The sequence below is a fragment of the Lissotriton helveticus genome, chromosome 1_1 (assembly GCF_964261635.1).
Source record: "Lissotriton helveticus chromosome 1_1, aLisHel1.1, whole genome shotgun sequence".
In the NCBI taxonomy this organism is placed as follows: Eukaryota; Metazoa; Chordata; class Amphibia; order Caudata; family Salamandridae; genus Lissotriton; species Lissotriton helveticus.
Window position 1 is genome coordinate 894,836,825 of NC_136057.1, and position 144,179 is coordinate 894,981,003.

Below are 144,179 nucleotides of genomic sequence, written 5' to 3' on the forward strand. Positions count from 1 at the left end.
TGCAGGGTGGGGGGGGTGGGGAGTGTTGTTGTGTGAGTACGATTTATTTTGTTCTGAGATCTCAGTTGCTGACACTGTAGCAAATTTTGTGCTGCATGGGTACGGAGTCACGTAGTGCTCAGGGGTCTGGGATGAAGGTTTTGAGTTGGAATGTTAATGGCCTGGGGGACAAGATCAAGAGGGGGATGGTGAGCCTGCTTGTTAAGCGGCATACACCGGATGTGGTGCTTCTACAGGAGACCGACTTGATTGGCAATAAATGTTTGGCACTCCACAAGGGGGGGTACAAGTTGGTGGCGCACGCAGGCTTCACTACTGGTTCCACGGGTGTTGGGATTTTAGTCAAAAACTCCTTTCCGTTGTCTGTTCAGAATACTTGGATTGCCCAGAGGGGTAGATATGTGAGGGTCTCTGGGCAGGTCGGGGGTCAGACTGTTATTCTATTGTCGGTATATGTACCACCGGACCTGCAGACTGAGACTTATCATGATTTGGGCAACGTTTTCCTCTCTCTACCTCTTGGTGACCTGGTAATCGGTGGCGATTTTAATTCAGTTCTGGATGGCGAAATGGATCGTAGTCCTCCCTGATCGTAGTCCTGCTCTGACAATCGCAGAAATGGTTGCCAGGCTTTCTGGCGGCGCTAGGTCTGATAGATGGTTGGCGTGCCCGTAACCCGGCGACCACACATTATTACTATGTCTTGGCGGCTCATGGTAGCCTGTCTAGGCTCGATTATGTGTTACTTCCGGCGGTGATCGCGCCTAAGATTCGAGAGGCGCGTTACCTCGGAAGAGGTATAATGGATCATTCCCCATTATGGGTGGTTATTAGCCTAGAATTGCCGGTGGTTGGCAGAGTTGCTCCCCATAGCGCGTGGCAGTTGAAGGACCCCGCCATTAAGAAGGATGTCCTTCGAATGTCAGATAGTTATTTTCAGGAGAATGCGGGATCGGTGGGCTCCGCTCAAACCCTGTGGGAAGCATATAAGACAGTGGCGAGGGGGGAAGTGTTGTCCCTGGTGGTTGGGAAGAAGAAGAGGGCACGAGCCGAAATGGTTCGGATGGAAGCGGAGATTGCACGCTTGGAAGGGAAGTTGGCAGCGACACGGGCGCCGGCGGACCTTCATCAGTTGCGCCTCCTTGAGGAGGAGTACAGAGTGCCTGTCAGAGATAGGGCAGTGGCGAGTCATGCAGCTGTTCAGAGTCGTATTTATGAACACGGGGATAAGGCTGGAAAGTTGATTGCTTGGCTTGAGCGCAGGGAACGGACCTCTGTGTTGGTGCCGGAGTTGGAGGGTACGGAGCCGCAGATGCTTACGGACCCGCAGGCAGTGGCAGATGAATTTGCTGATTATTATCAGAAGGTTTATACGGCGGGAGTGACTATACGGTGGCAGAAAATAGCGAGATGATCAGAGATATTGTTATTTTGTGGGTAACAAGGACCCCCTGATTTGGATCGTACTCCTGGGTCAGGGAAAACAGTTTTTTGTGCAAAGGTAACAACCCAGGCAGACAAAATAGGAACAAATACTGGCTATTGAAAGAAACACATATTTATGGACAACTCATTCAAAACGCAATGGACTGTAATGATATCAAAAGGGTTGATTTTTAATATAAAAAGATATGTGGATAAATCTGATTCAATAAAAAGATAATTACATGATATGAATAAACATGAATTATTTGAACAATATATGGTAAACAAACATATCAGTATACATAAAAAGTGAAATAGAAGATTTTTTCCTTTAAAAATAATTTCTCCAATACAGGAAGTTTCTAAGGCTGTAAGTCTACGCGTTTCGACAAAAACATTTGTCTTCCTCAGGACAGTTCGATATCAGCCATTATTTCTAAAAAAGATAAAACAAAATCACAAAAATATAACAGTACATTGCAGGTGCTACTATTTACATATATAAGAATGAGAAAGCTCATTTCTTTTTCTATTTTCTTTTTCTTTACAAAGCCAGAATTTATATCAGAAAACAACATAGATATAGGAGCAAAAAGATTGGGAAACATTAACATATTTGATAAATGTCATATTAACTAAAACACAAGGTGAACCACGAGGGAGGTCATATACTAGAATAGAAAGAGGCGCAACATTTTCGGTAGACCAATATTTCTGGGAGTTCCTATGGTTACAAGATTTTATACCTAATTAATTATCAAAAAGTTTTTTTCCTATTTACCATGACTGCATATATCACATCTATATGTAGTATTACATGGGAAAAGAAATTAGTTATACCTAGGCTGGAGTAGTAAATTGTAGTATCTACTCTAGAAACTACTATTTCAATTCTATTAGTAGCAATTCATAATGAGGTGAGGAAATTACAACCATTTATTAACATTCTGGGTTTGGTTGCTGAAAAACCTTACCTAAAATAGAGAAGTTATACAATGTTGGGTACGTGGTAGATGGGGCGGGTAAGGCACCTCTCCTTTTTATAGCTGGAGACGGTATGTGATGGCTATTCAAATAAAAGAAATATGTTCATTGGAATATGATAAAATAAAATATCACTCTAGTCTAATGCGTTAATTACAAAAGATGATATTTTTACCTGTTAAGACAGTAATCACTGCTGTCTTCCTACCACTGCCCACAAATACTCTTCACGCTTTGTTTTAAAAAAAGGTTAATTAAAAGACAGAATCCCTCGTTGTTTTCTTTCAAAGAATGATGTTGCAATTTGGGCTAGAGAGAAAAGGATATATATATATTCTATTATTTTACTGGGTACGCAAAGGATTGCGGACTTGATCTGACTACTAGATCTAAGTAAAGACTCCTAAATACTGTTAATTACCTTATGACCGGTGATCAGAAAGACGCTGGGAGTGAAGAAAAACAGTGATATGCGTTTCCTTTATAGTTCCCTCGAAAAAGCGGCTCTATCTCGTACATCAGCTACAAATTGTAAGATAGAATTAAGTGTTATACGTGGAAAATGTGTCTCGAATTGATTTTATAGTTCGTTAGTACCGCTTTCTAGTTGTCATTTACCTGTCGTGTGATACTTTTCGAGAGGTGAAAGATAACAGATGCCGGGCTTAAAAACGCCGTCTCCCTCCGTTCCGTTTGTTTTTTAAGAGATGGATGGGATTCAAACTGATCGCAGGTTCCTAGTAAATGCCTAATGAATGTTACAGACTCAAGTTTAGTTTTTGTCTTTACACCGCTTTTACAAATAACATAACATCAGTGGTTATGAAACTATCAGGCTTAATACTATCGATTTACCTGTCTCGCAATAATCCCTGGAACTTGAGCAAGGAGGAAGGCAAGGTGGTTCCCGGCTTCGCTCGCGTTCAAAGGGGCGGTTACAGCTCAGTGGAGAGACGCCTGTTCGGACAATATAAAACCCCAGTTACGAATTAGATTGAATTAGTTTAAACGGGCGGAAAGATTACAGAAGCGCTCAGTTTTCAAATAGCTTATAGCGAGTATGGCAAATGGGGACATGCCATCTATCAAACCACAGTGGTAGAGAGGGGCGAGGGGGCCTCTCACACAGATTATTCGGCGGAACCTTACCGATGTAAGCGACGCGGGATTCGAAGTAGCTCTGTCCTCCTCAGCGGTTCGTGCAGGAAACAACGATTTCCTGTAGTCCGTTTTCTACTATTATTTATACTCTGAAGGTGATCCACCTTCATGTAAGCTCCGCCTTTATTTAAAGTAACAACGTCTGTCTTTAAATTCTCTCTATTAGTTTAGGAAATATTACCGGGGACAAATGTGGGATCTATATTTTAAGAGGAGACAGTTACAAGTTTCATAGAGTAACCCAAAAAGGGACGCAGGCAAAATCGTTTGTATAGGAAGGGGAAGAGCAATTATTACCTGAATGGAAAAAGAACCCATTATCCTATTGCAGATATTCTTAGCCATTCTCCATAGCAATTATATGATGAAGAATAGACGCAATGTCATATGATTGCGTTTTCCCACGGCAGATCTTGATTTAATCCGTGGGCAAAAGTACCAAGGGTAAAGATCCAGTAAACTTCTCGTTTTCTGCGAATGGCGTCTCCTCCTTGGTTTTGTTGTACATGGATTTTTTCCAAGATGCGCCATTTCAACTCTTCTGGTTTATGGTTAAATTCTATGAAATGACTGACTAACGGAGCTGTGACCTTTTTTGTTTTAATTGCCGACCTATGTTCGGTTAGCCTGGTCTTAATCATGCGTGACGTCTCACCCACATATCCAAGATTGCAAGGACATGTGAGTAGATACACCACATTTTTTGTGTTGCAAGTCCAAAGTTCTCTAGCTTGGATCTTTATCTTGTTAAAATCTATAGTTTCGCCTGTTATGATGGTTTCACACGATTGGCAAGAACCACAACGTGGGGTACCCTTAATGGCATTTGCCCCATTGATGGATTTTTGAATAAAGGGAGTATTCATGGTGTTGCCCTTATGTCGTGAATGAACCACGTAATCTTTCAAGTTTTTATTTCGCTTGTGAGCAAACATTGGTTTTTGCAATTTATTCTGGTTATCTGTAATATTTAAAAGATGCCAGTTTGAATTTATGATCTGCCTAATCGTGGAATTCAAAGTTGAGTGTTTAGTAATGCATACTAATTTCGGATCTGTTTTCTGTTTCTGTGAGTTTAAAAGGGTATTGCGATCATAAAATCTTGCTCTCTTATAAGCAACTCTAACTAGGCGACGAGGGTAACCTCTTTCTATGAACCTTTGTTTCATGATCTCGGCTTGAGTGTCGTAGTCCCTAATATTAGTACAATTTCGCCTAACTCGCAAAAATTGCGAGAAGGGGATACTGTCCTTCTGGCAGCGTGGGTGATAGCTCGTGAAATGCAAAAGGGTGTTTCGAGCGGTAGGCTTCGTATATAAGTCTACTTCGAGGGCTCCCTCTTTATTTTTAATATTTATATCTAGGAACTCAACCTTACTTTCATTAATGTGTGCCGTGAAACGTAGATTTTCATCCACCAGGTTCAGCCACAAAAGGAATTCTTCCAGAGTCTGTTTCCCATCGGTCCAGACAAAAAAGATATCGTCAATGTAGCGGTACCAATGGGAAACAGACTCAAAGAAGGGGGCCACCTCATTAAAGATGAATTTATTCTCAAACAAGATCATATAGATGTTAGCTATTGATGGAGCTATTGAAGCCCCCATGCTTACTCCTTTGATTTGTAAAAACAGGTCATTCCCAAACTCAAAAAAGTTTTCCTTCAGAACTAAAGACAGACAGTCTCTAATAAAAGATTTAGAACAGGGAATTTTGTGTACATCAATGAACCACATTGTGGCCTCAATTGCTTCTGCCTGTGGTATATTACTGTATAATGACTCTACGTCGAGAGTCACAGAGATATTGTTATGCCTTGTTTGTCAAAGGAGGACAGGGGTTACCTTGATTCCCAGTTAACGGATGACGAGGTAGCCCAAGCGATTAGGCAGATTAAATCCGGTAAGGCGACAGGTCCAAATGGGATTCCCATTGAATTGGATAAGTTGAATGCCAATAAACTGGCTCCCTATGTGCGCGCCATGTTTTTAGAAAGGAGAGTGCGGTGAGCTCCCCTATGATCAGTGCATTGCCAACATAGTCGTTATCTATAAAGCGGGAAAACCCAAGACACGGTGCTCCTATTATAGGCCCATATCACTGCTAAATGCAGAGCCTAAGATATTGGCGAAGCTCCTGGCGACCAGATTGGTCAAGGTGATTATGACTTTAACTCATTCGGATCAGTCGGGTTTTATGCCATGTCGTAATACGGCGCTAAATCTGCGTCGGTTGCAGGGGGTCCTTGGAGGGGCCTCAAAAATACATGAACCGACGGTGTTGGTCTCCTTGGATGCTTCGATGGCCTTTGATCGGGTGGAGTGGAGATATCTATTTGCTGTGTTGGAAAAGTTAGGTTTTGGAAGTGACTTTGTTAGTTGGGTACGCTTGTTATACACTAGGCCCCTGGCTAGGGTTATTGTCAATAACTGCAAGCCCCGTGATTTTCAGTTGGGAAGGGTAACGAGGCAGGGATGCCCGCTGTCTCCGCTGCTCTTTGCGCTCGCAATGGAGCCGGTGGCCGCGTGGGTGCTCTGGGATAGATCGATCCGGGGTTTACGTTGGACTTCTGAATGGGAGGACAAGATTTTGCTGTATGCCAATGATGTGTTGCTTTACCTCACTAGGCCTAAGGAGTCCTTCGGGGTTTTCCTGGATGTGTTTGCTATCTTCAGTAGGTACTCCGGCTTGGTCATTAATTGGGACAAGTCTATGATCTTTGTGGTGGTTGGGGAACCTCCGATGGTCCCGCGGTCGTGTCCAGTACGAATTGAGACGACCGAGTTTCGGTATCTGGGTATCTATATTACGCTTGATCCGAGGCTGCGGTATGAACGTAACCTGGCTGCTCCATTGAGTAGGTGTAGAGCAGATGTGGAACGCTGGAGATCCCTTCCTCTCTCAATGCTTGGGAGAGCCGTTTTGTTTAAAATGATAGCGCTTCTTCGGTTTTTGTATGTGTTGCAGAATTCGATGGAACCTGTGCTGGTTGCTTATTTTAAGGAGATAGAGGCCCTCCAGAGGCAGCTCCTCTGGCGTGGTAGCGTTCGTATAGCCTTCCGTAAGTTGGCCCTCCCTTGGTACAATGGTGGGATCGGGCTTCCGGATATACGCAAATATTACTGGGCTTCCCAGTTGGCCGCAGTGAGACCCGGGCTACGCCATGGACCGGGGTCAGACCCTAGGAGGGATGCTTGATAGGGCTTTGTATTCTAGACCTGGTAGGTTCCCTCTGACTGGTCCAACTGCCCATGTGATACGGGTGTGGCACGCGGCTAATAAAAGTCTGGGGTGGGAAGGTAGACTCACGCTGGCTACCCCTCTGTTGAATTCTGAAAAGTTGGGTAGTATGTGGAAGACCAAGGGCTTTGATAGATAGGACCTCATTGGCATCAATAAGATTGGAGAAGTGTGGGGGAAAGGTGCAGTTCACACGTTTGAGTCCCTAGTGGATCAGTATAAATTACACCAAAATTAGTATTTCCGCTATTTACAGGTGAGGCATGCGTTGACTACTCATGTCCCTAGGGGTATGGATCTCCCGGAGGCGTCCCCTCTGATGGCCGGGTACTTGATGGACATATCCCGGAGAAAACGATATCGTTGATTTATCGTAAACTGGTGAATCACTCCGAGGACCCGCTGCTGAAGGTTAGGGCCCAGTGGAGTGCGGATGGGCTTGAGTTAGATGATGAGGACTGGACTGAAGCAGTGGCCTCTCCTAAGGTAGTTGCTATCCAGATGCGGCTCCGGTTGGTGCAGCTGAAGATCCTGCATAGGTCTTATATTACAGGGCCGCGCCTGGTACGAATGGGGCGAGCTGAGAGTGGTGCTTGTAGGCGGGAGTGTGGAGAAGAAGGTACCTTGATGCATACATTGTGGCATTGTGATATGATACAGACATACTGGGCCGAAATACATGCTGAGCGGGGGGAGGTGCTGGGCGTAGTGATGAGGCCGGAGGCTCGGAGATGTCTGTTGAATGTTTGGGAACCGTCCGATTTAAGTGTATTTCAGAAGCAGTGGCTGACATTGACATACATGGTGGAGAAGCGTAATATTGCCCAACTCTGGGGTGCTAGTCAGCCGCCCGGGTCACTAAGTGGGCGGAGGACCTTGATTGGTGTATGTTCAGGGAAAAGTCAGTTTATGTGCCCGCGAAAATGGGGGGAAATCTGGGGGGGGTGGAACAGTCACCGGGGTGAAATTTGTGATCCTCCCATGTCAGGCCTTGATGAGGTTTTGCCGGAATCCAATGGACCCTAATTATTCATTGTGGATCATTTCATTCTGTGGGGTGCTGTTATCTGTGCATTGGAATTGTAGTCGTTTACCTGAGATTTCTTTTATGTAAATGTGTTTGTTGTTTAAAAAAAAGATTTTCACCAAAAAAAAAGACAGAACATTGGCATATAAAGTTAGCAGTTGTTTGAAGTGGGCTAATGAACATGAGATAAGAGTGTACAGTACCTGGTAGTTCCATGGAAGCTTGCTGCGTCGACGGACCCGGTGACATCAATGACTGGCCAATGCTGCCTGCAGCTGGCTCTGGAGATGTACAAAATATAGTTGTTAAAAAGTTCGATGAAAAAATATAGAATGCAAAAATATTGACCCCCTATACTTAAACAGGTAAGTAAAAAAATATCGAAAAAAATATTGATGTAAAAAATATAGTTATACGAAATATCGATTTATATATATAATATTAAATATGTTAAATAATGAAATTAATATAAACAATTAAAGGAGATGTAAAATATATATATATATTTATGTATATGTATATATACAAATAGCATAATATCTAATTAAAAAAACATTTTATTATAAATTAAAACATTAAGGGCCAGATGTAGGAGCCCAAATACCGGTCGGTAAGGGCCGATTTCGGCCGTTACCGACCGGTATTCAGGAATTGGCATGTAGGGGCCAATTTTACCGATTCGGTAAATTTACCGAATCGGTAGAATACCGAATCGGTATTTTTTCCGATTCGATGACTTCTAGATGTAGGTGGGACTCTTCTAAGTCCCAAAGGCCTTCAGATTCGGTATTTTACCACCCAATCCAATTGGGTGGTAAAATACCGAATCCAGGTGTGCTTGCACATGTGTGCGTTCACACCTATGCCATGTGACAGACAGACATGCCCTTAAGGCATGTCTGTGTGCCACATGGCACACATGCCTGTATTTGGGGTGCTAGAGGGTGTCAAAGTGACACCCCCTGCACCCTTGCTCGAATCGGTATTTACCGAATCGGTAAATACCGATTCGGTATTGCCCATTGATTCCTATGGGCTTCAAGGCCCATAGGAATCAATGGGCAATACCGAATCGGTATTTACCGATTCGGTAAATACCGATTTTGACAGAATCGGTAATTCAATTACCGATTTTACCTAAATCTCCCTCCTTCATATTTACCGATTCATAAATACAGAATCGGTAAAATTCGGTATTTAATAATTGGTAAATACGAATTACCTACATCTGGCCCTAAACTATTTAGAAATATTTAAACTTAAATTTCCCACTGCAGTCAGTGCAACAGTGGGGAAAGTATTGGGTAACAAAGGGGTAAAGTTACTTTTCCCTCTCCAGTTAGTGCAACAGTAGGGAAAGTGTTGGATAGCGGAGGGGTAAAAATTACTATTCCCACTCCAGTGAGTGTAACAATAGGGAAAGTGTTGGAGAGCGTAGGGGCAACAATTACTATTTCCACTCCAGTGAGTGCAACAGTAGGGAAAGTATTGGATAACGGAGGGGTAAAAATTAACTTTCCCACTTCAGTCAGTGCAACAGCAGGGAAATTGTTGTATTGCAAATGGGTAAAAATTACTATTCCCGCTCCAATAATTGTAACAGTAACGAAAGTGTTGAATAGCGGAGGGGTAAAAGTTACTATTCCCACTCCAGTGAGTGTAACTGTAGGGAAATTATTGGATAGCGGAGGGGTAAAAATTAACTTTCCCACTTCAGTCAGTGCAACAGCAGGGAAATTGTTGTATTGCAAACGGGTAAAAATTACTATTCCCGCTCCAATAATTGTAACAGTAAGGAAAGTGTTGAATAGCGGAGGGGTAAAAGTTACTATTCCCACTCCAATTAGTGCAACAGTAGGGAAAGTGTTGGATTGCAAAATGGTAGAATTACTATTCCCACTCCAGTGAGTGCAACAGTAGGGAAAGTATTGGATAGTGGCGGGATACAATTTACTATTCCCACTCCAATGAGTGCAAGAGTAGGGAAAGTGTTGGATTGCTGAGGGGTAACAATTAATATTCTCACTACAGTCAGTTCAAAATTAAAAACAAACAAAATATTAACAACAAACATATTTAAAAAAACTAAATAAAAAAATATATAAATATGTTATAAATTAAAATACAAATATATTTAGTATTACAAAAAAATAAAAAAACATATTGTAATGTTAATCTCAATTAAATTTATATTGATAAATAAAAAATAATCATACATTTATTATAAATAAATTACTTTCCACCCTACTCCCCTATAAACTCACAACCCGCTGCAGAGCTGAAAAATGCAAGATGTAATTAAAATGAAATTGGTAACTACTAAAAATGTAACACATATATTAAAAAAATAAACAATACTTAAACAAAAAACATACATCACATACATTTAAATTATAAACTAACATACATAACACTAATTAAAAAATCGATATTTTATACAGCTAAACTTTTGCAAATGATATTAATGATATCTATGGGGTCCATTACGATGGGGGGTGGACTTCAGTCTGTCCATCAAACTAGCGGTGCTGGGACTGGCCGCCAGTGGTACAGCGGTTCTGCCATGGTAGTTAGGTTGCCACCGCCACGGTGGAGTTGGCATCCCGCATATATTACATTGTGGCGGGTGGTGTTGTAAGCAGCACCCACCACAATGCAATATATGCATGTTGTGCATTAGCATGCACAATGTGACAGGTACCGCGCGGTGCCTGCCACTTTTTGCATGCTGATGTTGGGGATACCATGGGTACCCTCCAAGTGCAGCCCCCCACCCCTATGGGGGCCCACAACAGGACCCAAAGAGAACTCAGCATGCCTTTCCATGGCGGAGTCTATGCCATGGAAAGGCATTGAAAATGCCACATACTAATATGGATGACAGTGCCTGTAAGAAAAAAACCACATTTGTGTCGCAATTTTATATACACATTCATAAAAAGTGGTTTTTTTTGTGGTGTTGGTTACATTGCATTCATAGTATAATATGCAAGCAATACATCTCCGTTTGGTCTCAGATTCAATCTGCTTTGTGGAAAACTAAGATTCACATCAATTGACGTTTTTGGATTTTTTGTCTAGGACCATTTTCTTATATATACTATTACCCAGGTCCTTTGACTTATTGGGTTTACCCCATTGTTTTCAATGACAGTGCCTGTAAGGCACCGCCACCATATTATGGGCCTTTAGGCAAACAGGACTATTGCCTAACAGTGGAAAAGTGGCAGGTGGAATTTCTGTCCGCCGCGATACCCCCGCCATGCTAATGTGGTAGGGGTTAACAGGCCGTCCGGCGGGGTGTTTTGGCGGGCAGATCACCATGCTAATGACCCCCTATATTTTTTTAACTATATTTCTAACCTTAAATTCAATATTCTTGTTGTAGATATTTTGGTGTCACGATATTTCCAACTCTATATTTGTGTAGGTTGACATTTCCAACTCTGTCTGCATACCTTGCCAGTTCATACAGCAGCTACAGAAATTAGTAATAAGAGACATCAGAATCATGGCAGTTTGACTGAGGATAGTTTTGCTAGATATGTAAACTTGTGTTGATGCAGATAAATGCAGGATATAGCATATTCCTTACACGTGCAAATTAATAATTCCCAAATATCTTTTTGAAATGACAACAGGGGTTAATGAAATGCTTAGGGGTGTACATTGTAGTTAATGGGTAAGAGCAACAGAATGACCTCATTAACGAACAACAGCAGGTGGATCTGCCTCCTAATATGGCCCAATGGGTGGGCTATAATGTGTAATAGGGGATTATTACTTCACTGCGGCTGTGAGGAGACAAACATGCAGCCGTTCAGATAGCAGTGCAAAATGTTTATTTGGAATTTATTTTCCAGCATACAGCTTGTGTGCTGGAAAGTTGCCGGAAAGTAAAGAAAAGTAGTGCTCTCTGCTGTTTAGCATCACTTTTCATCAAGGGGGTGTTCCAGCTGTGATATTCCTAAGTGACTGCCCTTGGTCTTTGATGCAAAGCCCTATCTACTAACAATAGTAAACAGGACTGTTCCCCAAAAAATAATGTCTCTTTGAAGCAGGCATTAACAAGGAGAAATGGTTATATTTCTCCAAACCTTTTCTGACTTTGCATGTGTACTGCACACATCCAAAGTGGCAAAGTTTTAAAGTTTTTCTAGACATCATGCATGCATCTTTGCCCTATGGTGCAAATGTGTGTGGGTTGTGCGAAGAGAGCAGAAGGAGTGCCGTATCTTAATGTGGTGCTTATCTCCTTACCCCGTCTCACGCAACTCAACTATGGGTGGCGCTACGTTGCATGATATATTAATAAAACTACTACAGAGTATTGAAATATCACAATGCTAACAATGTATCGATGTGGGAACTTGTCAGTGTTACACAGTCTTTGAAAATGCTTAGTCATGTTTTCTGTGACAGTTGCTGGGAAAAGAGAAAACATTTGATGCACATATTCATGTGACCTGAAACACTGGTAAGTATGGTGACAAAATACATATCTATGAATGCTTCAATATGGACATGAGTGTATTGCGTGGATGTGTAGTGTAGTTCCTATATTCCCAATAGGCTCTGCGCATCGGAATAACATATCCTATAGATTTGACGTAGGACTTATGTCTACTAGGTCTCTATCGAATATATTAGATTTAATTGTGAGTGCCAGCTAGCTCAGAGGTCACTCGAAACTTTCTCGAATAAACAAGAAGGGATAAGTTTCTGACAACCCCATAAACATGACAACTTTGTTTCCCCAGGAATAAATTGATCTTCAGAGTTGTGGTAACAATAGATAGATATTTCACCCCAGTCAATCGTGCATGCTTCGTTTCAACAGAGGTGCAGAGAAATAGAGAGACGGACGTTTTCAATAAAAGTATTTATTGAACAGTCTTCTTTCTCATGCAGAAGAAATGAACTGCTACAATCGTAATACTGGTTGCAAAGTATAATGCATACAGTAAGAAGAGTATTATAAAATAATACTGTAAAAGCATTGTATGGTTCCTAGACCATAGATAAATACATCCATAAATAACATAGGCTAAAAGTACTCAACTGGTACTTCTAAAATACACCTACCCCAATATACCTAACCTAAGTCTAGTATGAGGGAAGAAGTGAGGTGTAGCATAGGTTTCGTTTTTCTTTGCCAAGAATCTATCCAAGATTTCTCTTAGGGTCTAATCAGCTCCGTACCTTGGTTTTAGAATGAAGGAGGTCTGTTATCTGTATGTCTCCGGACTCGAGTTCCCAACACCCCGCAAGGGGAGCTTGGAAACACTGGAGTTGGATTCTCAGCGAGAGAAAGCAGCCTCTCTGTCAGTGCATCAGCTGGAGGGTCGGCTTACTTCAGCAATTGCTGTAGCGAGCTGCGTCGGGCAAGTAGATAGTCGAACTGCTCCAAACCACTGTGTGTTTGGAAGGGCAAGTGTAAGCATATTTATACCTTGAAGGTGCCTGGTTTGACGTAATGTCGGACATAATAACGTTACCAAAGAACCCCAAGGGAATGGTAGTTCTTCGAAAACGCCATGATTTCTAGGACAAATCAATATTCAAGAAAGAGGATGTCCCTGACTGCTGAAGCCAAGTTTTCCAAGAAATCGTTGTGGCTTTTTGGAACTAGTGGAAGTAGCCATGGCTGTATTTGGACTGGATGGGTTATATCTAAATATGGTTATGATTACTATGCCTATATAAGGGCATAGTACCCAAGGGCAAGCCGTACTGGACCATATCTCTGAGGTCGGGATCTCAAGTCCTTTCCCTCTCCCCTCCCTACCTTCCAACCTACCCTCATTAGTTCGACTTCCCGTCTGCCCTGACTCTTCTACCCCTAAAATAAGCGATACACCGATCATCTCTGCTTTCCTATTGAACACTCGGTCAGCAGTAAAACACCACCTTGATCTGTTTATCTTTCTGGACACTCAGAAACCTACTCTACTGTTCCTTACGGAAACCTGGTTCTGCCAGGACTCTCTGCCTAACCTGCTTGCGGCCTTACCTTCCTCTTACTATGCGCTCCGGGCTGATCGATCTCCCGGCAAAGAAGGTGGGGGAGTGGCCTTGATTATTCGCTCCAATTTACATTTCCAACTATTACCTCATTCGCCCATCCCAGCGGTTGACTATCTAGTCGCACGTTCTAATTCCTTTCAGACACCTATCACATGTGTGCGGTGTGTATCACTTACAACGCAACTTTTACGTCGTAATGCTGTTACAACGCAGCTATTACAACGCAGGATCCATTACATCGGATGCCATTACAACGCATGGCATTACATAGCAGATGGTATTACAACGCATACCATTACATCGTAAGTATTGGTAAGTATATAATTTTTATTTATTTTATTTAATATTATATAATTGATTTAATTATTATTAATTATAAATAAAAATAAATAAAAATATTTATTTATGTTTTTAAATATTATAAATTAAATTTATTAATTTAAGTAATTTTTTAAATAAGTATGATTATAGGAGTATATGTTTTGGGGTACTGAGGTATATGTTTTGGGGTGTTTGGGTATTTTTAGGTTTTAGGGCAGGGTTTGGGTTTTGGGGTACAGGGGTGTTTTTAGGTTTTAGGGTTTTGGGGTACAGGGGTGTTTTTAGGTTTCAGGGTAGGGTTTGGGTTTTGGGGTACAGGGGTGTTTTTAGGTTTCAGGGTAGGGTTTGGGTTTTGGGGTACAGGGGTGTTTTTAGGTTTCAGGGTAGGGTTTGGGTTTTGGGGTACAAGGGTGTTTTTAGGTTTCAGGGTAGGGTTTGGGTTTTGGGGTACAGGGGTGTTTTTAGGTGTCAGGGTAGGGTTTGGGTTTTGGGGTACAGGGGTGTTTTTAGGTTTCAGGGTAGGGTTTGGGTTTTGGGGTACAAGGGTGTTTTTAGGTTTCAGAGTAGGGTTTGGGTTTTGGGGTACAGGGGTGTTTTTAGGTTTCAGGGTAGGGTTTGGGTTTTGGGGTACAGGGGTGTTTTTAGGTTTCAGGGTAGGGTTTGGGTTTTGGGGTACAGGGGTGTTTTTAGGTTTCAGGGTAGGGTTTGGGTTTTGGGGTACAGGGATGTTTTTAGGTTAAATTAAATTAATTATATTATATTAATTACATTTCTTAATTAAAATAATTAAATTAAATACATTATTTTAAATAATTTAATTTAATTACAATCAAAAAAATATTTAAATTAAATTAATTTAATTATATTAATTAAATAAAATTAATTACAATTTTTATTAAAATTAATTTAAATAAATAGATTTAAATTTATTAAATAAAATTAATTATTATTTTAAAATGTATTTTAATTAAATTAATTAAATTAAATTAATAAAATTAATTTAATTACACTTTTTTTTTAAAAAGGTATACTTACCTATACTTACGATGTAATGCCATGCGTTGTAATAGCATCTGCTATGTAATGCCATGCGTTGTAATGGCATCCGATGTAATGGATCCTGCGTTGTAAAAATTCCGATGTAACGGAATGCGTTGTTATAAACCGCGTTGTAGTGACACCAATCCCATGTGTCCTGATGTATCGCCCTCCCAACAATATGCCACATTTCCTTTCAGCCTTCCAGGACCTGCTCGCCACATTAGTCGTGAACAACTCAGCGGTCCTGGTACTTGGAGACTTTAATTTTTGGCCTTCGGATCCAGCTGAGGATGCCCTCTCCCGTGACTTTACGGAATCACTTCTTAGCCTTAATTTTGTATCTCACATTCACACCCCAACCCACATTCAGGGTCATATTTTGGACCAAGTTTGGTCCCTTAACATCCCTATCCACGCACCTATTGTTACCCCTTGTTTGTGGTCCGACCACTATCTAATCTCCTTCTCATTGGATCTTAGTCTGACCACAAAACTTTCCCCGCCCAAGAACACCTGGGCCCGCAACTGGGGCAAAGCCGATATCCCGGCACTCTGCTCCTCCCTACTAGCATCTAGTCCTTCCTTGGAGGGACTTACTACATCACGTCAGGCCGAGACTCTGAATACTTGGCTGACTAACGCCTGTGACCAACTGGCCCCCTTAAAACGCATCAAGGTAAGACGTGCTCACGATCTCAACAAATGGTTCAGCCCAGAACTTAAGGAGAAAAAACTGGCTGTCCGTCGCGCCGAACGGGCATGGAGACGCACCTACTGCACTCCCTCCAACTTACTGTACTCCTCTGTTCAGGCAGAGTACAAAAAAGCCATCTTAGATGCCAAAACCTCCTATTTTTCGAATAAGATCCTCCGGGCCGAGAACCAACCCAGGGAAATTTTCGCAACAGTTTTCGAACTGGCCTCCTCGGACAGGACCACATCCAAGCCAGCACCTTCCCAGATCTTGTGCCACTCGCTGAACAATTTTTTCACCAATAAAATTTCAGACATCAAGGCCAACATTATCCCTCCTTCCCCAGCATTTCTAAACCCTGATCCCCCACCCAATACTTATCACCTAGACCATTTAGCTCCGTTGTCTAAAGAAACTTTCCTCACTCTGCTATCCAGCGTCAAGTCGGGATCCCCTTCTGATCCCTGCCCGGCCCATATTCTGCGAGACATCTTTCTAACTTGCCCTTCCCCTCCCCTCACTTTCCTTAATGAGATCCTCAAATCAGGTACCGTCCCCATCTGTCACAAAGCTGCCACCATTATCCCTATCTTAAAAAAAACAGGCGCTGATCCCACAGCGCTTGCAAATTTTCGGCCGATTTCTCTCCTCCCCTATCTAGCCAAAGTCTTAGAACGCCACGTCACTAAAGTCCTCAGCTCTTTCATCGAGGACAGCGGTTACCTTGCACCTTGCCAAGCTGGGTTCCGCCCTCTCCATTCCACTGAAAAAGTGGTTGTATCTGTCTTAGACACACTTAGGGAGGGGCAGGACACGAATCTCCCCCAGGCATTGGTTCTGCTCGATTTGTCGGCCGCCTTCGACACGGTGGACCATACCATCCTTCTCTCCCGTGTCGAGGCGGCAGGCATCGGAGGCTCTGCCTTGGCCTGGTTAAGATCATTTTTGAGCGAGCGCTCACAGGCAGTCAACCTGGCGAACTTCTCCTCCCAGGCTCGCAAGGTTCAATGTGGCGTCCCCCAGGGATCTTCTCTTTCCCCCCTTCTTTTTAATTTATATATCTTTCCCCTCATCTCTGCACTGCAGGGGATGGAGGTCACGGTGTTTAATTACGCCGATGACCTCCAGCTCATTTTTAATCTCTCTGATTCCCCTGACTCTATTCTTAATTTCCAATCAGTGATGGTCTTTGTCAGGGATTGGATGAGCTTTAACCATCTTAAGCTCAACCCTGACAAGACCGAGCTTCTTCTCACTGGTGGTAAACTCAACCCCTGGTCTCCTTCTTTCTGGCCCCCCTGTCTTGGTCCCTCCCCTTCCCCTTCTTCCTCTGTTAAGAACTTGGGGATCACTCTTAACCAACTCACTCTACACTCCCAGATCAGCACGGTGGTTTCTTCTTGTTTTTTTACCTTGCGTACTATCCGGAAGGTTTCACGTTTTTTTTCTCTCTCAGCCCTCAAACTGATCACGATGGCTATGGGCCTTTCTCGTTTAGATTACGGGAATGTCCTGTACAATGGCGCCCCTGCATACTCCATCCGACGGCTTCAATTGGTGCAGAACCAAGCCGCCCGCCTGGTACATAGCTTACCCAAATCACATCACACCACTCCCCTCTTAAGATCCCTTCATTGGCTCCCTATTAGAGAAAGGGCCCTTTTTTAAATGGGATGTATGACGTTCCAGGCCCTCGCGGGAACAGCGCCTTCTTTCATTAGGTCCAAAATCGTACCCTATATCCCTAGCAGGCAATTGCGTTCCTCTTCTTTGTCCTTTTTGGTGGTGCCCAGGTTCAAGAAGAGTAGAATGGGAGGCTCTAAGTTCTCCGCCCTGGCGCCGCAATTTTGGAACTCTCTTCCTCTCCTGATGAGATCTACATCATCTTATCTGGAGTTCCGCAGCACCCTAAAAACCCATTTGTTTTCACAGGCTTTTAAAATGTAACCCCTCCCTTCCGCCCAGGAACCATTCTCTTTCCTCAACAGTGCCATGAAACCGCCTGGTGTACGAGCGCTTAACAAATATTTTTAAATTCAAATTCAAATTCAAATTCAAGGGCAAGGTGATTTGTACCTATATAAGGGCATGAATCAGGAAAATTACACTAGGGTCCTAAAAAGCTATACAACACCCACTCCACTTTATTATGTTCGATATTACTAAATTCTAAGTATGGGTGAAATTTGCAAATTCGCGGTCCGCGAATTCGCGCGAAATCGAAGTCGCAATCCACGAATTTGCGGTTTTTTGCGTGTTTGTGGGTTTTTTTGCGTATTCGCGGGCCGCTTGCAGCGCACCGACTGTGAAGTTACCCATGCGGTCGTACATGGGCGCGGCCATCTTGTGCGCGTTGCGTATTTACGTTTCCGGGCGCTATTGGCAATCTCGCGTTGTGTGCGGCACACTATTACGAGTTCGCGTGTGTTTTTGCGTGCTCGCGGGGGAAATATTGCGCGAACTTACCCACGAGCTCCAGAATGTGCGTGGCCATCTTGTTTTTCATTCATTGGTATGGTTGTGGGCATGCTTTTCCTATCCTCCCCTAATCTCTCCAATCCTTTGTTTCTTTGAACTTTTTTTGATCTTGTTTACTCATTATCTATCCCTCTATTTTTCTACATCTATATTTTGTATTTTTTCAACTTTTCGTTACTGTTAAAGCTACTTTTTTAAACTCTTTTCTTTTCTTTACTTTTTCCCTATTCTTTTCTATTTTTTTTCTTCAGCTGTGCAGGACCATGCCAATGGGAGCCGGGAAGAGCAAGGGGAAGGGTCCCACACCCCGCACCCGGCTCCCATGCGGGTGATTGAGGGGGGAGCAAGTGGTGGCCAGGGAGATTTTCACCGCGGTGGAGGTGGCCGCCCCTATATTTTTTGTTCTGCGTCACCTCCCGTGGCAGCAGGGGGCAGGCCCAGTCAAGGGTATGGCCTCCGGGAGTGTCGCCAGCGGTGGGATAAGGTATGCCGGGCCATGCGGAGGGAGTCGGGGGTCCGGCGCACCTATGACCAGGCGACGCACCGGTGGGCCGAAGTCCTCGACCGGGAGCAGGACCTGCTCGACCTGCTAGGCGTGGAGATCCCTGGCCTTGGTGAGTAGCTATTTAATAACTACTTTGTATTCTTCTGCTCTGTGTTATATTGCTAATATATGTTTTTCCCGAAGAGCAAGAATGCTGCCTATTTGATAACATTGCAGGTAAAATAGTGTTTAAATAGCTTCTGTGATTGCAGGTGCTCGCCTCCTCAGTGGCGTTGCTACTATGCTTACTTGTTTGCAAGTTTGTGCTCTTTTGGCCTGAATATGTATGAGTGTAGTACTTTACAGAACTGCGTAATGCTAGAGAGACTAGAGACTCAAGTCTAGTCCTTCCTTTGTACTCCTGCTGCCACTAAGAAGAAGAGATAGTGACGGATTGATAGGTTGAGTATATTATGACTTGTTATTAGTAGTAGGACATTTTCTAGTGCTCTGCTCTGCAATCATGATGACGGACTGTGTCTGTCACGTCGCGCGCTGCTGAGTGCTAGCAGTCGTAGTAGAACCTTTTTGTTGTTGGTTCAGTTAGTGATTTACATAACTTTCCAAGTAGATGGTCTGTGAATCCAGCAATGCTGTACTAGTATCCTCCTAGTTGATCAGATCAGATAGGTCAATACATGTATTGCAATTGTTGCTAATTTGTTTCCCCGAGATAATTTTAGATTGTGGTCAAAGAAATCAAATATTTCAAAAAAACAATCATCCATATTGTGTTTCTTTATTTCATGATCATCAGCACCTCCCAGGGGCAAGGCAACTAGCACCATTGAGACTCCGGTGGAAGAAGGTGGACAGTCACAGGATCGGTCCCTTGCAGGCTCTTCTGCTGGCCCCAGTAAGCTGTTCTATTGTTATATTAATACTTATACTTCCCTAACTTTTACAGCACCTATTCATTACAAGCTGTTTCCTAATTCTATTTTTTACAAAATAGTCTTTGATCTTCTTCTAATCTAGACTACTTTCTACATTCTTATCCTGCCTCTACCATCACTCTCTGTGCTACTACTATTTACGATTATGAGTCGGTCTGTGTAGGTAGCTAAGCTTGCCCAGTCGGCAAACGGTGTTAAACAAACCTCTGATCCAGCAATAGCTCTAGGCACTGAGTGCAGGCATCTGGGTTGCCCTTGCTGTCTATTCCATTCTTCCTAATGTAAGTGCTTTGACAATTTCCAACAACAAAATGTCAATGTTTACACCAAGAAAAAGGTAGCAGTTGCCTTTTTGATTTGCTAGGAGCACATACCATACAGCTAGTGTTTCAGGGACTATTCTGCACATAAAGAAGTATGGACAAGAAAAATAGGTATTGATGATAGGTGCAGTTTGACTTTCCACATACCTCAGTCCGAACAGAAGTTGAACCCCCAATCCCCTGACCGACTATCTAGTGTGTCTGACCAATGATTTCACGACCCAGAAGAACAGAAGAAGACTACCGCCGAGTCCCGGCCTATCTGAGTCACTGAAACATGACTGCCAAGTGCAGTAGTTCAAACCCTTCCGCTCACTCACTCGTGAACAAAAACCCCACAGTGTTTGTTAGTTTTAAAGTTTTATTTTCAATTAAGAAATGAAAAAGTTATTCATTTATTTTTAATAGCGTAGTATTCGGAGCGAGTACTGCTGATAGATGACGTTAGTTTAAACAACATTCCCATGAATCAAATTACTTTAACGTAATATTTAACAGACACATGAAATTATTCGAATAACTGTGCGGGAGCCCCCACCTTCTTTAAAGTACTTAAAGTACTGCTGGTGATGACTTACTAGTAGTTGGTGAATCGTTCTGTTGGCAGAAGGCCAATGTAATCTTCTTTCTGTAATAAGAGAAATGGTGCACGTTAAGCAAGCATTCATCAGTTGTCCTAAGTAGTGTAGCATTTAATGGAATAAGCATACACAAAGTTAACACCCTCCCCAAAACCGTTACTTTTGTTCAATCCCAGTAATAAAAAATGTGTATGTAACATTTTCTTCCATTACGAGACGAAATAGGGGGTTGTGTATGGCATCTGAAAATATGACATGTTTTTTCTAGGCGTCACAACATCTGATGCGGCACAGATGACCACCAGTGCCGGGACCAGCAGTGCGGAGGGGTCCACTCTAGGGGCTGACGCGGCGGCGCCACCAGGAGGAGCTGGGGGGAAGGCTCAGCGGCGGCGGACGGTGGTAAGTTATTATACTCCTTACTTATTGACATTTTTGAGTAGGCTCGCAAAGGAGTGTATGATATACTGTACAGTACACAGTACACTAGTACAAGTACACTGTACTTTTAAGAACAGTTACTAATTTAGAACTACTTTTTTGGCTATCACGGAGAAGACAGTCAACCTTGACTTGTAATAGCATTAGCGGCGGTACTTCTCGGGTAAGCAATGGTCCCCTCTATTTGACTTCAACACAGCTGGCAAACTTTTATTGTGAAGCCAAGTCATATCAGATGTACTTTAGGGATGTGAAGAACGAAAAGTGAAAGAAGGGTGAAAGGAAGGACAAGCAAGTCTTAACATTTATGACTGTAAAGAATGGTGTTTTTGAATGCAAGTCAAGAGAAGAAGACAGTGGTTTTCAAAATATAATGAAAAAGGGTGTTAGTTGTTTGTTGAGAAAAATAAAACTTGGTACATTTGAGACATTAAGAAGAATTATAGACGTACTTTGGTAGCCTGGATGTTATCTTCTTTTTCCTCATCGATAGCAGAGGTGTATGATGTAGTAGAGCAGACGCTGAGTGGATGAAGATTGTTACTTTGAACAGCATGACCGTGCCAGAGTAGCAAAGCTGAGGAAATCCAAATACTAGAATTTGTGATTGTTCACAAATACTCCCTGCCTTGACTAACAGTACAGTACTTTACTTTGCAAGCACAGCATCTATTGTGTATGTATTGTATAGTTGATAACATTATATCAAGTCAAGTCCCTTCCTCCGCCAATTATGGGTACCACACTCACCCCCTATGTTAATAATTTTATTTCAGCTGTGTCATGGGTGGACTATCGCTGTAGTTCACTCAATCTATCAAAACAAAGCACCTAAAGTCATCCATCATATAACCAAAGATCATGTGATCGGCAGGATAATGATATATGATCAGAATTGAATAATCTTCATTCTTCTTTTGTAGTAGTCAAGGCCCGGGGGGGCAGTGCGAAAGATATCATTACATTGAGCAGTAGCCCTTGATGTAACCGAGTATGGCCAGTGGCAGTGCCACCCCTATAGAAAAGTAAGAGCTTCCTATCCCCACCTGCATGTACTGCTTAAAGTCTGCCTCATGATGGCTTGTGTCTGTTTTTCTTGGGTGCAAGCTGAGTGAGCTGCCATGCCGGCTACAACAAGTTGACGTACCACTAATTTCTTTTGCAAAACAAGAGAAAAAAACAGAAGACTTTTTTTAGTACTCTCTGACTAGGTATGTATTAATGAGTCCATCCATAGTCCTGCTAGTGGAATTCCTGAAACTCCCAGTAATGTCACAGGCCTACAAAGAAGGCAGAAAGATACATGGCAAAATGCTATACTGTGTTTGCTACTTGCTGGTGTTACTGAGAGTCAACTTTCCGTTGAATTATTTTGACTTTATGTTAAAGACTATTGGCTACAGTATTTTCTTTCTTTCTTCATATAGATGCTATTCTGAAAAAGCTCACCAGAAAGGAGATGGCTGTCCGGGCCAGGGCCCGTAAGCTGGAGTCTATTTGTGCTGAGTATCGACGGCTGTGGGCTCGGGAGCAGGAGGAGGAGACAGCAACCACTGCATCCTCCTCCAGTGCCCCCGGGTCCACCAGCCAGAAGCCTCCAGCCAAACGGAGCCATGGCCCGACAGCCTCCCACCGCCGCCGCACAGCAGCAACACAATCAGCTGCCCCCTCAGAGCCTGGATGGTACGTCAGCGCCACCTCCGTAAAAGAGTGGAGTACCTGGTGCGGTTGGCCGAAAAACATCAGCGCCAGCTCCTGGACCTCCGCAAAGAGCTGCAGGACGTGCAGCAACAGCTGTCCATACTACGCCACCGGAGGAAGTGACTGTCCCTTGCCCCTTTTTTAAAGACTGTTGGGGGGGTGGGAATTGGGTGTTTGGGAAAGGGGACTTTTGGACTTTTGGACATCGGTAGGGGCTAGGCAGGGGGGTGAGTTGGGTTAATTTATTTTATTTTATGACTACATCGATATATTTCTTAATAATTATTTTTCATACCAAAACATAGTATACGCGTTCATATTGTTTTGTGTGGGGGTGGGGCGGTGGTTACTGGATGTTTGGTTTCTTCCAACTTACCAGCTTGAACGAAACATCTAGTCCTGAAATGTACCAAAGTGCCAGTAACTGAGTTAGTGAATTCAGTAGCCCTACTAGTACTTTACTAGTAGGACTGGCAGTCTCTGCTCTCCTCCCAGTCCTAGCCCATTATTCTACCTCTCCAAAATGCTTATCTTACCTGTGATTCGTGTTTGAGAATAGGGGTAGCCACAGGGCAGCCTGCATGGCAAATGGTGATTGAAGTTGGTTGTTGATGAAATATCATTGTTGTGCTGGTAGTAGTAGTGGTACACACTGGCAGTAGCAGCATATGAAAAAAAAGGGAATGAAACATTGAGTGGCCTGAGCGTAGCATTAGAAACATTACAATAGATAGTACGCTACAGAACAGTGCCATAAATAGTAGCCTAAGCAGTGGTAAAGTATTCTAAATATAAGTACTAGTTTCGTGGGTACTATAAGAAATATTATGAAGGCAAAGGATACTTAAACATAAGAATTAACCATTTGATTCGTCATGTGTACGGGCATGATGTTAGATGCTCAATCCACGATGTCGCACATAAAATTCCATTTTCCAACATTTTTCTGTTGCTTAGACCTTATCCTCCCCTGCAAGTGTGTGGAATTTCTTGGTGTCATTTAGTCATACATCAATGAAAAACCACACAGTCCGGGGGAAGAGGGTTAGGGTTTTTGAAGATTGGATGGGAATGGGGTTTTTTGGGAAAAGTTTTGTGGAGAGAAGAAAAAAAAACACTGCATAGACAAACAACAAATGAAGAGAAACAAATGTTTGGATACAAAGATATCCATAAATCTTTTAAGGGACATAAAGGTAGTGCACTACTGCATGCATGAAGTTGTTTGCTAAACGGATGGTTAGGTTAGTGAAAAGTTGTACTTACTACATCTTATTAGTAAGTATGAGGAAACAATTTGATATTGACACTAGTACAGGGCTGCATTAATTACGCAATTTCACTTGCCTTTCTGCCCTCATAGAGAATAAACACTTATTATTAGTACATTAAGTTAGTTATAAAAATAGCAAAGAAACGTATGAAATAGCTGGAGAGATGACTTTGAAGCAGAGAACAAAGAAACGCACCTAGTCACATTCGTAGAAGTTCAAGTTTACAACAATAACATTTAAAAGATAAGGAGAAGTTAAGAGAGAATACTGTAACTTTATGCTGTAGTTGTCCTGTTGAATTGGTGAAGTTGCAAGCATCCAGCCATTCCTCTTATTCGTGATATACTCCTCCATTCCATCTTATGCTCCGTCGATCAATATTGGCGACCAGGCACACTGTCCACTGGCTGCCTGATGAGTAATTGCGGATTGCTAATGGAGGTCATCGTTTGTTCCATGGCACCTGGTAAAAGCCGTCCTGTAATTTTTGACGGAAAAAAACAGGAAGTAAACCAGTTAAAAAAATCTAAGATACGCTGTTTAGTGCAAAAATAACACTTTCAGTTTTCGGAGCTGACATTATTATTATATACAATCATTACTTCAAAAGTGCATAACCTGGTTTTCCTTTACAAGGCTAATAGTAACTATGGTTGAATTCTGCGGATCCACCATGGATTTTCTTAAAAGAAAATGGAAACAAAATTAGACAGTCCCAGGAGTGCTCCCAGACCCCTGAACCCAGTCGGCAAAATGTAGAACACCCCCAAGTGGCCCCTAAAAACATGCGATACTGCTACCAGGTTGAACCCTAACTTCAAATCGTGCCAAAAAGCACTCTGCAACTAGGCCCAAACCCCCCTTTTCCACTGTGGATTTTCTTCAAAACACTTGCATTCAATATTAGACATTCCCAGGAGTGCTCCCAGACCCGTGAACCCAGTTGCAAACATGTAGAACCCCCCCAATTAGCCCCCTAAAATCATGCGATAGTGCTACAGGCCTATGTTAAAAAAATACCAAAACGCACTCTGCAAGTAGGCCCAAACCCCCCTTTTCCACGGTGTATTTTCTTAAAAACACTTGCAATCAAAATTAGACATTCCCAGGAGTGCCCCTAGACCCCGTAACCCAGGTGCAAAACTGTAAAACCCCCCCAAGTAGCCCCACAAAAAAATGCCATACTGCGACCTAGTTGAAAATTAAGCATAAAGCGTACTTTGAAATTAGGCCCAAAAGACCCCTTTTCCACCATGGATTTTCTTCGAAACACTTGCAATGATTATTAGACATTCCCAGGAGTGCTCCCAGACCCCTAAACCCAGTCGCAAAAATCTAGAACTTTCCCAAGTAGCCCACCGCAGAAATGCAATTTTGGAAGAAAAAAAAAATTCACCTCGGATTTTCTTCAAGCCACTTGCAATCACAATTACACATTCCCAGGAGTGCTCCCAGACCACTGAACCTAGTCGCAAACATGTAGAACACCCCCAAGTAGCCCCCAGAAAAAATATTTCCGGCCTACCTCTTAAATCACTCCGAATGCGTTCTGCAGCTAGGCCCTAACTCCCCTTTCCCACCATGGATTTTCTTGAAAACACTTGCAATCAAAATTAGACTATCCCAGCAGCGCTCCCAGACCCCCAAACCCGCCCCCAAAAACCTGGAACCCCCCCAAACAGCCCCCCAAAAACACGCAAGTGAGCAAAAACGGAAAAACTTTTTCACCATGGATTTTCTCCAAACTACTTGCATCCGATATTAGACCTTCCCGGCATTGCCCCCAGACCCCTCAACCCACCCGCAAAAAAGTAGAACACCCCTTAACAGGCCAAAAGCAAAAATGGAAAATGTGACAATATTTCCGGCATACCTCTTAAATCACTCCGAATGCGCTCTGCAGCTAGGCCCTAACTCCCTTTTCCCACCATGGATTTTCTTGAAACCAATTGCAATCAAAATTAGACTATCCCAGCAGTGCTCCCAGACCACCAAACCCACCCCCAAAAACCTGGAACCCCCCAAACAGCCCCCCAAAAACAAGCAATACTGCTAGTCCTCTGTTTAAATTGTGCCAAAACGCTGTCTGCAACTAGGCCCAAACCCCCCTTTTCCACAATGGATTTCCTTGAAACCACTTGCAATCAAAATTGGACCTTCCCAGCAGTGCTCCAAGACCCCCCGACTCACCCCCACAAATCTAGAACACCCCAAAACAGCCCCCCAAAAACATGCAATACTGCTATATCCAAAACATGGCAAATTGCGCTGTTCACAAACAATTGCTGTTTTTAGCACTGCCACTACTACGATCCTCTTGAAACTTACCTGGACACTTGTTCCAGCGATTCCCAAGAATCTCAGCAAGGCAGAACAAAATCAAAGCACTACGCCCTTTAAAGAAGAAGAAGAAGATGGTCTACGACTAGTTTTCACTTTTCACCCAAACACACGCGCCCGCAAAACACCGAAAGAGGCCAAAATTCTGCCAATTGTGGACCAAAGAATGCCAAACCCCCCTAAAACCTTGCCAACATCTTTATGAATGAGCCTGCATCAGGCCCTGAGCCCTAGACTCAGCGGGAACCCTACCAACTTAAAACCCAAAAACCCTACCAAATAGCACTGAACCCTAAACCCTAGATATGCTTTGTCTGTCTGTGTCAAAGAGCCTAGGTATGCTACATCAGGATGCTTCACTCAGCGGTGCCTGCCTTCACCGTCTGCATGGCCCTGCCGCAAGTATAGGCCAAAAATCCGTTCAGCTCAAGAATTTGCAAATTTTCAGTAATTTGATTTCGCGAGATTCGCAAAAACAGCAAAATTCGCAAACATAACGGATGTTTGGCCCAAGCTTGAGGCAGGGCCATGCAGACGGTCAAGGCAGGCACCACTGAGGGAAGAAACATGATGTAGCATATCTAGGCTCTTTGTCAGACAGACAAAGCATATCTAATTGTATGCAGCAAGCCACATAGCCCCAATTTTAGTTTACATGAACTGCTGTCTGGAGTGGAGTGGACTCTGCCTGGCATAACAACAACAGTACACTGCCTCGCCCTCGACCACTACATACCACGAATAGACAGACATGTAGTTCTGCTGCAGTAGTTTTTGTAGACTGGTTTACCTGTTTGCCCCTCACGAATTGGCCATAGTTCTTCCGTAAACCGACGCTGATGATCCATCCATCCCAGTGAGTGACTGTAAGGAAAAAATATATATTATATAATCAATCATCATGGTGTATTGGCAAGTGACTTCATGACTCCAAGGACATTTTGCATATTGGAAAGCGCAACATAGTGGCCCCTGAAGTTGAAGTAGAATTTGAATTAAACAAGGTAACAAAAAACAGAGTAGTAGACATGAGTTACAATTACTGTGTAAAAGAATAAATAATAACTAAGGCAAGACATATGATTCATTTCATGCACAAAAAACAAACAGCAATTGGTTTCAACAGATACAGACAGCCATTGCTGTACACTGCATGCCATCTTCTCATTATTCATTACCTGTTCTACATTTTGTCCGCATCTTCTTCGGAAAGTGAGGGCCCACAGGGCAGCCTCTCTTGTCAATTTCAGAAGTAACTCTGTCAACAATCAGCAAGCATGTAGTCAGTCAATAATTTCAGTCCCACTTGAGGGGACTCGTCTACGAAGACAAAGTTTCTTTATTCTCCGTAATCCATCCATCTGCCTTGAGGGAAATGGATAGGGGGAGTCTGGAGGAGGAGGATAGAGGAGCATGATTGAGTTGTGAACTTGTGAACCTCAGGAAGGCAGACTGCGGAACCTTCAAATCAATAAGGAAAATAAGATGAAGACAGTGCTGCTGATGGACTTGTTGTGATTAGGTGATTAGAGTTTTGTTGTGGTAAAAGTTGCAAAACAAAGAAAGACACACAGGAATAAAAGTGAATAAGGACGAAAAAACAGGAAGTAATTTTCATGCCTCGGTTTCCTGGTCAAAGGGGAGTGTGATCCCTCCCTTTTGTTTGCCCGGTTGTAGATGCATTCAGAGGAGCGAGAGTGGTCCTGGCAGACAGTACTCCAACTACCAGCATGCACCGAGGCGGAACTATAGAGGCACAAGGCGGTACCCACAAAAGCACCTCCCTCCCAAGAGGAAGGTGCTTGTCAATCAATCCGGAGTGTTTGGGAATGGCGGATGGTGATCCCCGCCGGAATTCAGCTAGAAGAAAGAAGCACGTCTTGTTTGGAATCTGCTTTTGAACTTTCGTGTTCTGGATGTGCGGGCTCGCCTCCGTTGTGCAGAAAGTGTATCTTAATGAGCAGATAATTGAGAGAGAGATAGATACTGCGGTGTCAGCTTAAACGCACTTTGCCGTTTATTAGGCATACACAAGTAAAACGAAGGTATTTGCTAGAGATCGCCTCTGCAGTTAAGACGTGCTCTCTGACATTTCTTTCACAGCTAGCAAGAGTCGCTGGTGGTGAGATTCGTATCCTTTGATCTTCCTGGACTGGGTTGTAAACTAGGAGAGGACATTGACTTAAAGAAAAAAGGACTCATTGGTGACTCAAAAAGAGGAGTATCTGGATTGTCACCGCTACTAGCTTGTGTCCACAAACAACCTAGTCGCCTTCTAAGGACTTTATGCTCCATTGATTTTGTTTTCAGCGGCAGTTGAACTGTTGGGGCATAAGGGATTAAGACAGTAGTAATACCTCTCAAGAAGGAGTATTTTCGCAGCACTGGTCTTGTCTACAAAAAGTGCCTTAAGCTGCTATTTTCCCGGTCTGGGTGGTGTGAGACTTTGGTGAGTGACAAAAAGGGTTTTTTGGGCTTTACCATTGCTACTGCTCTAAAGACTGTTATAAACCTTCTTCTTGTCCTTCCGGGTACATAGGGTGGACGCTCCCTTTCTGAACATTTGAAGTCCGCTGACCAGAACATAGAGGGACCCCCTGAGAACAATCACCGCCTGTTTATTGTTTTATCCACTTCCCCTTTTCCCGCCTGGGCACGTATTCTTACAGAGAGTTTGTACTGTCGCTGTTGGAGTCGTGTTTAGGTGGGACTGGGGGGCTTATCACCAGTCGTCGTTTCTGCCGGTCATCAGAGCAAGGTTAGTGGCGTACTTTATACTTGCGCTGCGGCCAATCCCGACAGATTGACAAGCCCAAGTATACACGCCGGCCTAGACGATGAATATCGAGGTTGTGTTGGCCTCTGTGGTGGAAAGCCTGGCAGCTTTGCAGCAGGAGGTAAACACTTCTAGAAAAGAGAACCAGACACTATATAAGGAGGTAGGCACTTTGAGGAGAGAGGTAGCAGGTTTGTCACGTATGGGTACAGGTGGGAATCCCTATATTAAACCCGCTACATTGCCTCCTCCTGTTTCTACAACACACACACCTTCCGGGGGAGCAGAAGGGGGTGGGTTTTTTGTTCCTCCTCCCGTAGACCCCCCTTCTATGACACCCCAGATAAATCCCGTTCATACAGTTCATGTTGTGCAAAATGTGGGAGTTCCATTGGCCCCGCCTGAACGTTTTTACGGGGACCCCAGAAAGTTTGAGACTTTTTTGAACCAGTGTAGGTTACACTTCCTATGTAAACCTGGGGTATTCCAAGATGGTCCTGCTAAGACAGCTTTTATGATGTCCTATAAGGGTGGAAATGCCGCGAGCTGGACTATTCCTTTGTTGGAGAAAAACGACCCAGTGTTGCACAGCTTTCCTGCTTTTTGTCTTGAATTACGTAAGCTTTTTGACAGAAAGTCGCACATGATGACCCTGGATAGAGAATTACTAACCTTACGTCAAGGAACTCAAGACCTGTTATCCTATATTACGTCATTCAATAGACTAGTGGTTGAAACCGACTGGCCTCCTGCAAAAAGAATCACTCTGTTTTACCAAGGCTTAAGAGGGGAGCTCAAGGATGTCCTGGCACAAGTGGTGCAGTTACCAGACACCTGTGAAGAACTTATAGATTTAACGGTCCAGTTGGATCATAGACTCCTTGAGCGTAAAGGGGATAGAACCAAAGGAGACAATCGTTCTTTTTATCCACGTTTCAAAAGCCCAACAGAAGAACGTTCTAAAGCATCCGAAGGAATAGAACCCATGCAGATCGGCGGCATACGTGGCCCCCTCTCACAGGAGGAGAAAGAAAAAAGACGCAGATTGAAACAATGTCTCTATTGTGGCAAAGGAGGACATTTCATCAAGGAATGCAGAGCCAGGAATGCGTTACCAGGGAGACCTTATGTGCCTCGAGCTCAAGCGCAAGCTGTTGTACAGTCTGATCAACCGACGGAAAACTAGAAAACCCAAATCAGGAAGAGGTCTCTGCCTTGGGTTATCAGCCTCCAATGATCTCACCCTCACTAGCCAATACATTACATCCTGCGGTGGCACACATGAACCTTAAGGTGATGTTATGGGTCACTTCCCAAAACGCCTTGGACATTGATGCTTTGGTTGATTCAGGTGCCACTGGGAATTACATCGACCAAGAGTATGCCATGAAAATCGAAATCGCTTGTGAAAAGAAAGAAAAGCCTGAGCTGGTGAAGGCAGTTGACGGAACCATTCTGTCCTCCGGTCCTGTGGCTTACCACACCTGTTCTATGTTGATGCAGATCAACCAACATCATCAGGAGTATATTCAATTCGATCTTATTGACGCTCCTCAATTTCGTCTGATTCTGGGCATGCCATGGTTGACGCTTCATGATCCTAAGGTCAGTTGGGCAGCACGTACCATCACTCTGTCCTCTGAGTATTGTAAAGAGCATTGCATTCAGGATGTTCCTGTCACCAACACCTCTTCTATAACATCTTCATTGTGTTTGGCAACAGCATGTTCTCAGGAACGAAATTGTTCTGCTACAGCCCTTCCAGAAGAATACACTGAATACCTTCCTGTGTTCAATAAACAACAGGCTACCCGTTTACCACCACATCGGGTCAATGATTGCCGAATAGAACTGATGCCCGGAGCTGATATCCCGTGCAGTTGGGTCTATGCTATGACAGAGAAAGAAACACAATATTTGAAAACATATATTGAGGAGAATCTCGCATCTGGTTTTATTAGACACTCGACATCACCGCCTCCTCCCCTATGTTTTTCATTCCCAAAAAAGATTGCGATGAATTAAGACCTTGCATCGACTACAGAGCTATTAATCATGTGACCATCAAGAACCAATACCCTCTCCCCTTGATACCAGTACTCATGGACCAACTCAAAGGAGCCCGTTTCTTCACCAAACTCGATCTTCGTGGAGCATATCATCTGGTGCGGGTCCAAAAAGGGGATGAGTGGAAGACAGCGTTCCGAACACGATTTGGATTGTTCAAATATAGAGTAATGCCTTTTGGGCTGTGTAACGCCCCTGCCGCGTTTCAGTTCTTTATGGACGAGGTGTTACGAGGATGTCTGGAAACATATTGTGTCGTATATATAGACGACATTCTGGTGTATTCGTCGACCCTTGTGGAACATGTCTCCCATGTAAAATCCGTGCTTGACAGATTACATCAGTATTCACTTTATGCAAAACTCGAGAAGTGTCTGTTTCACGTTCAGGAAGTTTCTTTCCTGGGTTACGTGATTAATGCACAAGGTTCTCAAATGGACCTGAGTAAGGTTGAAGCAATCACGAATTGGAATACTCCTCGGAACGTTAAGGCAGTGCAGAGTTTTCTCGGCTTTGCGAATTATTATCGGAGGTTTATTAAGGATTTCTCCAAAATAATACACCCAATTTTCCAGCCTGTTGAGAAAGAATACCCCCTTTGGATGGAGTCCAGAGGCTGCATTGTCGTTCCAGTTCCTGAAAAAACAGTTCATCCATGCTCCCATCCTTCGCCATCCTGATCCGCAATTACCTTACATTCTTGAAACGGATGCATCTCAATATGCTGTGGGAGGTGTGCTCTCTCAACGTCATCCTGTGATGGGTCACATACATCCTGTTGCCTTTTTCTGAAAGAAACTTACGCCCTGTGAGATTAATGACACCATCTCAGACAAAGAGCTCCTAGCTATCAAAAGAGCATGTGAGGAATGGCGCCACTATCTCCTGGGCGCCTTGCATACAGTAACAATCTATACGGATCATAGGAACTTGCTGTTCCTAAAGACCGCCAAGGCACTCACCCCTAGGCAATTACGATGGAATTTGTTCTTCTCTGACTTTGATTTTATCATCAAGTACAAACCTGGCCCTCAAAACGGGAATGCGGATGCCCTTTCTCGTATAGGAGAAGAAGAAGAACTAGAAGGAATTGAAATGGTCGAACCTCCCTTGATTCTAACGGTAGTGGATGAACCTACTTCGCTGATCGCCTTACTGTCATCACAAGACTTTTTGGAGGAAGTAAAGATTGCCTTGGCGGATTGGAACCTGCCTGCATGGGTTCAGGAAGATCCTGAGCATCGTATAGAAAAAGACGACCTTGCTTATCATGGCAGTGCTCTATTCGTGCCAACAGAAGCATTGCAACAACAAGTGTTAGTCTGGACCCATGACTCCATGTTGGGAGGGCACAGTGGAATGTATAAAACCATTGTGAGTACGGAACGGTCCTTTTCATGGCCCAGATTACGAGACGATGTCCGAAAATATGTCAAGAACTGTGCAGTCTGTGCACAGGGGAAGGCCATTCATACTAGACCTGCAGGCCTCCTTAGACCTTTACCCATTCCTCCACACCCTTGGCATACGCTCTCAATGGACTTCATTGTCGAAATGCCACCCTGTGAGGGGAAGACGGTGATCCTAGTTGTCGTGGATCATCTAACTAAGATGGGTCATTTCGTGTCATTGGCAGGATTACCTACATCTGTGGAACTGGCAAGGGTGTTTCTCCAACACATTGTACGGGCTCATGGTATACCATGTGTGATAATAACTGCCTGAGGGACACAATTCACCTCTCTATTCTGGAAGGCTCTTTGCAAGACTTTGAACATTGATGCAAGACTCTCCACCAGTTACCATCCCCAGACGGATGGTAAGGCAGAACGTCTAAATCAGACGCTTGAACAGTATGTTCGACGTTTCACCTTGCAAAATCATGTGGACTGGCCTACTTTGTTATGGATGGCGGAATTTGCCTATAACAACGCTTTGCATGCTACTTTGGGTTGTTCTCCTTTTTTTTGTCTCCATGGGCATCACCCCAACATGCTCCCCTTTGACTGGCCTATTCATTCTCCTGTACCCAGCATTCATGAACATCATGCACATCTCAGAGCAGTGCTCATTGACGCCAAACATAGCCTGGCGAATTCTCAGACCGCGCAGAAGTTGGGTGCTGACAGACGGCGAACTGTAGAACCAGACTACAAGGTGGGGGATAAAGTTTGGCTTTCTACTAAACATCTCCACATAAAAGGGGTTTCTAGACTTAAACCGAAGTACGTGGGTCCATACGCCATTGTTGAGGTCATTAACCCTGTGGCGATGAAACTCTCTCTCCCTGATTCGTGGCGCCTCCACCCTGTGTTCCATGTTTCCCTCCTCCAACCCTGCCCTTCTAGTGTGAGATTACCGGAGAAGCCCCATCCTGTAGAGGTGGACGGTCAGGAGGAGTATGTAGTGCAGTCCATTCTTGACTCCAGGTTAGTCCGATGTAGGGTGCAGTGTCTGGTGGAATGGGAGGGTTATGGCCCTGAAGACAGGTCCTGGGAGCCTGTGGGAAATCTTCACTGTCCTGAGTTGGTGGAGCAGTTTCATGCCTTGTATCCGGGTAAACCGGGTCGACCGCCGGGTCGGCTGTCCTCGAGAGGGGGTTCTGTAGCGGTTTCCTGGTAAAAGGGGAGTGTGATCCCTCCCTTTTGTTTGCCCGGTTGTAGATGCATTCAGAGGAGCGAGAGTGGTCCTGGCAGACAGTACTCCAACTACCAGCATGCACCGGGGCGGAACTATAGAGGCACAAGGCGGTACCTACAAAAGCACCTCCCTCCCAAGAGGAAGGTGCTTGTCAATCAATCCGGAGTGTTTGGGAATGGCGGATGATGATCCCCGCCGGATTTCAGCTAGAAGAAAGAAGCACGTCTTGTTTGGAATCTGCTTTTGAACTTTCGTGTTCTGGATCCTGTGAAACGCGCATTCACGATAAGTACTTATTAGCCGGAGTGCGGGCTCGCCTCCGTTGTGCAGAAAGTGTATCTTGATGAGCAGATAATTGAGAGAGAGATAGATACCGCGGTGTCAGCTTAAACGCACTTTGCCGTTTATTTGGCATACACGAGTAAAACTAAGGTATTTGCTAGAGATCGCGTCTGCAGTTAAGACGTGCTCTCTGACATTTCTTTCACAGCTAGCAAGAGTCGCTGGTGGTGAGATTCGTATCCTTTGATCTTCCCGGACTGGGTTGTAAACTAGGAGAGGACATTGACTTAAAGAAAAAAGGACTCATTGGTGACTCAAAAAGAGGAGTATCTGGATTGTCACCGCTACTAGCTTGTGTCCACAAACAACCTAGTCGCCTTCTAAGGACTTTATGCTCCATTGATTTTGTTTTCAGCTGCAGTTGAACTGTTGGGACATAAGGGATTAAGACAGTAGTAATTCCTCTCAAGAAGGAGTATTTTCGCAGCACTGGTCTCGTCTACAAAAAGTGCCTTAAGCTGCTATTTTCCCGGTCTGGGTGGTGTGAGACTTTGGTGAGTGGCAAAAAGGGTTTTTTGGGCTTTACCATTGCTACTGCTCTAAAGACTGTTATAAACCTTCTTCTTGTCCTTCCTGTACATAGGGTGGACGCTCCCTTTCTGAACATTTGAAGTCCGCTGACCAGAACATAGAGGGACCCCCTGAGAACAATCACCGCCTGTTTATTGTTTTATCCACTTCCCCTTTTCCCGCCTGGGCACGTATTCTTACAGAGAGTTTGTACTGTCGCTTTTGGAGTCGTGTTTAGGTGGGACTGGGGGGCTTATCATCAGTCGTCGTTTCTGCCGGTCATCAGAGCAAGGTTAGTGGCGTACTTTATACTTGCGCTGCGGCCAATCCCGACACAGGGAAGTAGAGCTCGTCCTCAAAGTCTATGAATTGAGATGGGAGTAGGTCAGCTAACAGAGAAGAACTTCCGTCACCTAAGTCGGTGTCCTCTTCTTCCTGCGTGCATTCAAGTATTTTGTAATCAGGTGGTATGAAGTGCTGATTCATCTTGATTACTGTTAACCTCTCCACATTTTTGGGCGAGAGGCGGGTCCTTTCTGAAGTTACAATGGCACCAGCAGCACTAAAAACACGTTCAGAAGACACACTTGCGAGTGGGCAAAACAAATAATTTAGAGCCAGGTTGGTGATCAGTCGCCATAGAGGCCTTTACCTATACCAATACAGCAATGGGTTCTGATTAACATAGACCTCTGTTGGGTCATCCAGATAGGCCTGCACCATCGACTCAAGGTTCTCCAGGGTTGCTCCACTTTGCGTACCATCTGAGGCCTTTGCAGCACTGGATCGAGCAAACCCTTGATGAGTTAGCCAATCCGCTTCCGACAATATTATGGCTGGGCCTGGTGCAGGTGAGAATGATGATACGGTTGCTGGTGTCGTTAACAGCTGTGAGGGAAAGTGACTAGTCCCTTCGGCCACGGATTCAGAAGTGGAACTTGACGCCGGATGGCCTGCTGATTCAGTTGTGCTTGTGCTGCCTCCTTGAATTTTCTGCCGCTCTTTTTTTAACCGAGTGGCTGACACAGCTAGCCAATGTTTGTACTTTGAAACATCTGCTTCATCAAAAGGAATGAATGCTTTGCTGGCCACTGCATTTTTGTACCGTGGATCCAGAATAGTGGCAAAAATGTAATGTTGTTCTGTATGTATGTTTTTAAGCCTTTCATTGTGAACTAGGCGGCTTAATAACCTCTCTGCCAAATCATATGCGTCTTGCTTTTCAGCATCATCTCTGAACGTTGAAGACACCGCCTTCAGTTGGTGCTCTAGCATGACCAACAATGGGATAGCTTTGCTCAAAGAACAGTCCTCCCTGCTGACTTCACGCATGAAGACCTCAAAAGGACGAAGCATGTCTGTCAGGCTTGCAACTAGCTTCCATTCCTCCAACTCTAGCCTCATGTCTTTCATAGTATAACCCAGTTTATAGACAAAATCATTTATCACCCCCACTGCTCAGACAGACGCTGAAGCATGTAAAAGGTTGAGTTCCAACGTGTTGCCACCTCCTGGATGAGTCCTTTGTCTAGCAGTCTACGTTCATGTTGAATGGTCCTCAGCTGCTTCCGGGCCTTAAAAGAATGGCTGAAATGTGTGCAGATTCTTCGGCAGGTGGTCAGTAACTTGCTGACTGTGTCTTCTGTTTTCAAGAAATCTTGCACCACGATGTTAATACTGTGCGCCAAACACGGCACTCTGAAATATTCACCATCAGACATGGCCCTAACTATATTACTGCTATTATCCGTGGAAGCATAACCTAATGATAAGGGGGCAGGGGACCTTCGCAAGGAGCTGAGGGCTCTTCAGCTCGAGCTGGTAGGTGAATCCCCTACCCATCAACGGGGCCACTTGCTGGACCCTATTTTTGCCAACTGGGGGCAAGTGGAAGCTCTATCTCCCGTACCTATCCCCTGGTCGGATCACCATTTGGTGCCCTTCTCGATCTCTATTCCGGGAGCCAAAGTATCAGAAAAGGTGGCACTTCATCGCCCTGGAGGGAGATGGGCCAACTTTTCTCCTGCCAGGTTTAATGAAGCTCTCATGGTGGGGGATGAATTGGGGGGAAAGGATGTGGAAACTGTCAACAATAGTCTGGATCAACGCATTTTGGACGCCCTGGACCTAGTAGCCCCGCTCGCCCAGATTAAAACAGGGGGACGCGCATTGAAAACTGCACCTTGGTTTAATGAAGAGGTTCGCATGGCCAAATCTAAGTGCAAGCGGGCAGAAAGGCGCTGGAGAATAGAATTCGCCACACAAGCCAGATTGGATTATGTTTCCAGTAGGCGAAACTATCATGGACTAATCAAAAAGGCTAAAAAGATGTATTAAGGCGCCAGGATTGGGGAAGCAGATAACTCCTCGAAGGAACTGTTTTTAATATACAAATCCCTTTCAGTGGGAAAGCCTGCAGCAGTCCCAGAGGAATTCTGCCCGGTTGACCATTGCAACCGAGTAGCGGAGTTCTTTGCCAATAAAGTCGCTACTATATACTCAACCTTCCCCAGCAGGGCTGCCATGGACCCCGAGGTGGTTGAGGTATTTAAGGTAAGAGGTGAACGACGGGTGCTAGCGACACTCGTAACCCCACCCACTGAAAAACTCATTCAGATCTGTGGGTCAATTAAATCAGGCTCCCCCCGAGATCCCACTACTCCCAGACGCCTGATGGGCAGTCTGTATGTCTTAGAGCCTCATATCCGCCATCTTATGGATCTCTCGTTCGAAACTCACACTGTCCCGGATGCCTGGAAACGAGCGGTGGTTCTTCCCCTTCAAAAGAAGCCTAATATTAGCTATGATAGGTTAGACAATCTTCGCCCTATCTCCCTCCTGCCATACATGGCAAAGATTGCTGAAAAAATTGTAAACCTCCAGCTGATGGGCTTTGTAGAGGAAGCTTCTCTACTCCATGACTCCCAATTTGGCTTCCGTCCCCGACATTCGACGGAGTCAGCATTGCTCATGGCAGTAGAGGCTCTACGGCAGGGAGTGGATGAGGGCCAAACTATGGCCCTGATCCTCTTGGACCTAAGCGCAGCATTCGACACTGTAGCTCATTCCACCTTGCTACAGAGTCTGAATGACGGAGGGGTGTCAGGAGCTGCGCTTGGATGGATCCGGTCCTTCCTGACAGGCAGGTGCTTCCAAGTTCGCCAGGGAGAGTGTTACTCTAGGGAGATTGGGTTGGGCCAGGGCGTGCCGCAGGGCTCGTCCCTGAGTCCCACCCTGTTCAATCTCTATGTCTCCCCGTTGGCGTCCATTGTTGAAGGCTACGGACTACGTCTTGTGTCCTATGCCGACGACACTCAGCTGGTGGTATCCCTCTCACGCGCACCTGGTCTAGTGGCGGACAAGTTCAGAGCCTGCATGCAAGAACTGGCAGCCTGGATGTCCGCCAACTGCCTAAAACTTAATGGCAGCAAGACCGAGGTGTTCGTGGTGGGGGGAGGTCCACCTGTCTGGTCGTCGGCATGGTGGCCATCCTGCCTAGGAGAGGTACCTGTTCCCTGCCACGAAGCAAGGAACCTGGGGGTGTGGCTAGATACTGATCTCGCCTTTGACTCCCAGGTCAGCCGAGTAGTGGGGACATGCTTCGGCATTTTAAAAACTTTGAGGAAGATCTTGGATTTCCTACCCATTACTGCTCGCCGGACGCTGGTGCATGCGTTAGTTACATCACGCCTGGATTACAGCAATTTGCTGTATCTGGGGGCAATGGAAAAGGTGCTAAACCGCCTCCAGGTGTTGCAAAATGCTGCCGCTCGCCTTGTCTTGAGGCTACCTAGAAGATCTTCCTCCAGGGCAGCGCTCCAGGAGTTGCACTGGCTTCCGGTTAGAAGCAGGGTGGAATTCAAGGCTCTTGCCACATGCCACCGTATTCTGAGAGGAAAAGCCCCCGCCCCGTTACAAAGTCTGGTTACCTGGTATGAGCCCACCAGGAGCTTGCGCTCGTCCTGCACAGGACTTCTGAAAATCCCCAAAATAAAGAAAACACGTATGGGGGGCAGATCATTCAGATACCTGGCCGCTAAGCGATGGAATGACCTGCCGATAGAACTACGCATGGAGTTTTCGGAATCCTTGTTTAGGCGGAAAATTAAGACCCATCTCTTCAGACGCTAACTACTGTTTAGGCTGTTATACTGTTACCCTACTTACCATAGCGCGGGGACATGCCTCTGGGCGTAAACCAGGCGCTTTACAAAACTCCCTAATAATAATAAAATAATAATAACCAACTATACGATTTCTTGGATGCAGCCATTCATAGACCTTCCTGTTAAACTCATCCAAAAGGTTAGGTGCAGTGTGAGATTTCTCCATGGCAAACAAGCATGTTTCCGAGTAGCTTGAATAACTGTGTCCGTGTCAACACCTGCTTTTAACTGTTCTTTAACCCCTGCAAAAGAGACCCAGTGTGCAGTGATGCACATGTAATCAAGGGCTTAGCAACTGGTCCACTTGTCTGTTGTCATGTGGATAGTGTGAGCAGCACTCTTCAGAATAGCTGCGCCAATCACCTCTAGCACATCTTGATGTAGTGCTGGAACAGCAACCCTGGCAAAATAGGACCAGTTAGGAACCTTCCATTTAGGGAAGACTGTTGCCACTAATTCTAGAAAACCCACCTCTTCCATGAAAGAAAAAGGGAGAAGGTCCAGTGCTAGCATTTTAGCAAGCTTTGCGTTATACAGACGTGCCGTTGGGTGGTTGCGTTCAAATGGCGCATCCGACCAAAACATTCTGCTAATGGTGGTCTGGACCGTTTTACGTGATGATGATGCAGACTTCTTCAAACCAGTTAGGCTCATTGATTTAGTAGTTTTTCGCATTGGTGTCTCTCCCCGACTCTTAGTGTGCCTCATACATGTTGCAGGGGTAGAGGGTGTGGGCGCTACCACTGCAGTGCTGCTGCCAGGGGTACAGAGTGTACCAGAAAAAATGTTGGTCGGTTCTTGACTTCCCCCCTGCACGATCAGCCCCTTGTCATCATCAGATGCAATATCAATGGATACATTTGGATTTGGTTTTTTTTTGGCTTCCTGGATCTTCTTAAGGTGCGCCTCCCACTCGATAGTGTGGTGTTTTTGGAGATGACCTCTCTGGCCTCCGGTGCCATAGTTGGTACCAAGCTTACCCCGACTAACTGCTTGTCTACTAATCGAACAAATGACCATGATTTCCGTCTTTTGGCTAATAGTGAAGAAGTCCCAAACTGGGGACTGGAGAAGTCTGCTGGTGGTGGAGGTGCTACTTTGAGTTTCAATGCCAGATGAAGTGGAGGATGGGCGTGGCTGAATTTGTTTCTGTTGTTCACTTACAGCACCACTACTTGAGGTAATGGAGGTCGAGCTGGATGGAGGTCCCTGATGGCCCTTTTGACTAAAAAATATGGAAGCTGTAGGTCGTTTTGGTGTTGTACTTAACTGCGTTGGTGGTGGTACCAGTGCCACGTCGCCCACATCCCGCTCAGCAGCCATTCGGGATAGAGTGAAAATGTCTGTCTGCTGCATGCCCGCTGGGGCTGGAGTGACGACCGTGATGACTGGGTCGTCGTCAGACTGTTCATCAGCAGCAGAAGACAACACTTCTTGTTCGTCGTCATCACCCATAAGTGGAAGACTTGCGGGAACCTTCCTTTTAGGCTTAGCTACATTTGTCGGCTCATGGCGTGCCTCACTCTCAGACTGCATTGGTGGGTTCCAATCAGGATCAAGGTCATCAGAATGAAGGGGGCTTGAAGAAGAACTTGTAGTAATACTAGCCCTCCTTGACCTTTTTCTTGTTGGGGATCTGGAAGACAATGGATCATCATCAGGAGGAGTGGCTACCTCGGATGATACCTCCGCTTGAATCTCAATTTCCTGATTTGCCCCTACTTCTGGAGGAACAAGTTTTGTAGGCAGTTGTGCCGCTCCATGAACCTCTAGTTCCACCTCTCCATGCACCTCTCCATGCGCCTCTACTTGCGCCTCTCCTTGCGCATGTACTTGCGCCTCTCCTTGCCCATGTACTTGCGCATCTCCTTGCCCATGTTCTTGCGCCTCTCCTTGCCCATGTACTTGCGCTTGTACTAGTTGCACTTGTGGTTGTCGTTGCGGCTGTGGTTGTTGAACACTCGCCAGCTGAGTTTCACCCCGCGTTTATTAGATGGTACTTTCTTGTGATGAGCCAACATCACTGGTCGATGGTGATTGAGAAAGTAAAGTGGTTGCCTCACCAGAACTCATGGTCTTGGACCTAACTTGGCGTGGTGGCACTGAGCATTATGAGGCGGAGGTGCTGCTTCCAGCTTGGTCCCCGGCGGACACCACTGCTGATGCAGGCGTAGCTTTTTTTCTCCCAAACAAGGTGTCGGTGGGCCCACCAGTCTCCTTGGTTGGTGGTGCCACCTGCTTCTTCTGCTCCTTCTTACTGGCAGTGGCACTGGCAACTTTTTTCACTGAGGCGCTATGGCCACCTCTCATTGGGCCCATCTTCTTCAGATGTCAGAACAGCAGGCCGCAGTTGCACGAGTTGCAGAGTTGTCTTGTCTGTGGCCACACGTGACATCACGTGACGTTGTGCTGCACACACCGCTGCAGGACTTCTTCCTGGCACTGGTGGTTCTCTTGTGAACCTAAAAGCAATGGAAGCCAGAGGAACATCAGTTAAACACCCCAAAAAGTCGAAAAACACACGAAAATCACCACAATCCAATGCCATCCATGCCCTCAATGATGTTTAAATTCAAGACACGCCACAGAAATACTTGGCCCATGCACCACTGAGTGCCCCTGGGCCTACTGGAAGAAAGCAAGGCAAACTGGGTGCAGGCCTGAGCAGACTGTCTGGCTTCAAAATGGCCCCTTGGCCCCCACCACATGGCCAGGCCCCACCTGGACCAGGCCTCAAAATGGCCCCCACCCACATGACCAGGCCCCAACACCAACCCAAAAAGTCGAAAAACACACAAAAATCACCACAATCCAATGCCATCCATGCCCTCAATGATGTTTAAATTCAAGATACCCCACAGAAAACTTGGTCCATGCACCACTGAGTACCCCTGGGCCTAATGGATGAAAGCAATGCAACCTGGGTGCAGGCCTGAGCACCCTGCCTGGCTTCAAAATGGGCCCTTGACCCCCAGCTACATGGCCAGGCCCTGCCTGGACCAGGCCTCAAAATGGCCCCCACCCACATGGCCAGGCCCCAACTTCACCCCAAAAAGTCGAAAAACACACAAAAATCACCACAATCCAATGCCATCTATGCCCTCAATGATGTTTAAATTCAAGACACCCCACAGAAAGACTTGGTCAATGCAGCACTGAGTACCCCTGGGCCTAATGGAAGAAAGCAAGGCAAACTGGGTGCAGGCCTGAGCACACTGCCTGGCTTCAAAATGGGCCCTTGACCCCAAGCCCCATGGCCAGGCCCTGCCTGGACCAGGCCTCAAAATGGCCCCACCCACATGGCCAGGCCCCAACACCACTCCAAAATGTCACAAAACACACAAAAATCACCACAACCCAATGCCATCTATGCCCTCAATGATGTTTAAATTCAAGACACCCCACAGAAAGACTTGGTCCATGCACCACTGAGTACCCCTGGGCCTAATGGAAGAAAGCAATGCAAACTGGGTGCAGGCCTGAGCACACAGCCTGGCTTCAAAATGGGCCCTTGACCCCCAGCTACATGGCCAGCCCTGCCTGGACCAGGCCTCAAAGTGGCGCCCACCCACATGGCCAGGCCCCAACAACACCCCAAAAAGTCGAACAACACACAAAAATCACTCAATCCAATGCCATCCATGCCCTAAATGATGTTTAAATTCAAGACACCCCACAGAAAGACTTGGTCCATGCAGCACTCACTACCCTTGGGCCTACTGGCTAGTGTGGCTTTACAGGCACCCCAAAATAAAAATAAAAATCCACATATAGTGAGCTAAAATTCAATGACATAAATGAGATTTAAGTTCAACAAAACTCACAGAAACAGCTGCATCATGCACCCATGACTAACCCTGGGCCTACTGGATACTGTGGCTACCCAGAATATTTTTTTTTTAAAGTTGTGAAAAAGTTTTACAATTGTAGTTGCAGCAACTGTAATGCCCCAAACAAACAACACCAACTTACTTGTAAAATCTCAAATCCAAAAGTGATCCGAAAACTTCAAAGTCCAAAAAGTCCTCAAATACAAATATCCAGCAGCAGCCACAAAAAGTAATCCTTCCAACTCCAGATCCAAATGAAAAGTGACCAGAAGATGGACAAAGCACTGGGAGGAGCCTGCTGGACAGGAACAGGAAGTTGGAGACTCTGGGGCACTTCCGTCCTCCCACCCCCACCCCCAAAAAAGGACTCCTTGCACAAAAAAGTGCAGCCAAATCTCAATCTGAGGAGTTATGCTGATCCAAATCATGATTTTCAGAAGGTTTATGCTGCCTGCAGTGGATTTCTTGTGCAGAATTGCAATTTTTACAATTTCGGGAAAGCGAGCTGTTCAAATCTCCCGCCGGAAGTCAGCTGCGCGCCGCATCTACGTGATCGCGCGCCCTTATGACGTACTCGCATTGTCAAACTCTCGCTGTGCAAAATGGTGGACCGCGATGACGTAATTGCGGTAAAAAAACTCACGCGCGATCACGCAGCAAGATCCAAAATGGCGCTGCACACGCAAACGGGGGGAAAAACAACTCGGCGAATTCAGAATCACGGTATATCAACGCAGCGCGCGCGATATTGTATCTTTCAAGCGCGACCAAGCAAAAAAATCTGCATCTTGCAAATTTGCGTATTTTTGGGCAAATTTGTGCGATTCGCAGACCGCGAATTTGCCAAAAATCCGCAAATTCCGCGAACTAAACAGATTTTACGCCCACGCTCACTAAATTCTAAGCATCTAAAACATATCTAAAGCATGATGTGTAAAAAATCCCTCCCAAAATCGTTGTACACGAAAGATGAGCATTTGTGCTGTACGCATTTAAAAAAGCAATATTTTCATTCAAAGCATATACCGTGAAACTAGAAAAATGTTTAACAGAATGAGTCATAAAATAACATTTATGAAATGGCTCTTAAATACAGAAGAAAGGTCGAGACCATTCCATGACAGAATATATATACTTTTTAGGTTGTGGACAAGGTCAAATATTGTCATTTGGAAGTGTTTCAAAGAATTCTTGTTCTCTACGAATAGTTCCATTGTAATCAGATTACTTTGTGCCAAAAAAAAGTTCAATTTTGGAAAAGTCAAATTGGAGGAAAAAAAAGTTCTAAAGTTGGAAATTTTGTTATGAAAAATGAAGGTCAAATACAGTGTCCCGTAGAACTCTGTGTGCTAACTTCAAAAGTCATTCTCGTTGTTTGGAGAAAACATCAAACCTTCTAAGCTGGCAAATAAATCGTCTACCACAGTAGGTGAAAGTTGGACCACTTCATTAAGTAAACCGATAGCACAAAAATGTGAAGCATCGCTCTCAGCATTAGCCGCATTAGCAATGTTTGTCGGAGATGTATACGGAGGTGGTACCTGTGTGCCTGTTGATCCACGTATCTCACCGTCAGCACATTGCATCTGTGAGATCTCAATGAATGCCGTCATCAGGATTTGTAACCGCGGGGGGCAACACGATGCATGGGCCATTACAGAACCAAGCAGGGTATCAACATCCGTTGGCAGAGCTGATGGAAGTGTAAGACAGACATCCAACACGCATTCTTCTCCACATAGCAGGCATCGTAGAACAGGTAAGATGCAATCTTGCCAGATTGGTCAGAATGATAGGAACCACTTGGTATTCAGATCTCTTAAGCGAGCCAGGCCCAGGATCTGTGTCATGCGCTCACGACACTTCATTGCCAGGAAAGTGTTTTCTATAGTAATCTGGGTATCGCTGCTGACCGGACTTGCCATATCGGAACAGAAGGAACAAGAATAGTATTCCGGCTGCGAGTCCCAAAATGAGAGGCAGGCCGCTGAACACAGAGTGCACAAAGTTTGGAAAAATGCCTAGGACTGCTTCAAACGGTGTTAATAGTCCCGAAAAAACTGTCTTAAATACATGTACAATACCACTGGTATCAGACATGTTTAAGATACGACCTAACATTTCTACTAAATGTATTGGGCAGTTTGCTGATAATAGGGCATGTATCTCTGCAGAGGACCTTGCAACTTGTAGTTCATTTGTCTCTTTAGACGAGGTCAGTGGTGCAGTTTTTTGTAAAAGAATGGCTTTCATTCTGCTTAAAGTATCAATTCGAATAGAAGAGATGTTCAGTAAAGGCCATAGCGGCGACTCCCCGTCTGTCTTAGCTTTAGGAAACAATACTCGCAAGCAACAAGTGACCTTGGCTGACACAGTTACGAGTTCCTGGCATCATTCCACAACAGCTGTGATCACTCAACATTATGTAACTCCCGTTAAAATGCTGCCTAAAAATTGGATCTATCACTGCTGCCAAAGAACCTTGCAGGTGGCAGGATAAGTTGGTCGAAGAACCATCACAGGCTCCGTGTAAATTGATACCCTGACATAAAAGTGTACCGCTTAGTGCGCTGTTATATTGAGTACCACTAAGAAAAACTTCTTTTAACCCACTCCAACATTTGTGTGTGTATGGTAAATCCCAGGTCGACTTTATGTATTCTTTACCCAACCTTTCATACAGGCCTGCTGGTATGTGTTTCAAGCAATACTGAAACTGGAAAATCGTCACAGGCAACGTAATGGTGCCATGTATTATCCATTGTATGGCTGGTTTCTCAGAAACAGTTAATGGTAATCTTTCCAGTTTTTCTATGCTCAGCACCGTATAGTCTGCTCCCCTCTGTGCCAAAGAGATTTGTTTATCTGGAAGTTTAAATCCAGTAAATAATGACGTGGTGTTGATTAGACGCCATGGCACATATCCAGAACAAAGATTTTGCAACGTCCAGCCTAAAAGTATTATAGAACGTAATTGTGACTGTCCATGCTGTAGCATGAGCAAGTCCTGTTCCATTATGTCTATGGCAGAGGATACAATGCTGTCCAAAGAATAAATTCTGGATGACAGAGTTGTTAACCCATTATCAACTACAGAGAGAGTTTTCTCTAAATTAATACAATCAATTTCTTGTATTCGTTCTACAGTTTCCATTTGCGTGATTTTCCATGCTTCGTTATAAGCAGCATAAATACGTATATGAAACGTTTATGACGTGGTTTACGAGGCCCTAGTAAGAAGTATCTCAAATCAACGCCATCTTTAAGTAAAGTTAAGTGTTGTTTAACCTCTGTAAGTGTAGAGTTTTGTAGCCACTCAAGGCACAGTTTTCCTACACTGTATGTTGTTACTATCCCTTGATGTTGTCTCTGGACATATCTTGGCTCTGGCCTAGTTACTGTAAACCCTTGTGTCTTGTTCAGGAATCTATCTTGACAGTTGTTTGTGTCTATGGGCCAGATTAACCATTTTTTCCGATCAGGATCAGTTCTGTTTTGAAGTAAATTAGTTTTTACGTCGACCCCTCCCTCTGAAGTGTTTTAACTATCAGCTGTAGGTACATGTATGGATGGTTTGTTTAAATATTTTATCTTGACTAGACCAAGACAGGATTTCTGTTGAATAGTGTCATTCAAAAACATTATTTCCTCAGGAATAATGCAGGCTCGAAATAAAGCTTCTATTCCCTGTACTTGCCAGTCTTTTGAGCCCCAGACAGTTTTTGTTTCTATGTTGTCACTCCAGAAGGCGAGACCTAATGAGGACAGCTGGCCATAAAAGACGGCTGAATAAATGTGTTTTGTATTGGTCAACATACTTTTCATTCCTGTCTTATTAACATTTCTAAAGTAAAATGTTTCCGGATTTGTGGTATTGAAACCTGAAAAGTAAGGAAATTAAAAAAAAAATGTTTTTGAGCTACCCTTTGGTGGCGTTGGACAATGTTCCCATTGAATATAAGTATAAACATTTCTAGGGTTTAAAGATTTGTGCAAATAATGATGACCATAGTGATTATAACAATACATTTGTTCATAATCTGATGAACCTTCTAAATATTCAGGGTTTGTAAATTTAGCTGACATTTCTAAATCTGACATCATATTATTAACAGTCTCAAAGTCCCAATCATCAGAGAATGTGCTGGGTGAAACAAAGTCACTCAAGGAAACCTTAAATTGATGTAGAATCTTAAACAGCACTGCCGGACCATAAATATCATAATCAGTTCTATCCCATGCTATACCACCAGTTATAGGAACAGCTGTGATGTTCACTGATGACAGGTCTCTTTGTTCACGATGAGATGATTTGTGAGCCTTCAGGAGCAAGTTGATGTTCTTACTTACTGTGTCCATTTTACTATATTTCCCATTTATCAGCTTTCCCAAGCTTAGGGCCCTATTAGGATGGCGGACGGACCTGCGTCCGTCCGTCACCCCAGAGGTGGAGGGACCGTCCGCAGAGGCAGCGGCGGTCCCTCCGTGCAAATTAGGAGGTGACCGCCACCCTGGCGGTCACATCCTGTATGTTTAACATTGCGGCGGGTGCTGCTTGAAGCAGCACCCGCCGCAATGTTAAAAATGCAAGCAGTGCATTTGCATGCACAAAGCGGCAGGCACCGCATGGTGCCTGCCGCTTTGTGCATGCAAATGCAGGGGGGTACCATAGGTTCCCCCCATGTGCACCCCCACCCCCCCTTCACCCTGGGGGCCCGCAACGGGCCCCCAAAGAAAAGACGTATGCCTTTTCGTGGCGGCATTGCCGCAGCGGAAAGGCATGTCCCAGCGCATATCCTAATATGGCTGGCGGTGTCTGATAGACACGCCACCATATTAGAGCCTTTCCTCCGCGGACTCGCGGCGGAAAAGCGGCGGACGGTCTACCCATCCGCCGATGACCCTCCGGCCATCCTAATCTGGCGGAGGGTCTTCCAACACACCGCAGCGGTGAATCCGCATCCTCCGGGCCGGCGGTGGCTTCCGCCGGCCCAGAGGATGCGGATTCACCGCAATCGTAATCGGGCCCTAAATACAAGAATGAGCCAAAGTAGGAGAAACATTACACCTAACACAATCCAAAGTTCAACCCATGGTGAAACTAGATAAGTCTTTTCAAGTTGCTGAAAAAATTCTGTTACTTGGTCTTTAAAAGTTTTTTTTGCTGGCTTTGTTTCGAGCTCACTTGGATCCTCAGAAAACTTATCAAAGTTGATGAAATAGCCAGAGGCAGTTCTGTCAATTGTTGGTATTGCATCAGGATTATTTGAAATCGCTGGAGCTGCTTGATCCCTTGTCATGTTAGTATAGTCAGAGGCTACATCATTGTGGACAGGAGTGTCTTGACAAACTGTTATTTGGGTTTCAAGAGTCACAAGTTCCATGGCTTTGTTGCGTAGTCCTTCTTTTTGCACTGCAGATTCTTCAAAGGTGAAGTGAGTCTCTCTGTTTGAACTTCTTGGATAGTAGCAAGATTTGGTTGTCTGCTACATCTTTGGAGTCCACTGGGCCTACTACTTATTATAGGCCACATGATGTGGTTTTACCAGGTCGATTGATACGAACCGGTTCTCCTTTTTTCCGGCATGGGGCGGTAGTAACACAGTTCTTGATCCGTGGATTGCTAGCAAAGGTACTGGTTTTCTGTATGAAGGCCCAAATTCCTTCTTATCCGCGATCTTTTCTCTGACTAGATCCCCAATCTTTGAAATCCAGAAAGGCCTTGCTGGGACAGGTGGTTTATCTTCAGTGGTCGTTGGCTTCTACAATGTGTACCTTAGACTTCTTCTTGTTTCATTTAAGTCCTGTAAAACAGCCAAACGGTCTTTGATATCAAAGGGTTTTTGTTCTACCACTGAAGAATGACGATCGAGGTCTTCGACAATCATTCTAGTACCAAAAAGTATTTCATATGGAGTGATTCCACCCAGAGAATTTCTTGGCAGATTGTTTAAACTACGTTGGACACTTATTAGATGTTTGACCCACCCGTCACCCAAGCCTAATACCCTAGCTGGTATAGACTGCTTTATGTCCCTTTTTTTTTTCCACTAAAGAATTTTCCTCAGGATGGAATGGACTTGAGTACCGCAATGCAACGCCCATGGCCTCCTTGTAAGCTCGAGAGCTAAATGCAGGACCCTGGTCAGAATGTAGTGTGCCGATTGCATATTTAATGATAAAGACTCGCAAAACTTTTATGACAGTATGGGTGTCAGCCGAGCGCTGAGGCCACATCCAAATGAATCTTGAGCATGAATCCACTGCGACCATGATATATTTGTAGTTACCATCCCTCTGTAAGGGACCACGGTGGTCCAGGTAAACACATGCTAATGGTTTATCTGAAATTAAAAGGGACGTCTGTGCCAGGTGTTTCACTGTTGAAACTTTCATTTTCTGGCAGATTTCACATTCCAAAACATAGTTTTTGGTCTGTTTCCTCATGCGAGGCCACCAGTATCTTTGCTTTAATAATGACACTGTAGTGGAAACACCTGTATGTGCAGAGGCAAGCCCTTCATGTGCTGCTAAGATTAGTCCTAATCTATGTTCCATGTTTGGAAATACTCTATCCCCCACTCCAGGAATTTGAGCAAAAGGAACATTATTTGCATCAGTTATATTTGAGTACTTGAGTGGAAAGCCTTTTGGTAACGTTTTACCACTGTCTCTACTGGAAGCGGCGACAGCCTGCATTATTTCGCTGTCTATTTTTTGTTTTTGAACGAGTGATTGCCGCTACAGAAGCCGTTTGCACAGCTGCCTTCACGGCTTCATCAGCCAATTAATTCCCTGCAACGTGAACGCCATCAGGCTGATGACTCAGTGTATGGATCATGTGAGTCTTTTGTAGTTCTTTCTGTAATTGAACTACTTGTTCCCAAAGCAACTTATGCTTGATTGTGCCACCTTTTGCATCTTTGAAAGCGTTTTGAACCCAGTTCTGCAAGTACTCATTGTAAGATTGAATGCAGTAATACGAATCGCACACTATGAGTGTGGGGAATTCCCGATCGGTATTTTCAAGCGCCATCTTGAAAGCCTGTAGTTCAGCTCACTGGGCTGTACAGTCTCCGAGTGATTTGGTTTTTGTGACCATAGGTCTGAATTTACCATCACGCCAGTGACCTTTAACAATCGCTCATACAGCACTATAAGCTTGTTTACCCCCAATTGTGGCCTGTGCTGATCCGTCTGTATAAATTATACATTCGTACTGTTCTAGAAGTAGAATTTCAGTGGGCAGAGGACATTATTGTTCGTATTGTAAAAATCCCTTAGTTTTCAAGTAGGGGTCAAAAACGTATTCAACGTCTGTTGCAGCAAGAGAATTAAGCCATTGTATCCATCTCGGATGGAAAACCTTTGCATTTGTAATGCTTGCTTTTGTTACTGCCTCTAAGGCAGATACAGGAGTAATGACCATTATGCGTTTACCCTGTGCGAGAGCTCTCTCTTTTGCTACTGCAGTTTGAACCGATGTCAGAATTTTTTCTGTAGAAGTGAATCTCATTTCCGCTTGTGTGTACAACTGTGATTTGTATGCAATTTGTACTTTTTCACCTTCATTAAAGGTTAAGTACGTAAATCCGCATCTTCCTGGGATTATTCTGATTACAAGGTTGCATACATTTACGCGTGTCTGTAAATGGGATGTTGCTAACATGTCTGTTTGCACTGAACGCAAAATTTCTGTGTGTTTTTTAGTCCAATTTGTTGTTTTGAAATCAGGTTTGATTAATTCGTAGAGAGGTTTAACCCTTACAGCGTAATGTAGAATGTAAGTTCTTTCAAAATTCAGGAAACCTAGAATTGACTGTAAGTTTTTCAGCGTTTTTGGAGGTTGGACCAGCGCACATTTCTCTAAAAAGCTTGCTGCCAGGCTTTTGCTTTCACTTGATAACTCGTATCCCAAGAATAGCACGATGAGGTGGGCAATTCTTGATTTCTTAAAGTTGAATTTATACCCTTCAGATACAAAGCCATGTATTATGGTGTTCACCCTGTTCAAGTGCCTGTCCAAGTCATCATCCATTAGATAGATGTCATCGACATAAGATAATGCCTCATCATCATACGTTTGTAGTAACTCTGTTACTCTGGCTGAAAATAACCCCAGACTATTCTTGAATCCTTGGGGGAGATGACAGAAGTGACGTTGTGTCACCATGATTCAGAAAGCGGTCAAGTACCTGCTGTCTGGTGCGATATTTTGACAGAAGAAACCGTTAGAAATATCTAATGTGGTCTTATATATTTTACACATGATGTTATTCATCAGTGCTGCACTGTGTGCATTTTGTACTGCAAAAGTTTTGCAACAAGAGTTTAAATGTCTGTAATCCAAAACTAGACAATATGTGTTGTCTGGTTTGGAGACAGGAAAGAAAGGATTGTTCATTGACAAGGTGCATGTTTCAATCACCCCTTGGCATTCAAGTTGATCTAAGGGACCCCTGACCTGTTTTTTAGCTTCTTGCTTAACTGGATACTGCCTCTGAGCAATTGGTTGATTTTTTTAACTGAGTTTTATGGTGAGGAGAGTCCTCATCCCATCCTACTTGATTTTTATATAATGCTGGAGCCTGGGCTACAGCCCATTTTCTGGGATAGGTGTATTTTAAGTGAATTGGAATATGATTGGAGAAGGCTGTCATAATGATGTCTTCGCCATGTGGGCACTCCCTGACAAATTTTGGTGGCCAGTCTTTTTCAGCTAGAAGAATGTCATAACCCTTAGAGATCTTCTCCCAAAAGAGTGCTCTTATTTTCCTAGTTATGTCCCTCTCCATCCGGAGTGTTACTTCATATAACTTATGGGGTAAACTAACCCTAGTATCAGCAATTTTAACTTGAATGTACTCAATCAAGTCCACTGTCTTCAGATGATCCTTCAGGATCCTGCGAGTTATGGTAACTTCTGCTGCGCTGTCCAGCATTGTTTGAGCCCACTCCCCGTTCTTGAGTTAGGTCCTCAAGATCCTCGGCATGTCTGATTTTTAGACATGCTACCTTCTTCTTGGTGAATTGGGTTTTCTTATTTTTTGGAAAGTGTTGATCGTCTTTGGACTTCACAAGTTCTTCCTTGTGTTCTGACCGTCGTCTTCTTTGCGAATTTCGGTGAGGAAGTCTGAAAGGTACGAGAGGAACGTGTATCAGTATCTTGATATCTATCAGGTTTTCTCAAATTATCCCTGTTCCTGAGGTTATACCCCTTTTCAGAGGGCTCCTTTTGAGGAGACCTACCTCTGGATTGAGAACGCTTCTCTTTAAGAACGGTCTGTTTAGTGTTTTCCTACTTCTTTTTAGGAGTAGTGAGAGTGTTTTTAATAAAGACTTTTTCAGGACTTTCTGTTAGTTCAGGTTTTACTGGTTTCCTTCCCAAACTAGCCCTTCCTAGTTCTTCATAGGATTTTCCTATTATTCTGGCCAGTTCATATGGTTGCTCAGTTACATCAAGTTCTTTTAGTTTTTGGCGGATTGCCACAGATGCTGCTTCACCTTTAATATTTGCTAATATTATAGCTGAGACCTGTCTGAAATCTTTCAGTAACTTCATACCGAGATTTCAAGCAGGCTCTGCCCTGTATTCATTTTGAATCTGTTTCAGGACGTCTAGTATTACCGCCATAGACAGAACACCATGAGTTTTTGTGTAGATGCAGCAAAGATTGTACCCCAAGTGTAGCAGTCCTCCAGGTGTGGTGCGATCCCCATTGGTAAACAGATTGTTAGAATCCTGTGTTTCTCATGAGGTGTACTATCTGAAAATACTGCCTCTCTTTGAGTAATTTTTTAGCTATCCAGAATGGAATTTGTTCCATTTTTGCAGGCAATTTACCAATGACTGATTGTAAAGTCTGTGGTGTATTTTATTTGTGTTCCCCTGGTGAGGGGTGTGTTGTGGAATCCTTATAGGAGGTTGGACTGTTAGAGTCCACATGACATATTGAACCAATTGTCTATGTATTTTTATTAGTTGTTTTAGTTGAACTAATAGTTCTGGACCTGACATTTCTACAATGGCAGGATCTGGTGTATAGCTGACTAGTACCGCCATGTTGCTCCTGGTCTACCTAATGAACCGAGCCTGGTAATGTGACTTTCATGTTGAAGGGTGCCTTTAAACCAGAGCTGATGCTCTTGGTAAGTTAGTGGAATTTCAATGTTCTCAAAAGGAACGTATTCCACTGGATTATCCTCTACTTTGTAGAAGTGAAACACATGTGATACTGCATTTGCTTCAGGGATAATAATCCATGAATAGAATACCTCTGTCTGCCGATATTCATGTGCCTCTATGACAAAAATTACTCTACCACCTCTTGATGATAGGCCATTTGTTATAAGCTTTATAGTGATGGTTTTCCTTAGGTTTTATGGGATGATTATAGCATCCGGGTCGGTTTCTTGAAAACCGGTAACGTTAAAACCCAGTAGGGCATTATTGCCTGCGGGTCCACTGTTCTCTTCGTTAGTCATGTTGTTGACTGAAAGTTTGCAGAGCAAGTTTCAAGGAAACAAAGATAAGGTACACAATATTTTGGAACACTGTATCCTTCAACGTTGAACAAACCAAAAACTAATACATAGGATTTTCGTCCTACTCAGTTATGGAGGATATTTTATCCTTTCACCCACTCCAGAGGTCCATTGAAGTAATTTACGGGAAAAAGGGGTCTCTGTGAAAAGCACGACTGAGTTACTCTAGTATCTAGCGTTAAATTAGTGCCTTACCAAACGTTGGGCGCCATGTAGTGTCGTTCCTATATTCCCAACAGGCTCTGCATATTGAAATAACATATCCTATAGATTTGATGTAGGACTTATGTCTACTAGGTCTCTATCGAATATATTAGACTTAATTGTGACTGCCTGCTAGCTCAGAGGTCACTAGAATCTTTCTCAAATAAACAAAAAGGGATTCGTTTCTGACAACCGTATAAACATGACAACTTTGTTTCCCCAGGAATAAAACTGATCTTCAGAGTCGGAGAAACAATAGATAGATATTTCACTCAGTCAATAGTGCATGCTTCGTTTCAACAGAGGTGCAGAGAAATAGAGAGACGGGCGTTTTCAATAAAAGTATTTATGGAAAAGTCTTCTTTCTCATGCAGAAGAAATGAACTGCTACAATCGTAATACTGGTTGCAAAGTATAATGCGTACAGTAAGAAGAGTATTAAAAATAATACTGTAAAAGCATTTTATGGTTCCTAGACCATAGATAAATACATACTGTTAGAAATGGGATTTCTGGTTGGCTAAGGCTTGTGCCAAAACCAGGCAGGAACCACTATTCCTAAGTTAGGGTAAGGAAGTCACCCGCCAAGACAACCCCTGCTCACCCCCTTGGTAGCTTGGCACGAGCAGTCAGGCCTATCTCGGAGGCGATGTGTAAAGCATTTGCGCACGCACCCACCAGCAACAACCTCCAGGGCCCCCCACAAAAGGAACTCCACACAAGGTATATATGAAAATAGACTTTGTATTGAAAAACACATTCGATAGGAACACACACTTTCCAATGTGCCAGAGGCACGGGCAGAATTTACAGGGAGACTATGTACAGGACAGGGCCAAGGGACCACTGCCAGGAATATGCACTTGGTGGAACTGGCATTAGAACACATAACAACCAGGAGCTTCATAGAACTAGCATTACAACTCACTATAACCAGAAGCAACATACATGAGGCATAGGATATTCAGGAGGGAAAAATGATAAGGCGCATAACGCGTCAGAAGCACCTTCAGAGGTGCAACACAGAATAACTCTCAGTAATCACATTAACATGAGCTCACAACTTTCACCAGGCCAACTGGCCTCTCGGGGGCTAGGACGCCCAATGTCGCAATGTCAGGACAGGCTGCAGGTAGCCATGAACAAACCTACACATGGCAGCTGCCCACGAAGTGCTGGGCAGCTGTAGATGAAGAGGCCAACGTGGGAGCCTCGCAGGCTCTGATGAACAAATGCAGAAATGGTGGAGCTCTCTGGCTCGAGCACAAAGATACTGGGGCTGAGCCTCGCAGGCTTGGGAGAACAAGGGCCAACTGTGGAGCCTCTCGGGGCTCGGGAGACAACTGGACCGCCTTTGAGCCTCTCGGGCTTATGAATAAACGGGGGGGGTGGATTCCCTCTCGGGGGACTCGGCATCAGGGGCGGCCCCACGGGCCTCCGAGCACCCAGGCGCTTGCGCTGGAGGGGAGGGGCGGGCACCGGCAATGTGCCCCGACGCCCATCCTCTCCTTCTCTGCAGCACTCACCGGGTCTGGCAGCGACGGGGACGCGCCGGTCTCTTCTCGCTCTCCGGGGCTCTCCCTCGCTCCTGGGAGTTCCGGGGGGGGAGACGGCAGTTTCTCAGGGGAAAGCAGGGGCACGGAGTAGGCTCCCGCCGCTCCCTGCCTCTTCACGCTTCGGGCCGGACTCCGAAACTCCTCGGGCTGGCAGCCAATCATGGCGAGGCCCGGGGAAGGCGTCATCAGGGAATCCTGGGCTGTCAGCCAATCCTAGCGCGGCCCGGGGAGGACGTCACAAGGGGTCCTGGGCCAGCGGCGGTGAACTCGGGGGGATGACGAGGGGTAGGCTCCCTCGATCATACGAACAAAATAGAAAATAAGCGAGGTAGGCACTCGCTGGGGGTCCCAGAGATCTTCACTGGATGGGCAATTGCCGGGTGGGCACCGGCTTGACGAACAAAGCGCTCTCAGCGCTTGCAGCAGGAATGAAGCGCTCCCAAGCGCTACAGGGCAAAAACCAGCGCTCCCAAGCGCTAGGTAGGAGAAACAGCGCTCCCAAGCGCTGGGGCCCAAAGGAAAGCGCTAGGCACGCAGAAAAATGGCAAAGTCCTTCAGGGGTCCAGGACCTCAGTAGTCCAGGGGCTGGGCAGGGCCCAGGGAGGCAAGCCGTCCCCTGGGCCAAGCAGCAGCATGCCCCTGGTAGATTTGAGTTGAGAACAAGAACCTTTTAGAAGAGGTCACAGCCTATTTTTATACATGAAATTCCTTTTTCTAAAGGTGCAAGGTGGGGGAGAAACCAGTCGTAGCTGGTTTTGGGAGTACTTTGTTTTCCCCAGCCACCCTTTCCATTCACCAGGCAGGCTAGGGTCATCAGACGCATCCCAGGAGGTGGAGCCAGCATTGTGTGGGAAAAGCCCAGCCCTATTCAGGACCCAGGCGCAGCCCCTCCCTCACATCAGCATGTTACTCTCTCCATTCACCACCGGGGCAGACCCACACAGACTCCTGGAGCCAGGCTCCCCAGCCAGCTTCAGCCAATCACGCGCCAGCATACTTACTGCACACGCACACCCACGTCTAGAAGCGGCACTTCCTCACTAGACACATAAACGCCGCATTCATAATCTCGCAGCATTCAATCACACGAGTCCGCACATACCAGACTCGACCCTGCACACCCCATGCATCAGGAACTACCAGGGACACATACATTCCCCATGCATTCCTATGGGAGGGCAGGCCTATCTCACCACACGCACTCAGAGTGGGAATCACCATCCCCAGGTCACATATAACAAGTAAAAACTTCAGGGGTGAACCTGCCAGAAGGGCCAAGTCCAACACAACCCCCTTCCAGCCAAAACGCAGGGCAGACCAATCACCACTGTGATGGACTTCCCTGCTTTGGGCGATAGAACATGGACGCGGGCCCGCACTGCAGGGACACCCTCCGGTTCTACGCCACGTTGATCTATAAGCCACGCACAGACTTTAAAAAAAAACACAGGCCCAACCAGGCTACCCCACTGGCACTCCTTAGTTGTCCACGGCTAGGACCAGGCACTAGGCCACCCAGATACCACTGGTCCATGCCAATCCAGGGTGGGGGGTGGTAACCCCTGGTCCACAATAGCCATTCTCCACTCCCTTTCTCAGTGTAGTTCCAACTACCACTGCTCCTTCCACCTAGGGTCCGCACCCTCAGGCTGGCCAGAGGTCACGGGCAAGAATGCCCCACCCTACCTCTACTTCTGGGGTTCCGCACTCTCCCAGGAGAAGCACCCTCCAGAACATAACTCTCCCACCAATCTCGGGACTCTCTCCCTCCACTGGTCTACCACCTGGGATCCAATTTCACCGAATGCACAGGGGTCAGACTTCCTCTGACCCCCTTCCAGAGTTCCGCACCCTCCCATGTAGAACAGGGTCCCTCCACTTAAGGTGGGACCCACCTGCTCTCAGGGTAGTACCACAACCCTCAGCCAAGACCCTAAGGATCCCTGCTAGGCCTGTACCACCCCTTCTGGGAAACACAGGGTCTCTTTACTTAAAATGAGCCCCACCTGTGTCCACAGGGGTCCCCCTAGAAGACAAACCGGCCAGGACACTGGCTACAGTCGCCCTGCCGTCCAGATCCGGAAACACCGACTATTGGCTCCCCAACCGAGGGACGTACCCTTGGGTCAGATGCCTGGCGCACCAGGACTTCTACAAGACGAAAACAAAATCTAAGGCTTTCTCTCCTCCTTCAGCAGGCAGGCAACCATTGCAGGTCAATCCCCCATACAGCTTACCCGGTTCCTCCACTTCAGGCAGAAGTTCCTTCTTGGACTTTAGGGCACTACGTACAGTGGCCAGAGGTCACGGGCAAGAATGCCCCACCCTACCACTACTTCTGGGGTTCCGTACTCTCCCAGGAGAAGCACCCTCCAGAACACAACTCTTCCACCAATCTCGGGACTCTCTCCCTCCACTGGTCTACCACCTGGCACCTAATTTCACCGGATGCCCAGGGGCCAGACTCCCTCTGACCCTTTTTCCAGAGTTCCGCACCCTCCCAAGTAGAACAGGGTCCCTCCACTTAAGGTGGGCCCCACCTGCTCTCAGGGTAGTACCACAACACTCAGCCAAGAACCCTAATGATCCCTGCTAGGCCACAGGGGTACCCCTAGAAGACAAACCGGCCAGGACACTGGCTACAGTCGCCCTGCCGTCCAGATCCGGACACACCGGCTACTGGCTCCCTAACCGAGGGACGCACCCTTGGGTCAGATGCCTGGCGCACCAGGACTTCTCGCAAGGAAGACACATGATGCATAAAACACATTCAGCGGTGTAAGGAACACATGATGCATCAAACACATTCAGCGGTGTGAGGAAGACACATGACGCATAAAACACATTCAGCGGTGTACGAAACACATGATGCATCAAACACATTCAGCGGTGTGAGGAAGACACATGACGCATAAAACACATTCAGCGGTGTACGGAACACATGATGCATCAAACACATTCAGCGGTGTAGGTAGGAGACACTTATCGTTGATTCAGCAAGCTCCCCATCTCAGAGAACTTACACCCAATTATTCAGCAAGCTCCCCATCCCAGAGAACTTACACTCCATTATTCAGCAAGCTCCCCATCTCAGAGAACTTACACCCAAGCATTCAGCAAGCTCCCCATCTCAGAGAACTTACACTCCATTATTCAGCAAGCTCCCCATCTCAGAGAACTCACACTCAATTATTCAGCAAGCTCCCCAACTCAGAGAACTTACACCACTTGTCCAGTGCAACTCAACATTCATCCACACACCCCCCTCCCGGACAGGTAAGACAGTTTCTACCGCCCCTGACTTTTCAACCTGACCACACTTGACACAGGTACCATTACTCCAGGAAAGGGACAGGGACCACACAGATTGGACACATTTTCACTGCCACCACTGGATCCCACCCTTCTGGTGAATCCAGAAAACACATTGCACTTAGGGGGATGATCTACCCTCCTGAGCTAGGGACACCTAACTCACAGTGTACAAGAACCACATTTTCCACAGAAACAGACATTTTTAGCAAACTTAAAAACCATAATCCTCTTCTTTGCGACCATCTAAGATGCAGCGTTTTGTAGTGAGGCCAGTTATCGCTGTGGTACTGCGCAAACACAAGTCCAAATCCCACCGCTAGCCAACAATGTTAGAAATGGGATTTCTGGTTGGCTAAGGCTTGCGCCAAAGCCAGGCAGGAACCACCATTCCTAAGTTAGGGTAAGGAAGTCACCCGCCAAGACAACCCCTGCTCACCCCCTTGGTAGCTTGGCACGAACAATCAGGCCTATCTCGGAGGCGATGTGTAAAGCATTTGCGCACGCACCCACCAGCAACAACCTCCAGGGCCCCCCACAAAAGGAACTCCACACAAGGTATATATGAAAATAGCCTTTGTATTGAAAAACGCATTAGATAGGAACACACACTTTACAATGTGCCAGAGGCACGGGCAGAATTTACAGGGGGACTATGTACAGGACAGGGCCAAGGGACCACTGCCAGGAATATGCACTTGGTGGAACTGGCATTAGAACACATAACAACCAGGAGCTTCATAGAACTAGCATTAGAACTCACTATAACCAGAAGCAACATACATGAGGCATAGGATATTCAGGAGGGAAAAATTATAAGGCACATAACGCATCAGAAGCACCTTCAGAGGTGCAACACAGAATAACTCTCAGGAATCACATTAACATGAGCTCACAATTTTCACCAGGTCAACTGGCCTCTCGGGGGCTAGGATGCCCAATGTCCAAATGTCAGGACAGGCTGCAGGTAGCCATGAACAAACCACCCATGAAGTGCTGGGCAGCTGTAGATGAAGGGGCCAACGTGGGAGCCTCGCAGGCTCTGATGAACAAATGCAGAAATGGTGGAGCTCTCTGGCTCGAGCACAAAGATACTGGGGCTGAGCCTCGCAGGCTCGGGAGAACAAGGGCCAACGGTGGGAGACAACTGGGCCACCTTTGAGCCTCTCGGGCTTATAAATAAACGGGGGGGGGTTGGTGGAGTCCCTCTCGGGGGACTCGGCATCACGGGCGGCCCCACGGGCCTCCGAGCACACACACACCCACGTCTAGAAGTGGCACTTCCTCACTAGACACATACACGCCGCATACATCATCTCGCAGCATTTAATCACACGAGTCCGCACATACCAGACTCGACCCTGCACACCCCACGCATCAGGAACTACCAGGGACACATACATTCCCCATGCATTCCTACGGGAGGGCAGGCCTATCTCACCACACGTACTCAGAGTGGAAATCACCATCCCCAGGTCACATATAACAAGTAAAAACTTCAGGGGTGAACCTGCCAGAAGGGCCAAGTCCAACACATACATAAATAACATAGGCTAAAAGTACTCAACTGGTGCTTCTAAAATACGCCTACCCCAATGTACCTAACCTAAGTCTAGTACGAGGGAAGAAGTAAGTGAGGTGTACATAGGTTTAGTTTTTCTTTGCCAAGAATCTATCCAAGATTTCTCTTAGGGTCTAATCAGTTCCGTACTTTTGTTTTAGAATAAAGGAGGTCTGGTATCTCTTTGTCTCCGGACTCGATTTCCCAACACACCGCAAGGGGAGCTTGGAAACACTGGAGCTGGATTCTCAGCGAGAGAAAGGCAGCCTCTCTGTCACTGCATCACCTGGAGGGTTGCTTCCTTCGGCACTTGCTGTAGCGAGCTGCGTCGGGCAAGTAGATAGTCAAACTGCTCCAAACCACTGTGTGTTTGCTAGGGCAAGTGTAGGCATATTTATACCTTGAAGGTGCCTAGTTTGACGTAAAGAAAAACCAAAGGTGGTGATGAACGGAGCGTTGACAATGCAAACACTCACCCCCAGTCAACTGATCTGGGTTTAATCCATCACCGTTCTTTAGCTCACTCCGCCACCCCAGTTCAGACATGGCCATATGCAAATCAGTCTGACCCTGTGCCTCATGGGAACAGTCCAGCCCGAACTGCCAAGCCATGTCTTTCCTGGACCGGAATCAAGCTTCCCAGGACCGGTTTCTGGCATTACAGCCGTCTTCAGCCGGGCTTGCTTGACTCCAGTGGCAAAGTGAGCAATGATGACCCTAACCCTCAAACCCACTGGAACACTGCCACAACCTCAGCATCATCCTTGACAGGCAGCTATCCATTAAATAGCAGGTCAGCGCCATCTCCTCCACTTGCTTCCGCACTCTCTGAATGTTCAAGAAGGGTTTCAATTGGCTCCCACAGAACACCATGCAAACTGTCACACAAGCTCTCATCACCAGCAGACTCGACTACAGCAACTCCCTTTACATAGGAATAGGAATTACCACCTGTTGGAACTGGCCCTTCTTGCAGGGTCATCCTCAAACTTTTTGTTTCTTCCTCCCTTATTTTTCCTGACCCGTGGCTGTTGGCAATAGGACTCTGCGCACTTTACCACTGCTGATCAGTGCTAAAGTGCATATGCTCTATATGTAAAGTATTATTCTAATTGGATATACATGTTTGGTATATTTGTATCACCATGAAGTCGCTAGAAAAGTGCACTGGGTGTGCCAGGGCTGGTGATGACAAATGCTACTAGTTGGCCTGCAGCACTGATTGTGCCACCCACAGGAGTAGCCCTAAAATGATGTCTCAGGCCTGACACTGCAGTGCCTGTGTGCAGTTTAGAACTGCCATGTCCTCCTGGTCCCCACCAGTGTCCCTGACCAGGCCTAACCTTTCCCTTTTTGTGCACATCAGTCACCCCTAAGGAAGGCCCAAGGTACCCTCCTGGGCAGGGTGCAGTGTATGTGAAAGGTAGAGCATGTACTGGTGCAGGTAACATGTTCTGGTAGTGAATTACAGCCATTTTCGTTTTTCACTATTGTAAGGCTATCTTGCTCCATAGATTAACATGGGGGACGCTGGCTACAGTGGTTAACAGCATTTCTTCCCATAGGAACAAGATAGGACATAAGTATCTAGTATCCCTGAACTCAGAATTTAATAACACATCTTTTAGGAAAGGTTGTTTTTAAATCCTGTGTTTGAGAACAGCACTTTTAGAAAGTTGCTGTTCTCTTGTCTGACCCTTCTGTGTGCCTGGGCCTGTTTGTGTATTGACTGTCTGGTTTGAGAGTGACAGGGGCTGGGGAATTCCCCAGGAGGCTGGCTGAGTCTGCCCTCGGCTGAATGACTGCATTTGCAACTTGAGTGGTGGGAGGAGTTAGCACCTGGGCCTGAATAGGACTGTGCCCGCCCTCCACAGTGCTGGCTCCACCCCCTGTGGTGCGTCTGATGTCGCTGCCCTGCACTGTGAAAGGAGAGAAGGAATCATGTCAACAAAGGTAATAGCACGCACGCGCGCTATGCTGCTGTAATTCTTGTGCACAGCGCTGCTCATTTTTAAAAATACCGTTTCTGTATTTTATTTTGCCTAAATTGCATTTCGCCTTGTTTTTAATCGATCTTGATGTGTCCCCACACTTGCACTATAATTGGGCCCCCCACTGCGTTTTGAGCGGATTTGTTCTCTTCCTACCTTCGTGTTTGGCGCCTGGTCGCCATCTTGGGGGTGGCTAGTGTGGAGTGTGCCACTTGTTTGAGCGCTCTAGCGCTTCTTAGGAGCACAGGTGAGCCACTACTTAAGGCGAGCATTTCCTTAGCTCGACCTTGGAAAGGTAATAGCACGCACGCGCGCTATGCTGCTGTAATTCTTGTGCACAGCGCTGCTCATTTTTAAAAATACCGTTTCTGTATTTTATTTTGCCTAAATTGCATTTCGCCTTGTTTTTAATCGATCTTGATGTGTCCCCACACTTGCACTATAATTGGGCCCCCCAACGCGTTTTGAGCGGATTTGTTCTCTTCCTACCTTCGTGTTTGGCGCCTGGTCGCCATCTTGGGGGTGGCTAGTTTGGAGTGTGCCACTTGTTTGAGCGCTCTAGCGCTTCTTAGGAGCACAGGTGAGCCACTACTTAAGGCGAGCATTTCCTTAGCTCGAACTTGGAAAGGTAATAGCACGCACGCGCGCTATGCTGCTGTAATTCTTGTGCACAGCGCTGCTCATTTTTAAAAATACCGTTTCTGTATTTTATTTTGCCTAAATTGCATTTCGCCTTGTTTTTAATCGATCTTGATGTGTCCCCACACTTGCACTATAATTGGGCCCCCACCGCGTTTTGAGCGGATTTGTTCTCTTCCTACCTTCGTGTTTGGCGCCTGGTCGCCATCTTGGGGGTGGCTAGTGTGGAGTGTGCCACTTGTTTGAGCGCTCTAGCGCTTCTTAGGAGCACAGGTGAGCCACTACTTAAGGCGAGCATTTCCTTAGCTCGACCTTGGAAAGGTAATAGCACGCACGCGCGCTATGCTGCTGTAATTCTTGTGCACAGCGCTGCTCATTTTTAAAAATACCGTTTCTGTATTTTATTTTGCCTAAATTGCATTTCGCCTTGTTTTTAATCGATCTTGATGTGTCCCCACACTTGCACTATAATTGGGCCCCCCACCGCGTTTTGAGCGGATTTGTTCTCTTCCTACCTTCGTGTTTGGCGCCTGGTCGCCATCTTGGGGGTGGCTAGTGTGGAGTGTGCCACTTGTTTGAGCGCTCTAGCGCTTCTTAGGAGCACAGGTGAGCCACTACTTAATGCTCGCTCTACTCGCGCAGCGGTGACGCGCAGCGGTAGCGCCTGACTCGCGCCGGAGTCAAGCCAGAGTCCTGCCCGTCTGCGCCCGTCCGCGCCAAGGGCGCGCGGACCGCGGCAGGACCCTGTGTTTTGTTATCATGAGTATTCAGTACTCTAGTCAGGCCCTCCTCCGGATCAGACATTGTATGCCCCCTTGCCCACAATCAGCTCAGCATCCCTTGTGTGGTCCCCACACCTGCCCATGTGGTCGGTGGGAATTATCAGCGCCGCTGCTAGCCCCCAGCCAGGTACTATTACATCGGAAGAAGACACCTTCTCCTCCCAGTACCTTCAAAATCCTGCACCATAATGTCAGGTCCCTGCCGAAGCACCATCGAGACATATACAAGCTGATCTCGTTAGAAGGCCCTGATGCCTTCTTTATGACGGAGACCTGGCTAGGTGATGAGGACGTGGCTATTATCAACTTGGCCCTTCCTCCGGGCTATGCAATCCACACCTTAAATCGCAAGGGAAGAGGAGGTGGCATAGCTGTGGCTTTTAAAAACTGCCATACCTGTGCCTGGAAGCCTATGGACTTGATCGGGGCTGAATGCGCCCATTTTTCCATCAGCGTCGGGCAAACACAAACATTATCAGGCCTTCTGATATACCGCCCCCCAGGAAGTGACTGTGCCTTTAGGAAAGCTCTTCCAGAGCTGGTCAGCTCTTTGTCTCTGTCCTCCTCCAATATAACCATCATCGGCGACCTTAATATACATTTTGATGCCACGGAGTTACCAGCGGTTAGTAGTTTGCTGGACGATCTCGAAGCAGTGCAGTTATCTCAACTGGTCCGTCTTCCGACCCATGAGGGTGGCCATATCCTTGACCCGGTGTTCACTAACCTCCAATTGGTCGAGGTCTCTCCTCCTAGACCCATGGGATGGAGTGATCACCATCTTATTGAGCTTTGTGTTACTATGGTAACACGCTTCACAGGGAAGCCTGATAAAACATCTTTCAGGCGCCCCTGGAAAAAGCTCAAACTAGAGGACCTTCACCGTCTTTTGGCCACCACTCCTCCGGTTCTTAAAGATGACGTTGCAACTGGTTACAACATCTTCTGCGCCTGGATTGTTCAAGCGCTTGATGCACTCATTCCGGCCAAATGGAGCAGAAATCGCTCTTCTCAACCTAACCCCTGGTACTCGGAGGCACTTAGGCGGATTAAAGCCACTTGCCGTCAAGCCGAAAGAGCGTGGAGGAAAAACTATGACAGAGATCTAAAGGCACATTACCTGGCTAGGGTTAAGACGTATCATAGAGCTGTCTGCCGGGCCCGGGCTGACTACTATGCTGGAGAGTTCCAGGCTAGCTCCAATCCGTCCAAACTGGTCTTCAAGGTCTTGAAGGAGCTCACAGCGAACAGACTTCCTACTACGGAGATTTGCTCCCTTGCTCACTGTGAGTTGTTAGCTAGCTTCTTTGTGGAGAAGGTAAACACCATCTATCGCTCTTTTCCTAAAGCTGATTCTGACAGTACGACCTTTACATTGCGTACATCACAGTGCTTGGCTACGCTTCCCATACCATCGGAACTGGAGTTTAATCTTCTAGCGGCCAAGGTTAAGTCTGGTTCGCCGGATGACCCTTTGAGACCGGCCCAGTTTCTGGACTCGGCGTCTATTTGCCTCCCACCGATCCGACAACTGGTGGACCAATCCCTTACCACCGGATCAGTGCCACCTAGTTGGAAGGCGGCCTGTGTAATGCCCATCATAAAGAAGCCGGGACTGGATCCAGTGAAGCCGGAGAGTTATCGACCTATCTCCCTTCTTCCATGGGTGACAAAGATCACAGAGGCCCATGTGAATAACATCTTAACGAAACATCTGACCTCTGCACACCTACTGGATCCCACACAGAATGGTTTTAGATCTGGCCATAGTACAGAGACGGCACTCCTATATATGGTTGAACATCTCCGCTCTGTACTAGATGCAGGTCAAACGGCGGCACTGGTCTTATTAGACCTTAGTGCCGCCTTCGACACTGTATCCCATACCATTCTTGTCCGCAGGCTTGGTGAGGCTGGCATATCTGGCAAGGCGCTGGATTGGTTCCAATCGTTTCTTTCGGAACGATCCTTTCAGGTAGTCGTGCCACCGTTCAGATCAAAACCTCACGCCATTACTCAAGGAGTTCCGCAAGGTTCGGCGTTGAGCCCCACTCTTTTCAACTTATACGTCCAACCTTTGGTGGCGGTTGCGAAGAGTTGGGGTCTCACAATGGTATCTTACGCCGATGATACCCAGCTGGCAGTGGTTCTCAATGGGGACTCTGACCAATCGGCATCAAACTTTGCGGATGGTTTGAGGGCTGTTGCTGGCTGGCTTACCACCAACTGTTTACAGCTCAACGCCCTCAAAACCGAGGTGATGGTGTTAGGGAAACATCCAGATCTGTGGGGCGCGAGCTGGTGGCCTAACGAGTTGGGACCCCCCCTAAACCGGTCGCCGAACTTAAAAATCTTGGCGTGTGGCTGGACTCCAAACTCACCTTCTCGTGTCATACTAAGAAGGTGGCATCTACATGCTTCGGCATCTTGCGTGGTTTGAGGCCTATCCTCAAATTTTTTTATGCCCCCACTCGCCAGTTGGTGATTCAAGCCAGCATTGCATCAAGGCTCGACTACGCAAGTTCACTGTTTTTGGGTGCCAATCAGGCGGAGGTCCTGTGACTCCAACGAGTGCAGAACGCGGCTGCCAGGGCTCTGGTAGGCCTGCCACGCAGTGCTTAATTTGTGCCGGTGCTTTCCGGTGCTTAGCACCGGCACTTAAATATAAGGGCCGGGGCTACGCTTCTCCTTTGATGATTTCTTTTTGTCAGTAAAAATAAATATAATAACTGCCTTTTTACTGCTACTGTCTCTGTGCAGCAGCAGCTGCAGCTACAGGCCCGGCCGGCGGCCGCATCGTGTACTGTTCGCTCTCATGTCTGAAGTCTGACTCATCATGTGGTGTATTATCCCGCTCGCAAGCCAAGTTGCAATTTAATTTGCGAGTGAGTGCCTGTCCGCCGGCCGGGCCCGCGACTGCGACTGACATTTCTTCTCAACTCAATCAATAATCACCGTCACCGTCACGTGAGATAGGTAGCCCCCCCCCCCCGCCCCCGGCCTGCCCAGGGCAAGAGATAATATAAAATTGAATCAGTCAGTATATATATTATATAATAAGCCAGCCCAGCAGCCAAGTTTCGTTTCATAATCATGGTGGGACGCCGATGCAGAGAGTTGTTGACAGTTTCGGTTTGACTTTGCCAGTGGGTGGGCGGGCTGCAGGTTCTGATGGGGGTAGTCAGGGGCTGTCCAGTGGGAGAGCGGTAGCGCGCGCAGCCGCAGATTTGTTTCACTTTGGCTCAGGCAGGCTGCCAGTTGCCACCAGTTGCCACGCCCCAGCATAACCTGCGCAGTCACATCGGCAGCAGGCGGCAGCCCCCCCCCCCCCTGCCACGGCCCACGATGACCACGAAGCCGAAGGGCAGAGCTGGGCTGTCCTGTCCTGTCCTCCTCCTGAGTCCTGCTGAAACTGCAAGCAGGCAGCAGCACGCAGAAGTACACAACCAACTGAGCATCTAGCAGTGTCGTCCCTGCCGACCGGCCCACCACCAATAACGGTAAGCATTAAGCAACCGTTAAGCTTCATAATTGAATTGTAATTTCGTAAAGTAACTAAACTATGCCAATTTATGCCGAATGCCATCACCGGGCGCCGGGCGGGTGGGCATCCGTCCAGACACCTGACCTTCCCGAGAGCATAAGAAAATGATCATCATTCATTTACAGACATGAATGAATGATCAAATACCCCATCATCACAGATCATGGCACTGAGGTGCCAACGCCGCCGGAGAAGGGCGCTGTGTGTAATGATGATATGAGACATGAAGGCAGGGGAGGGCGCTGGGCCGCTCGCGGATGTCACAGTCACTTAGGTTTAGCTGGGCTGGGCTCGGGCCTAGTAATCCCACAATAGTTAGTGGCTCGGGCTTGTTTTCATGTCAAGGCGGCTCTCTTCTCTTGTAATTGTAGGCAGTACTGATTGTAGGGCTTCATGTGTCATGTCTGCTTCACACAGGCTTCGTGGCAGTGCACCCTAGTTTAGCAATCTGGATTTATAAAAGCGCACCAGTCTGGCGCAGATGCCTGTCTTTATTTGGCAAATGGCGTCAGTCACATGTCAGGTGAGACGGGAGTGACTGACTTCGATCACAGCCCTGCCCGCCTCTCAAAGAGACTGACCGATGGACCATCTGAGAAATTTCCTGATTTGATATCGATATTTGCATCTGTGCCATTTTTCTTGGAGGAGAGGCCTATTTCGGCGTTGTACTGGTTTGTACCGATGTCATCATGTATGCAGTGTCTTGAGTCTACCATTTTAGCATCTGATACCGGGTCTGCACTGATTTCTTGACTAGGTGGGCCCCACAGGCATGCTGGCCCCACCCTTCACGCTGCCGCATATATTCTACTCCCAGAAGAGGGCGGCCCCTTATACAGTGCATGAATTAAATATTGATGTGATGTGCGACACTCTCCTGCAAAGGAATTATGCTCCAGTGTGTGTTGTTGTGCCACTGTGAGAGTTGTGGAAGCTTTAAAGATTGCGAAGTTACATCACCTATTAATGCACAATCCTGTCTCGGGCAGGCACATTTCTCCAATTCAGTTTGTATGAGGGATACATCATAATTGTGTATGTTCAAAGGTAGCCTACAATGGTTAGCGGTGGGCACTTAGAGGCGAGCACTTACTTCTGGGAACCAAGATTCTTTTTTTCACCTCCCATTGAAGGTGAACCAGAAAAATTACCTTTTCCTGTTCCTTCATGGGCTTGCGTCCTAGACTCAGCCCTTTAACAACCGCAGGCCTTCACACGGTTTACTGTGTCCACCAGATCTCTGGACTGCTCTCTTCCACCCTCGGCACAGTATCACAGCTTATTTGTACAGTGTGTGCCTCGAGTACTGCTAAAATCCATTTGACACGAGTGCACACAATTCAGGACACTCCTAGGCCAGACTGATAGCTTCAACAGTATGGGCCGCACTCACACTCGTGACAGCAACTAGAAAATTACTTGTTTGTTGTGAGCTGTATTCTGATTGGCTGAGCAGCCAGGGATCCGATCCCCAACTTACATGATGCTGGCGACAGTGCTAGAATCTATCTCATGGCCCTTCTGAGACCCCAGAGTTATTAAGGTGCGGTCAGAATTAGTGTGCAGTAGTGTTGTGAGGGAGGTGCAGGGTTGACAAGTGGCAGCTGGAGGCAAAAGGGAGAAGGTGAGACAGGAGCACGAGAATTTCAAGGGGGCAAGGGGAGAGTCCACCAATGACAGAATGCCAAGGACAAGGATAACATTGGCCTGAAGCAGGCTGGCAGATGAGGGTCATAATCCCATAGGCCCCTGTGTGATGAGGATAACACCCGCTGCTTGACACAAAGAACAGATCTTACTATCTTCAATTCAGCTCTCTTTCTTCTTTCCTAATTCCTTTCCCTTTTCTCTATATTTCTTTCTTTTATGATAATGATACCTTTGATGGTCTTATGGTTCATTAACGTGACTCTGTTAATTTTACTTCATATTTTATCTATATATCATTTATGACAATTTCTCTGTCATTGGACCGAATATTATGATGAACTTCTGTATTTTTTTTTCTTTTTCTCCAGCAAGTGTATCATTATGTATTGTATTTAACTATTTTTCCCCTTTTAAAACTTTAATAAACTTATTGAACACAAAAAAATGGCATGCCCTACCCCCAGTATTGTCCTTTCCCCAAATCAGCACACAGAGCACTGAAATTTTCCCTTTTCAATGCATTAGTAGTTTTAGCTAATGTATTCCAAACTTGTGCTTTAAATGCACATTTGCTTTAATCTTTTTCAAAATGGTTCACGGGAAACCTCAACCTCCTATCAAAACCTTACGAAGGCTCCCATTCTGAAATTCAGATCATTTATTATATTTGACTTTTAGCAGTGCCACTTGAAGATGTGGGTGGAGCTAATAGAGTAAGTGGGTGGGGCCGTGGAGGGAGTGGGTGGAGCCAGAAAAAAGTGGGTGTGGCCTCCGACAAACATTTCAGCACCTGCACTTCATATTTTACAAATTAAGCACTGCTGCCACGGTTCTGTTCAGCCCGCAGCACAATTTGTAAATTACATTGGCTGCCAGTAATTAGGCGCATAGAGTTTAAGACTCTGTGTTTCGCTTTCAAAATCCTCAAAACCGACACCCCTACCATTCTCCAGCATCTTTTGACCCTGTATACGCCATCTCGTAGCCTTCGCTCTGCGGGTCAAAATTTAGCACTTGTTCCGCGTTTTAAAAAAAGTAGACTAGGTGGTCGTTCTTTTACTGTGTTGGCCGCCAGGCTATGGAATGCGCTTCCTGCGCACATTCGAGCATTAGAAGATCTTTTAGTTTTCAGGAAGGTTGTTAAAACGTATCTCTTTCCCCTGTCTTATTAATATTCTCTGACCTTTTTTTACTCTGTTAGTTATGTTGCCTTTCCAGCTATAGCGCCGGGACGCCCCTTCGCTGGGGCAGCTGTGCGCTCAAAAAACTAAGTAACATAACATGACATAACAAAGTGCTCCAGGGCTGGGCTTTCCCCCCACAATGCTGGCTCCACCCCCTGCTAGGCGGCTGAGGACCCTGCCCCTCACTCTGAAAGGAAAGAAGCAGCCAGCAAAACAAAGTACTCAGGAAACACCCAGAACTGGTTCAGACCGGGCTCAGGGCCCACATGCACAGAGAGAACAAAGACTTTAGGGGTATAAGTACAGGACCCCTGACAACAGAAAATTAGATCATCCTGGAAATCAAGAAGGAACCTCTGCCAAGGAGAAAGCTGAAACTGAAGAAGGAAGATTGTCCTGCTGTTGCTCTGCTGGACTGACCTGTTGCTTTGCTGCCAAGGAGAGGGGAAGGACTTTGCTGCTGAGCTGTGTCCCCTGTCTTGAAGGAATCTCCAAGGGCCTGAGAAGAGCTGGCTCCCTGTTTTGAAGTCCCAGGAACAAAAGGACTTCACCCCCAGCTTCCCTGAACTCTGCTGAGAGAGTTCTGTCCTTCCTAGAGTGCTTGATCCAGTTGTGGGGCCTCTGGAAGTTGTATCAGAGCTGGGAAGCTTGAAACTAAGCTTGAGTGACTTTTGAACTTGAAAAGTGTCGCATCGCTCGCTTGCGGAGCGCATCCCCGACAGTGCGAGAAGTTTCCCGCCGCTACGGAGGTCGAGATCGTCGCAGTGCCTGACGCTGCTGCCAGAGACGTCGCATCCTTCGTTTGCGGGATGCACCCGACCGGTGCGGGAGAATCTAACATCGCTGCGAGTATTGTCGCAGAGCCTGTCGTCGCTGGGTGAGAACGCCGCACCGCTTGCTTGCGGACCGCATCACGTCGCTGCGAGCATCGTCGCAGAATCAACGCATCGAGGAGCTGCGAGAGAGAGGATCCCCGCTGGACCGCGCATCGTCGCCCCGGAGATCGTCGCAGCCCCTACGAGATCGTCGCATCGTGCCTTTGCGAGAACAGACTTCCTACGGAACCTACGCATCGGAATCCATACAAGTGGCCTTCCTCCCCATACAGACCGGATTCGTCGCAACACGCCCGCTGCTGCAGCGGGGCTGTCGCATCGCCTCCCCAGGGTCTCAGGAGCAACGCAGCGCTTGTTTTCCACCGCACCAGCTTCTGCTTTTGGAACTTTGTTGCAACTAAAAGGTACTGTGAGTAAACGTGACGCAACTGTGAACTTTTCACGCATCAGTAGAGAATTCTATCGCAACTTAGAGAATTCTAACGCAACCTTAAGAACTCTTTTTCAAACCATATTCTTGAACTGTGTATGTTGGATTTTTTGTCGTTTTGGTCTTGTGTAGTTTAGATTAAAATACTTTTATTTTTCTAAACTGTTGTGGAGTCAGTTTGTGGTGTTTTCACTGTGTTACTGTGAGTGTTGGTACAAATACTTGACGCATTGCCTCTGGTTAGCCTAGACTGCTCGTGCCAAGCTACCTAGAGGGTGAGCAGGGGTTATCTCAGAGGGTTATCTCCTTGCCCTGACTAGAAGCAAGGGTCCCTATTTGGACAGTGGTACCTACCTCTGCCAACTAGAGACCCCCAGATCTAACATTGGTGGTCAGGCGGTGGGATTTGAACTTGTATTTGTACTTGACCCACAGTAATTGGTGTACATCACTAGTGAGTGCAGACCACTACGCCACCGCATACCACGGTTACGTTTTTTATTTTTGGTTCTATTTTTGATCATAACCCTGAAGGAATCCAAGCATCATGTCTCTGAATGGTAAACCAGCAGGTGATGTTGCAGAACTGGAGTTTGATATTGAAATGTTAAGTGATTACAAAGTAGGTCAACTCAGGCAGTTCTGCAGGAACTTTGGATGCCCGATGAAGCGCCGCTCCAAGAAGGAGGAGCTACAGGAGGCCTTAACGGCCTGGTGGGAGACCAAAGAGGCTGGGGAGACAGATGATGCAGAAGTGGATGAGGATGCACAAAGGGATGGTTTCAGGCCACAGGATCTGCATGTGTCCAGAGCAGCCTCAAGGGCTCGCAGCAACCATTCAGCTGAAAGTTTTTCCCCAGAGGAGTTGGAGGAAAACCAAAGGGCTAGAGATCATAAGTTAGAAATGTTGAGGCTTGAAATGGAGCTGAAGCAAATGGAAAGGGCGGCGGTGGAGAGCAAAAATGCCCGTGCCCTGGAGGAATTGAAATTGACCTTGGCCCATGAAGTAAGAATGAGGAAGCTTGAGTTGGAGCTCAAGAGGCGTGAGGCCATTAGGGTCTCAGCTGAAGAAGAAACATGGGTAGCTCAAGAGGTGAGCTTTGCTGAGTTGGAGGTGGAGTCCAGCTCAGATGGTGGCAGCAAGATTATAGTTTCCAGTGCTGAGAGAAAGGTACAAACACCCAGAGATGTGGCGCCTGACTTGAGGGAGGGGGTCGACATACACCAGGGGGTTCAGGTTTATGATGTAGTTCCAGTGGAGTGCAGTGTCCCTGAAGTAGATTGGGGGACTGGCACAGGGGACGATATTCCTAGAGGTGGGAGGGACACTCTACTGACTCTAGATGAGAGGTACAGGGAGAGGGGTTCCCCCATGGTAGAAGCCTTGGTGTGTGTATGTGAAGACCAGCCAGAAGAGTGTGGGTTGTGTGACAGAGACAGTCAGATACTGTCTTGCCAGTCTCAGGAGAGTGGTGTGGGGTACTTGTGTGAGGCACTGGAGGGTGAGGCAAAGGGTAGCTTGGTTAACAACTGTGGGGGGCTGTGTGATTCATTTGTTGGAGAGCATATTTTAAGTCCCTGTTTTCCAGAGCTATGCCAACACCCGTTGGAGTGTGAGTTCTCTACCCCAGAGAGCTTGCATTGGAGGCAGACCTCTTGGTGGATTCCAAAGGGTCTGAAGAGGCATTGGGGAGTGATCCCAAAAGGAGTGGCTTAGATATCTTCCAGACCTGTGAGGTGGAAGAGGTTCAGTGTAGCCCAGTTAGATCCCAGTGTAGTGGGAGGGGTGTAGGGGCTCATGTCCGGACTCAGCGGAGAAGGAATGAGTGTGGGACGGTGTGTCCCATGGTGCCCGAAACCCAGTCTCAGGGCCTGGAGGGTTCCTTAAGGGAACACCAGGTTGGGGACCTAGACTGTACTTGTAGGCCATTTGAGGAGGATCTCCTAGTGTCTGGTGAACAGGGAGTGCCTGTAACCAGGCCTCCATCGGTTCTGGTGTCTGGCAGTGCCGCTCCATTTGGGAAGGTACAGAAGTCCAGACTGAGGGGTGAGAGGGGGAAGGAGTCCCCAGTGGGAGAACCAGTGGGTCAGGGACCAGTCGGAAGGGCTGAGACCCCAGTGAGTGACCATGGCGACCTCACTTCTGTCCTGGGGGATCTTCCCGCACTATCAGGTGGACAGGGGTCGGGAGATCTGCGCCAGGCAGACTGTCACAGGACACATGAGTTGTGTGTCACCCTCAAGGGGGTACTATGTGAGTCCCCAGAAGTCCTGCTGTGCCAGGCAAATGCACAACCGCAGGTTTTGGTCCCTGGGTTGGGAGTTCAGGTTCAGGATTTGCCTGACCTGGAAGGAAGGACATCTGTAACCAGTGTCCTGACCAATATGGTTCCCAGGGGTACCCCTCCAGTAGGGAGGGTGCAGCGCTCTGGAAGGGGGTGCAGAGGGAGGGAGCCCTCGCCCCTGACCCCGGTACAACCTGAGGGCTTAAACCCTCGGTTGGGAGACCAGTTGCTGGAGGGAGGTCCTGAACTGGTAGGAAAGTTGTGTTCTTGGTTGTCTTGGTGGACAGGTTTGCTCCTGGAAGGAGGGCAGAAGTCTCACCCTGGGGGTGGACTGGGCCACACCGTTGTGTTGGCCAGGTGGGTACTGTCTACCAGTATAGGCACCTCAGTGAGTGAAGTCCTGGTGCGCCAGGCAAGTGTTCCACTGCAGGGGTTAGTCCCTGGGTGGGGAAGCCAGGTTCAGGTGCTGTCTGACCTGAAGGCTTTGGAGCCTAGGTTTGAGGGCCAGGTCTGGGGTGTCCCCCCTGACCTGGAATACCAGTTGCAGGATAGAACCCCTGAACTCGTGGGTGAATGGTGCAGGACACCTGCCACAGGTGCCCTGACTATTCTAGAAGGGGGTACTGTTCCAGGTTGGAGGGTACAGAGCCCCAAGGAAGAGGAGGACCGGGTGTGGAGAAGCCCACCTCAGCCTCCTGTCCAGCCGCCGGATACAGGTCCGGGACTGGTGGGTCAGTGCCAGGATGTTAGACCTGACCTGACAGGTGGGAGAGTGGACAAAGGGTGCCAAGCACCTGGGGCTACTGCCCCCCACCCTCTGACGCCACAGGGGTTTGAGAGCCCTGAGAGGCATAAGGCCTGGGTCTCATCCCTGATCACTGTTGGTGGTCACTGTGGCTTGCTGTCGGTCTGTTGGGACACACCTGTGAGGAGATTAAGGTTAGGTGCTGCACAGGTGGTGTCCACAGGTGAGGAGAAGGGTTCCACATGGATTGGCATGGTGGACCCTGAGAGTATGGATAGAGTGATCCAACTGGGTTTAGGACCGCGTAGAACAGGACTGCCCTGCTGTGTGGGCCAGTTTCCGTGTTCTATCACCTTAAGCAGGGACCACCATCGAGGTATCGTTTGGTCTACCCTGGCTTTAGGCTGGAAGGGGGTTGTGTTGGAACTGGCCCTTCTTGCAGGGTCATCCTCAAACTTTTTGTTTCTTCCTCCCTTATTTTTCCTGACCCGTGGCTGTTGGCAATAGGACTCTGCGCACTTTACCACTGCTGATCAGTGATAAAGTGCATATGCTCTGTATGTACAGTATTATTTTAATTGGATATACATGTTTGGCATATTTGTATCACCATGAAGTCCCTAGAAAAGTGCACTGGGTGTGCCAGGGCTGGTGATGACAAATGCTACTAGTGGGCCTGCAGCACTGATTGTGCCACCCATAGGAGAGTAGCCCTAAAATGATGTCTCAGGCCTGACACTGCAGTGCCTGTGTGCAGTTTAGAACTGCCATGTCCTCCTGGTCAGTGTCCCCACTGACCAGGCCTAACCCTTCCCTTTTTGTGCACATCAGTCACCCCTAAGGAAGGCCCAAGGTACCCCCCTGGGCAGGGTGCAGTGTATGTGAAAGGTAGAGCATGTACTGGTGCAGGTAACATGTTCTGGTAGTGAATTACAGCCATTTTCGTTTTTCACTATTGCAAGGCTATCTTGCTCCATAGATTAACATGGGGGACGCTGGCTACAGTGGTTAACAGCATTTCTTCCCATAGGAACAAGATAGGACATAAGTATCTAGTATCCCTGAACTCAGAATTTAATAACACATCTTTTAGGAAAGGTTGTTTTTAAATCCTGTGTTTGAGAACAGCACTTTTAGAAAGTTGATGTTCTCTTGTCTGACCCTTCTGTGTGCCTGGGCTTGTTTGTGTATTGACTGTCTGGTTTGAGAGTGACAGGGGCTGGGGAATTCCCCAGGAGGCTGGCTGAGTCTGCCCTCGGCTAAATGACTGCATTTGCAACTTGAGTGGTGGGAGGAGTTAGCACCTGGGCCTGAATAGGACTGTGCCCACCCCCCACAGTGCTGGCTCCACCCCCTGTGGTGCTTCTGATGTCTCTGCCCTGCACTGTGAAAGGAGAGAAGGAATCATGTCAACAAAGTGCTCCAGGGCTGGGCTTTCCCCCCACAATGCTGGCTCCACCCCCTGCTGGGCGGCTGAGGACCCTGCCCCTCACTCTGAAAGGAAAGAAGCAGCCAGCAAAACAAAGTACTCAGGAAACACCCAGAACTGGTTCAGACCGGGCTCAGGGCCCACATGCACAGAGAGAACAAAGACTTTAGGGGTATAAGTACAGGACCCCTGACAACAGAAAATTAGATCATCCTGGAAATCAAGAAGGAACCTCTGCCAAGGAGAAAGCTGAAACTGAAGAAGGAAGATTGTCCTGCTGTTGCTCTGCTGGACTGACCTGTTGCTTTGCTGCCAAGGAGAGGGGAAGGACTTTGCTGCTGAGCTGTGTCCCCTGTCTTGAAGGAATCTCCAAGGGCCTGAGAAGAGCTGGCTCCCTGTTTTGAAGTCCCAGGAACAAAAGGACTTCACCCCCAGCTTCCCTGAACTCTGCTGAGAGAGTTCTGTCCTTCCTAGAGTGCTTGATCCAGTTGTGGGGCCTCTGGAAGTTGTATCTGAGCTGGGAAGCTTGAAACTAAGCTTAAGTGACTTTTGAACTTGAAAAGTGTCGCATCGCTCGCTTGCGGAGCGCATCCCCGACAGTGCGAGAAGTTTCCCGCCGCTACGGAGGTTGAGATCGTCGCAGCGCCTGACACCGCTGCCAGAGACGTCGCATCCTTCGTTTGCGGGACGCACCAGACCGGTGCGGGAGAATCTAACATCGCTGCGAGTATCGTCGCAGAGCCTGTCTTCGCTGGGTGAGAATGCCGCCCGGCTTGCTTGCGGACCGCATCACGTCGCTGCGAGCATCGTCGCAGAATCAACGTATCGAGGAGCTGCGAGAGAGAGGATCCCCGCTGGACCGTGCATCGTCGCCCCGGAGATCGTCGCAGCCCCTACGAGATCGTCGCATCGTGCCTTTGCGAGAACAGACTTCCTACGGAACCTACGCATCGGAATCCATACAAGTGGCCTTCCTCCCCATACAGACCGGATTTGTCGCAACACGCCCGCTGCTGCAGCGGAGCTGTCGCATCGCCTCCCCAGGGTCTCAGGAGCAACGCAGCGCTTGTTTTCCACCGCACCAGCTTCTGCTTTTGGAACTTTGTTGCAACTAAAAGGTACTGTGAGTAAACGTGACGCAACTGTGAACTTTTCACGCATCAGTAGAGAATTCTATCGCAACGTAGAGAATTCTAACGCAACCTTAAGAACTCTTTTTCAAACCATATTCTTGAACTGTGTATGTTGGATTTTTTGTCGTTTTGGTCTTGTGTAGTTTAGATTAAAATACCTTTATTTTTCTAAACTGTTGTGGAGTCAGTTTGTGGTGTTTTCACTGTGTTACTGTGAGTGTTGGTACAAATACTTGACGCAATGCCTCTGGTTAGCCTAGACTGCTCGTGCCAAGCTACCTAGAGGGTGAGCAGGGGTTATCTCAGAGGGTTATCTCCTTGCCCTAACTAGAAGCAAGGGTCCCTATTTGGACAGTGGTACCTACCTCTGCCAACTAGAGACCCCCAGATCTAACACCGCCCAACTCATGAGGAAACTCCAGACCTTCAGAACACAGCAGCCGGACTCATCCTTGACCTCCCCAGAAAGAAGCACATCACTCCTCACCTCAGGAGACTCCATTGGCTACCAGTCACAAAGAGAGGCCAGTTCAAACTGCTCACCCACGCTTACAAGGTACTACTCAACAGGCCCGGACTGGCCGTTGTGGGCACCGGGCAATCCCCCGGTCGGCCACAAAGGTGGGGGCCGGTTTTGGGCCCTGGGGGCCGTTTTTGTTGCAGAGCCGGTTTTGCAGCATAGCTGCAAAATCGGCCTTGTAACAAAATCGGCTGAAAAGCGGCCCTGGCAAAGCGCTCGCCCCCCTCCCGCCCGGGGGGCGGGGTGGGGGCGGCCGAGCACTTTGCCAGGGCCGGTTTTGGTTCCCAGTCCGGCCCTGCTACTCAACAAAGGACTGGTGTACCTCAACAAACTAGTTAATTTCCCCCAACCTACCTGTGAACTCCTTTCTGGACCCCTCGCCCTGGCAGTCACCCAACATATCCGCTGGGCAAACAGGGGAGGCCGCTTCTTCTCCTACTTAGCGGCTAGGAGCTGGAACACCCTCACCCTTCACCTCAGAGCCTCACCATCACTCCAACAGTTCAGGACGGACCTCAAGACCTGGATGTTCAACCAATAAGTACAGGCAGCATGATCCAGCAGCAGGACCCTAAAGCGCCTCGAGACTCTCACAGGCAAAGCAGCCGCGCTCTACAAATCCTGACTGATTGATTGATTGAATTTTGTTTCAATTGTTTAGGGTCTGATTCACAAAGGTAACTTACACTTTTGAGTAATTTACACTTTTGATTAAACTTAACACTTTTGGCTATTCACAAAAATTAAACAGTATTAAGCCCAGTATCACACGAGTCCAACAGATGGTACTGCAACAGCGTCCCCTGTAAAATAATGGATGTAGAGAATTAAAATTAAATACAGCAGCAAATAATGTTAAAGTACCTTAAAGTATTTACTATTGTTACAAATATAAATAAATAGAAATTGATGTTATAAATAGTATTATTTGCCATCCATCTGTTATTAAAGGCCAGTTCACATGGCAGTGCGATAACAGTGGAGGAGGTGGTAGGTGGGGAAGGAGAGTGGCAACACAGGGCTTGCAAAAGAGAAAATTACACAATGGGTGTCCCCATGTTTGAGGCCTAGTCAGTGTGAACATCCTTATGTGACAAGGATATTATCTTGGTAAATAAATGCAGCCTTAGGTATATTTAAAGTACACAGAACAGTGATGGTTGGAATGTTTGAAGTAAACTCCACCACTGGTAATCACTCGGACTGCATCTCAATCCATCATTATTTTGCACACCATGCCACCTGATTTTGGACCCAGCTATATGCCAGTCAGTCTTGACCCTGCTCCAATAGGAACAGTCCAGCCCGAATTGAAAAGCCAGGTCCTCCCTGAGCCGGAACACAAGCAACCCAGGAACGCTTTATTCCTGTGACTCAGTGTGATTGTTGATTCTGCTGTATTTAAAATGAATATTCATAGAGCGCATGATTACCAAAAAGGTGTCCTGGCTCTAGAGGAAAGACAGCGATAGTCACACAGAAAGGAGAAAAGGGGGAAGTTAGAGATTGGGCAAACAGTTCCATTGTAATGATTTGTGATTTTAAGTGATAAATATCCATTGGTAACTGTCATCTTATTACCAACTATGTTTATAGATTGTTGACTAATGTTAAGTGCTGCAAGTGTATTTAAGCTAAGTACCACAAGGTGGCAGCATATACTTACATATAAAATATGACTGTCGGATCTGGAGCATTAAGATCCGCATTGTGTCTGTGTGTTTTTAAATATAAAGCGAGAAATTAGCTCATGTGATTTAAAACGTTTTAGATGAGAACTAGATATTTCTTTTAATATGAAAGGCAGAAGATCTTTTTAGGCAGAGGAATATCACTGATATGCCCAGAATCACAGGCTGTTAAGTTGTGGGCTGGATTCGTACCAGATTTGCATTTGAAAGGTCAGCAGCTCTAGTCCTTAGGGAACATCTCTTACCTGTAAATTAAACTTTCTCCCCTTAACTTAAAGGGTGTTCATTTTTTTTGGTTTATATTTTTATTTACGTAGTGGCTATTTACCCGCCCCTTGGCTAAATAGTAGAGATTCTGCAATGTTCAGCCGGAAGCTGTGCAAAAAGCAGGAAATGTTCACTATTTACCTGGTCTCAGGCTAAATAGTAGAGATTCTGCACTATTCGGCTGATAGACATACAAATAGCAAGAAAATTAGGTGGCAGCTGGCTAAATAGTAAAGTTTCTGCACTTCTATATTTACCTAGTCACTATATAAATAGCAAAGGTTTTGTAGTATTTGGCCAGCAGTCAAACGAGGCAAAACAGTAGACGTACAATTGGGCCCACAGCCTTGCAAATAGACTTAATTATTTTTATGGCTGCTGCTTGAGTAGCAGAACTTTTATGTTATTTGACCAGTAGCCTGAAAAGTAGCAAAGAAATGTCACTAGCAGAAATGATGTATTGTATAACGGTAGTCTTGCAAATAACTTGATTCGAAAATGTATTATGTACCTACGGCTGGCTAAATAGTAGACAGTGTCCACAACTTGGCTAGTAGTGAGGCAATACAGAGAAACTTAACTGTTTACCTGGCTGCTCTAAAATAACTTACATTTTCTTTTATTATGCCTTTTGCAAATTTCAACAGGTACGTACAACAGGCAGGATTGCAAACAAGGAGTGGACACAATTGGCATCCTACTTTATGAAAATTAGGGTCCTTATATATTATTATTTCATTCGCAAAAAGTGGCAGCAAATTCGGCACATATGTTTTGGGAATGGATTAGTTCGCAAAATATTAAATAGCAAGGGGTTTTAGAATGACCTGCCTAATTAATATTAATATTTATTAATTTGTGACCCTCTGTGATTGGTTGCAATCACCAGAAATGGTGGCCTGCGAAGTACAGCACACCATCCTCTCTGTGTCTGCATTCCAAAATGGAATTTTGTTTTCTATAGCAGCCCTTGTTCCCTGAAAGAGCCAGTGCTGGTTAAAAAAAAAAAGGTTTTCCGTTTTGGAAAACATCGCCCCATAGAAGCTGCCAACATTATTTCCAAATTTAAAAGGGGCCCAAAGGGGCCCCCTTCCCCTTTTTAAATAAGTTATCACACCAACTCAAGGGTCGTTAGCTCATCAATGGTTTGTGACCATTCAGTCACAAACTATCAATAAAATCCTTTCCGAATTGGAAAGGGAAGGGAGGTAAGCGCTTTCTTCAATCCTCATATTTGCAATTCAAAAATGATCGTGTAAGTCCTTTTACTAGTCAAAAGAATTTTTAACTCATAAAGCGTATTTGTACATAATGATAAGCATTTTTATGCAGTGGTATAACGAAACTTGAAAGGGTCCGCCTGAAAAATACATAAAGGTGCCCCCTCCAGATTCACTCATGAGCTCTCAGGCCAGGGTACTATTCTGCGGGGGTCGCCTGGAGCTCAAGCCCCCGCCCCCCCTTGCACTGTGGGGTTGTGGGCATTTAATACACCACTGCTTTTATGGTCATAATCCCTGGGATTTAGTGGCCCTTTGTGCTAAAACTGGATTCGAAGCAGTCACAAACTTATAGGTCATTACATCCCAAGTGTTTGATGTTTCCAAGTTATTTAGACAGACATGGCCCAGAATGTCACTCCATTAAACAAAAGGCCAAGGAATAAGGACCTGCGATGCCCTTTATGGAGGTTTTCTTGTTCTCCACAAATGGGCCTAGTCCTTTATTTGCATCAATAAAACACAATAAATGAATAACCACCACCAAAATGCTTCCATCAGCACATTAAAAGAATAATCAGATATAAATCCAGCTAAAATAGCATGGAATTCATCCTTTTGATTGCACATTTTAAGAATGTGCAGATGTTCACACAATTCAAGGGACAATCCAATATTTGCAGATATTCCAAAGCAACCAGAGGTGTCCAAATGCCCTGCCTCCTAACAATAGGAAGCAAATACATCTTACTATATTCCTGATAGAATTTGCAGACTATAAAACACCTAGGGCCAGATGTAGGTAAATCTATTTTACCGACTCATAAATACCGAATTTTACCGATTCGGTATTTATGAATCGGTAAAATAGAAGGAGGGAGATGTAGGTAAATCCAGATGTGCATTTACCGAATCGGTAATATTCGGTATTTACCGATTCGGTAAATACCGACCGGTAATGCCCATTCATTCCTATGGGCTTTGAAGCCCATAGGAATGAATGGGCATTACCGATTCGGTATTTACCGAATCGGTAAATACCGAATTTCACAAGGGTGCAGGGGGTGTCACTTTGACACCCTCTAGCACCCCCATGACAGGGTCGGGTGCCATGTGGCAGGCATACATGCCCCAAGGGCAGGTCAGCCTGTCATATGGCACAGGTGTGCATGCACACATGTGCATGCACACCGGAATCGGTATTTTACCATCAAATTGAATTTGATGGTAAAATACCGATTCAGTAAGGCTTGTGGGACTCAGAAGAGTCCCACCTACATATCAAATTTACCGAATCGGTAAAAATACCGATTCGGTATTTTACAGAATCGGTAAATTTACCCATCGGTAAATTTACCGATTCTGTAAAATGACTGGCCCTACTTCTCAAAATCCAATTACCGGTCGGTAACGGCCGAATTCGGCCGTTACCGACCGGTAATTGGCCACCTACATCTGGCCCCTAGTCCTTTGTATCCCATGCATCTTGTTTCTCGGGCTTCTGATCCTGGACCTTTTCACCCCTCTCACCCTAATTTTCATCCATCAGTCCTCCTGGGTCTGCTCCCCTAGTTTATCTATTACCCTGGTTTGTCTGTTTCTAATAATCTTGCTCCTGGTTTTCCTAGCCCAAGTAGCCCTGCTCTTAGTTATGGTACTCCTTTGTCTGTTCCTTGTATATCAGGTCTTCTGCTGCTGTTTAATGTCCCCAGCTCTCTAAGTAGCCCCGTCCTCATTCCCTATCCTAGTGTTCCACCTTGCTCTTGTCATTTTGACCCCGGTCATCTCTATCATGGTCCTCCTGGGTCTAGTCTTCCTCATTCTTCTGGTCTTCCTAGTTCCCTTGTTGCGGCTCATCCTGGTTCATGCAGTCTTTGGCATCCTGGTATAGCATCCCCCTCAGTCTGATCCTCATGAACGTTCTGATCCTGGTCCCACTGGGCCTAGACTTCCTAGTCCTTTATATTTCCCCTGTCGATTCTAATATACCGTCTCTAGGTCCTGTTAGCCTGTGTTCTTTCTGATTATAGTCTTCCAGGTACTGGTACATTCGCTTCTGGCCCCTTGGTCCTCCTTGATCTGATCTCTGTGGTCTTGGCCCTCCTGTCTATGGGTTTTTCTTTACATTTGTCTCTTGGTACTGGTCCTCTTTGGTCTGTCTACCTTGGTCTGTCACTCCTGGCCCTGGTTGTCCTCATTTCTCTGGTTGGTGCTCCCAGACCCTCCTAGTCCTCCTCTTAGCTATTGCCCTTAGCCTTCTGTTCCTTCTACCCCTTGTATTTCCGTTCCTTCAAGCCCTTGTCCACTGGGTCAAGATCCATGTTCCTGTCCCTGGCCCTCCTGATCCTTCTCACCCTGGTCCAGGTACCCTTAATCCTGTTCTTCATTGACCCAATGGACAAGAACCTGAAGGAGCTCTCAAAGTGATGGGGCGCAAATCCATACTCCAAAATACAAGTAGAAAATGGCTGTGGTGGGTCCACCATACCCTACCCCACACTCCCTTATTTAACGATCAGGGAAACGTTAACTTTTTTTAAATAATGGGCAAACAGTTTATTTTTCAGTATATTTTCTTTGTGAAACAACACAATTTCTGGTTTTGCTAAGCAAGTTTGAACCTCTCCAGTGATGTGATCACCTCACTGCGAGCTACTGTAGAGTGGAGAGAGTAATATGGGACAGACATACTAAAGAGGTAAGAGAGTGATACAGGAAAAGGACAGATAAGAGAACGGAAAAAAATAGAGTGAGACGTTCAGAAGAGTAGGAAAACCTGAGGGAGAACAATCCAGACAATAGTATAGTGAAAGAGAATATTGTGTCAATTAATAAAAATTGTTACAAATAATTTCAAATAAAATCTCACTTACTTTGTTACAATTAATGCATACCTAGCGAGTTTTGATATGTTATATCTACTAAAAAAAACAAAGATGATTTTTACAAGCGGGACTTAAAAACAGATAAAATCAATAAAGTACTGGTATACAGCCAATACATCAATTCAATATTGAAGGGTCCTTCCCCTTATGTGCACACTTTGTGAGTCTTGCAGGAGAGAGTTGGAGTTATCGAGTTATAAAATGCATTCCTAATAATCTTGGAAATGTTCAAAACCTATTTTAAATAAAAAGTTTCGATGTTATGGTAAAATACATGAGTCTGACAGTGGCATAAATAAACTGAGTACTAAATATACGTAGGCGATTTCATTTCAATAAAGTGAAAGATGTACAATCCTAAATGAAGCATGAGTTTTTTTCACCAAGTAATTTCATTTCAAAGGTGCGATGTGCGGCTGTGCCTAAGAGTTCTTTAGCCTTATATGCAAACTTTGCAAACCTTGTCAATTCCATTGGAGTCTCCAGATTAAAAAGAGACTTCATAGCTTCAGTACAGGTCCACATCCCATGTTTTAGGAACAAGGGTTTCAATAAAGTGTGTCTTGCGTGTAGCAAACAACGACATATACAAACTAGATGGACCAAGTATACCTCGTGTTGATGGCACAGTCTGCAAGTTGTTATTGCCGCTAAGGCTTTCCAGCGCCTTTTGATATCTTTGATCGGCAAAACCATAAGTCTCACCATAAAAATGTGTTTTAAGATCGCCTTGTTTAATGCCTTGTTGAGGTATGGCTGCCGTAGATGGTCCTCATAGGAACTTGCAAGAATCCCAATATTACTACTGGATGAATTAAGTTCCTTCATGTCCTCTTCCTTTGATAATAATCGGACTTGTTTTTTCAATATGGACTTTAGGATGCCAGGCTGGTGAGTAAAATCCTGCAGTTTTGCCACGTCGAGATTTAATTCACTACAGGCAGTGTGCAGGCCTTCATGCCACGGATTGTTTCCTTTCATGAAAATTATCTTTAAAATTGACTTCATTTTGTCCAGTGGGGCTGCGCAAACCCCTGGATAGAGCCGCACCTTTGAGGCCCAATGCTCATAACTCTGTTTATGCAACCCAAATTTCAGTCGCACCAGAGCATTGTGAGCGTGAGCGGGAATCTGAAAGATTTGTTTAAATGCGCGACAGTTGGCATGTACCGTAGTGTTAATGAAAGCCGCCGGGAATGCTATCTGACCGTACGTGATTGCAGGGAGGAATTTTGCATTTATAACCTTTCTAATTGCTTTGGTCGACGGGCTGTTTAGCTTGGAGTACAGTTTGCACAACGCGAAGGTTACTGCTTTGGCTTTTGTTTCAACTGAAGCAATATGTGCTGTGGGTGTCCCATTGCTCATCAGCCACACCCCCAGGTAGTTCTCTTTGGTCGCTGTTACTATTTGTGAATTACCCAGTCTCCACTGTTGTCTGAGCTTGTTGGTATATTTCCCAAGAATCACTACTTTTTGTTTTTCCTGCGTTCTCTCGTAATTCGTTGTTGTTGTTGAAGGTGTTTAGTGCATCTAGTAATCTTTGCATGCCTGTTTTAGTGTGGTCCAGTAACATCATATCATATGCATACTGCATTAAACATAATCTATTTGGGCCGATTTTGGGGGGGTAAAAGGTTAGTGTTAGATATCATTTTTCCGAGGTCTGCCATGTAAAGATTAAAAGGCAGAGGAGCCAATACGCAGCCTTGCTTTAACCCTCTGTCGCTTGGAATCTTTTTAGTGGCTGAATTCGTCGCGGTTTTTACCCGTACCCAAGTACCTGTGTAGAGACTGATTATGGCTTTCAACAGTTTTGCCGGTATCCCCCAATCTTGCAGTTTCCGCCACAACAGACTCTGATTGACTCCATAAAAGGCAGCAGAATAGTCCACGAAACATGCAAAGAGAGGAGGCGTGTTTTTTTGCCCGGACTGTTCTATTAAGTAGGCGAGAGCTAAAATGTTGTCCGTTGTAGATGCTCCTGGCCTAAAGCCAATTTGGTACGCAGGTAAAATTTCATTTTCATTAGCCCAGTCCTGTAGATCTTGCAGGAGGAGGCTGGCGTATCCTCTCACCTCAATGTCCAGCAGGGCAATAAGCCTGTAATTAGAGGGGTCCCCAGTGTTACCCTTTTTATGGATAGGTTGCAACATGGAGCCTTTCCAAGTCTCTGAGAAAATTGAGTTTATCAGACAGTATTGGTAAAGTGGCATGAGTACGGTTCCCCATAAGTCGCAATCTTATTTGAAAAGGTGGCCTGGTAGGCCATTGGGGTCAGGTGCCCCATTTTTACTGATATTTTTTAGGACTGTCATCACACGTTCCCCCGGAACCAATACTTCAGATGTTTCTTCAATGGTTGTCAATTTCCCTGCCACGAATAGTCCAGGTGTATCTATGGGAGGAGTGTAAGTCCAATCCTTGATGAGGGGCCTTTGCGTGCCCAATGATGGTGGGTTAGGGGCTCCACAGTATAGTGAAGTTACATGGTTTATTCATCTGTCACTGGCGACCACACAGACAATAGTATAAGAATGACATGGAATGGAGCACTGGAGAGTGACACATAGAGGCTATGGAGGTAGAACATAGAGCACATGAGTGACATAGAAAACAGAAATAGGATTCTAACACATTGATACTTTAGAGGGTCGAGTCAGGTAAGAGGGCCACAAGTGAAGGAGAGGAGGAAGGGGTCAAAAACAGAGGGTGGAAATCTGGTGACATGGAAGAGACAACTGTAGAGACGAGGAGAGGATGGGTAGTGAGAAAGTGGAGTGAGTATATAGTAAGGAAAATGGTACATGGATAAAGAAGAAAGCAGAATGCCATACCAATAAGAAGGGAAGAGCTAGGTAAAATAATAAATAACATTACAGAAGTGTTTTGGGGAGAGGATTGATGGGGGGAGGGAGAGGAGAAACAATATGTAGATTGGAAAATGTGTCAAAAGGAATAAAAGGTGTAGACAAGGAAAAGAAACCACTATGGAAGGGAGACACTGGTATCAAAAAAGCGTGGGAGAGAGTCAGGGACCCCAGTGGGAAGCATTGTAGTGAAAAAGGGCAGAAAGAGACAGGAAAGAGGCCAGACGTCACCCCAAGTAATCCAATTACAGCATATTACATGGCCAAACCTAGTGCTGCTTCGCTTCTCCTGAACTGCATCTGCTCACAGTTTATTACTTTGCATTATTTCATTATAAAAAGCTTTTTAAAGCAATGTGCCCTACCTGTAATTCCCAAACACTAATTATGAAACATTCTTTGGGAATAAGATCCAAGGTTTCAGACAGTACTATATTTTACTGATTGAGAAATTAAACGTAAGCAATAAGGGAGGCAACTCTAGCAAAAAATGTCATTATTTAAGTGACACGGGCGATATCAGCTCAGTCTTTCCCTTCTCTGCAAAATGTATCTGTTGAATGTGCTGGATAAGAAAAATTGAGAACAGAAACAGAATTTCCACTGTCAGTCCAATCTACTGTTTGGCAGTTCCCTGTTTTTTGGCTGAAGGTGAAAGATGTTACGTTGTATGTGCTCGGATTGAAAATAAACCACGATCGCTGATGCAGAGCAAGCTGCCTTGCCGATTCAGGGGCACCAATGTTTGGATAACTGTCTGCATTACTGCATTTTCCATCCCAGAACTGTAGATCGAACTAAGGTAGCCGGGTCATGCAATCAAGGCAGTCCTTAAAAGATATGGGACTGGGCAGCAGGATCACGTCACACGGTCACAGTCATGCAGAATTACGTGTCTCCCCTGTGATTACTCTGATTGGGTTGGATTTGCGTAGGAAGATTGACGTGACGTGCAGCCGCAGACAGAGTTTTGTGTGGAAACGCACAGGGGTTTCATTATGTCAGCATGGAGGAGCTGAGTGCATTATAGCTCCACTTGCATTGCACCGAGGGCTGTGAAAATGTAAATTCTGCGTCATGGCATCATTCTTAAAGCGCCATACGTGCACACTTTTGTTTGTTCTGGCTGTCTCTCAGGGAGAGAGAAGCCAGCCACTGACAATACTGATTTTAAAAATACTTGTTTAATCTGCATGGTGACAAATTGTTAACTTTCCCTTTGGGATGCATATTAGGGCAGGGGCAGAGCCCCAGTGCCCTAATGGAGAAATCGCCCCTGTTTGCGTATGCATTTACATTCAAATGCCTCACACACATTGCATTCCCATTACAAGAAGGCCACCACCCTACCATTGAGTATTGGCCCTTTCTCTCAATGGCCAGCTAAATTAAGACCTCCTTCACGCTATTTATATGTCTGCCAGTCAACTTGTACACCATCTCTACTATTTAGGTTATGGTCAGCTAAACAGCAAGAATTATGTACTATTTTTGACGGCCACCGGGTAAATAGTAGAGGTTATGTGCTATTTACCCAACAACTGGGTAAATAAACACTTCCTTTTATTAGCTCTTTGTATAAGTGTACTAGTCATACCTAGCTCTGAGGTACAGCTTGACAATCAGAGTTTAGTTTACACAAAAGAAAAAAGCTAAAAAGCATTGCACAACGCTTGGCGGGTGATAGAAAGATGCAGTCAGTCACTTGTAAGGCGACTACAGGGCTTTGCCGGGGATGAAAAAAGTAGAGGGTCTCTAAAATGGGCATGATATAAACACATCAGCTACATTTGTAGGATTCCTATTGTCAGGCCCGGACTGGCCGTTGTGTGCACCGGGCAATCCCCTGGCCGGCCGCAAGGGTGGGGGCCGGTTTTGGGCCCTGGGGGCCGTTTTTGTTGCAGAGCCGTTTTTGCAACATAGCTGCAAAATCGGCACTGTAACAAAATCAGCTGGAAAAGCGGTCCCCCCCTCCCCCCCGGGGGGCGGGGGGGGCCGGCCGAGCACTTTGCCAGGGCTGGTTTTGGTTCCCAGTCCGGCCCTGCCCATAGTGTACCACCCAACTGTTATTTTTGTTTCCCTGAGCTTTCTATTGCACTGAGATATATAACACAACTGACATACACCAAAACCAGCCTGGAGTATTGGATGTTTCAATGGTTCGTAGTTTCTTAAGATAAATGGGTAACAACAAAGGTTTTGTTGCAAATAGAAAATGTTTAAATTCTGAAATTGTGAGACTGTGAATTAAACATTACTGAAGCCTGTGGAAGGGGTAGTGGTCTTCAGAATGTCGCAATCACTCCTGTTATGTTCACTGCATGTCCAGGCGTTTCATCCTGTGCCTGTGATGTATGAACGGTTTCAGAATCCTGACAACAAGTTCCACTGTCTATTACATACACACAGGACAGCCCGGCAGAATTTCCCTACATATATTAAACGTCTGGTTAGCAGAGGACAAGAAACTCTGTTGTCATACTCATACATAGTCCTCTCCCCACACTGTTTTGTATGCTTCACCTCTTTCTTCTTTATTACCTTAGGTATGTCAGATCACACACCCTTGTACTCTGAAGACTACATCCAGAAACTTATAGCAGGTCCCTCTCTTCTTTCTGACGCTACAAGCTCGATAAATCCTCCAAACAGTACATTGGGAGAACAACTAGAGAAATGTAAAAAGAAACTGGTGAGACTAGAATTGATGATAAAACTGCTCAATGAATACTTACGGGCAAAAATTATACCACAAGGTTTAGTGGTACGCAATATACCGGGGGTATTTACAGATAATCCCAAATATACCACCGGATTTAGTTACATCAGCACCACCTGTTCCAGGCACTGGTTGGCGCTTGGAATAGATATTGCCACCGAGGAACTCAATAAAGTTGTTGCAGAGATTCAAGATCTAGAAAAACAAATAAAAGAGCAGGTTTCCCCCACTGACATAAAAAAAACTATTAGAGGAGGTCCAGAAGACTGTTGATGAATTCAACCGAATAGAACAAAACAAAAAAAACATTAAAGTGAAGAAAGAGATACAACAATTCTCACTTGAACGTGTTATCCATATCTTGCAAAAGATTTCTATTCCAATAGATCCTATACGGGCCCCCAGAACCAACGTCCGTTGGGACGCTATAACAAAAAAAGAAACATTGTAGGTTTCTCTGATAGTTCAGCGGAATCTTCTGATAATTCAGATAACAGTGAAGGGCAAAATACTCCACGTAGAATTCTTTTTTTAGAGCGAGGCCAGACAGAACAGCCCAAAAAGGGAAGAGGCAAACAGCCACAACGCTGGCCAAATCCTCCGGGAGAGCGATTCACTCGCAGGCAGCATTACCAATGGTGAATGAGACCCTTCCTTCTGATATGATGAATATTGAGACTGATACTCTAGATACCACTTTGTTACCCATTTTTAATCTGACCCAACACTGTCTTACGCCTTCTGAATTATCTATTCTGAACAAAGGACTTTCATTTGTCCCTACTGTACGCCCCAACTTTCTAGAGGTACAGACTGAACTTTTACGGTTCTTTAGAAAGATAAGGCTTCATAGCTTCTTTCTATTGAACCCTTCCACTCCTCCAACTGCTAATACTCCATTCAGGCCCCCGTCAATATTTTCGCCCAAAGGAAGCATGATACCGGGTGAAGTAGTTACCTTCGAGAAACTGGTTTTAAAAGACCTGGCTAAAATTGAAAACAGTAAATGTAAATGTCGGAATTTGTAAAGCGCACAGCTACCTTCACCGGAGGTGTCCCGGCGCTGTCCGTATACCGCTTAGGAACCCTTCCTGGCTAATGTCCACTCCTGGGCACCCCCCAGGTGCAGCCAGGCATCCCAGCGCTTTTGGGGCCGTTGTGGAGACTAAGCAAGCTATTGCCCAGAGTTGCAGCGTGGGACCCATGATCAGAACAGGCACTGAGGCGAGAATATCCAGTCAGGGGAATTAATGAGCCGGAGACCCGCCGAGGCGGGAATCGAACCCTGGTCCCTGGCCAGAGCTCTGCATCAAGGTCTGCCTGCTCTAACCATTGAGCCACACTTCTCCACTAAAGTACAGTACAGTACAGTAAAGTATTTGTACCATATAACATCTCACTTGCAGAAAAACAGGAGCTGGCAGACCTTAAGAACAACAATCATGTGATTGTCAAGCCAGCCGATAAGGGAGGAGTATTGTCTTGCAAGATAGGGATAAATACCGCAAGGAGATTCTGCGGCTATTGGGCAATAATGCACATTATTGCAAGCTTCCTAATAATCCCACGAAAGAGATCCAAAGAATAATAACCCAGGTGACATCTGAGGCTCTTGAGTGTGGATATCTTACCAATAAAGAATTCCAGTTCTTGAACATTGAGTTCCCAAGGAAACCGGTAATATATACATTGCCAAAAGTCCATAAGAACGCAGAAAAACCCCCTGGAAGACCAATAGTCTCCGGTTGTGGTTCGGTCCTTGAGCCCTTGGGCTATTATGTGGACCATTTTATAAAGGAATTCGTTCCAGGAACTCAATTTTACATACGAGACAGTATGGGGATGATCAATTTGATCGAAGATCATCCTTTTGATCCCACATCTGAGGTACTATGTACCTTAGATGTGGAATCTCTATACACTAATATCCCCCAAAGAGATTCCCTTTTGGTTATGGAGAAAATTCTGGACTCTAGACCACGGCCACATGCAGTACCCATGCTTTTTATTTTACAACTACTAGAGATTTGCCTCACAAGAATTGTTTTATATTTGAGGACCAATTCTATGGCCAAGTCAGAGGGACATCAATGGGAGCAATCTTTGCTCCTAATCTAGCGATCCTATATATAGATCATCTTGAATGCAATCGTATCCTTTCGCCTATGAATCCTTCCACAGTGCTATTGCCCTGTGGAAGAGATACATAGATGATATTTTTTTGATTTGGGGCGAATCTATGGATCTCCTAGCTCAGTTCCTGCATTGGCTAAATAATAACTCCAATGGCCTGCAGTTTACCTTATCAACCAATACACAGGAAATATCCTTCCTAGATATATATATTTCCATAGTGAAGGAAGATTAATTACAAGCCTCTATAGAAAGCCCACTGAGCGAAACACGCTGCTCAGCTACCAGAGCAATCATCCTAGGGCTTTACATGACTCCTTACCTTTCTCTCAGTTTCTTCGGCTGAGAAGAAATTGTTTTCGAAAAGAGGATTATTTTAGAGAAGCAAATACTTTGTCCACTAAACTTCTAGCGAGAGGTTATCCTAGAAGATTGATCCGACGCTCTTTCAAGAGGGCTTGGTATTGCCCACGAGAAACCTTGCTTGATCCAAAGGAGAAGGTTACACAGAACCGCATTGTTTGTGTGACAACTTTTTCACCTATTTCAAATGCCTTGAAAAAGAGTGTGAGTAAACATTGGCACACTCTTAATGCAGGCATCCTCAATTTAGAGCGCCCACTATTTGCTTTTAAAAAATCTAAAAACATCAAAGAGCATCTAGTGAGGGCAGCACTGCCAGCAGTTAAAATTGGGAATACACTCGAAGACATATGGGGCCTTCCACGTCTAACAGGCCATGCAAAATGTGGTTCTTGCTCTGTTTGCGAAAGTACAATAGAGGGAAAAGACTTTTTGTATCAGCATTTGGTCTTTCATAGACAACATTTTACAAACTGTAATAGCTCTAATGTCATCTATGCTATTCTTTGTCCGTGTGACCTAATTTATATAGGGCATACCACACAAAAGGCACGCCTTCGGATTGGACAATACAAGAGTCGGATCCGGTGCAAGACACCTAATGCACCTTTAGTGGACCACTTCTCTGAGAAAAATCACAATGAATCCGAACTTAAATGGACAATTATTGATGCAGTCAAAAGCCCACCAAGAGGAGGCGATATATGCACCCTGCTCAATAAAGAGGAATTAAAGTGGATTCTGAGGACCAAAAGTATACACACTGGTCTAAATCGTTTGGAGGACTGGACCTCACTGCTTTGATTTTCACTGTTTTTTGAAATCCACCCTCTGACAAATACCTCTGTTCCAGCCTGTCCTGTAACTCTGCGATCTGGGGACATTTTCCTAGCTCTTTTTGTCGGTACATTTATGTAATATTTACGTGATGGTATTGCCAAAAGAGTATTTCTGTGTTTTAATTCGAAATGGTAAGATCATTGTCATAATGCTACGATGAATTTTTGAAATATGAAAATAAGGTCCTTTTGTAAGAACTAGTCCTTTACTAATTTTCGTTTAATTTTTTACTATAAAATTATTCGTTTGATATTAACTTTGAATAAGGTTTATCCATGAAACTGTTTGTTGTGATTATAGAACTGTATTGTCATGTGGATATGTGATTGTGGGGTCTCTTGATTGATAGACTGTATATTGGCGATGGTATCTATTCTTTCCTTAAACAGCAAGCTGGTTACCCGGATGAATTATTTCCCGTATAAATGTGTAAATTGTTCTTTCAGTGAAATTGTTTTTGGTGATTGCAGATCTGTATTCCCAATGGGTTGTCACCCGTATAAAATGGCCGCCGCATTTGTATGCATTAATTACTTGGTTATTTGACTTTTAATTGTACAATAGACCTGTTTATTCAGTTTAAAATTGAGGTGCATAATTATTGCTGTGAGGTTTTCTATGCAGTAGCAGAGAGCATTTCTGCACTTTAGTATTTTGGCAGATTTGCGTTTTTCTGCTTTAATCATGATTTACAGCTACCTAATTATAGAATTGATAATACACTAATGTCCCTGGCTAGTATAACCTCAATTATGAGAATCTCTGAGCCCGATATGGTTGTCACTTGATGCAATCATTATTTATTTTGAAAATTGTCCCTTTCAAGATGGCCCCCAGAGAGACCACTGGATTCCCCCAACTCCTGCTCATCACATGACTGTGATCATGTAACTTTGTTTCACTGTTCAGGTTTATCTTTACGGAGGACTCCTTCCGCCATGAATAGATCGAGTATTATCTCGAGCGCACTCCCTATCCGTTTTTGGATGTGCTAGACCCCCCATTACAGAGGTTTTCGTCTCATTAGAGAGGTAAGACAGCTCTAATGCACTTTACTTGAGTCACTATTACAATTGATTTCTTACCGTTCCTCTAACGGTAAGACGTTCTTCTGCAATAACCGAGTACTTTATCGGTCTGCTTTGTAGAATAGACCCTGAAATTAACTGAGCATTGACTCGGGCGGATGCACCATTCTCCATAACGACACCTGGAAAGAACTCCCCTTTTCCCCCGCTTTTTGTCATCCTACCGGTAAGACAGCTTCCATGCACTCTGCTATAGCCGCTTTCCCCATTATATTGCATATTTTAAGCATCCCCGTGTTCTATTCTGTAGGAATGCATCGCAGGACTATCTGTACCCACACTTGATATTATTGTTTTACCATCAATTCTCGGAGCTTTCGGAGCCTTCCGAGCCTCCTATTGGTAAGCATAATTCGAGACTTTCAATTTGTCGTGTGCTGGTGCTTAAATTTTATTTCCAAGACTCTAAAGTCCTACCCTCACGTTTTTTAGATCTCTTCACTTTATCGTATGTATTGGCAATTTCGCCCAGCATTGTTAGAAGAGGCTGACTCTAAAAGAGGTATGTCGTGCCTTAATGCTTTATGGTGTGGGTTTAAAACGGCATGAACACCACTATAGCACTAAATCTTGTGTTCACAGTAACAGACTATGAATGATTCTGCGTAGCAGCAATTTTTCGCACTTATTTGTCACTTACCCGTCAAATTCAACCAAATACGACTGCATGAGTCCCTACCACATGGCACGTTATATAAGGGTTCCTGCTCGAGTCACAAATTCTGAGTTGTAAAGTTTTGAGTCCACAGGGACTTTTTTGTTTTGTAATTTAAAATGTACTAATCTGGTATTTTTTCTATTTTCTCTTTTCTTTTGTTCCTTCTGGTTACACTCTATTGTCTTCTTTTATGGATGTACCTTCGATGTTATGTATTATGTTTGGCAACTTTTTTATATATATAGTAAAGGCATGTATTAATGTGTCCTGATGATGATCCCATATTAAAAGGGATCGAAACGTCGTGGACAGCTTACACTTGATGATTTGAACACCTTTTTATTGTGAAATCACAAAAAGTGTATTTAAGTATTAATTGTCTGTTTTAACTGTAACTAACTTACAGACTTGTTTCTTGCCTTGTAATTGTTTGTTTTTCTATGTCTGTATATATGTGGTAGTTGGACACAGGCTTGTGTCCCACTTGGAAATTGTTCGATATTCTTTGCCACATTTGATTGTATTAATTATTAAAATTGTCCGGCTGGACATCTAATATAGATTCCAATTTTGGTCTATATTTACTATTGTTTGCCTTGATATTTGAATTGTTGTTTGGGACCATTGTTGTTTGAAATACTGCATACTCCCAAGGTCCCAGGCCTATTGCTACTTTGGGTTCCCCTTGTTCTGTATAACGTCATACTCATACATGCCAACAATTTGAAACAAGAAAGAGGGAGAACTTGAAAAACAATCCCGGGACTTCATTTTTCCGATTGACGCGAATGTGATTTCAAGTGGGAGACAACTAAAATCAAGCTATTTTGGGTTTAAAAAACAAGCGTTTCCTGCCTGAATCCATCTGTTGGTATGTATGCATACTATACACATGCTGTGTCCATGCACTTTTTGTCCCAAATTAATCACCAGAAACAAGGTATTTACAAAATGATGCTGGGAGCAACAGCATAGGCAATCCTTAAAAATCCAAAGATGGCCATTGTACAACCTTTTTATTTATCATGTGGTCTTTAGCACAGGGTTATTAGAAGAATGCAAACAAGGGTGTGATAAAGGGTTTGAGTTGGAGGATGAGATCGGGTTGCCATGGGTTCTTAAGGTAATGGTGTTTTATTAGCAAAGATTTTATGTCAAAGGTCCGGAGGCCAATATTATGCATCTATCCTTTATTACCTCTCAAACAACATCGGAAGGTTGAAAGAGATCTTGTCTCAGGTTTTCTCTGTTGAGAAGAAAGGCCACACAGTGTATGGGCAGCTTTGCCACCCTGTCTTTCTTCACTTTTTCGGTCTGCTTTGCTTATGTTCACTGCAATAAACATATGCTAGAAATGAATGGGGTGTCCCATCTAACCCCTCGAAACCCGGGCAGAGAACACTTAGACTAGAACAAGCATTGGCATAGCCAATAGGCCTCGCTTTTGGGACCTTATAACTGTTTACCCATGCAACAGTTGTTTGCACCAAGGATATTGTGCTGCATAACTAAATACTTATATGGTCCCAAAGCAAGACCTATTGGCTATGCCAAAGCTTGTTTATGAAAGAGTTCTAAACATCCAGACACCAAAACCTGAGTTAAAAAACGACAATATATTTATAAAAGGCAAATCAATAACACCTTGAAAATTAACAGGGGAAAAAATAGAAGAAAGTCCAATATTCTGAACAAAACAGTTGAGATTCACATAGTGGAAAGGCTGCAGCATACATCGGCCTCCAGACACTAAGTCAAGGGCCTATTCCTGGGAGACTTGGAGCACAATGTAGCCCTCGGCAGTGAAACGACATGCATCCCAGAGGCTGGCCTTGGGAGACCAGCATGAAAACCTACAAAATTGTCTTCTTCTACAACTGTAACAAAGTCTAATGCTTTAAACTCCAAAAATGCATCTGTCTGAAAGGAAATACAAAACTGGGGACTGATTGACTGGAGAGGTCGAGAGGTTTCAGAATAAAGACCCTCTGGCGTTTCCTCAATAGATAACCCACTGTAAAGCCAACCAAACAGAGAATACCAAACAGGCCTAACAGTACGTGGAACAACAGTAGCAGGATTGGGGTCACTCACCAGCTCGGAATTATCTGCTGGGTTGGTGGATTTGTATCCAAAGGGGTACATGAGGAGCTGTGAGTAGCTGTGGATGGTGAAGAAGGCCCTGAAGTTTCCATGACTTCTTATGAAGTTTGCGACGGACCTCACCTCGACTTCAGGTTCAGCACTGGGCCCGTGGTATGTGTCCGAGCAAGGGTCCACGCTGGTACAGGGCCCTATCGACAGGGAAAGAGGTGATATTACCATACAGGGGACCTTGAGGAAGAAAGGTAGGAAAAGGTGGAGGATCTATGTAAAGAAAGAAGGAAATAAACATATCAAAAGACTGAAGTGGGAGGAGCATAAGAGAGGAAGGAAGGATGAATGATGTAGGGAAGAAGGAACAATGGAAGCAAGGGAAACAGAGCGGAAGAGAAGATGGAGGAGTAAGAGAGAAAGAAAAGAAGATGGAAGGAAGAAGGAATGGCAGAGGAAGGGAAGAAGAAAAAAGGGACTAAGGGAGGTATCCAAGGATTAAGGAAGAAAGGAAAGGAGGGATACATGGAGGGGCCAAGGTTTAGAGGACGGAAGAAACAAATGGAAGGAGTGCGGAAAGATGAGCGAGAAATGCAAAGGGAGTAAGGATGGGATGAAGGAAAGAATGGCAGAGCAAGAGAGAGAAAAAGGAAGGAAGGGGAGGTAGGAAGGAATTGATGAAGAGAGCAATGGAGAGAGCAATGCAAGTAGCAAGAGAAAGTGGAAGGAAGTAATGACAGTAAGCCATTAACGAAAGTAAGGAAAGAAGTATGGGGAAGAAAGGAAGGGTGTTGAGTATCGCAGGATGGAGGCAGATGGAAGATAGAAGAGATGTAGTAGAGGAAGAAAGCAAGGAAAAATGGAGAAAATGCGGGGGAGAGGCATTCGGGAACTGAAGAGGGCAAAGGGTAAGTAAGAAAGGAAGCAATGATGTGGGTGATTGATAAAGAAGGAGGGAAGATGGAAAGAGACTGAGGGCGGACCGAGGGTCCCCACAGGGGACCCTCATAGGAGGGCGGCCCCTTAGTGCCCCAAGATGGCACGCCTCTAGCCCAAGGGTGGTTACCTCTTCCGGGATGGCGCGTCACTTCTGTTCTGCGAAGGGGGCGGGAGGAAGTATATATGCTTCCTCCCCTAGTTTCCCAGTCTCTTTGGCCACTTTCGCGATGATGTTCCCCTCCCTACCGCTTACCCGACATCGCAGGGGGAAAGTGGGGGGGGGTGTTTAATGTAGTAATTACTGTCATTTATGTTGCAGGAGGAGTTACATGATGATCCAGAGGCAAAAGGGACGTAGGAGTCCCTATTCTGGAGCACAAAGGGTGCTGAGGCCTAATATCCCCGGGAGATCTGTGCGGTGGACCCTGGGGTGCGACGGCACCCCGTTATCCTATGGGCGGTTGGAAACCTGGACAACCGGGGGTCCCTTAACGCTCCGCCCCTCGTAGGGGGGGTGTGAGCAAGATGGTGGACAAAGAGTTCACTGGATTTGGGAGGGGCTAGTCCCCTCACCACAACCGTGAAGCACCGTCTGGCCAAGGCCGCGGTGCTACAAGGTCCATCAGGTTGGAAGCTGCGAGGGGCAGCTTGCCTTTGGATCATCTGTAAGATAACCCACCTTGTTGGCATTGTATGCTAATAAACCTGCACACCGTTTTCCCATCAACAATTTGTCTGGTCTGTTTATTATATGTTCTGCTTATTGTGGGGTGCTGGTGTAAGGGCCGATATGGGCACTAAGAAAGGATGGGGCAGGGCATGGGAATGAAGGAGCTGGAAGTAAGGTTGGACAATTAATGGTGCGGCGCAGTTAATGAGGTCCAAGTAATTGTTTGTTTATGGGGTGATGCCTCAAAGTAACACTGTATGTAAAACTACCACATCAAAAAAGACGGCACCAGCATCTACCTCTGAATCCGGCATCCCAGTTCCGATTGGGGTCTGCACCGACACACAGACTGCCGGACTTCTTAGAGCGGGTCTGGTGCCACATGCGGTTCTGAAAGACACAACAGAGAGGCGATGACCCAGGGAGGAGACGACTTTCAGGTGACAAGTCACAGACACATTCCTTTCCAGGAGAGAAATCTGCCATTTGTCACTGATTCAGACACAAATACTGTGCCGACCTATGGACCATATTTCAAACTCGTCAATCAGTCTCACACAACCTGCGCTGAGCACGTGCACACAAGGGTCGCGCGTGCACTAACACGGGCATATGAATGAGAGTATTTGGGGAATGAATATTTCGGGAGCCGTTGGCTCTGGCAGGGAGTCTTGAAAATACACCTTCCCCAGATATTCAAAGCCTATTATTAGAACATTAACGTCTAGCCCATCAATATGTACTACCAAGAGGCCCCGCTGAAGCCATCAGTGAAAGGCACCGTAAAGGGAGGCCCTGCTAAGCATAGTTGTCACTCCCCAGTATTACCGTTGGACAACACTAACATTGTAAAAAATTACTCGCCAATTAATTAAAGTCTACAAATTGACCTCCTCTCCGTTCCAGTTCATTGAAATGCACAGCGCTACAGAATTTGGTCTACCCAAACACAGTGTGTTAGTGAAGAAACCATCTCCATTCCACAAGGTTTTATTGGAGGAAAATTAAACAAGTTACATTGAAGAAAAGACGGGAAGAATTTAAGTGCCGTAAAAAACATGAGATTAACATCCCTGTAAATAAACATACTTAAAACGTGAGTAAATGTAGAACGCTACATCCCTCTGGAAATGCTCTGGGAAGAGGTTGACGAACTCCACTACCTCTTACCACCACTCAACCCAGTCGAACTCCACTACCTCTTACCACCACTCAACCCAGTCACAAACAAGCGCCATGCAATAAACCAACAATCTTCCTCCTCATCCCTTAATCTGATAAACCGTGGTCAAAAATTATCGGGGCAAGAAAAACCTTGCGTTAGCTGTCCCACAGAATTCTATTGCACAAAAAAAAACAAAAAACAAGTCTAGATTAAAGGGGAAAGCAGTGAGGCTGCAACAATTGTATAGAAGTGAACTAGACCACAACGATGGACCCTTTTTTACTATCAGCACCTGCTATCCTATCCCCCCTTATCCAATGTATCTTACCCTCAAGTTACAATCGAGGTTTGTGTGCACACTGTATGGCACCCACCGTTACTGTGCCTTTTCCCTAAGGAACTGAATACAAGTAAACGAACACAAAGGTGCACCACAGAGTTCTTCAAATAACAATTCTGTTAATGAATTATGAAGAAATGATGTCTTTCTTGTATTTTCAAAATTCTTTATTTTTCCAACGTTAGCATGTCTTCATAAAAAATTGCCGAAGGCCTGTGCTGAGTCTTCTTTTTTTCTATGTTAGGACTTGGAGTCAGATGATATGGGTGATGCGGGCTTCATAGGTTGTCTTTTCAACTCCACCATGTAATAGAGAAGATTTTTCAATCCATCAAAAACAATCTGTATCGGTATCAAATGTTATCCGGCTATTCAAATGAGCCCAGCCTGGGCTGCTGGGATCTCGGATTTCGGAGAAGGTGAAAGGCGCTGTGGATGAGGACAGGTCAATTTATTATGATCGACTTGCTGGTATTCCAGTGCCCACACATAAGTTCTAGTGATTTACTCATTTGAATAGCCGGATAACATTTGATACCGATACAGATTGTTTTTGATGGATTGAAAAATCTTCTATATTACATAATTTCTGCATAATTCATTAACATAATTGTTATTTGAAGAACTCTGTGGTGCACCTTTGTGTTTGTTTACTTGTATTCAATTGTAAAGAAGTGCTCACTGCAGTGTGGATCAGGTAGTGGCAGCAACTCTCCGGGCTCCTGCGCAGTATGTGATTATACGTTTGCTCAAGGTAATGGCATGCACTTATAGATAATGACACGAATGGCAGAGAAAACAAGCAGAAGGGTGCAAGAGCAAATCGGTTGCCGTGCTGAAACATAAAGCATGGCGCCCATGCATATAGCTGTGTGTCCACGATTGCGAAGGGTGGAAAGCAAACTTAAAAAAGCAGCCCCGGTGCAGATGAACAGTCCTGCAGTTCCCCCGGGGCACAAGCAGGCATCCACTTCTGTCAGGACAGATGATCACAGCAAAAAGACAGAAGTAGATGCCTGCTTGTGCCCCGGGAAACTGACTGCAAAAAAAAAAAAAAAAGCTTCCGCGGCAGCAGGAGGAGAACAAAGAGGGCGCTGCCTCTTTGACCCAGTGCAAGCATCCAATAAATGCCGCTATCGCACGTGAGGTCAGCTCTTTGTCCTTGAGGGAAATGGTGCAAGGGCGAGGAGGCCGACACTCGTTTTCTGCCTCTGTAGAGCACCGCCGCTCTTCTCCTTTTGTGTTTTATAACATGCAATTAATACCAGAAGTCTCTCGGGATACATTCCGCGATTAGCATCTTTGGGAACTTCCAGAGCTCAAGCCTGAATGGTAATAAAGCGTGTCAATGGCATCAAGGCTTAAAATAATGAATTCTGTTCATGGTTTGCTCAGATTGCGGCCGGGAACACTCTCTTCCCTTCTCTGGAGTGGAGAATGGGACATAATGGAACGGTCGCGTTTTAAGTGCAAACTATTGCTTTTAAGAACTAGTGCGGCAGGCTGCAGGGAGCAGGGGGAGGCGCGCGCTGCAGGAGGGGGCTGCGAGATTCACTCGCGGGAGTGATTATTGGTGCCAGATGGTGGCGCGTGCTTCAGCAAGTGAATCTCCTGACGTGCACGCGTTGGCATTGAAGGCAATGGAACGCGTGCACGTGCTTTGCTGAAAAGCCGAAGCGATCGGAAAAGGTATTTTTGCCTTTGCAGCGCATGCGCGCTGCTAAGGCAACACCTAAAAATGGGATACCGTAGAGTTGAATTCATATAAGAAACATTCATACCAGGATTAAATAATTCGTTTTCCCTGGGATTATGACTTAACTAAGTATTACTTTATCATAATTTTCAGGAGTCTATCTATGCATCTGTACACATCCCATAATGTTTTATAGACCTCTGGTGCAAAGGTAAAAACAAAAAGGAATGTACAAAAGGCATGAACAAGAGTCAAAGATTCAACACATTCCAAGTGCCCGCTAATGTCGGCAGAGCTCATAGTCCATTAGTACATCCTTCTTCCTTATTATTAAATACAAAAAGGTGGTTGTCTAATGAGTCCAATTTCCACTCTACCCGGAGGTAGTCACAAAATCAAGAGAATCCTGTGACACCTGTCCCTTTACTTTCTCCTTATGACTGTATACATTAAATATCAATTTATCTTGTTCGACTCCTCCTATTGAAAAGTCAACTTGTTTCGGACCGTAGTCAATAAAGGCCTCCTCAGGACTAGGAAGACAAGATAACCCGAGTCTGAATGAAGGTCACATAAACAATAAATGTCCGACAGACCACGGCTTATACAAGTCTTCACCCAAATGGAGGATGGAAATAGACAACTTGATTCCTGAAATCAGTTCAGGGCAATGGTGCTTGTTAATTGGACAGCAACAGCCTGTGAATTAGAGATTAATTACCAGATAGAGGACAAACTCTTAGTCACATAGCTTGACTGCTTCAATGAGGTCAACTGGGGCATCTCAACTTTAATTAGGCAATGTTTACCCTTAGAACATCTTGCGTTTGAAATCCAGAGTCCCAAAGATGCGACTGCACCAAAATCAGTAAGTGTACTGACTTGACGTCATGTGACGTGGCATCTTCCCTGCCTTTAGTGCCTTGCACTGCTACCAATTACCAGAAGATCCACCTTCAAGCTGCTTTGTATCACACACAAACCAATAAATGGTAAATCTGGAAGAAAATCAACAAACACATCCAACAAAAGTGCCTATGCTCAAGAATAGCTCTGAGCCTCAATGTTCCTATGCATAAGAAAAAAAACATGGGTGGAACATCTTTCTCTGTTCAAGCAGGCACTTTATGGAATTCACTACCCACACACATCAGATACAATCATTTTAGCTTCAGAAGATTACTCAGGAGCTGGCTCTTCACCACATGACAACTATACTCACAACACAACACTATACTCAGACATAACCAATTATGCTTTGTAACAGGGATTCTGCTCATACACAGAACTGTGCATAGAGACTTGGAACCTCAGTGAAATAGGGTGTACCAAAACTCACCTTAGTATCCAAAATCCCCTACCAGACTAGCAATCAGTGTCTCATTGGTTCTTCCATACCCCCAATGATTAGATAACCCGGAACATGGAACTCAGAATACCTCAGGCAATGTGGAACACATGAACACTCTTTCGTTATACTCTCATACCAGTCCAAAACGGGGAGTAAATGAAGACACGTGCAAGTTTGAAATATTTATTTCTAATGCCGTGTTCTCAGGCGCAGTATCTTAGCTAATACAAGCAGACATATTAAAAGCAACAAGATTATCAGCATAATTACTATTCCATAAAATAGAAAGGGAGAAAGCATGTTAAAATGCTAAATGAAAAAGGCTAGATTACACCTAGATCTCACCCTCCCTTGCTAATAGGTTATTTTATATCTACAGAAGGTCTCTTGGGATTACAAGGGCGGCCCCATACCTCTGGTCCTAGTAGAAATGGATCACATCATTTTCTACACCAGCTCTCTGCATGCAAATGTTGTCCAAGTGTGTTTGAGCATGCCTACGCAGTGCATTATTAAACGTGCCAAAATCAGAGGTGGCCACAGCTGCATATATGTTATGTCTAGAACGTGCGCTGATCAGACCGAACAAAAACCACTAAGGAAATAACCTTGAAGGCCTTGGCACTTACTGTTCAGACAAAGCTTACCAAGCAAGGCTGCTACTATAGGAAAACAAATTATTCTCGTGTGAAGCAAAACAGTCTGCTAGACTCTAAACATTTATGATAATGTGTGCCGTGTGCAAAGGCAGCAGAAAGGAAAAATGGTGTTTAAACTTCTAATAAGCTCATGCTAACTTAACACAGTGTAAAAGCAAGGCCCATCCCCATGACACCCTCCTTTGATCCGAGCACGGATAAGACAATGGGCAAATATGGAAAGCAGAGTCTAAGAATAACAGTCAGAACCAATTTCAAATTGCCACAGGGAAAAAACGTGAAGAGAATTTTTTTTTTAATGTACTTCAAGCAATTCTAGCCGTGAACATAATAAATTCAATAAGTCTGGGGGGAGGAAAAAAATGGAAGACGATAAAAAATTTTAAAAATATCCGATGTCCTACTTGTGACCTCGGTCATGGAAGAGAGAGAAGCGATTAAACATCTCAATCCAACAATGAATATGCAAAATATGTGGCAACAGCCTCCAATAGGAAGTCACTGTTCTCATCCGAAAACATGTCAGCCATCTAATTCAATAAAGGGAAAGAACATACATGTTCTTCAATTACCGGAGTCTCTATCACCATCAGAGGGCAACTCGGTGTTTCTTCAATGAAGCTGTGAGCCAAGAAATCTTGCGCCGCTGCAAAAACATTCCAACGTCCCAGGACTCCATGCATCGCTGCAAAGGCCATAATCCCTCCGCCAGAACAAAGCAATTCATGTGCAACTAAGGGGCTCATTAGCTGGTCATAATCCACATTGGGAGATACCATATTGCAGAGACACAAATCCAGGGCCCAGTCGAAATCACAACTCAGGCAATGAAAGACAGGCTGGACGCATGTAAAGTAGGAAAATTGAAACGATAATCTAGAAGCCGCACTCAATGTAGCAAGAGGCAGCGCTCCATAATACTCAAGCTTTCGGTTGCGGAGCAGCAACAGTCGTGACAGATCTTCTGACAACTCAGGACGTGCATCCATTTTGAAATAAACAAAACAGCAGAAGTACTCCTGCAGCCAGAGCCAGCATTAAGGGAAATCCACCAAACAGGCTGGAAAAATCGAATGAAAAAATGCCGGGAACACACCAAATATAGTCTGAAAAGAAGTCACAAGGTCACTGCTTACAACTTTAAAAAGGTGAGCCAGCCCTGTGGTGGAGTATGCATTAAAGATAGTGTGAATTAACTCACCGAAATGCAAGGGCAAATCAGTACTTAATAAAGCATGCACCTCTGTGCGGGTGTTTGCCACATGAAGGACAAATGTTTCACAAGCAGATGTGAGGGCAACTTCCTTCTGGGACAACAGAGCTCTTATGCGACTCATCTTGTTGAACTCTGCTTTCAAGGTCGCAATCGTCGGCCAGATGGAAACATCAAGCTTCCCATGTGGAGGAGGGAAAATTACATTTTTACAGCAAACCACACGCTCACTGATGGTAACCACGTAAGGAATTCCTGCAACCATCCCATAACAATATTCATTATTTAAAAGTAAATAACGGGGGGCGTGGCCAAGATGGCGGGCTGACCGGTCGCTCCTTCCGTGAGCTCCTGAGTCCCCGGAGCCCTTGATCCATCCTGCGCCGCTGATCTCCCCCAGATCTAGCGGAGAGGGGAGCAGAAGCGGCCGGGAGCCAGGTGTGAGCGGTTTGGGAGCACCCGGAGGCACAGACGCGGAGAACGACGCCGCGCAGAGCGGGCCCCTGAGGCGGGCGGACATCGCGGCCTGAACGAGGCCGGGCGGAGGGAGAGCGGCTGACCCGCGGCACCCCGGTGAGGTGGAGCGTTCCCGGGCCTGCTGACCAGCGGAGGCGCGGTCGAGCCCACCCCCGGCGGCGCCGGTGCTCCCTGGCGTGAAGAGCCGGCGGCCTTGGCCCTTGGCGGTGCGGCGCCATCCGCCCCTGGTGGTGAGAGGAGTCGGGGAGGAGCGCTGCGCGGACCCGGGGATTTGCGGAGCCTGGAGGCCTAGCGGGCCGGAGACGCAGGTGGACTTCCTTTGCGGGCCCCGGCTCTGGAGCGGCCCGGCGTGGACCCCGGTGGGACGCCTATGCCTGCCTGTGACCGGTGAGACTGATCTGGTGGCTGCATTGAGGGGCCCACACGCGGGGCTCGGTCGGAGGGCGCCAACGAACTTCGGTGACCCTGCCCACCGCCGGGCCTGTGCCCCTCGGGCTTGTACTACCGACCCTCGTCCCCCAGTGGGCTTGCTGGGCCCGCGTGCTGTGCCTGGGGCCCTGCAGGAGTTTGATTGGCCGGAGGGTGCTGGACGGAGTGTGGCTTGCCCGGCGCAGGGTCTCATAGGGCGGCGGTGCCTACCTGGAAGGCTGCGGTGGAGCAGCGACACGGCCGGGAGCCTGAAGACAGGGTGGTGACCCGCTCCTGGGAAGCAGGGACGCACTAAGAGAGTGTTGCAGTGGAGTGCTGGTCGTGCTCATCTCTCATCCAGACTGTCGGGGAGCTTTGGGGCGCTGCCTAGGAGCCCCGGATCTGCACTGGACCGACTTGCTGCGGGAGCCCACGTGGTTCGCGGGCCCTCTCCCTGCGACGCACCGCCGCCTCTGCGATGTCAGGTAACAGGGGAGGCAAGAAAGGTGAGCGTACCTTACCCGAGATGTTGGGCAGGGGAGCCCCGAGACAGGACAGATCCCAGCCGACGCCGAGCCCCTCGTCCGGATCTCGTGGGGCAGAGGGGGGTGAGCCCCCGGTCACCAGGTCTTTTCTGGAGTCGCTGTTTAGCACACTCAGGGAGGATTTTCAGACCCTGAAGCAGGAGGTGGCGGGCGAGGTCCGAGAAGTGAGGAGGGAAGTTGATTCGCTTGGTGAGCGGGTCGCCACCATGGAGGACGCTAATCAATCCAGGGACGAGGAGATCACGAACCTACAACAGGAAGTGCTGCGGCTTCGGGACCAGCAGATCGACCTCCAGGCCCACGCCGAGGACCTTGAGAATCGGTCTAGGCGCAACAACATCAGGGTCAGGGGCGTTCCGTCCAAAGAGGAGGGGGAGGACGTCACGGCCTACCTACGAGACCTGTTCCGGGATGTCCTGGGCGAAGCGGCTGACTTTCCGGTGAGGATTGACAGGGCGCATAGAGTGGGCCTCCCGCGTAGGGCCTCGGCACCACCCCCAGATATATTGGCCTTTCTCCCGGATTTCCCTCTGAAGGAGCGTATCCTCCGCGAAGCCCGTCAGAAACAACCGTTGAGCTTCAGGGGTCACCAGATTGCGTTGTTTCATGATCTGTCCACGATTACGTTGCAGAAACGCAAGTCCTTTAAAATTGCCACGGACTTTCTACGAGAGCATGACACGCAATACTCCTGGGGCCACCCCTTCAGGCTTATTTTCCGCTGGAACGGGACACTGCACCAACTGAGATCCCTTCAGGACACGTGTGGGGTGCTAGGAATCACCGCTACTGAGGAAGATGTCCCGACGCCACGCCGCCGCAATTCTAGAGGGGGCTGGCAGACAGTCCGACGGCGCCGGACCACGCCTCAGCCTTCTCGACCGGACTCTCCTACGGTCAGAGCGGAAATGGACAGCGCCATTCGGGAGGTATCCGGCTCCACGTCGTCCAATGACGTGGCCTTGACGGCTTGAGCATCGTCTTGGGGGAGATCATCTTGGCTTTACTGGCACTGCAGGTTTGAGGGTTCCGGGGGGGGTGGGGGGCTCTGGGGGGGCATGGATGGTGGCTGGACGTCCACTCGGACACTTTACCACAGACTTGCCCGTTAGGGGCTGGACTGGGACAATGGGGTTTTTCGAACCATTAAGGTTGATGTTGGGGAGAGTAGGGAGGGTTCTGTGTGAGGGGGTGGAAGAGAGATGGAGAGATGGGGAGTTGGGGAGTTTGAGGGTTGTTTGGGGTGTTGGGGGGGGGAGGGCTCGGGGTTTGGGATGTGCCTCATTTGCCTTCTGCTGTGCTTTTTGTGCCCTCATGTTGCCTTTCTTGAGTGGGGAGGTATCTGTTCGGGAGGGGATTCTGATGGTGTGCTGGGCGGGCTCTCTGGTTTCAGGGTGCTGTTGTTGCTGTGTTCTTCCTGCGCTGGGAGAGGGGGGGAGGGGTGGTGCTGGCCTTCTGTTGTGTTCGCCCTGGGCCCCTGCTACTTCAGGTTCACATGTCGCCTCCCCTTTGGTTATTTCACCGTGGCTCGCTCCTGCGCCTGCCCCGCTCCGCCTCCCCACCTGGCGGGGTGTTTCCCGTGTCTCCGGGCCCCATTGCAGCTCTTTCTCCTTTGTTTACTCATGGCCCTGAAGATCGTTACCCTTAATGTGAAGGGTTTGAATAACCCGGTCAAGCGCAGGGCGATACTATCCCTTCTTGAGAGCACCCAGGCGGATATCTGCCTTTTACAAGAAATGCATCTCCTGGCCCGGGACTGTCCCAGGTTGCGGTCCCCGAAGTTCCCGGTTCAGCTTTTTTCCTCTGGGACTACTAAAACGGCAGGGGTTGCTATCTTGGTGTCTGGGAAGTTCAGGGGGGAGGTACTGCACAAGGTGGCGGAGCAGAAGGGGAGGCTCCTGGCATACAGATTTAGGTTAGGGGGTTTCCCTTTCACGGTGGGTTCTGTGTATAGTACTAATGATCGCCAGGACTTGTTTCTGCAGTCTGCTCTAGCCGACATTGCGACTACCCCAGATAGGCATATACTCATTGGTGGTGACCTGAATATGGTCTTCAATTCATCTTTAGACAGATCCGCGCGGCGCCATCCACAGACTGGGGAAATTTCACAGCTTAGTGCCTCACACTTAGGAGACCTTGACATGCACGATCTTTGGAGACAATTACATCCCGCCTCGAGGGCCTATTCCTATTACTCCCACGCACATAGGACTTACGCCAGGCTGGACTACCTCCTGGTGACGGGGTCGTTGGCCGCACTTGCGACAGCATCTGACATAGGGGTCCTCACGTTGTCGGACCATGCTCCGGTGTCGGGATGCTTCCAGTTGCCGCCGATATCCCCGAGACGCGGGGTCTGGCGCCTCCGAGACACTCTGTTACACCGTCGGGAGGTACTGTCGCGGATCCGGGCCGCAATTGCTGGGTTCCGGGAGCACAACGAGAACGACGATACCACCCGGGCGACGCAGTGGTCAGCCCTGAAGGCGGTGCTGCGGGGAGAGTTCATTTCCATCTCCTCGGCGGAGAACAGGGATAGACAGCGGAAGAGGGACGAACTTACAGGTACGGTTCGAGAGCTAGAACAGGTACACCAAAGGACAGGGGCCCCCAGAGTCTGGAGGCGGCTCAAGGCGGCGCGGAAGCTTCTCGCCACGCTGGACATGGACAGGGCGGAATATGCGGCGCTGCGCCTGAAGCACGCATACTATACTGGCGGTGACCGTTGCGACCGGTTGCTAGCGAATAAACTGCGGGTACGACACCAACGCCAGAAGGTCGAGGGCCTGTCCGTCCCCGGAGGCGGGTTGGTCACGGAGGACGACCTGATAGCGGAAGGCTTCCGCCGATACTATGCGGACCTCTACGCTGGCGAGCCCCCATCGGCCTCGGCAGAGGCTGATTACCTCACATCGGTCGACCTCCCGGTACTCACACCGGAACAGGCTGAGTACCTGGACCGGGATATCCGCCCGGAAGAAGTGATTGGGGCTATCTCCCGACTCAAGCATGGGAAAGCCCCAGGGCCCGACGGTTATACTCCACTCTTCTACAAAACATTCTGCCTGGAACTGGCCCCGCTGCTGACACGACTCTTTAACTCCTTCGCGGAGTCTGGGGCCATCCACCCGGATCTACTGAGGGCGACGGTGTCGGTTATTCCCAAACCGGGAAAGCCCCGCACCGAATGTGCATCCTATAGACCGATCTCGCTGCTCAATGTAGACCTTAAGCTTTACACCGGGATCCTGGCCGCACGTTTGGCGCCTCATCTGCCGGGGTTGGTGGATCCGGATCAGGCCGGGTTTGTACCGGGCCGGCAGACAGTGGACAACACCAAACGGGTGGTCCACGTTCTGGAGAAGACCTCTCGGATCCCCGGGGAGCATATGCTGCTTTCGGTGGACGCCGAAAAGGCGTTCGATCGGGTGCATTGGCCCTACCTCGAGAAGGTTCTCTGTAAGCTGGGGTTGGGCGAGAAGTTTCGCACCCTAATACTTAACTGTTACAAGTTTCCCACTGCGACGGTGAGGGTCAATGGTTGCAATTCGGGCCAATTCGCGATTGAACGGGGTACTAGGCAGGGGTGCCCCCTGTCCCCACTGCTCTTCGCTCTGTACATGGAGCCTTTTGCCCAGAGGATTAGAAGTAACCCAGAAGTGACGGGTGTCAAGATGGGCGGCTACATCCACACGATCAGCCTCTATGCGGATGACGTGATCTTTATGCTCGACAACCCGAAGGAGGCGCTCCCTGCCTGCCTCGCAGAGTTGGACGCTTTTGCGGCTGTGGCGGGGTTCAAAATGAATATAAAGAAATCGGCGGCCCTTGACATCTCGCTCGCCTCGGCTACCAGGTTGGAGCTGCAGAACCGCTTCCCCTTGCAATGGTCTAGAGATCTGATCCCATACCTGGGGGTACTGCTGGCACCATCCCTGCCTGCCATGGTTACGGCTAACTATGCGGCCTTAGGGACCAAACTGAAGGAAGAGTTGCTCCGGTGGAGCAAAGGTACGCTATCACTGTTGGGACGCATTGCTGCAGTGAAAATGACTCTCTTGCCGCAGGTGCTGTATCTGTTCCGTGCTTTGCCTTTACAGCCTCCGAAGGGATGGATACGACAGACTCAGGCTGATATCGCTCGATTTGTTTGGCAGGGTCGTAAACCTAGACTCCGTAGAGCCCTCTCCACACTGGCACCCGAGTCCGGGGGCCTCGGCATCCCGGACTTACACAAGTACTTCCAGGCGGCGCAGTTGCGCTACTTGGTTGAATGGAGTAAATGGGAGTCGGACAGACACTGGCTGTTTCAGGATCAGGCGGTGGCGGGCAGGACTCTGCAGGAGATACCTTTCCTTCGCAGGAGTCACAGGCCCCCCAATCTGTATGCGTCCTTTGTCACGCAGGCCACGCTCCGCGTTTGGGATGCCGTGTGCACTCGACATGAACTTACCACCTTCCCGTCGCCGCTTACTCCCTTGGCGGGGAATCCTGACTTCCGGCCCGGAACAGAGCCTGGAGCTTTTTCGCTCTGGCAGACGGCCAGGTGCTGTGCTTTGGTTCATATTTATGGCCCGGAGGGTGCTGTGTCGTTCACTGACTTGTGCAGGGAATACCACTTACCCGAGACGGAGCGTATGCGATATCTGCAGGTTCGCCACTGGGCGTTACAGCCGCAGGTGCGAGATCTGGCTGATCGGAAACTTACCCCATACGAGCTGTGGCTTGCGACGCGCTCCTCCGACGCCAAGCTTATCTCGGATCTTTACCGGCTACTACAGCCCCCCCCCCATCACTTTTATAGCCCCGGGAGGGCGCGCTGGGAGCGGGAGCTGGGGAGGACGCTGAGTCACAAGGAATGGGACGACATTTCGTATCGAGCTCGGCACTCGGCCTACCACACTGGGCTCACGGAGACTTTTACGAAGATATCTACGTACTGGTACTATACGCCTCAGAGGCTGCACGACATGAACCACCACATACAGGACACCTGCTGGCGCGAATGTGGGCAGACGGGAACACTCTCGCACATTTTATGGGATTGTCCGTTGCTGGGTCCGTATTGGCGGGAGGTCCTGGATGATATAGATCAGTGCTTTGACATAGAATTGCCGCGCCTTCCTGCCTATGTTTTGCTAGGGTTACCCAATGGCCTGATGTACCCACTGCGCTCTAGGAGGGGCAGACAGATAGCGATCGCTCTGGGGTCGGCGATCCAGAACATCCTTATATATTGGCGTACCACCACGCTTCCCACAACCACGGGCTGGTTACACAGGTTGTGGCATGTTCTAGGGATGGAGAAGATGTCCCTCACGGTGGCGGGGGAGGTAGGCAGATTTGATGACCTGTGGCAGCCTTTTGGTGTCCTATTGCAATCAGAATTCAAAGAGATCACCTGTCCACGTTATCTCCGACTGCTGCGGCTGACCACCCCGATTTCCTAATGGGTGGGGGGGGAGGAGGGGAGGGCACGGGGTTCCTTTCTGGAAGTGAGGGTGTTGCTGGACATTAGCTCAGGCACAGGGGGGTGGGGGGGAGTTGGGATGGGGAGGGGTGGGAGTTGGGGGGGGTGTTCTAGTTTTGGAACAAGTGCATCATGGCGCTCACGCTCTTATTGGGGCTCTACACTCGCCTGGCTAGTCCTCTCCGGATACTGATGGGGTTCTTGGGGAGAGTCTTTGCAGTATACTTTCATGATGTCTGTATTCCTTTGTATGTATTATTGTTTTTCTTGTTGCAGAAACTCTAATAAAATACTTTAAACCTAAAAGTAAATAACTATCGTTTGCCAGTAATGTGAATGTTGGTATGATAGCAGGCGCTGGAGTACCTTTTAAAACACAGGCCAAATTTTGCTCGTTCTGGTTATAAGAGCCATGCAATTGGATGTTCCTACACAGTAATGAGTGATCTGGTGTTGTAGTGCAATCCTCACCATTCAAGTAAACCTATTTTCCCTCCCTAAGGCATCTATAGGTAAATGGTCGCGACCAAGTATCATGGAGATAAGCGGTGCCTAGAGGTTCATATCTGCGAATTGAATAGTATTTCAAAGAGGCTTCGTATTTGAAAAGGGGAAAAGGTAGAGTTATTAACCCGTGGATAAGCCACGGTGCTGAATTGGTCTCAGCCACAGAAAATGGTAACAGTTCTAACTTTTCAATGTGTAACATAGAAAAATTTGCATCTTTCATTGACATAAAACGTTGCTTTTCAGTCAAATTAAACAGGGCAAATAATTATGACGTGTTCATGTAGTGCCACGGCACTTTACCAGCTTTCAATGTTTGGAAGGTCCATGCAAACTGCATAATAGAACGCAATTGATTCTGACCATGATACAAAACAGACACTTCATCCTGCACAATATCAACAAAAGATGACACACTATTATCTAAAGTGTAAATGCGAGAAGAAAGCGTGTTAATGCTGTTATCTACAACTGCTAGCACTTTTTCTAAATTTGCTTGATCTATCGCTCTAATGGGGGAAGCCGCCTCAATCTGGGACAGTTTCCAGACTTCGTTGTAAATAGCATATATCCATCTTTTAGATCTGCCGGAAGCCGGGCCTTCCACAAAATCATTCAGATCAACATCGTCAGTCAGTTTAGATAAATACATCTTAACTGACGCCAAAGTGGAATGTTTGAGCCAACTCTGACATAATTTGCCTACAGAATAGGTAGTCACAGAATGGCCACTTTCAAAACGGGGATCCACCCTGACCTGTGTGTAGCCTGGAGCTAAACTCAGAAAACGATGCTGGCAAGAATCAGCACTTTCCAAACTGGATATGTTAAAGGAAGAATTCAGTAACAGAGTCTGTAATTCTCTGATGGAAAACATGGTATTATTATTCCAACCGGAATATTCTTCTAATTCAGGAAAAGAAGGAGCATTTACTTTTTTAGTAGTTGCCAATCCAAAGCAAGTTGTTTGTGAAATTGTAGAATTCAAAAACAACATATGGTTCGGGATGAGGCATGCACAGTGCAAAGCCTCTGTGCCTTGCACTTGCCAACTTTTAGAACACCAAACAGATTTAAGATCAATAGCATCTTTCCACAGCTCGCAGCCCCCAACAGCCAACTTGTCTAAAAAGGACTTCGAAAACAATCATTTTGTGTGGGTAAGTCTAACCTTGGAAGTGGACTTTTCAGTCATTTTAAAATAAAAATGCATTGGGATTTGACTGATTAAAATCAGTAAAATAAGTGAACCTCTTTAAAAAAGAAGTGGAACTCCCTTATACAGGAGCGGGACAATGTTCACATTGTGTATAATTAACAGTATTCCTCCTGGTATTTACTTTATGCAGGTAGTGATTGCCAAAATGTTGGTAACAAAACAAATCACCATAATTAGCGGAATCTAAATACAAATCTTCAGCATCAAAGGCAGCCTAATATTTCAAATCAGAAAACAAAGCTTCTACGGCCTGAACATCCCAATCATCAGAACGTATATTTTGTTTAATCACTTCCCCCATAGAAACTCTTAGGACTTTCGGGACATTTATAACCTCTGTGGGCCCATGGATTGGAAATCAAATAGCATCCCACACAATCCCATCTAAGACGGGCCAAGCAGTGATATTAACAAAAGCCAGGACCCTCTTCAATCTGTGTGATGAGGAATGGGGAGCCAATGTTCCATTAATATGTCAAATGCATGTTCTTTCTTCAACATAGTGTTCGTTGACAAGTCGGAAAAAATACACCACAAATCCATTGGACATGAACAGGTAAATCGAAAAAAGCACCAACCAAATGTAGGTCCAAGGAGTAATACTTGGGGTAGCCAGCCAACTACCGGAATCTGTAACGCAGCCTCAGATGTGGAGGGCAAGTGTTCCTTTGCAAGACTGTCTCTCGTCTTTTGTAGATCCTGTAAAAGCTTGCAATGTTCATCTACGTCAAAGGAGGCAGCAACTGCCGCCTGGTCTAGACCGTCAAGGTCCGGGACAAACATCTTGATACCAAAGAGCATTTCGTATGGGGTCCGCCCACCCAGAGACCTTCTAGGGAGATTATTAAGGGCACGCTGTACGCTATTGAGGTGGGCCAGCCAGTTCCTGCCAGTGCCTATAACCCTAGCTGTCAAAGACTGCTTTAAATCTCGGTTCATTCGTTCCACAACACTATTACCCTCAGGTCTGTATGGAGACAACAACTTGACTTGGACCCCCAACGAAGTCATGGCATCCTTATATGCCTTAGAGGCGAAAGCAGGAACCTTATCCAAATGGAATTTGCCACAGGCAAAAATCCCTACAAAGACACGCAAGTCTCTTATGACAGTTCGCGAATCAGCACTGCGGTGTGGCCACACCCACACAAAGCGTGTGCATGAATCAACTGCTACTGATATGTACTTATACGGAGTATCAGAGGAAAAAGGACCACAGTGATCTAATTAAATACAACCAAGTGGTTTATTAGAAATGTACTACTGTGTCTGGGGCAGACGTGCAGCAGTTGAAGGCTTAATCTGCTGGCAAATGTCACACTGGAGGACATAATCACGCGTCTGTTTGTAAGTCCCCGCCACCAGGATTGTTGTTGTAACTGAGATACAGCAGCCGAAACGCCCACATGCGCAGACGCAACACCTTCGTGGGCAGCTGTAATCAGTGTGGACCAGCGGTCCGCGTTGGGAATCAATCTTTCACCAACGCCTGGTATTTTCACATAAGGAACTTTATCAGGACTTAAGTGGTATGAATACTTTGAAGGGAACCCCTTAGGATATTCACTTCCATTCACAGTCGCGGCTACAGCCACCAAGATATCATCATCAATCTTACTTTTGGAATGTGTAACTGCAGCAACCACATATGTCGATACTGCTCATCTTGCGGCCTCATCGGCCAAAGAATTTCCTACAGCGTGAACTCCTATGCGCTGATGACCAAGAGTGTGAATCACAAACACGAGTGGCAACTGCTCTTTAAGCTCAGCCACTCGGACCCAGATCATTTTATGTTTTATTGTGCTACCTTTGGAATCACGAAAATCATTCTGAATCCAAAAGAACAGGTTCTCATTGTAAGACTGGACACAGTGGTAAGAATCACTCACAATAAGAGTCATCACACTGGGATCAACGTACTCCAATGCAAGCATCAGAGCACAGAGCTCTGCCAATTGTGCGGTACAGCCCCCTAAAGTCTGCGTGTGCACAACTTTGGACTTGAATTCATCATTCACCATGGTACCTACCACAATGGCGCAAGCTGAAACGTATGCATGTTTAGACCCATGCGCAACTTGTGCTGAACCATCAGTGTAAATGATACAATGGAAATTCTCCAAAGGTTGCATAGTCAACGGCGCAGGATCAACAAACTCATACTGCATAAACTCTTGTGACTCTAAAGAGGCATCAAAAATAAACGTGACATCTGGAGACGTCAAAGATGCTGCCCATTGTATCCACCATGGGTGCAAAGCTTTAGAATTTGGTACACTGGCTTTTGCCACTGCCTCTAGTGCAGGATACGGGGTAGCAACCAACATGCGTTTTCACTGCGACAGTGCACGTTCCTTGAGAATTGCCATTTGCACTGCTGTCAAAACTTTTTCCACAGTGGAAAACCGCATTTCAGCCGAAGTGTACAAGTGTGATTTGTAAGCGATAGATACTGTGTCACCTTCATTAAAAGTAAGATAAGTGAAACCCACCGCCCCAGGGATGATTCTTATCACCAGGTTGGTGTGGTTATCACGAGTCAGTAAGAATTTAGATTCTAGAAGATCAGCCTGCAAAGATTGCAAAATGGCTGAATGTTCAGGCAGACAGCACAATTTGGTAAAAGTAGGTTGTATCAAATCATACAAAGGCTTGATACGCTCGGCATATTCGGTAATATAGGTACGTCCGAAATTCGAAAATACCAGCAAGGACTGTAATTTTTTCAGTGTTGTAGGAACGCTCAGCTGTGCACATTTTTCCAAGAAGTGAGAGGCCAATCCTCGACCTTCATTGTTGATCTCGTAGCCCAGGAACAACACTGTGTGATTTGTAAGCAATAGGTACTGTGTCACCTTCATTAAAAGCAAGGTAAGTGAAACCCACCGCCCCACGGATGATTCTTATCACCAGATTGGTGTGGTTATCACGAGTCAGTAAGAATTTAGATTCTTGAAGATCAGCCTGCAAAGATTGCAAAATGGCTGAATGTTCAGGCAGCCAACACGATTTGGTGAAAGTAGGTTGTATCAAAGTATACATACATACATGATTACTATGTCGCTTGCTTTCTATCGCTGTGTATTTTAAATTGTGACTTTTGACTTTGCTTCTTTGCACATTTCCTCGCGGTCTCTTACCTGCCAGAGGCTCCCCGGATTTGCCTCACGCTACCCCTGCCAGCACCCTGGTCTACCACAGATTTTCCCATTTGTTGTGGAGGGCGCCGGCAAACATTTGGTGTCCTTACCCTCATTGGCTACAGAGGGTCACGCGGGGCTCGACACTCAGGACCCACTTTATTTAGGCTCTATGGTTGGTACTAGTGCCTGTTTGTCTTTAGTTACAGAGTGCATGATTACGATGCCTCGTTTTTAAACATTGCTGCATTTTTTAAAAATCTACTTTGCCTCATGATTACTATGTCGCTTGCTTTCTATCGCTGTGTATTTTAAATTGTGACTTTGTGACTTTGCTTCTTTGCACATTTCGCCGTGGTCTCTTACCTGCCAGAGGCTCCCCGCATTTGCCTCTCACTACCCCTGCCAGCGCCCCGGTCCACAACGGGTTTTCCCGTTTGTTGTGGAGGGCGCCGGCAAACATTTGGTGTCCCTGCCCTCATTGGCTACAGAGGGTCACGCGGGGCTCGACACTCACGCCCCACCTTATTTAGGCTCTATGGTTTCTTCCGCGTTCAGCGGACGCGCGCTGAAGTCACGCCTAAGTCAAGCCCTTCTGCATCCGTCCGCGCTGAATCCGCGCCAGGGGCCAGGCAGGCTGGCCCCCGTTTTACCTTCCCTCAATTAAGCACTTTTTATTCTACCCAAACTCTATTGGCTTTTAAACCCCCTAGGAAACCCTGCCATTACACTCTTTGCCCCGATGCCTTCCTTCGCACATGTAGTTGTAGATGTAACTCCAGTCGCCCTAGAAAATCGAATGTCAGGAAGGTGCCGCCGGACACTGGGGTGCTTAAGCCCCTCCCCAGGTAAATGAAGTAGGCTTTCTTATCAATGCGAGATCTTTGTTTAAAAAATAACATTGCCTTCAAAGATTTCGTTTTACTGAGGAAACTAGCCCCCGCCAAGCAGCACTACTCCGCAAGAAGGAGTCCTTCCACACCCTGGTTTTCAGATAGACTCAGACTGCTAAGGCAGGGTTGCAGAAAACAGGAGAGGCTTTGGCGCTCTCATCTTGATCCTATCGAAAAGAAACAACACAAACACCTCTTAAAAGAATACAAGCTAGTAATAATTGATTAAAAAAGGGCTTACTATGTTAATCTGACCGCCTCTTTGAAATCTCCCAGGGACCTTTTTAAGATTGTAGACTCCCTCTCCGCCCCCCAGGCTGTGGATCCCATAGTGGAAACTCAGTAGCTCTGTGATAGAATCTCAATTTTCTTCCACTCTAAAATTGTTGATATCTATAATTGCCTGGAGCTCCTCAACCTGGAGCTGGGCTCCCCTCCTCTTCCTTCCCTCCCCGCAGCAGGGTCTCAGGCTGTTGAATCCGGGGCTAGCTTTCTTAATTTCCCTCTCCTCACCCTGGATGGGATCAACCGGCTCCTTGATAACATCAAATCTGGCTCCCCTCTGGACCCTTGTCCACTCAAGATCCTGAAGGCATGTAGGGAAGTGGCTATTACCCCCCTTCTAGAGGTGATGAACCTAGCAATTATGGAGGGAATTTTCCCCCTCTCTTGGAAAATGGCGGTCGTCAAACCACTTTTGAAGAAGGCCTCTTTGGACCCTCTTGAAAATTTTTTGACCCATTTCCTTATTACCTGCCCCCGCTAAAATACTTGAAGCTCATCTTAACCTCCATCTTAGCACCTTCTTGGATGACTCGAGCTTGCTGGACACTTCGCAACATGGTTTTCGAAGAGCCCACAGTACGGAATCTGCCCTTACTGTTGTCATTAATAACATCCGCTCGAAGGTCGATAAGGGCCATACCACCCTTTTGGTCCTACTCGACCTTACGGCAGTCTTCGACACCCTGTCTTCCTCTGTCTTGGTCTCTCGGCTTAGGGAGATAGGAGTTGGAGGCCCAGCCCTGAGCCTTCTGGCCTCTTTTCTCCATCAAAGAGAACAAAGGGTGAAGTTGGGTGACTTTTTGTCCCCCTCCAAACCTGTGCAATGTGGGGTCCCCCAGGGATCCACTTTAAGTCCCACACTTTTTAACATCTACGTGGCCCCACTTGCCAGGGTAGTGCGATCTTTTGGGCTTGAGGTGTTGTCGTATGCCGACGACACTCAAATTATGGTCTCCCTTACACAGTCTGTGAATGACTCTGCCCTGAATTTCAGAACTTGCATGGAGGCAGTATCCCAATGGATGATCCAGAATTTTTATAACTTAACGGAGAGAATACGGAGGTCTTAATCTTCGGGGGAAGTCAAGACGTTTGGTCAAACGACTGGTGGCCAGCCTCCCTTGGTGATTGTCCCCTTCCCTCTTACTCCGCTAGGAATCTGGGGGTCCTGATAGATACCTCTCTTTCTTTTGAACATCAGGTCAGTTGGACTGTTTCCACCTGTTGTTGTATTATTAGGATCCTCAGAAAGATTGCATCCTATCTTTCCCCTGACGCCCGGAAGCATGCCACTGTGGCTCTCGTCTCCTCGAGATTGGATTATTGCAATGCACTGTATGTGGGCCTAAACAAGAGCCTTGTTCATCGCCTACAGATAGTGCAGAATGCCGCGGCCAGGATGGTCCTCAATCTCTCTAGGCTTTCCTCTGTATCCTTGGCCAGGAAAAACCTTCATTGGCTGCCCGTCCAGTCTAGGATTTCTTTTAAGCTCCTTTCCTCGCCCATGGGGCTATGTATGGCTTTGGTTCAGAGGCCATTAGGTCCCTCCTTCATCCTTATTCCCCCAGTAGAGCCCTCCGCTCATCAAATAAAACTCTCCTCCTAGTTCCTAGATTTGCAAAAGCAAGATAGGGAGCGTTCTCCACTTTGGTACCTAAGCTCTGGAACTCCCTCCCCCCAGAACTGGTAGGACAACCCTCTCTGGCGCTTTTTCGCAAAGGATTGAAAACCTGGTTCTTTGTAGAGGCTTACTCGTAGACTTGCACCCAGTGAATTGAGCCTATTTGACCTGTTTGGTGCCTTGATGCCCTTGGGCTAAGTTGCGCGGTATAAGTCTCCCCTCACTCACTCACTCACAAAGGCTTGATACGCTGGGCATATTCGGGAATATAGGTACGCCCGAAATTCAAAAATCCCAGCAAGGACTGTAATTTTTTCAGTGTTGTAGGAGCGCGCAGCTGTGCGCATTTCTCCAAGAAGTGAGGGGCCAATCCGTGACCTTCATTGTTGAGCTCGTAGTCCAGGAACAACACGGTGTACTCTGCAATGTGTGACTTTACAAAGTTAAACTTGTAACCGAAGTCCGCAAAGTTACAAACTATGCAGTCAACGCGACACAGATGCTCCCAAATCTCATTGTCTGTGAGATAGATGCCATCCACATACGAACACGCATCTGGGTCAACTCTCTCCAAGAGAGATACAATGCGGGCAGTAAACACACCCAGACTATTCTTGTAGCCCATGGTTAGGAGTTTAAATTGGCGTTGTTTGCCGCCACAGGTAAAACTGGTCCATTTGGAGCTTAGACCATCCAAATTGTGGGCAAAAAAAACGTTGGCTATATCAAGTGTGGTCTTAAACCATTTACACTCAAGACTATCCACTAAAGCAGAGCCGTGGGTATTCTGTATGCACAGGTACGGCAATGAGAGTTCAAATGCCGGTAATCCAATACCAAACGGTACGAACCGTCAGGCTTGGTCACAGTAAAAAGAGGGTTATTCATCGGGGACACACAAGTTTCAATTACACCTTGATATTCCAATTGTTCAAGGATTTCTGCAACGGAAGCCTTAGCTTCACTCGGATGGGATATTGAGTTTGAGGCTGTGGCATAGACCGCAAGGGAATCTCGTGGTGTGGGGAAAATGTATCCCAACCACAGTGTGTACGGTACAGACCCGGCACAAGGGCTTTATCCCACTCTTCTGCAAAATTCAGTGCATGCTCCTTTGAGACCTTGTGCGTGAAACTAGAGATGATCACCTCCTCTCCTCTCAGAGCTGCGAGAACAAAAGGTGGGGGCCAGTCAGCCTCCGCTAACAAAATGTCATAGGTAGTTGTAAGATTTATCCCAAAATACCCCTTTTATGGTACGTTGTATGCCACCTTCAATTAAAAGGACTATTTCATAAAGTCTATCAGGGGAGCTACTCTGGTATCAGCTGTCTCCACAACAACATATTGGTCAGTCGCTGTCACCTTCAGTAGTGGACGCAGGGCCTCTCGCCCTATGGTAATCTCCACCGCGCTGTCCAACAACATCAGCGCCCATGTCTGATTTCGAAGCTGCATTCTCACTATCTGTGGCATATCTCGCAGTAAAAGCGGCTACTTTCTTTTTCTGAAACTAGGGTCTTTTTTGTGAAGAATCGTCCTGCTTGCCTTTTCCGTCTTTCGGGCCACCCCTACCTCTTCCGCCACTTCCACCACCGGACGATCAGGTCGATGTGTCCTGTAAAGAACGAGGAGGGCGTTGATCAGGAACCTGAAATCTATCAGGCGACTTAATCGTAGTGTGGTCGCGCAAATCATAAACGCGCTCAGTAGACACAGGCATGGGTGAAGGGGGACGGACTCCTGTTTCTGTTGCTGTTTCCCCTGTTTCTTATTTCTGTTCCAATTTTTCTTTAGAGCTGAGGGTTGAATGTCTGTCTCAGACTTCGCACCCTGGGTTTGCTTTTTATCTTTAGCATTAAAGGGCTTGACACCTAAACTATTGCGGCCAATGGTTTTATACGCAGCAGTAATAATTCTCTGTAACTGTCGGGGGTTTTCGGCATCGGGGACATCGAGTAAGGCATAAGCCACCTGAAAGTTCACCGCATCTCCCTTTACATTAGAAAGGACGAGATCGGCTACTACATCAAATTTGCCAACGAGTCTCATCCCCAATTCAACCACAGCCTCAGGTCCGTGTTCGTCCTGAACATGCTTTATGACCGTCGGAAGGACAGCCATTGACGGAGTGCCAAAGCACCTCGTGTACACTGCCGGAAAGATTCTCCCCCATGACTCACAGCCACCGGCTTCTGGTAACAAGTCTTTGGGTAAACTAATTGTAAGATTTCTGTGTTTTTCAATGGGACTCGAATTAGGAAACACTGCTTCCAGCTGGTCAAACTTCTCGCCAAGCCAAAAAGGCATATCATCATTATCCTGGGGACGCTTGCCCATTACTGCATTGACCATCACATGACTAAGCTTCAATCCGCTCAGACCAGCTGGAAGGGCCGCAACACCAGGGGCGCCGCCTTGGAAATTGCGGGTAAAATATTGAACTAGGGCCCGAATAACACTAATAAAAGAGTAATACAGGATCCGTAATTCAGCAACGGCAACTTGCCCCGAATAAGGATGCGGGGTGAAACCAGCCAAAACCGACCAAGAAGCGCCTGGAATGGACAAAGGACCCAATCTAGCCACCGTTACAGTGTGGGGAAGGGCACCATCAAACCAAACACGGTGCTGCCATGCAGAAATCGGAATCTCCTGTGTCCTATAAGGAACATATTCCGCGGGCACGGCTGAGTGAGTGTAAGTGAGAAAAACCTGCGTAGCCGCATCCACTGCAGGAAACGTCACCCAAGAGTAGAATATCTCAAACGGGTAAGCAACCTCAGCACTTTCAACCAAAATCACTGCCATGCCCTCCAAACCAACATTATATGTAAGGCTCCCTGTTTTCCGTAGTTACAGATTTTTACAGATAAATACAGACAGAAAACAATGTGTTTTCTGTCTGTATTTATTTTTAAAAGTGGCTAAATACAGAAAAGTGTGTGTTTTTTTAAGTGACTCTCTGTGCTGTCTTCCATGAGTTATAGACCAGCAGCTGAGAAGATGAACAGCATGGTTCATTAAAAAACAGGATGAAATTTCTTTAAATAAGAAATTTATGGTATAATGCTAGTATTTACCAATGGATGTATTGTTATGTAATATTTAGCAGCTTAAATAGCTAAAACACGACAGACATCAAAGTAAGAGGTGCGCGTCTATCAGTTAAATAGATATGGAAATGTACAGTTTTACAACTTCATTTCTAAGCAAAACACAAAATAAATATGGATAAATACAGATAAAATAGCCAAAAAATAGATATGGATAAATACAGACGGAAATGGCCAAAAAATATATACCATAAAACCGGGAGCACTAATTATATGCTTGCAAATGATTGCGAACCGAAATGCGACTATGTTGCGATATAACAATGTCAGCCATAGTGACACAGAGAAGAAAAAGGTACATTGTAAAACGAAGTAGCACAACTGGGTAGTAATTCAAAAGGAAACCGTTTGAAAAGATTCAAGCTTGAAAAGACCTATGTAACTATATGTAGCTTTGTCCGACACTACTATTTTCCGGAAACAATAGTGAAGGGGTTAAGGACTGATAGAAGTACTACTCAAGTGTCATGTAATAAGACCACCATCGTTAGGGCGCCATGTAGCAGGGATTCTGCTCATACACAGAACTGTGCATAGAGACTTGGAACCTCAGTGAATTAGGGTGTACCAAAACTCACCTTAGTAGCCAAAATCCTCTACCAGACTAGCAATCAGTGTCTCATTGGTTCTTCTATACCCCCAATGATTAGACAACCCAGAACATGGAACTTAGAATACCTCAGGCAATGTGGAACACATGAACACTCTTTCGTTATACTATCATACCAGTCCAAAACGGGGAGTAAATGAAGACACGTGCAAGTTTGAAATATTTATTTCTAATTCCGTGTTCTCAGGCACAGTATCTTCGCTAATACAAGCAGACATATTATAAGCAACAAGATTATCAGCATAATTACTATTCCATAAAATTCAAAGGGAGAAAGCATGGTAAAATGCTAAATGAAAAAGGCTAGATTACACCTAGATCTCACCCTCCCTTGCTAATAGGTTATTTTATATCTACAGAAGGTCTCTTGGGATTACAAGGGCGGCCCCATACCTCTGGTCCTAGCAGAAATGGATCACATCATTTTCTACACCAGCTGTCTGCATGCGAATGTTCTCCAAGTGTGTGAGCATGCCTACGCAGTGCATTATTAAACACGCCAAAATCAGAGGTGACCACAGCTGCATATATGTCTTGTTTAGAACATGCGTTGATCAGACCGAATAACAACCACTGTGTTGAAATAACCTTGAAGGCCTCGGCACTCACTGTTCAGACAAAGCTTACCAAGCAAGGCTGCTACTATAGGAAAACATATTATTCTTGTGTGTAGCAAAACGGTCTGCTAGACTCTAAACATTTATGATAATGTGTGCCGTGTGCAAAGGCAGCAGAAAGGAAAAATGGTGCTTAAACTTCTAATAGGCTCATGCTAACATGGACTAGCCCCTTGTATAAGCAGATACATTCATATATGGAGAAAGAATTATATTACGCCACAAGATACATGTGTACATCAGATACATGTATGTATCCAACAATGTCATAATTGTCGCTTCTAAGTAGATATAGTTACATGTATAGAAGAGTTTATGCCTGCTACTAACATTTTAAGAAATGTAATAAAAACTTTTGCATACTTCACCAAAAGATAAATGTGCACATCAGACAAAGTAAATATTACTGCTTCTGTGCACATATGGGTATTTATATATATGAGTTTTCTCCTCCCAATACAACCTTACTAAGTGTCATGTTCATATGTGTATGTATAAGATAATTTCAGTTTTGTATATTAAAGAATAGAAGAAAACATTTCCTCCTTTCAACCTTTGGCCCATCCCTCCTCTCTGACTCATCCCAAACCTTTCTGACTACTATGATTCCCCAATAACTTACTGCTTCCCCTTTCAAATCCATTCCATCATGCTATCCCTACTCTAAATGTTACTAAAGACACAATAAATCAAGAGCACAAACCTTGCGCAACTAATGCACAAAGAAAAGAAGATCAACTACTAACCTCCGATCTTGGGTTCCGGAGTAGCGTACCACTCAAAGCAAAGCTTTTTACTGCCTTGCCAAGGGTAGTAAGCGCTGTATAAATACCTTTTACAATTACATGTTGGTGTGCAAACTGATTGGCGGTTTGGCATTTTCGGTCACTTTCCGCATCTTCCCGCACAAAGTCTCTGAAACTAACTTTTTCAAGCCCCCATTTCTGCTCATGGAAGATATTGATATTTTTATCACCACGTGTACCTATTATTCTGAAAGTGTTTAACTTAATGCTCCATTTTAGATGTAATAAATATGTTGTCTTAGAAGTTTTTAACACACTATCTACATTTGCAAACAGCGATTAAAAAACTAAAGATGATAGTTGTGTGACTTCAAAACCTACTGCATTTTACCATTACTGCCTTTTATTTTCAGTGAATCCAATAAAAAGAACGAAAATGTTGACTGTTTTTATTGTTTAAGCTAGGAAAGATCTCAGGAGTTCTTAAGTAGGTAAAACACCATCTTTATTATAGCTTCTGTATGCAGATTTGGACTTAATAGAAAACTCTTCCAGTGTTTTTAAAAGAGCTGGAAACCGTTGGCACTTTTTATTAAACTTGTCAAACCCCCTACTATATATAAACCTTTTGAGTACAATATCACATTTTTAAATAATTCATTAAAAAGACCAGTGAGACTGTGACACCTTTAGCCAATACTAACTTTTTAGCATGAAGCACATTGAGTTCTGGGGCTTAAAGTATTGTTGTTCCCTTTAGAAATACAAGCCCTTTAAAATTCATCAAGCCAACTACCTTTGGCTAAAAGACCAGGTGCCAGATGTACAACCATAGCATTTTGCGACTTGCAAATTGCGCTCAATTGCGAGTCACAATTTGCAAGTCACAAAATGCTATCCAGTGTCAGAGACACTGTTTGCAATTCCCAATGGGGTTGCAAATTGCATGCCTCTTCAATATTCATGAGGCACTCTCAATTGGGAATGGATGGCCCTCCAAGGTATGGTGGCCTGCTGGGCTCAGCAGACCTCCATGTCTGGGAATGCTTTTAAATTAACCATGTTTAGGTTTCGCCCTGGCCATTGCAACTGCGTAGCAGTTGCTCCGCCCAGGGCGAAATCTCATGATCCTACATATGGGGCTTTGGTCCCGCCTCTGTCTCCCATTGGCTAGCTCCCTAAATGGAGGCTAGCCATTGGGAGACAGAGGCTGTCAATCACGCTTTCCCGTGAAAACGCGATTCGGGGGCGTTTCTCGGTCTTTTTTTAAGTCCCGCCCCTTTGTCCTGGGCCGCACTGTGATTGGCTGCCGGCCCGGGACACCCCCGTGACGTCATTCCTTGGGCCGCGCTGTGATTGGCTGGCCGGCCCGGGACCTGACTTGTTAGGACTTGTGCCCTGAGAGTAAGAGATGTTGGTGCACTGAGCGAGCAGCCACTTTAGGAGCGGTGGGACGAGGTCGTGTAAAGTATTCATCTAGGATCTAATAACCTCTCGTTGCAGCTGAAGAACAGTTATGTGTCACTCCTGAGTCTCATCAAGGTAAAGGCCACAATGACCGCGCATGCACAGAAGAGCGTGAGCCCCGCCATCGATCCGCCTCGCAGGCAGACTCTGAAGTGCTGGGTTGTGTTTTTCAAATGCTGCTCGCTACGACAGCCCCGTTAATGGCTCCCTTTTGAGTCCTGACGTCACTGCAGTATGCGCGGCTCCTTCAGACCACCCGGTGTTTTAATGAGCCCGAAGCGCTCGAGCCGCGGCAGTAATTGGCTAGAGGCATGTTGACGATGCTGCAGTGGCACTTACAGCATTTAAAGGATTACAGGGTTATTTTAGCATTTTCGCAATTGTGCATTTCATCAAAGTACAAAACATCCCCGCTTCAAAGTGCATCGGGTACAGGACGAGCCCCCGCCGCCTGCAAAGACCCCACGGAGGAAGGAAGCGAGTCTGCGGGAGGAGCTGGATTCACTACCGAGGCTTCCAAGCGCTAGCGCTCGGAGGAGATGTATTTATTTATAGCTCAAAGAGGGAATCACCAGGGAATTGGATCAAAAATTACTAACTTCAACTCTGAGCAAAATAAGGAATGACCAGAGGCTATGACTGTATCGCAGCTTTATTCAGTAATATTTCATTTCTCTGGGGACGCTCTGGGTTCGAGCTGGAACCCTCTGGGAACGCAGAATTAACACCCAGCGTCCGCGCAGCGGTAACGAGGCTCCATGAAAGCGGAATGATGAAAAGCGCAAAGAGAGTGTAACAGCCAAATAGAGTGAGAATGGGAAAGCAGAGAGGAAAAAGAATGGAAAGAAGGAAATACAAAACAGGAGGGAAAGTAGGTTGGAGGGAACTAAAGAAATACGGAAAAGAGAAAGGAAGGAAAGGAGCTTTTCTTTAAGTGAACATTCTCCGGGGAGCTTCCTAAAAATACGGGAATCGCTCGCCTCCCTCACTCAGTGGTAGATTTATAGATGAAAGTGGGGGCTAGAGGGTATTTTATTTTCTTGGTGCTCCCCTGCGGTCTGGGCACCTTAGCAAGGCTTTTAGATGCAAGTCTGCAAGTTGAGTGAGCGGTTCTGTCATATTGATTTATGCAATGTTAAATGACGTGGCAACGCGTACCTCATTGTTAGTATGAGACCCCTGTGTTCGTGTTTTTGTTTGTACTAAATGTGAGCTAAAATATTTTCACAAACTTGTGATCTGGATATTGTTTTGGCGGGAGGGGGGCATTGCCGCATTATTGTTAATCCCACCGCCTGCACGAAACGTTACTTCTGCTGACAACATCGGCAGCTGATGGCGCCCGTCTTCCGATGTGTGTCCAAAAAAAGGGAAAGTGTAAAAAGTAGGAGAAAGCTGCTCTCTTTAAGTCCAAGGGTGCCCTGGGAGGTGATAAACTCGGCTACAGACTGACGGTTTCAGTGAAACCATCTGCTGGGATCACTTTGGAGACGACAGATGTTGCCTGGAAATGACACACGATCTCTTTAATCGCTTTCCCACGAATAGGGAAGAATGAAGTGCGATTCGATTTCGGATTGAGGAAGAAGTTGTATTAGTGTATTTTTGGTCAACAGTTTCCCTGGTTTATTATAGTAGTATATTCCCTTTACCCTATCCCTATGCTTTTTGGAACATTCCGAAGATGGCAATGCATCTGCTATAGAATGTTTGTCGAGGATTCTCTGAACAGCTGGGATCTGGGCTCTGCCATCTTTTTTTTTTTAACAGGACTGTGGTTGGCCAATGTTTGAGGACGTGTCTGACCCTAAACCAGCCTCCCTTCCCAGGGACTGGCCCCACTTCTTCCGCTGCACCCCTGAGGGCACGAGGAAAGACTAGAGCTGCGTGCCAGTTGTATGCTGTTTTTGTTGGACTTTGTGATGTTTATACAGCGCAAACGGTTTAAGTCTCTGCCGATGCCCCCCCTCTCCCCATAGGGTGGTTGTCAGTGCCTGATCCTCCTCTTCCATCAGCAGCAGACATGCAGCCAGCGCCCCTCCCTGAGGTCGGCTGACACCGCAGGCAGGGCTGCTCGGGCGGTTGCATGCCTCTGTTTTCCTCCCGGACTCATTTGCCCTGTACTGTACTTTCTACTGTTGCTCCTGCAGCGTTTGCTATGTAACAACAACATGGGGCTAGACTTCTACTCTGCCACTGCGATTCCACGCACCAAGAAGACGCGCTGCGGAGCCTAAACCAGCTTTTATGGCGTAGACCCCCTCCTCCGGTGCGAACCTGGGCCAGAGCTACTAATCCCTTCACCCCTCTGACGCCAAGAGCGGCCTCCGGTGTTGTCTCGGAGATAACTGGGTCCCGGAAACAAACGGGACGGCCAGAGAGCAGAGCAGTCTCTTCCGAGCTCTCTGCAAGACAAGGCGGCAACATGTGTGTAGTATGTGCCCCTGCGCAGACTGCTTGACAGGAGACATAATCCTCTATGCCATGGAGTGTGGAGGCATGACGCCCGAATGACAGCCCCGCCTTCACCTCTGTCGAAACACTCCAGTCAGACACACACACGGGCTGACAGGCAGCCAAACACATTGGGGCTTATTTACAAGACCCTTGCGCCACCGGTACGTCACCATTTCCCATGTTAAAAATGACGCAAAAGTGGCGCAAGAGGCTTGTAAATAAGCCCCATTATGTCTTAACGTCACGCATACCAACAACACAGACTGGCCACCGCCAATGAGACACTCAGACTATAGTGCATACACACACAGGCAGACACACATCAAAAGAGTCACTGACAAGCAGACCGTAAACAAACACACACGAAGATGATACACAGATATGATTATTACTCGCACACAGACACAAACAAGCAGCCTCAGCCAGTGAAACCCACAAAGAATGGCACACACACACTCAAGCACACAGGGATATAACCACAGACACACTAACACACCTTAGACAGTTATGGAGATATGCGCATGCATACAGGAACGCAAACCAAGCATACTTACAGACACACACCAACACTCACAGGCACACATATACGCACTGTCAGTCAGTCACTTCACAGACACACATAAACACTGTCAGATACTAAGAGGAAACCACAGACACATGGTAGTCAAAGAGTAGCGCATACATGCGTGCACAACAGCAAGCAAACATACACACATCCAGCAGGATCTCCACAGTTACACTCAATGGTTAGAGCGGCAGACCCTGATGCAGAGTTCTGGCCAGGGACCAGGGTTCGATTCCCGCCTCGGCGGGGTCTCGGGCTCAATTTCCTCGGACCTGTTAATTCTCGCCTCGGTGCCTATTCTAATCACGGGCCCCACGCTGCAACTCTGGGCAATAGCTTGCTTAGCCTCCACACCGGCCCCAACAGCGCTAAGGATGCCTGGCTTCACCCTGGGGGTGCCCAGGAGTGGACACTTCACAGGGAAAGCCAGGAGGGGTTCCACAGCGGTATGAGTATCAGCGCCAGGAAACCGCATAGGCGACACCGCAAGGTGACCGTCTGGTGACAGTGCGCTCTATAAGTACCATGACATTTACATTTACCCCGCTCACACACCCACGTGCGCGCACACAATGTGGACCTCAAAGTGGTGGGAACAATAATCTTTGTTGGGCACAAAATATGAACTGCACCTCTTTTACAATGCCAATAGCTCTAACTTTTGCAAAGTTGAAACCGTTGCATTGTAAATGCTTGTTTTTAAATGCAGCCCGTTTTCCTTAAAGGAAAATGGGATGCACTTAATAAAAGAAAAATGAAACGTTTATGCTTAATTTTTTAAGGGCAGGCAGTGGTCCCTGGGACCACTGCCTACCCATAAAAAATACTTTCTCCTGCATTCAGAAAGGAGAAGGTGTCCACTCGGGACCCCTTCCCATTTGCAAATGGGTTACCCCCCCTCTTGAAGAGGTCGGTAAATAGCAAGTATTTTGCGACCGCAATTGCTGTCGCAAAACATTCTTACATAGGGTAGCAAGTCGCTATTAGGAAGGGATGCCCTTGGAACGCCTCTACCATTATAATAGCGTGTCACGAATCCTATTTAGAGAGACGGAAAAAACTTGTACATGGCCTTATTGTATTTTGCATGCGGAAACGGGTCGCAAACCGGTTTGCGCATGCAAAATAGGGTCGTACATCTGGTCTGTTGAAGGTGTAACGTGTAATATATAATATGCAACAAGGGTTTACTTTGCAGTTAGGTTACTTCCTAATTGTTTTTATTTAACACTGACAACCAAAGTACTTAAATTTACAGGCCTGGGCTTCAATTAAAAAAACAAATGCAATCTGAGAGTTGCTACTTGGTTAATTTAATTAAGAATTCATGCATTAACCTGGAAATATTGAGAGCTATGTGAAGGCTCGGCAACAGAAGTGCTAGTGTTCAGAGTCTTTGCCATCCCTACCCGTTCACAGCATTGCTTGGTACATGCTAAAATCTGGAAGCCAAGCAAAATTCAAAATAAAGAAAAGAAAATATGAATTTGGTCTCGAGTTCCTTTTATCCAATCTTGTTTTATTAGCCAACATAATTTTGCATGCTGGGTCTCAATGGTGCATCCATCTAAAATAAATTAGAAAGTGCAGGTCCCATCATGCAAAGTGTGCTTAAGCAAAGACTGAAAAACAGTAAAGAGACTCTATAGGCCCAGAATACAGATTTTCCAACTCCGGAATGTCTTTTTACAAATTATTATTTTCACAAGTTTTAATCCCATTTGTTCAACTGATTTTAGTTCATTAAAACTCCCAGAAGGCACTGATTTATTCATTCAACATGCCTTCATTTTTACTAGCAGTTTCAGTCATATATAGTCACGTGATATTCTTAGGACAATTTTGCTAATGACATGGAGCTACTTGACAACTCAATACATTTCAAGGTCCACTCCCTCTCAGGGGCAGATTTACAAACCCCGTACGCCACATTTGGTGATGCAGCCGCGGTGCAAAGCCAGCGCCCTGCTGCGGGGTATTTACAACGTGATGCCTCTGGGAGATGCGTCACGTTGTAAAGCCATGCGCCACATGTGGGCGTTCTGGCACAGGGGCGGGGGGGTTTCCGGCGCAGGAATCTTCAAGTTTTCACTCAGTCACTTTTACGGCCATGCTGCGTCAAAATCCTGCCCCTGCTAGAAGCAGGCGTAAGGATTGAAGCAGCATGTTAGGCATAGGGGCACCCCGAGCATTGCAAGCGCGACGCAATTCCAGCAATGCGTCGCCTTTCCGCCGGAAAATGCGACACGCATCTGCCCATCCGTACATCAAGGTGCGCCGCATTGTAAATGCGGCGCATCAGTGGTGGTGCACGGGTGGTTTAGCGTGTCGCAACTGTTCTGGCGCATCCCTGCTGATTAGCAGAGATGCGCCAAAAGTTGTAAATCTGCCCCTTAGTTTTTAAATATTTAACTAAAAGTGTTAACCTTTCAGTTAAACGGTGCATATGTGAAATTCTAAGTAAATACCTAACACAGTCCAAAGCCAGTCGTTTCATAGTCAGCTACTACTGGCCTTAAGCTCACACCACTGGGCATTCTCGAGCTTTATGTTTCCAATTTTCCACAAAAAAATGCGGGCTACTAGCGGTAGTATAGCGCGAAGTCGACCCGAAGGTACCGGAGCGCTTTACAAGAGCACCAGTAGCATTACAGACTGACACATTACTTTTTTTAGGCACGGGGAGATGACGTGATTTGCCGAGAATCACAGGATGCTTTTGCCCGCCAGACTCGAACATGGTACTCCTGCTTCAAGTTCGGCCTCTCTCTATCTGAGAGCTCTAGTACGATCTCTAGGGCCGTACTTTTAGAAGTTACATGCCACTGTGATTCCATATTTCCAGTTCCATTTCCTTCTGTACTGCTGGGTCCTAATTGTACCCGTTTGGCTACATGTACCAGGATGGCTTGTTTTTTAAAATACAAACTCGGGACTGGAATCATGGACCCATTGTGTTTGCTTGACACAGTCAAAATATGGCCAGCATATGATATACTTGGGCACCATCGAGCTCTCAAGGTTTCCAATTCCACATGATTTCACCGAGTCCTGTTTTAGTCGTTTTATTCCAGTGCCTCTAGTCCTGGTGTTTCCGTGCTAAATTCGGTACTACAACTACCAGAATGCAAAATAAAGCTGAAACCCGTATACGGTATTCAAACTTTGCATCACTCTGTCTGACCCATTCATTGATCCTTAACGAGGAATGCGCTGTCTCTTTAAGATATGGAAAGCAAGATGGTGGCGCATGAAACTTCAAGCAGGCGTTTTGTGTTTGTAAGAACTTACTGCTCTTCTGTTTGTATCAGGTAAATACATAATACGGACATGTAGGTGTCTTTTTAAAAAAACATTTTAAACTTCTGATGCTTTGAGTCTTTACTGTGTTATTTGTTTCTTGTTGGGTACGAAATGCGAGGTAGCCTTTTATGTGGATCAGATGCATGCTATGGATAACATGAATGATTGATTGCTCAGGGCTTTGGGCCTATTGTGTCGTTGGACACATTTTACCATTACTCATCTCCGTTCATTTCCTCATTTTATTTTGTCGGTCGTGTGCAAAGCGATTAACGACTGACAGAATCAAGCTTACTTTAAATCTGAAAGAAACTCTCTGAATATGTGTTGGTTTTTTTTCAATTTTGAAGCTAAACAAAAATATCCTGCAAAGTTCACTGTAAAATATTCGCTGGTGTTTTGTGATTCAAGGACCCCTAATGAGAATTTGAAATTTTTTACATGAAATTAAACCACTGTCTGTGGACATATTTCACATTCTTGTTTATCGAACCACTGCACTTTTTTTTAATAAAAAAAATCTGTTCTCTGACTCTTGCAATAACCTTGTTGCACAATTCTGATTTAAACTGTGTAACAGTGTTGGTAGAAAAATTAAACCGGTTAGATATCTCAGCAAGTGAAACGCATAGATATGTCACAAGTTTGAACTTGGCAAGGCTTTTCATTCTTCCAACACCAGTACATGGGGTAACAATAAGGCCCATATTTATCATATTCATGTGATATTTATCAAGTATTTGTGTGGCCTTGCATGGCTTGATGAAGCTCGAGTAATGTAAAGCAGTGCAAATTACTGCCTAGTGCTACTCTGCAGCAGGGGGTCGTTCCATGGGTGGAGCGTGGGTATTCCTACGCATCTACCCGTGGATTTGTACGCATTTCCAGATTTACCATTAGCGGTAGACCTCGGAATGCGTCAAAATGCTACACCTCCCCAGGTGAGATGTAACAAGGAGAAATATCTTTATTTCTCCTCGTTTGTTTCCCCTCTTTCTACATGTGCTGCATTCTGTGGAAAAGTCTGAGGAAAATGCCTCTCAGATTGTTTTTGTGCAGGAAGGTGTCCCTTCCTGCACAAAATAAATCCTACCTACAATGCAGGCACACTTGCAACATGATGCAAGGGTGTCTGAGTGAGCCAATACTTGAAAAGGACAGGAATGCACCATCTCATGGTAAATACAACACATTCCTGCACTTTCATGCAGTGCAGAGCAGCAAGGTGGCTTGCTGCGTTGCGCTGCATGCAAGAATGATAAATCTGCCACTAATTTTGGTAATATCAGAGTTATAAAGTTTCCAGAATCTGTGCATTAGTACTTTATTCAGGCAATGATTTGTTGGTACTTTGAGGCCTGTATCACATTATAAATTCAAGACTATAAGTCCAAGAATTGAGGCACAAACTATCAAAACTCCTCTCTTCTATTTTTCTCTCCTTTTTCAATGTGTATATGGCTCTCTGGGAAGCTCCCGCTACTGGCCATTTTTCTTCTAAAGTTGCCTCAAAGTAGAAGTACTGGCACAATGTAATGGCCACAGACACTTGGAAAGCATCCAGTACAACAACATCACAAGAATTCCTTATTTTTAAGCAATCCTGGGGCCTTGAGCCCTTCTAGGACTAAATTACAGCACCTATGGACCGGAAACTCTGTTTCCAGTTCAGAGTGTGAGTATTACCATCAGGGGAGATTTACCTCCAGATGGTCTGCTCTGTCATCTTCTGCCTGCCCTAGGTGCTGCTATCTGGAGGAAACAGTTTCTCATGTTTTCTTTGCTTGTCCAGCATACGTGCACCCCTGCGCTTTTTGGGTTGCACCTGTATGCATTCAGCTTGGTACGCACAGCCACTCCATCGCTTTTTGGATTCTTAAATATGACTTCAGTCCCTTATTCACTTGTGCATCACTACGTTTCTAGGGGGAATGTGGTTGCTGCGAAGGAAGCATCTTCTTCTTCCTCCTCAGTAGAGTTAGTACTACTTGTATGATTCCTCAGTCCTGTTGCATCCTGCTGCCTCTGTGTAATCTGGGGGATATGGCCATGTAAAGAATCTGTTTTATGATTTTATTGTTGTTTTACATGATCACAAGAGATTTTACTCATTTATTATGTATATAGGTGTGTTGTATATGTACTTTTATGGCCTAGTGGCCAAAATAAAGTTAATTTTGACTATGTAAATATCACAATTCAGTGTTTATCCAAACAATCTAACAGAAATAATTACAAAAAGAAAAGCATTCCCTCAAAGTTATAAACATCATATCCTGTTACTATGAACTCTTATTAATTCAAGCTTTTATATATGCACTAGCAGACCGTCCCAACGTTGTCCGGGTACGAAAAATAATGTCTTAAATGGATAGAATAGGCAAGGCAAAGTTTTTTTTAAAGTTCATGGCATAGTACATTTATTGTTTCATGCGACTTGCCTGTGCGGCTGCTCAGAACCCCTCTTTCTGTTGCGCGGAAGGTGAACGTGTGCTCTGCGGTTTGTTGGCCTTTCCGCAGAATGCGAACGTGTGTGTCCGCTCCTGCCGACGCCCCTGATCAGTCCTGGCATGCACTCTGAGGGCGTGTGCCTTAGTAGGTTCACGCACTCCCCAAAGACTTGCTTGGTGCACTTAGACGCCACACATAGCGTCACTGCCAAACGCCACAACTCCAAGGACGCTATTCCCCCTCTCCGCAATGCTTTGGGCGTCTCTGAAAGCACACACCCACAACAATGCTAAACGACACGCCCACTTCAAGACGTGTCAGAACGCTATTCTCACACAGAACGCTTTTCGCAAGCATTGCTTTACAGCAGAGCGCCCACAACGGACTACTTTGTCCCACAGCGGTCTTTTTCACTTGTAATGTTTATATTGGGCTTGTGTATAGCCTATGTCCATCTGCTTATACTCACCTTTCTAATGCTGTATTGGGTGTTCTGACTGGCGCTGTAGTTCCGGAGCTTACCCGCCTCAAAGGTTTGGGCTCTCTCTTTATAATATTAGTATACATATATTTGCCACCAATACGTTCTTTAGAAGGTGCACACCTTGTCAGTCGGTGCCAGACAGCAGGGATGAACGTATCCCTACATAAAATCTTTTCACCAATAATAAATATGTCTGCACACGTCCAGTTGCTTATATTAAAGGGCTTTATTCAAGAGACTCAAGGAGCCCCATTCACCTACGCGTTTCGACCGCAGGTCTTGTTCACAGTGTTTACCACTGGTCCATTTTCACTTTCCATTATTTATAATCTCACTCCCAATCAGCTCATAATGAAGCATCTTGGGATATGTAGTTTAACAATTTTGACACAAATATATATATATATATGTATGTATGTATGTATATATATATATATATATATATATATATATATATATATATATATATATATAACTAGCTGCCCGTCCCGACGTTGTCCGGGTATAAAAAAAGATTTACCTGAAGGACGGCAAACTTTACCGAACGCTACCCCACCGCTTTCCAATGCAGCAGGCGTCTTAGAATGCACACGCCCACACACAACAATGCTGAAGGGCACGCACACCTCACGACGTGCACGAATGCTAATCTCATCACAGTGAGATTAGCGTTCGTGCACGTCGTGAGGTGTGCGTTCTGTTCAGCGTTATTGTGTGTGGGCGTGTGCATTCTGAGACGCCTGCGTTTATCCCCGGTTGAGATCGGTAACGCTTATGCGCACAAAGGTTGCTTTGCAACATATGTTATTAACGCCTGTGCGTGAATGCGGCGCACCTTGTGTCTTCTATACGGACGTGTGAGAAGTGATTGTAACTCGTGAATGGAAAGGCGCGCTACTGAATGACGCGGCCATTTTTTTTGTTATTACATTTGTGTCACGCCCCTCTGAGAACGCTGTTGTGGTACGCCCCTCTCACAAAGTATAATGTGTATACTTTGACACGGCTACGACCACGCCCCCGACGCGCCCACGGCCCTCTGAGTGTGCAGTTTGATACGCCCACGCCCCTCTGACAACGGTTACGGCCACAAAGTAAAATGTGTGTAGTTTGACACGCCCACGAACACGCCCCCGACACGCCCACGCTAACGCCCACAAGGGACTACTTTACCCCTAAGGTTCTTTGACGTTTGTAATGTATATGGTGGCCACCTGTATAGCCTATGTCCACCTGCTGCAACTCCCCTTTCCAATGCTGTATTGGGTGTTGTGATTGGTGCTGTACTTCTTGAGTTTACCCGCCTCAAAGGTTTCAGCTCTCTCTTTATAATAGTAGTATGGATAAACAAAAAACTCTGTACAGAAAACACACAATATGTAGAGGACTACTTGTTGCATTGTCACACTTTGTTTCCTTCTGTATCTCCCTTTTAATATGTTCATATTCTCTCCACATTGCCCTTTTAATAGAATTGTTATCCTTTGATCCTGGCTCATGCCACCCTTTACTGATTCTGTTTAGAATGTTATGTAAATACTGTCATTGAAGTTACAGCTGCTGATCTGGAAGCTGTTGTACTGTGCCTCCTTGATAAAAGATCTTCAACTACTCTCTGGACTTAATCTTTTATTGGATTCTACAATTTGGGCGACGAGGACAAAGGAGAAGACTTTTTGAACTTCAAGTACCAGTTACATTTCATTTTGAGGCACAGGAGCGGTACAAATTCCAAAATTCAACTTTACGTGGTACAGATTTTGGCCTCACCATTTGCGTTCTATTACCCTAGTTATTGGTACTGTATTCACGTTATTCCGATTTTTCAGAAACTTTTGTGTGGTGTTATTTATCTATATTGGCTCTGGAGTTCTGGAGCTAACATCATATAAAATATCTTGGTACTGTACGGAACATTGGATGACCCTCCTCCTGCTGAAAGTCTGGAATTTTTACATTGTTCCTGAAGGGATTTATCATTTTTCAACATTTTTTAATGATTTTCAAAAAATAACTTTTACCCTATGTGTCCCGCGCTGCCTGCATTTTTCGATGGCTGCATTCTTTATTACGTCGCGCTGACCGCGCTAACCGGTCGCTGCGCTGCCGTGTACAATCGTCTGAGCGTTTGACGTCAGAACGCCTAGACGTATGTGCGCTTGGACCTGTGTGCGCAATTGTAGAACGTCCAATCACTGGAAGGCGGCAAGAACTATTTCATGGAGCGTTCAATCCAGCGAGGCAGCGGTGTCAGTTTCCTCGTAAATCCGGTCAGATTAACACAACACCGGGTGAGGTAACTAACATTTCAGGGGCACTAGAGACAGTGTGGAGAAGGATTCGGAAGGATTCACATGGATTCTTATATACTTACTTTCAGTCTTAGACATTATACCTCATACAAAAGGTATCTAAAGTACTTTTAAAGATTTTATTCCATGATGTATTTCACGCTGATATGCACAGCTTAAAGTTACAACATACATTTTTACTTAAAATTACATTTAACATATTCTTTTTCAGGTTCTTCAGTGCATATACTTATGTGCACAGCATGGAGTGTGTTTTTTGTGGTATTAGTATACTGTCACTACCTGTTTATAGCACAGCATAGAACAAGTTTTCAGATATAGTTGCATATTGTCACAACATAATTTAGGTCAACATGCAATTTGATCCACCTACTAAATTTCTCCAAAGCTAGGGTGATCCTCCAATTCCATGGGTTAGGTGGAAAGAAGAATTTTTCACTTGCTTAAAAGCTATAGATGGGGAAAGAATGGGCAATGAAAGGAAGAACAGCATTTTTCTTCATTGTTTGGGACCGGAAGGGCAAGCTATATTTAGAACACTTCCTGTTGTACCTGGAGATTTGGGAGTGTTTGATGAAGCTGTTTTGCGAGTTGAAACTAGGTTCAAACCAATGACAAGCATTGCTTTGAATTGCTACAAATGTCATACTCGTGCGCAAAAAGAGTCTGAGACCTTTGATGATTTTTTGACAGCTTTGAGATCACTTGCAACTTTGGGGCCATAACCAACGAAATAATTAGAGATCAGATCATCGTGAATGTGAGGAGTAAGAAAACGCAAGAGCAGTTGTGGATTCTAGGTAATCCAAGTTTGCATGATACCATATCGACTGCTATAGCGTTTGAACAATCTGATAAATGGATGAAGACTGTGCACGAAGTTGGTAACAAAAATGATAAGGATTGTAAGAGTAGTGATGAGATATGTGCGATGAACAATGTGGTAAAACAGTTTCCCGCTACAAAAGTTACTGGAAGTGGCGTTGTTTGTTATAGATGCAGGAGTAATTCTCCTGTTGCTTCTTTCAAGTTTTGTCCTCCTATTGGGAAACAGTGTAACAAGTGTGGAAGGGTAGGACATTTCTCTAAAGCTTGCAGGGATGACCAGAGGAAAAGTGTAGATAAGAGTAAGAGTCATGGGATTAAGAACAATGAGGTGTCGTCTGTGAGATATAGTGGTAATGATGGGTTTTGCTTTAAACGTGAACATTCACAAGATATTGATGCGAATAAGGAAAGAGGAATTGTAGTTTCTCTTGTAAATATTGGTGTTATTGATGGGGAAATTTGAATTCTCCTAAATGCATAGTACGATTTTTGGAAGAAGATCTTGAATTGATGGCTGATTCTGGTTCTCCCTGGACCATCATAACTAAGAACTATTTTCAGGAGAAATTTGGAAACAAGAAATCAGTTCATGATCTGTGCCCACCTGATATTGTTGCTCAGGGGTTTGATGGTTCTGCAATTGATTTCATTGGATATGTTGCATCTTGGATAATTTTCAAAGAAAGAACAGCTTTTATTAAACTGTATGTAGCTAAGAAAGGAATAATGTGTTCGGATGGAGAGATCAATGGAAGTTGAATATTATTTTGAATCCCCGCAGTATGGAACCAGTGATGGTAGTTGATGAAGTGTTGGACAAAGACACATTAAGTAAATCAAATCTAGAAAAGGAATTTCCAAGTGTTTTTTCAGAAAAACTGGGGAAACTTAAAGGATTTACACATGTTATTGTATTGTATTGTATTGTAATTGCATTTATATAGCGCTTACTACCCCTGACGAGGCGTCAAAGCTCTTTTTCGGCGGGTAGCACGCTACTCCGGGACCCATAGAGGATTAGTGTTGAATTAGTATAGTGAAACATGCAGGTCATTTTAAGTGGTGGATAGGTTAGTCAGTTATTTGGATTTGGAATGATAGCAGAAGGATAAAGGAGGATACAGGTTTGTATTTATTTATCACTTGTTGAAGCATTCAGGAAGCCTATAAAGGATTAGTGGTGAATTAATATGGTGAAATATGAGGTCATTTCAGTGGTGGTTATTAGTCTGTTACTTGCAGTGAGAAGGATAGCGGAGGGATAAAAGGGGAAGAAAGATTTGCATTCATCTAGCACTTGTTACCCCTGATGGGTGTTGAAGCGCTTTTCTGGCGACAAGCACGCCACTCCCGAACTCATAAAGGATTAGAGTTGAAAATTAGTATAGTATAAATATGAAGTAATTTGAGTAGTAGATATGTTATTCAGTTATTTGGGCAGTATATTAGTATAGTTGAATATGGAATTTGAGAAGTGAACATGTTAGTCTGTTAATTTTGATTGAAAATGATAGTGGAGGGATAAAAGAGTGAAGGATTTTTTTTTGTGTTTAGCAGTAGGAAGAGGCTTTTGGATGAGTAAAACGGAGGGGAGGAGTCAGAGGGGAGAGTTTAGAAAGGTTTGTTTTAGGGGATCGGTGTAGTAAAAAAAGGTGTCTGATGATGCAAGGAGGGGTAGAGCAGGAGAGCGTCTAGAAAGGGTTATTTTGGCGATCGTAGTAGTGGCATGGGGTTTGGGATAAATGAGAGAGTGGATGTAGAGGATAAATTGATAGATGTATAGGATGAGAGATAGGGTAGTGCATTGGAAGGAGTAGTAGAAAGCAGTTTGAGATGAGTCAGAAGGTTGGGCTAGAAGATATATAGAGCGAAGTATAGGCTGAGAAATAGGCTAGTGCATTGTAAATGCTAAATTAGAAGAAAGTGATACATATATAGATCCATAAGTACATTGAAAGTATATAAATATATAAAGGAAGTAAGTATATTTAGATTAAATATATTGATAGAGGCACAGGATGAGAAATAGGGTAGTGCATTGGATATGCTTTTTCAGGAGAAAAGTAACAGACACACAGATCCAAGAACATGCACAATGGAAGTATGTACATGTAGACCAAAGATGATTATTATTTATTGATTAATATTATTATTTATTCTTTTCTCTTAACACAATTATTGTACATGTTTTTATAACGTAATACACAAAGATAGGTACATATCTATAGTGAAAACAAATGCTTATATACAGAGGGATATGCTGTCAATTTCTGTTTCCATATGTGGCTTATGTGGGGAAGAGCCAAATCTTTAGTAGTTTTCTGAAGATAAGGTGGTTGTCGGTGGATCTTATGTTGGGGGCTAAAGAGTTCCATAGTTTTGGCTGCTTGAACAGCGAAGGATGTTCCACCCATGTTTTTTTTCTTGTATGGTGGGATTTTGAGGCGAGATGCTCCTTTAGAGGGAAGGTTCCTTTGTTGAATATGTTTGGTGATTTTATTCCTGATGAAGAGTCGTCCTATTCCATGTATTGCTTTGTGGGTAATACAAAGCAGCTTGAACGTGGATCTTCTGGAAACCAGTAACCAATGCAGGGCTTTCAAGGCAGAGGAGATGTGGTCTCGTGGTTTGATGTGCAGGAGTAGTCTGGCAGCCGAGTTCTGAATCCGTTGTAGTCTTTTCATGGTCGTTAAAGGTGATCCGTGGTAGAGGCAATTGGCGTAATCGAGTTTGGATAGAACAGGGGAGATGGTAGCTTGGACCTTGTGTGGAAATCCTAAATGAGGGAAAATTCATTGCAGCGTTTTTATAGTAGCAAAGCTTGATCTTGCTAGTTTATTCACTTGGGCATTCATCGACAGTTTGGAGTCCATGCTCATTCTGAGGTTTCTTACTTCCTTCAAACCTTTAGGCAGTGATCCCAGTTCATCAGGCCATGCGGCAAGCAGGTTGTAATTTTTCCAATCGCCACACGTGAGTATTTCAGCATTCAATTTGAGTTGGCTCCATGTCATCCACTGATCCACGGCTCTGAGACAGCTGAAAAGTAGATGATTTTTCAATGTCTTTGGGGCATTCCAGTTGAAGGAGTATTTGCGTGTCATTTGCATAGTTGTAGCACGTGAGGTGAGATTTATTGATCAGTACTGGTAAAGACTTCATGTAGATGTTGAAAAGCATGGGCGTGATGATAGAACCTTGAGGGACCCCTGCTTTTGTGGAGTACGGTTTGGACGAGAAAGGTGGGGTGCGGATGACATTAGTTCTGTTTCGAAGGTAGGACGCGATCCAGTCTAGAGCAGTTCCCTCTATGCCGGCTTCATAAAGTCTTTGTTTCAGAGTGTCATGGTCAACTGTGTTAAAGGCAGCTGAGAGGTCCAAGAGGAGTAGCGCAGGAACCCCGTTGCGGTCAACTGTATTCTTTAGGTCATCCCAGATGGCAAGAAGGGCAGATTCAGTGCCTCTTCCCGGACGGAATCCTGTTTGGAAATCTGTAAGTATATCATTCTCTTCAATGAATTGTGACATCTGGGCGAACGCTGCTCTTTCTATCAATTTGCCCAGGAAAGGTCCATTTGTAATGGGTCTGTAGTGTCAGGGTTCAGGAGTTCCAAGTTTGTTTTCTTCAGTAAAGGTGTATGTATGACTTTTTGAGTTTTTCTGGAAATATTCCAGTAGTTAAGGAATCATTGATGATTCTTCTTACTGGAATGGCAGCAGAGGTTGTTAAAAGAATTGTCTTGAAAGTTTGTCTTTGACCAGGTCCATAAATTAATCGTGTGAGATGTGTTGGAAGGAACGGAGAGGCTTGATTAGAGCATTCTTGGATAGTTGTTTTGTACAAGGGTTAGTGCTGGTGATTTGTTTCTGTTTTACGTCCGAGTTCAACGTGTCTGCTTTGTCCGTGTAATGATTTGCCAGTTTGTATGTGAAATCTTGAGTAACAGGATGAGTTCCTTCTAGGCAATTTGGTTTACGAAATTCATTGAGTATTTTATAGAATTCTTTATTTGCACATTTAGCGTTTTGAATTCTGTCTGAATAGTACCTTCTCTTAGCTTTTTTGATAGACGACTTATATAATCTGTTAATTTTCTGTAGGTGAAGTTTGTCTTGTTTGGCGTTTGTTTTGAGCCAGGTACGTTGCAGCTTTCCAATTTGTTGTTTTATGTCTTTTATTTCTGTTTCTCCAAGGCGCTTTTTCCTTTTGTTCTGTTGTGTGGTGTTGAGTGGTATCAGGATGTCATATTGGTTTTATCAAACCGAATGTTAAGATCACCCAGCACGCATATATTGGAGTGTATTGTTATCAGGTTTGAAACTGTGTCTAGAAGTGCGTCTGGGAATGTTGCCTTGCCAGGTGGAGGTCTGTAAATGAGCAGGAAGTTACAGGTGGAAAACGGTGTAGGATTGCATCTTGTTAGAAGAGCCTCACAATTCTTTATGGAGATGTTGTCAACTTTAGTGATATGTATTGTTTGCCTGAATACAACAGATTGACCACCTCCTTTTTTGGTTATATGATTTTGGGTGATTATTTTTTAGCCTAGAGGAATGGCTTCATGCAGGACTGGAGCCATATCCTCTCCCAACCATAATTCGGTTATGAATAGTATGTCTGGTTTTGAATCGGTGAGAAGGCCGTAGATGTGATGCTTGTTTTTAGAGAGGGATTGAGCATTTATTAGTAGACAGTGGCCTTTGGTGATAGTGGGACTTTGTTTTGTAGAAGAGCGATCAGTATTGTGTGGGTGTGTAGCAGGTGTGTTTTTAGTGTTCGTATTAGCTGTATTAGGATAGCAATGGTGTAGCTGTTCTGTATTGTGTTACTCATCCAGCATGCTAAGAAGACATTTTGAGGGGTCTGCATGTGTATGTGTTGGAGATGGTGTTTGAGAGTGAGTTGGAGTGCTGTGTTGCTTTTTGTGGTGTAACATTGTTGTGAGGTAGACTTGGGAAAGCAAAGTTGTGAGGAGTGGCATGTTGCTTATATTTTTTGCTTGTGTTTAAGGTGGAAGGTGTATGAGTCAGGGAATGTGGTGCAGCATGTGGGTCATGTCGTAATGTTCTAAATTGTCCAATGGATGAGAGGCGGTTAGAAGAGAGGTGCTGTTTTGCTGTATCTGTGTTAGGTGTGTTGGAAGAGTGAAAGCTTGGCATTGGAGTTTATTCCTTTGTGTGCTTCATCAGTTAAACAGAAATTGAGAAATGTTCCTCTCAATGTGAGGAAGAATTGGGAAATACTTTAAAAGAAATGCTTGACATTAGTGATATTGAGGAGGTAGAATCTTCGGAGTGGGTGTCTCCGGTGGTTTTTGCGCACAAACCAGATAAGTCTTTAAGAGTTTGCATTGGTTTGAGAGCTCTAAATGCAAACATACTCATTGACTGTCATCCGCTTCCGAACATAAATGAAGTTGTAAGCATGTTGGGGGGTGCTACAGTATTTTCTACACTGGATCTTAGATCAGCATATCACCAGGTGGAATTGGCGGAAGAATCAAGGCATTTGATCATTTGATAGCCTTTATTACACCCCAGGGGTTGTTTCAATTCAAGAGGGTGCCTTTCGGACTGGCGTCGGCGGCATCCGTTTAAAGGACCATGTGCCACATTTTCAGGGATAAGCAAGACTACGTAAAGTGCTTCCAAGACGATATAGCAATATTTTCTTCTGATGTAAGTGCTCACACTGGACATTTGAAAAATGTTTGTGAGGTATTAAGTAAACATGGTCTTACTTTAAAAGGGAAGAAATGTAAATTATATCAATAATTTGTAGAATATCTAGGCCATACTGTGTCCAAACATGGAGTATTCCTAAAAAATCACTTGTTGATGCGATTTTGAGAGCACCTGCTGGAGATTGTAAAGATAAATTGCTTTCATTCTCAGGTCTTTGTGAATATTACAGTAAATTCATTCCAAACTTTTCTACAAAGATGAGGCCCTTGAGGGAACTTACTAGGAAAAACGTAGAGTTTGTATGGGGTAGCAGGCAACAAGAAGCATTTGAGAATGTTAAGGCTGAAATGGTGGCTGCACCCACACTAAAACATTTTTGCATGAATAAGGTATGCATTCTTACAGTCAATGCTAGCCTTTATGGTTTGGGGTTTGTGTTATCTGAACAAGCAGGGAAGGAAGAATGGAATGTAGCGTTTGCTTTGCGTACTCTGTGTGTCTGAAAGCACATATTCCGTGATTGAAAAAGAGTTGTTAGGGTGTGTTTGGTGTGTTGAACACTTCCGCAACTACATTTGGCGAGCTTGGTTTGTATTAAGAACATATCATAAGCATTTGGGTGCCATATTGTCGCTGGGAGGTGGTTCAAGAGCTACAGCTCGAATTGCTAGATTGATGTCTAGGTTGCAAGAACCTGTGGAGATGTGGAAACAGAGTATGAGTGAAGATGAAATTTTGACAAAAGTAGTGGAGTACATAAAGATTGGTTGGCCGTCTAAAAATGAGGTTCCTGCTGAAATGGTTCAATTTTGGAATGTATCCAGTGACTTTCTCACAGAAGGTGATTTAGTTTTGAGAGACGGTAAGTGTATTCCTCCCTCAAAGCTTCGCAATCGCATTCTGGAGATGAGCCATATGGCAATGTCGTC

At 45.7% G+C, this 144,179-nt stretch overlaps 1 long non-coding RNA gene across 1 annotated transcript; it reads right to left on the bottom strand.

The window, feature by feature from the left end:
- Positions 1-1,614: 1,614 nt before the first annotated feature.
- On the bottom strand, positions 1,615-98,001 carry LOC144818419 (uncharacterized). Its single transcript, XR_013607102.1, has 4 exons — positions 97,915-98,001; positions 96,007-96,206; positions 8,041-8,118; positions 1,615-1,861 (listed from the first exon to the last, which is right to left on the bottom strand). It is a non-coding gene; the product is annotated as an uncharacterized LOC144818419 (long non-coding RNA).
- Positions 98,002-144,179: the final 46,178 nt, after the last annotated feature.